This window comes from Azolla caroliniana, unplaced genomic scaffold (assembly GCF_043228905.1).
Source record: "Azolla caroliniana isolate FFs.n. ecotype wild unplaced genomic scaffold, voAzoCaro1.0.p SCAF_15, whole genome shotgun sequence".
NCBI lineage: Eukaryota > Viridiplantae > Streptophyta > Polypodiopsida > Salviniales > Salviniaceae > Azolla > Azolla caroliniana.
This window is the reverse complement of record NW_028230450.1, coordinates 12,616,495-12,760,673: the sequence shown is the minus strand read 5'-3', so window position 1 is coordinate 12,760,673 and position 144,179 is coordinate 12,616,495. Positions and strand designations below refer to the sequence as shown.

The 144,179-nt window shown below is 41.1% G+C and overlaps 3 protein-coding genes across 4 annotated transcripts; 2 read left to right on the top strand and 1 right to left on the bottom strand.

Moving 5' to 3' along the window:
* The first annotated feature begins 5,359 nt into the window (after window positions 1-5,359).
* Window positions 5,360-9,620, top strand: TAF15 (TBP-associated factor 15). Its single transcript, XM_087331374.1, has 6 exons — window positions 5,360-5,507; window positions 6,862-7,235; window positions 7,720-7,902; window positions 8,150-8,233; window positions 8,597-8,678; window positions 8,767-9,620. The coding sequence occupies exons 1-6, from the start codon at window positions 5,403-5,405 to the stop codon at window positions 9,205-9,207; spliced, it is 1,269 nt and encodes a 422-aa protein (XP_087187500.1). The 5' UTR covers window positions 5,360-5,402; the 3' UTR covers window positions 9,208-9,620.
* A 50,326-nt stretch (window positions 9,621-59,946) lies between these two features.
* ATCES1 (Alkaline phytoceramidase (aPHC)) lies at window positions 59,947-74,276 on the bottom strand. Of its 2 annotated transcripts, none has more exons than XM_087331318.1 (2): window positions 73,924-74,276; window positions 59,947-60,001 (listed from the first exon to the last, which is right to left on the bottom strand). In XM_087331318.1, exons 1-2 carry the CDS (start codon window positions 74,178-74,180, stop codon window positions 59,962-59,964), a joined length of 297 nt encoding a protein of 98 aa, XP_087187444.1. In that variant the 5' UTR covers window positions 74,181-74,276; the 3' UTR covers window positions 59,947-59,961. The 2 variants fall into 2 exon arrangements, with proteins under 2 accessions (XP_087187444.1, XP_087187443.1); XM_087331317.1 differs by lacking the exon at window positions 59,947-60,001 and adding an exon at window positions 60,607-61,234 and having other exon boundaries at window positions 73,924-74,272.
* Window positions 74,277-107,205: 32,929 nt separating this feature from the next.
* LOC147854648 (uncharacterized) lies at window positions 107,206-119,600 on the top strand. Its single transcript, XM_087331247.1, has 3 exons — window positions 107,206-107,643; window positions 118,333-118,437; window positions 119,049-119,600. The coding sequence occupies exons 1-3, from the start codon at window positions 107,281-107,283 to the stop codon at window positions 119,370-119,372; spliced, it is 792 nt and encodes a 263-aa protein (XP_087187373.1). The 5' UTR covers window positions 107,206-107,280; the 3' UTR covers window positions 119,373-119,600.
* The last annotated feature ends 24,579 nt before the right edge of the window (window positions 119,601-144,179 follow it).

Below are 144,179 nucleotides of genomic sequence, written 5' to 3'. Positions count from 1 at the left end.
TCATCCTAGGACCATCACGACTACAAGCAACGTGGGTTTGTGATACTCCATTGGATTCTCGTATTATCGAGACCATATGTGAAGACTTGAAGACAGACGCTTTCACTCAAGACATTTCGGCGCAAATTGATTCCTCGTGGGCAACCTGTTCACAGTCACAACAACTAGGTACGGATTATCGACAATTCAAATGTCATGATCGATTACTATTCTTTAAGAAAATCTTGTATGTTCCCAATGGTTCTTGTCGCCTTCGAGTAGTCCAAAATTGTCATGACACATATACAACGGGACATTTTGGTAGTACTAAAACGTTGAATTAAGTACAACGATCATTTTGGTGGCCTCATATGCGACAATTTGTCAAAGACTATGTTTGGACATGTGATACATGTTGTAGAGCAAAGATGCCAAGACATCATCCATATGGTTTATTGGAACCATTACCACTTCCAAGCAAGCCGTGGCAGTCCATTGCTCTAGATTTTATCACAGATCTTCTAGTTTCAAAGGGATTTGATGCGATCTTAACAATAGTAGATTGATATACTAAGATGGCACATTTCCTGTCTTGTACTAAGGCAATCACTAGTGAAGAAACCGTCGAAGTTGTCATGCATGAGGTAATTCGGCATCATGGCCTCCTGGATAATATCATCAGCGACCGTGGACCTCAATTTGTCTCGACATTCTGGAAGCATCTCTTCAAAGTGCTTAATGTCACTTGTAACCTCTCCTCCGGCTATCATCCTCAAACAAACGAACAAGCAGAACGAACAAATCAAATGCTGGAACAGTATCTTCAGTGTTATCTAAGCTATCAACAAGATGATTGGGCGGATATTCTCAACTTTGCCAAATTTTCTTACAATAACTCTATCCACTCATTGACTAGGGTTACACCATTTTATGCTTATACATGCTATCATCCTCAATGGTGTGTACTCGAAACTCTAGAGTTATCCACAAATCCTCGTGCAGTGGATCATTTGGAGCGGCTACGCAAGATACAAGTAGATCTATCTACCCATTTACATCAAGCTCAACAAACACAAAAGGCTTATGTGGATCATCATCGGCTTCCATCTTGTTTTGACATTGGAAATCGGGTATGGCTATTACGACGGCATATCAAGACTACTCAACCATGCGATAAATTGGATTATCGATGATTAGGTCCTTTCCGTATTATCAAAAAAATTAATGATGTCACTTATCGTCTTGATCTACCTCCACAACTACGGATACATTTGGTTTTTCATAATTCTCTTCTCGAACCCTATCGCGTCAACACTATCCCGAATCGTATTACACCACCTCCACCCCTGATCGAGCTTGAAGCTAGACCGGAGTACGAAGTTGCTACCATCCTCAATTCCAAGATTGTTCGCAACAAGCTCTATTATTTGATCAATTGGTTGGGCTATAGTCCAAGTGAGCGTACTTGGGAACCAGTCGAGAATGTGGTAAATGCTTGAGCTCTTATTGAGGACTTCCATCGGTAATATACTGACAAGCCAGGTCCTACTCATTGTCTTAAGTGGGGGGAGTAGTGTCATGATATACCATGGTATGGCTTCAAAAAGATTTTGAACCCATGACCTTGTGTCACATAAGTTGAAGCCTTACCATTAAGCTATAGATTGTAATACAAAAATAATTATTTCCATTTATTATTTCACTCCATGCATATTCTAGATTTCTTTGGAACATTCTAGAAATATCAAGAGTACTCCTAAACATACTATAAAAAGAGGCACATGGCATTATTGAGAACCAATTCGGTTCAACACCAGTCTTAAGCCTCCTAGTTGTTCATGTATCTTTCTTCTTATAATATAATATACTTCTTGTTGTCATCATTATCTCTCTCTCTCTCCTCTCACATGGTTCTCACAACTCTTTCCCTTCTTAGTACTAATCCTTATTCTTCTCCTCTACTTTTAGTACTAATTCTCCTTTCCTCTAGTACTATCCCTGACACATGGCCGATTTCACCTCGTTCAAATCGAGAATGAACATTCAACCGTCTCTTCGTCCATTAACTATGAGTCGACCATCTTTCTCGATGAAGCATCCTTTGTTGTTGAAACGAACTTACATGCCTTGCTCCAAGATTTGATTGACCAAGACATTCTTGATGCAATTGTTTTGGCTATTGTTGCCGAATGGAACGTTGCGGATGTGTCGAATGGGATGTGTGGTGTCATCTCCCATCTCTATGTAGCCGGGTCGGTCCGGCGGTCTTAAGTCACGGAACCACTCTTGGTGTGACGTCATATGATGCGAGGCGCCGGAGTCGACGAACCACACGTCTTCCGAGTTGAAGGTGCTTGTGGAGTCGGAGGTCGTCATAGAATTCGCTCTATGTCTCATTACGAATAGCCCACCATAGTCCTCGTATTCGAAGTTGGTGGCGTAATTTGTGAGTTGTCGGCTTGTTGAAGCCAATTCACTTCTCTTCGCGGTGGCCGATTTTGCCGCAATTGTTGCAAGAAGCGGGCCTCGCTTGCCGACCTTGTTCGGCATGGAAGCTCCTCCTTCTTCTGAAGGTTCCTTGATGACTTTTGTCTTGTTGTCGAAGGTTTGAATTCCCTTCGTGTGATGGGTCGAATCGACCTCTTCTACCGCCTTGACCTCGTCGTCGGCCACCATCTGAATTCGAGAAGAACATTTGTCCTCCCGACGTCTTGGTCTTGGTTCGGATGTGGTTCTCTTCGACCAATAGCATTGATTGAAGTTCGAAGAATGCAGAAGGGTTTTCCCTCACTAAGATTGTCGTCCTGAACGGGTCGAATCGTTGTGCGAGGCCACCCAAGCATACTTGAACCATCTCGTCTTCGTCGACGTTTATGTTGATGGAGCCAAGCGAGTTGCAAAAGCTCTTGATCTTGGTGGTATAGTCCGACATGGACATATCTTTTTGTTGTATGTTGTTCAACTCTTGCCGGAGTTGAAGCTTGTGTGTCGTCGTATTAGCTGCGAAAATCTTCTTGAGATTCGCCCATGCCTATTTAGGTGGCTTGAACGTGGCTAAGCATGTGATCATGGACACATGTTGCCAAGAAATACATGACTCGACTCGCTGCTTGCGCCCATGTTGAGTAGTTAGCATTCTTTGGGTTGGGTCGATTTTCTTGTGCATCGTTGATGTAGCTCCAATACCCTTGGCCGACTAGGTATTGGTTCATCTTGTACTCCCAAGATGAATAATTGCTCCGGTCTAGCTTTTCACTAGGGAGTGAGCTACCCATTTGTATGTTCATGTTGTTGTAGTGTCTTTTTATTTTTTGCTTTTTCTTCCTTCGATCACATACACGTGGTACGTAGCGGCACTACGGTAGCGGATAGCCGGATTTGTCGTCGGCGTCTCGAACACACAATCATGAAGTCGGGTGGGCTTAGTGGATGTACTAAACCACACACTCTGATACCATGTTAATAATTAGGTAATTAACTAGGGTTAATTAGAGTCTAATTATGTAAGTATTGATAAAGCAGCGGAAGATTATGTGATTTGTGTGTGTATGTGTGTATGTGTGTGAGAGGAAGAGAGAGAGGAAGTTACACTTATGAGTTAATTCCAACTCAAACGTATATGCACACTAGTGGGGAGAGTTATATTGTAGTGTGTGTGTGTGTGTGTTATAATGGACACATACATATTCTATGGACTATTTATGCAAATACTCAAAAGGTTTTAGTGAACCCTAAAATGTATCTTTGATACAAATTGTAAAACTAACTTAATTATGTCTATATTACAACTTATTGGAAATAATGATGTGTATTACAATAATTTATTAAACAAAGCGAAACTCAAAGGTGTTTTCCATTCATGCAATCTTTAGCATTTAGAGCAAGGACACGCAAAGCCCTCAACCTATGCGATACATACACACATACTTACGCACACACATAGACACATACATACATACATACATACATACATACATACAATACAATACATACATACATACATACATACATACATACATACATACATACATACATACATACATACATACATACATACATACATACATACATACATACATACATACATACATACATACAATACAATACAATACATACATACATACATACATACATACAATACAATACAATACATACATACATACATACATACATACATACATACAATACAATACAATACATACATACATACATACATACATACATACATACATACATACATACATACAATACAATACAATACAATACATACATACATACATACATACATACATACATACATACATACATACATACATACATACATACATACATACATACATACATACATACATACATACAATACATACATACATACATACATACATACATACATACATACAATACATACATACATACATACATACATACATACAATACATACATACATACATATATACATACATACATACATACAATACATACATACATACATACAATACAATACAATACATACATACATACATACATACAATACATACATACATACATACAATACAATACAATACAATACAATACAATACATACATACATACATACATACATACATACATACATACATACATACAATACAATACAATACAATACATACATACATACATACATACATACATACATACATACATACATACATACATACATACATACATACATACATACATACATACATACATACAATACATACATACATACATACATACATACATACATACATACAATACATACATACATACATACATACATACATACAATACATACATACATACATATATACATACATACATACATACAATACATACATACATACATACAATACAATACAATACATACATACATACATACATACAATACATACATACATACATACAATACAATACAATACAATACAATACAATACATACATACATACATACATACATACATACATACATACATACATACATACATACATACATACATACAATACAATACAATACAATACAATACATACATACATACATACATACATACATACATACATACATACATACATACATACATATGGTTCTAACTTCTAATGAATGTTTTCTGGCATGCACGTGATAGGATTCATAGCAAAGAAAATGTAGTGTTATACATTATGCATCAGAGATGTGGTTTAGACGGACTCGGAAATGGAAGGAATGATGGTGGTGGTGGTGGTGTGTGTTTGGCCACAAGGGTTGGGGCTACTTCTGTAATTTACAAGAAAAGGGAGGCCCTCTTTAATAACATAATAATAACACCACCATCATCATCATCAACAACAAACATCTTGGGTCTTCTTCTTCTTCTTCTTCTTCTTCTGAGTGAGTGAGTGGGGAGAGGAAAGCTTCTTCCCAGACGCCATGGTAGGTGCCCCTGCGACCAACGCCATTTACGTCTGCAACCTCCCCCCTGGCACAGACGAGACCCTCCTTGCTGACCACTTCGGCACCATCGGCCTCCTTAAGGTATTTGAACCCAACCTTCTCCTTTCCCTCTTTTGGTCGGTCCTCCCCCCCCCCCCCGAGACCCCTAATTCATGTAAATGAGAAGACGAGAAAGAATAAAAATGCAGCTTCTTCATCGCTATTTCTCTGTGTGTTCTCTCATCCGCATCTGCTAATCGAGTTCTGGATCTGTCTCAAATAGAGTTCTCTAATTAAAGGAAGCGTTATGTCATGGAAAATAAGGAAAATTTTGTACTCCTGGTTGGCTCTTGCTTTGTAGTTTCTATTCCTGTTTGAATATTTTTCTTTCCGATTATCTTCTTCAAATAGTGTTTTGAAGATTTTCATTGTAGTCACCATTATGATTACATTTTTTTTGAAATTTGCAAGAATACAACATTGAATGTTGCAGGGCGAGATAATTCCCTTTCTCCTCACATCTTGTGAAAGACCTAAGTCATGGAAGTAGCAAGAACTGTAGGTTATAATTCATTCTTTATGTGTGCCATCATTTCCTTCAAATGTTTCTTTCTGACATGTCTTTTAAAAATTAATGGAATATATAGCATCTATGTTCATTTTCCCCCTTTTTGCTGCCTCCAGTAGTTTTGGATCCTTTTGTAATAGTGACATATGCCAGATTTTATTTTCATTAACTTTGCAAATTCATAAGCATCACAAATGTCACATTTTATTTCGTTATCATTGAATTTTGCAACAAGCAATGATGAATGGTGCAGAATGAAAGTATGTTATTATGCGAATACTTTACAGATTGAAGAAATATTGGTGATGAGTCTGGGTACGAAGAGGATTATGTATAGTCATGCCACTGTGTTTTTTAATGATTATAGATATAATTAACTCTGAACCTTTTCCACCACTTATACTAAAGTCTAGGTTTTACCTAGGATGAACCAACCAATGCCTAAAATCCTGCAGTTTACATGCTATTTTCCACTCGAACAACATTTTTGGTGATGATTTTTACCTCATGACTCTTATTAGGAAGAACTTAGCTAGTTGTCTTAGCTAAAACACATACCACAGGAGGAGAAAACTGTATAAAACGATGCCTAAAATATGATCTCTGGCATGATGGAACTTTTAAGTATGAGTCTTGCAGAATGGTTATGAGACAGGGGAGGTGGTAGTTAATGTCCAACCCATCATGATATTAGTTAATATCCAACTCATCTTTTTCGTTACTGACAACTGTATAGGATCTGAGTCAAATAGGTAGTTTTAAATACATTTTGTGTCTACATCCACTTGAAAAATGCATAAAACTCCATTTGAACTTTCAAGTATAGATATAATATTTTGGGCATAGTTTTTTGCATTCTGTTAATGATGAGTGTCTTTTGACATGCAGAAAGACAAAAGGTCTGGGCGACCGAAGATATGGATTTATCGAGATAAAGCAACCAATACACCAAAGGGTGATGCTACAGTAACTTATGAAGATCCTTTTGCAGCAGCAGCGGCTGTGGAATGGTTCAATAACAAGGAGTTCCATGGAAATGTGATTAGTGTTTTCATTGCGGAGACAAAAAGTAAGGACTTAGATGGTTCAACAGGATATAGTGGTGTGGATCCTGTCATGCCAGATAGCACTGGTCTAGAGTCTGTTGAGGAGGGTGGCCATGGAGAAGATAATAGCTGGAGTGGCGGTCGAGGCAGGGGTCGTGGAGATCCAGGTGGGAAGGCCTGGCAACAGGATGGAGACTGGCCATGCCCCAATCCAAGGTCTGTGATGACTTTGGTGAGCAGCTCTTTCGGAACCCCTATGAATGTATATTCTATCTTTATTATACACTTCATATGTGGAAACATCCAGAAAATTCTCGAGTTTCCTTTTATTCTCATAAATGCCCCTAAATTTTGTGAATTCCCCAAATGCTGCTTGCCCCGGAAAAGAGGAAAGGGAGCAAATTGACCAAATAATTGCTCAAAATCAGGACATATAGTTGCGCGAGAGGGCTGCAACCAAGGGCATGTGGGGGGATAACAAAAATTTCAGGCTATTTTGGGGATAAAAAAAACTTATGGGTATTTTTGGAGTTTGTCCCTAAATCCATAGTCTATTCATCTATCAATGCATTACATGTATTTGTACATGTTTGTAGATTTATATTTGCTTGCATTCTTGTTCTCAAATTCACAAAGCTTTTAAGTTGGACAGAAGAATTTTGATTATCTGGGCATTATTATATTATAATCATCTTGGCAGCTGTACGAATGTCAATTTTGCTTTTCGAGGTGTCTGTAATCGGTGTGGCACTGCACGCCCAGCTGGTGCAAGTGGTGGAGGCCGTGGTAGAGGCCGAAGAGGTGGGGGTGATGGAGGAGACCGTGGAAGGGGTCCTGGTGGACCTCCTGGACTATTTGGACCTAATGATTGGACATGTCCCATGTAAGTATGAGCATGAAGTTTCTACAAGACTCTCTGGACCTAATTTATGCAACATTTTTCCTAACCATGTTTGAAAGCGCGCTGTCTCTTGCACATCTGAGTCTACTCCATATTTTTTTATGCTTCTGTTTCTTTCTTTCATTAATGCGAATTGTTTGTTTGATTTACGTGGACATATGTGTGACCCAACGGAGGACTTTGTATTTATGGATGCTGACCATAAATTTGTAATTCTTTGTCTAATCAGGTGCGAGAATATCAATTGGGCAAAAAGGAACAAATGTAACATATGCAATACATCAAAACCAGGATTGAATGAGGGTGGAGTGAGGTAAACTTGTTATAATATAATATTCATCTAGTTATATTTATAACACTAATCTTATGATTCCTGTGTGATTTTGTCCAGACTTTCTCATTGGCATTTTGTTATATCAACTCTATTGCTAGTATTCTGTAGATGATAGTTCACATGGCCGCCTCTTACATAGTTTAGGTTAGCCCCTCTTTGTTGCTGTGTCTCAACTCTGGCTGGCAACTTTGAGATTGAGCCTTCTTAGGTTCTAGTACACTCTAGTCTCTACTTCTGCATTGTTGACTGAATTTAGGGTTGTACATTTGCAAGATTATTGGTGATATTAAGAATCCTGTAGGAAAGGTGTTTGTGTGCTCTTATTGGTTATTGTCTTTATAGGGAAGGACGGGCAGGTGGGTACAAAGAACTGGATGAAGCAGAGCTTGAAGAAACTAAGAGAAGACGTCGAGAAGCTGAGGAGGTGTCTGATCTCACTCTTGCCTTCAATTTCAGGGTTTCCTTCATGTTATTTGTCCAAATTTCCCGACTGAGTATCTTTTCTAAATCAGGATGATGGTGAAATGTATGATGAATTTGGAAACCTCAAAAAGAAGTTCCGTATCAAAGCCAAGCAAGGTGAAGTTGGAGCAAGTCAGGAAATTGCTGCAGGTGGTGGTGGTGGTAAAGCTGGTTGGGTTGAGGACCTTGGTTTAGTCGAACGTGACAAGGCAAAAGAGAAAGGAAGGGATAGAAGAGGTGGTGATTGGGATGGCCACGATGGATACCGATCTTCACTAAACGATGATGAGTATGGGCATAAAGATGATAGAGGAAAGGAGAGAGATGACAAATACTCGGATCGTGATCGCTACAGAGAAAGAGAGAGAAGTAAAGAGAGGGATCGTGATAGAGATAGAGGAAGAGGTAGGGATAGAGATTATGGAAGAGAGAGAGATAGAGATAGAGGAAGAGAGAGAGAGAGAGGTAGAGAAAGAGACAGGGACTATTAGATTAGACTTCCTGAAAGCTATAACTCAAAAGCATTCTGATCGCTTTACTTTTTACCTTGTTCAGTTAGTAAGGTTCCAATTACAAGTGTGTATGTATGCATACTTGCAGTGCAAGGGGGGAATGCATATTGATATATGTTCGTTTACCTAAGAACCCAGGATGTGAATGGATGTTTATCTGAGAAATCAGGATGTGAATTTGTTGAACTCATCCCAAAATTTGAATTTATGGTAGATACAATTAAGCAGTGGAGTGCTGGATGATTCTACTGCTTCTACGAACTAATAGTAATGCCTGATGATCTACATATTCGTTATGGGCGACAACAATACAGTTACTTACGTTGTGTATCTCTGCTACATTTTTAAACATTGTGCTGCTTAATGAGAAATCAGTTACTCTTCTTTATTAATATGTGCCATCCTTCACCTTATCACAAACAGCCGAAATATATGTCAAGGCGCATGTGGATACACGCATTAATATGAAGGTAAAGGATGTAAGATTGTTTTTTCATTTGACTGGGAAATTCTGTATATGTTAGAGTTTCCAAGGAAGATAATATTCTCTGTCCTCTGTTGGTAGCAGAAAATTACAAATTTCCAATCTTAATACAGGCATGTCAAAGTAAGTGATATTGACAGGATTTTTAATTAAATATCTGAACTTTTGATTGGATTGACTGTGAAAGTGACATGTGTAGGCATGGGGGGTTAGAACATCATCTCAATATATACTAGATGTGGCCAAATTTGGTGGTGTTATTATGTTCGTTATGGAAAAGTTAAGTAGGGGTGAATTACATCATTGACACCATTGAAGCCTATACTGCATCTATATGCACAATAAAAATTGGCCATACACACCTTGTATGTACCATATTAGACTTGATTGTATGCTGTGTAGCAGTTTGCAAACAAATACATGTAGTTGCTTCATGGTGATGGTTCGCAAGAGAACTAGACGAAATGTAATGAGAAGTGTAACGATTCCTTCTCTTCCATAATCAAAGTAGGTCAACAATCAAAGTGATTGATGTACTAGGGTGTGCAGGGCTAAAGGTAACCATGAATTAAGGATCTTCTATTGTAGGTCCCAAGTTTATCTCCAACAATTCATTGTGAGTCCAAAATGATATAAACATTGTGTAGTTGGTTCCATCTAGATTTCCGTCGGACAATGCTGCTTGTTTCTTGAATTGAAGAAACATTATAAGAAGTTAAACAATGGAGGTGGGCAAATGCGTAATGGATCAACCGCAACATTCATGGAAAAGGCCATTCATACTCTCTCTATTTCTTTGTGTTGCGAGACAACTACCCATATAGACCTAATCTAGGTCAACCTCTCAGCTTTGATACCATGTTAGAAATATTGAGAATCGACTAGATAGGCATAACATCGAGTCCTATCTCAAGAAGTTAAATGGTTTATAGTGTTTGTTTCTTGAATTGAAGAAACATTATAAGAAAATGCTTTTGAATAATTTCAAATTCTTTCCGGGTGGACTTCGGGATGCTACTACCCCCATACTTCCACCTCACAGAGAAGCACCAATATTATTATACATAATATACAATTTATCCCTATTTTGGCTCTTCATTAACATAATCTTCGTTATGGAGATATTGACAATCAACTTAGTGTGCATGCAAAACTCTTCCAATGCTCGAAGAAGCTTTTCTACATCTTCTAAAAGAATTTGCAAAAGCACCACAACATCTACGTATAATAGAAATATGATGACTACATTCTCAATGATAAGTTCTTTCATGCCATTGTCCTTTAAAAACTTGGAGACCATTTGTTCTAATTCATCATGGCATTAAACAAGTAAAGTGTTGGATAACAGGTCCCTCCGGATGGGAAGTGGAGCTCAAATCAAGGAGAAGGGGAGAACCAATTCCCATGGAGTTGATGAGTATTTCAGTCGAGGCCGAAATTGGAAATCGAAAACTGAAAATTGAAGAATCGATTTTATGATTGATTCGGGAGACTATATTTGTAAATAGTCTAAATGTGCCCCTTGTGGGCTATGTATGTCAATAACCAGAAAGTTGTATAGTATAAATACAACTAGGGCAAACATTATGTGGGGGGCAAACTTTGTGTGGTGTTAGAATCATTTTAGTTGATTATCATTATTGTATAGTTAGAGAATGTAATGGCCTCTACAACTAAGTGAGTGAGAGTGAGTGTGTGTAACTCTACAACCGTCGGTCTGACGAAGGAGAACTTATAGGTCGTTGCCTTGAGATTCTCAGTGTTGTATTCTCTTCTCGATTATAGTGATTCTGTTTCTCGGGGTTTGTGAACCCCCGTGATTTTTCCCTTTCGGGTTTTCCACGTAAAATATCTTGTGTCTCTGTATCTTTTCATTTTTCTATCTGTGCACTACCTTGCTCGTTTCTCTACACACCCGAATACGTGAACGAGAACCGGTTGTGGCCGGTAACGATCCCAACATAAAGTTGATGAGAGTGGGCACTATCCTTATTTAACATCAACAATGCTAATGGGAGATTTTGAGATTTCATCGCCCATATGTACTCAATGTACAACCTTCTCATAGTTTTAGGAAATTACAAGATATATTCACTTTGTGTTCTAATTTCTTCCATTTGCATGAAGATTCTCACTAAAACCATAAAAAAAGCTTTCTTGAAGTCTACCAAGAAACAATTTAAACCCTTGCCTCTCCAACAACTTTCTTCCATAAATAGTAGAAGGGTAACAAGGTGTGTTGTGGTCTTTTCAAAATCCGCCTTGTCCATAAGCTCTCTTACCATTTTTTTCAGCTTATACACTTAGCTTTTATTTCATTATATATCCAAATTAGTTTTTCCATAAGTGAGACGACCATCGTTGTCCGGGTTGTCCAAAAACTGTTTATAAGTTACATTTCAAGCTTCATGTAAAGGTTTGATCCAATTTATACTCCAAGTGTAAGACATGCCATGTGTCATGATATGGCAAGACTCGAACCCATGACCTTATGTTATATGGGTCGAGCTCTTGACCATTATACCATCTATTGTAATACGTGGATATTATTTTCATTTAAGTTTTATTATAGGAAATTAATGTATATTCTAGATTTCTCTGGAACATTCTAGAAGCTTCAGGATTACTCCTGAGAACACTATAAAATAAGGCACTAGGCATTATGTTGAACCAAATTGGTTCAACGCTAGTCTTAAGCCTCTTAGGCATTTTGTACTTATCCTTCACATAATATATTGGTTGTTATCATCATCTCTCTCTCTCTCTCTCATCCTCGCTATCTCTCTTTTCTATTCTCTCTCTCTCTCTCTCTCTTGGGAGTCTTACGCAATCCCGCCCTCTTAGTACTAATAGTACTTCCCTTCTTTAGTACTAATTCCATCTCTGCTTTAGTACTATTCCTAACAGTTTGAACCAAATTTCCCTCAAGCCTACTTGTCGTTCTCCCTCATCCTCCTACCCTTTTCCCTATACTATGGCTACTGTTAGCGCCCAAGAATATCAATCCGTTTTCTCCAAGCTACAGTGCCTAAAAGAAAAATTTGTTGCCTTGGTACAAGAAAACCAACGGCTAATAGGGGATCTACAACAAATCGTTCTAGAAAAACAACAAACGCAGCAACAACATGGGGAGTTAGCGTTACGGGTGCAACAACTCGAAGCAACTTTGCAACAACAAGGATCAAGTCCCCAAGGATTTCATAAAGAGCCGAAGATTGGACTTCCTGTGAAATTTGATGGAACGCGATCACAATTCAAGGGATTCCTTAATCAGGTACGATTAGTCATCCAAATGCATCCTTCCTGATACCCCACTGATGCATCCCAAGTCGGCCTAATAGGCACGTTGCTTAGCGGCTCAGCCTTAGCATGGTTTGTTCCGCTTCTAGAAAAACAATCGCCCTTGCTTAATAACTTTGAAGACTTTATTAGTGAGTTTAAAGCTTGCTTTGGAGACACCGACAACATCAGGACGACGATCAACAAGATTCAACGATTGCGTCAAGGCGATCGTCCAGCCTCTGTCTACGCGACGGATTTCCGCCTACTCGCTTCAAATATCCCTTGGGATGATCAGGCACTAATGGAGCAGTTTCGCTATGGCCTGCGAAACGATGTCAAAGATCTACTTCTAACTTTCCCCGAAGAACCAAAGTCTCTTACGGAGGCAATTAGTCGAGCGGTCCGATGTGACAACCGCCTTTTCAAACGACGTTGGGAACGTCAATTACAGATACCACGCTCTAGGCCGGAGCCCACTTACGCCTCAGTCGCGGCTAAACCGTTTGCACGAGACATACCTCAATCAAATACTTCGACACCGATAGAGATCGATACCATGCGTCGACGCGGCCCGTTATCAGAAGAAGAAAAGCAACGAAGACGTGCAAATCAATTATGTCTTTATTGTGGTGGACCAGGGCATATCGCAATCAATTGTCCCCATAGGCCAAGAAGACAGGTAAATCAAATTGTAGCCTATACTAAACACGAGTCAATTCTTCCCTTAGGAGTGTCTGATAGTATTAATAGTACTAATAGAGTGTTTGATAGTATTAATAGTACTAATAGCCCAAGTATCTCAAACAAATTTGAAATCCTTAGTCAATTAGATGAAGAGTTAAACGATTGAGTCCAGCCAAAAAAGGAGCCGTTTGGTTGGACAGCCCTAGATCTGTACAACCCATTAGTGGTTCCATTCCCTCCAAGCAAGTTAGCAATGTGTTCCTAGCCCAAGTCATAGTTAGTACTAAAAGTACTCCCCCAGTACATGTCCTAGCACTTCTAGATTCCGGAGCTAATTCCTGTTTCATGGATCGAAATTTTGCCCAAGCTTCTCAGATATCCTTAAGAAAACTTCCTTGCCCCGCATCTGTAGTAGTCATTGATGGTCGTCCCATTGCTTCCGGGAATATTGTAGAAGAGTCAAAACCCATTCAAGTTGTCCTAGGTAGTTTTGTGTGTGTAGTAGCATTTAATATAATTAGTAGTCAAGAGCATCCCATTGTCCTGGCATTACCTTGGTTTGAATTACATAATCCAGACATAGATTGGAGAACAAGAGAAGTCTGACATCGACAACCCCAAGAACCTACTCATCGAGTTTCAACCATTTCACTACGTCAATTACGTGAAGAAGGACACAAGGAGGCAATGTTCCTATTTGCAATATCAGTACATCCTACCAGCACTATTAAGGAGGAATCCTTAGTATAACTTCCGGCGAAATATCATCCTTATGCCAATGTATTTGACAAGGTAAAAGCCGGTACTCTTCCTCATCGTTGTCCCTATGATTGTCCCATCGATCTACAACCGGGAGTAGAGCCACCATGGGAACCAATTTACAACTTGTCCCCCACCGAGTTAGAAGTCCTTCGAGCCTACATAGAGGAGAACTTGGCAAGCGGGTTCATCCGTCATTCGAAATCTTCGGCCGGTGCACCCATCTTATTTGTCGAGAAGAAAGATGGCTCACTTCGTCTCGTCGTTGATTACCGCGGCTTAAATAAAGTCACCATCCGTAATAGGTATGCACTTCCTCTTATATCAAGTCTTTTAGAGCGAGTTAATGGTGCCAAGTTTTTTACAAAGATCGATCTACGAGGAGCGTATAACCTCGTGTGGATCCAACCGGGAGATGAATGGAAGATCGCCTTTCGCACGCGGTATGGGCATTTCGAATATACTGTTATGTCGTTCGGTCTAACCAATGCACCCGCAGTCTTCCAACACATGGCAAATGATATATTCAGAGACCTCCTGGATATCTGTTTGATCATCTATCTGGATGATCTATTGATTTATTCGAAGACCCAGGAAGAGCACGATTCTCATGTACTATTAGTACTAAAACGACTCCGCGAGCATGGTCTTTATGCCAAGCTAGAAAAATGTAGCTTTGACTGCAAGCAAGTGGAATTTCTAGGCTACGTCATCTCCTCAAAGGGCATCTCCATGGATCCAGCTAAAGTCCAAACTGTGCTAGAGTGGCAAATTCCATAGTCGGTACGAGATGTGCAATGTTTTCTAGGTTTTGCTAACTTCTATCGCAAGTTTATATAGGATTACTCAAAGATTATTTTACCTCTCACACAACTTACGAAGAAGGGACAAGCATTTCTTTGGTCCAATGAAGCGGACATGGCTTTTCGGCATCTTAAGAAAGCCTTTACATCAACTCCTATTCTAGCTCATGTGGATACAAAGAAACCATTCATCATGGAGGCCGACGCATCGGATTTCGCCCTCAGTAGCATCCTTTCTCAACAAGGAGATAAAGAAGAGTTACATCCTGTGGCTTTCCATTCGCGCAAATTCGATGCCGCGGAAATCAACTATGAAATACATGACAAGGAGTTATTAGCCATCGTGGATTCCTTTGTGCAATGGCGGCATTTCTTAGAGGGCTCTCCACATCAGGTCATCGTCTTTAGTGATCACAAAAACCTTGCTTATTTCTAGAACGCTCGGGTGCTAAATCAACGGCAAGCTAGGTGGGCTCAATTCCTCACACGTTTCGACTTCAAAATCACATATCGATCGGGGAAGCAGCAAGGAAAAGTAGATGCGCTATCACGGCGTTCATATCTTGCACCTCGTCCTGGTGATCCGGCGTTCGATAATCAAAAGCAAGTAATCTTGGGACCAACACGATTGCACACAACGCGGATTTTTCACACTCCAATGGATTCCCAGATTACCGACACCATACGTGTGAACTTGAAGACGGACACTTTTGCTCAAGACATTCTTGCGCACATTGATACCTCTCGGGTATCCTGTTCCCAGTCTCAACAACCAGGTATGGACTACCGACAATTCGAATATCATGATGGTTTGTTATTCTTTAAAAAGCTTGTATATGTCCCCAATTGCTCCTGTCGCCTTCAAATCGTCCAAAGTTTTCACGACACCCATATGGCGGGACATTTTGGTAGCACTAAGCCGTTGGATCTAGTTCAACGATCCTTTTGGTGGCCCCATATGCGACGTTTTGTCGACGACTACGTTCAGACCTATGATGCTTGCTGCCGAGCAAAGATGCCATGACACTATCCATATGGCTTGTTGGAACCCTTACCGATTCCAAGTAAGCCGTGGTAGTCTATTTGTTTTGACTTTATCACAGATCTGCTGGTCTCGAAGGGGTTCGATGCTATCTTAACCGTCGTCGATTGATATACGAAGATGGCACATTTTGTGCCGTGTACTAAGGCCATCACTAGCGAGGAAACCGCCGCCCTTGTCATGCGTGAGGTATTTTGGCATCATGGTCTCCCAGACAGTATCATCAGTGACCGAGGACTGCAATTCTTCTCCAAATTTTGGCAACATCTCTTCAAGATGCTCAAAGTCTCTTGCAACCTCTCCTCCGGCTACCATCCTCAGACCGATGGGCAGGCGGAACGAACAAACCAAACGCTGGAGCAATATCTCCGGTGTTTCCTGAGTTATCAGCAGGACGATTGGGCCGAGATTCTCCACTTTGCGGAGTTTGCGTATAATAATGTTGTTCACTCCTCGACTCGAGTCTCCCCATTCTACACTTATACCAGTTCTCATCCTCGCTGGTCGGTGATCGACACCCCAGAGCTACCTACCAATCCTCGTGCTGAGGATCATTTGGAGAGACTACGCAAGATCCAAATGGATCTCTCTACTCATCTTCGTCATGCTCAAGAGACACAGAAGACTTACGCGGATCGTCATCGGCTTCCCTCCTCTTTTGCCATCGGAGATCGAGTATGGCTTTTACGTCGTCACATCAAGACTACTCGACCGTGCGACAAGTTGGATTATCGACGACTCGGTCCTTTCCATATTACCTGTAAGGTTAATGATGTCACGTTCCACCTTGATCTTCCTCCACATCTTCGGATACATCCGGTCTTCCATAGTTCTCTTCTTGAACCTTATAAAGCAAACACTATTCCCGATCGTGTTACACCACCGCCGCCCCCGCTTGAGTTAGACGTCGGCCCGGAGTATGAAGTTGTTGCCATCCTCGACTCCAAATTTGTTCACAACAAACTTTATTATTTGGTCGATTGGCTCGGCTATAGTCCGAGTGAACGTACTTGGGAACCCGCGGAGCATGTCGCCAATGCTCAAGATCTTCTTGCTGAGTTCCATCGAAAGTATCCGGACAAACCCAGTTCGCAATCAGCGCCGACTCGTTCCACTCGTCGCCTTAAGGGGGAAATAGTATCATGATATGGCAAGACTCGAACCCATGACCTTATGTTATATGGGTCGAGCTCTTAACCATTATACTATCTATTGTAATACGTAGGATATTATTTTCATTTAAGTTTTATTATAGGAAATTAATGTATATTCTAGATTTCTCTGGAACATTCTAGAAGCTTCAGGATTACTCTTGAGAACACTATAAAAGAAGGCACTAGGCATTATGTTGAACCAAATTGGTTCAACGCCAGTTTTAAGCCTCTTAGCCATTTTGTACTTATCCTTCACATAATATATTGGTTGTTATCATCATCTCTCTCTCTCTCTCATCCTCGCTATCTCTCTTTTCTCTTCTCTCTCTCTCTCTCTCTCTCTCTCTCTCTCTCTCTCTCTCTCTCTCTCTCTCTCTCTCTCTCTCTCTCTCTCTCTCTCTCTTTCAAAGCTCTCTGTAAGTTCACTCCGGCCAGGTCATCGTTTTCTACGTTCTATAGCTCGTTGGAAAGCTCTTTGAGAGAGCTTTCTAAAGAATGTTCATTTACTGAATTCCGTTACCGTGGCGAGAAGTTATGAGCATTTTCATCCGCAGCCATCTTTGCCCCACGGTTCCTCAAACGGAAGGTAGATTTTGAAGCCCTAAATTGAGTGAAAGGTACATTCTCTCTGCTTCCCTCTTTGTCTCTCTTTTCCCGTACGGTTTGTCCCTACAATGGCAAATACTCGTAAAACCGCCGTAAAGTTTGGGGGTATGATTGATAATGAGCCGAGATCACCAACAAATCTCGATTCTAATGCAATGGACAAAATGCTTATGAGTCACTTGATTTCTCTTCAAGAAACCATAAACAAGCAAGGTGAAGAGATTAGGATGTTAATGAAAGAGAATACTAAGCTCCAAAGTGTTGTCATTGAGAATGAAAGTCTTAAACAAATGGTTGCAAAACTTCAAGAAGAGATTCAAGAATGTAAAAGAGCTTCATTTGAAACAAATGAGCGCCTTAACAAGATTGAGTTAAAGGAAGCATTAAAAGAAGAAAAATTGGACACGATGAGGCGGGATGTAAGTGAGATGAAAAATGTATGTACAACGAAGTCATGGGCCGATGTATGTGGTGGGGATGTGTTATCAAACTCATCTAATATGCATGTGATGCATCAAGAGAAGAATATAGAAAGCATAGATGTCCGAGAATTGAAAGAACGCGAACGACGATCAAAGAACATTGTCGTCCGTGGGATTAAAGAAGAGAGTATGGAAACACCCACATCCCTTGGAAAGGCCATTGGTGAATTTTTTAGCATGCATTATGGGATGTCAGATGTGAATGTATATGGGGCACACCGAGTTGGGAAACATGGTGTTACTCGCTCCGGAGAAAGGCCTATTGTATGCACAATGACAGATGATACAAAGCGGTGAATCATACTCGAAAATAGTTGGGTATACCTCAAAGGTACACAATGCTTTGTGAGTGAAGATCGTACTATCTCACAACAAAATGCTCGTCGTAAAGCATATGAAGAAAGATTGAAAAACAAGGTTAAGGATGTGCCTAAAGATGGAAATGTAGGCAAATAGGGACACGTGATCTATGAGACTAACCCACGCCTTTTACGACTATGCTTTTGGAATTGCAATGGATACCCATGGAATGCAGGATTTGGCATAGAGGAGTTCACCAATGACTCGGATATCACACTTCTGGTTGAAACATGGGAGCATGATACTCAAAGGATTCAAGGTTTAGGAAACTATAATGTACACTCTTTGATATGGAAGAAAAATCCAAGACAAAGAAGAGGACAAGGAGGGGTGGCATGTTTGATTAAGAAGGAAATAGAGAAATATGTGTCAATCATAAAAAATGATGAAAATAAATGCTACATATGGCTCAAAATAGAAACACCTAATGATTTGCCCACTTTTGTTGTTGGATGTTACATTCCTCATCAAGATTCTAACTTTTATGCTTGTTTGGATAAAGATCAACCGTTTGCCAATCTAGAAGATGATATTGCTTATTTCAAATCCAAAGGGGAAGTTATTGTCTTTGGTGACATGAATGCTCGTACAAGAAGTTTCCAACTTGATTCACAAGAATCTTTCATGCCACATATCTCAAGGATGCAAGAGGATATGCAAATGTATAACCGCTCTTCTAGCGATGAAAAAGATCCGGACCAATTTGGGAAGTTACTCCTACAAATGTGCAATAGTACCAGATTGCTTATTGCAAATGGTATTTCCTCATGGCCCAACACTAATGGTTTTACATGTAGAAAATACAACGGAAATAGTGTGATTGATTATGTGCTACTTTCCGAAGGTATTTTGGATCGTATACATAAATTCTCACTTGGTGAATGGACACCGGAATCAGATCATAGGCCTTTATGTATTGATCTCAAATGTATGCATAGGTTTGATTGTGAGAAGGCTATTGAAGTTAATAAACAACCGCACTTGAGCATGAACCTTAAGCGAGCACCCATGTATTCCAAGATGGTTGAGGATATGTTACAAATGACAAAGATACAACATGGTGCCACACTAGAATGCAAATGGGAAGCTTTCAAGAAAGTCATTCTCTCATGTACAAACAAATGTTTTTCGACCAACCGCACATCTTGGAAATGCACCAAGAAACTTAGGAGAAAATGGTTTGATAAAGAATGTCGTGAAGCTCGAAAGTGCCTTATGGTTTTGGATGTAGTTAAGGATAAAGAGAATTACCAAAAGCATTTGCATGAGTATAAAAGGCTTATTCAAAGAAAGAGAAGAATATGGGAAGTTACTCAACAATTTATCCAAACGCAAGAGAAAGCACATGCATGTGCTAAATTTTGGGGAAATCTAAAGGGAAAACGTGTTGAGAGTTATGGTGACTTAACTCTTCACGACTTGTCTCTGCATTGTAAGAATTTATATGAGTTATCTCTTGCCGGAAAGATGATGTGTTATGGTTCTCTTTCACATATGCCTTCCTTCTTTACAATTGAAGATATATGCATAGGACTTAAGAAATTGGCCTCTCGAAAGGCAAGCGATCTTCAATGTATAAAGGCTGAAATGCTCAAATGGACGGGAAAGGAAGCACATATATGGATAAGCGATATGTTTAATGATGCATTGCAACATGGTATGCCGTACGATTGGACTACAAATTGGATCAAACCTTTACATAAAGGTGGAGATATAAATAATGTAAACAACTATCGAACCATCATGGTTGGCTCATTAATGGCAAAACTATTTGGATGTATAATGGAATCAAAGATAAGTGTATGGGCTGAAAAAAGTGGTAAGAGAGCTTATGGACAAGCTGGCTTTCGGAAACACCATAGCACCATTGATCACCTTATCACCCTTCGAGTATTAATGGAGGAAAGTCGCCTTAGAGGTAAAGGTTTATATTGTTGCTTTGTAGACTTCAAGAAAGCTTTTGATATGGTACCTCGTGAGCATCTTTGGAGGAGAATGGAAGAACTTGAGGTGCCAAGTGAATATATGCTTGCAATTTCCCGAATTTATGAGAAGGTTATATGTTGTGTGCGCATGAGAGATAAACTTTCAGATTTTTTCAAAAGCACTATTGGTGTAAAGCAAGGATGCCCACTCTCACCAACACTATTTGGTCTATGCATTGATGAATTGGAAGAAATGGTTACCAAGTTTGCAAAGGAAGAATGTGTTGAAGAAGTTGCCATTGGGAATGTTGTGATTATGCTTTTGCTATATGCAGATGACGTAGTGCTTTTTGCAAATACTTTAGGAGATGCACAAAAGCTTATGAAGGCATTGGAAAATTTTTGCATGCATACTAAATTAAGTGTCAATAGCTCTAAAACAAAGATTATGCTTGTGAAGAGCCAAAAAAGAGATAAACCATGCATTATGTACAACAATGAGCCACTTGAATGTGTGGAAAGCTTCAAATATCTTGGCCTTGAAGTTCCTTCAAATCATAGATGGAATGAATGTGCTACACGCCGCTTAAAGGCGGGCAAACGAGCATACTATGCATTTGAGAACACATGCAATCTTGGAGATATTAAGTGTTGGGTCCTCAAGAAATATCTTTTTGACACTTTGGTGACACCAGTTCTTCTCTATGGGGTGGAAGTATGGGGCGGTAGCATCCCTAAGTCTATGTGGAAAGAGTTTGAAAATGTCCAAAAGCATTTTCTTACCAAGTTTCTACAAGTTAAGAAACAAACGCCCTACACCCTCCTCCTCCTTGAGACGGGATCGCTTCCCATTGAGATCATGGCCATGGAAAGGGTTGTTGAATACATGCTTAAGGTTCAAAAAAGTCCCTCACATCGACTTCCTAGAATTGCGTGGGAAGCAAGCAAAAAGATCCAAAAGACGCTGTCGTGCCTTTCGGCTCCGGATCGTTGCGTGAGTCGGGTGGGAACCGCCGAGGTTTTGGACTAGGAGAAAGAAGAATATGAGATGAGGCTAGTAATGAATAGATTATTAGAAAGAGATATAGAAACTTGTGAATCCCACAAGTATAATTGTTTTAGTTTATCTAAATCGTAGTAATAAATTGAAATAATTTAGAATAGATTAGAGTAGATTGAGAAAAGAGATCAAACCTTGTGAATCCCACAAGTATTACATTAATCAATATTTATGTAAGAATATGAATTTAGATTGAAAGAGATAGATTATCTTAAACTTCGTGAATCCCACGAGTATATTTTATTGATTGTTGGTGTTTTAGGAAATATATCCAATTTCCCAAATATTTTTCACACACCTATTACATTGTGCTCCCCATCCTTATGTAGTGATGGGAGAGACTAAGCATAGCTACATGCTTTTTTTCTAATATGTTCATGCACACTAAATGTGCATGTGATGCTTTTCTAATCCTTGCTTTTATTTGCTAAATATAGTGCTCATGCACGCTAGATGTGCATGAGTCACTTTTTAGTCGCTTGCGTTTTTCTATAAAATATTCACGCACTCTAAAAATACATGATTTACCTTTTAATAAAGGTAGGCGCAAATAAAGCAGTTATAGTTATTAAATCTATTTATAGAACACTAAAGATAAGGTAGCATAATGGTAAAGTTGAGGTTTGGCTACGTGGAGGTACAAGGTTCAAATCTTGCCCTATGCACGTGATAAATATCTTGATATTTTTATTTTATTTATTGGTGATAAATATCTTGATATTCTTATTTTATTTATTTATATGTAATTAAATCGGTTATATTATTTTTACTTTTTCACGTAGTGTACGAAATACACTACGACACTCGCCCCCTCCGAACCCGCACATCCTCCGGTATGTGCCGAAGTTGCCGATGCTCGTTGTCTCCCCTTCATCCTCCGTTTGTCCCGCTATGTCAACTTTGTCTCTCCATTTTGAGTAGACCCATTCTTTCCACCCGAACCATTGTCGCCATCCGATCCACCATATTCTTTGTTCATTCTTTGCATTGCCATGAGTGGTTGTCATGGTCCCTTGTGGTACTCTTGAGCATCTCGGTGTGTTGTCTCTCTCCACTCCGCGCTTGTCTTCCGTAGGTTCTACCCACGCGTCGATGTCGACCTCCGAATACGCGCTCGCTGTTAGGTCCTTGTGCGGCTTTAATGCATGCTTTATTTCTCGATGTTGCGCATGCGTCGTATTAGGCCGTAGCGCATGCTTCGTATTCCATCGTAGTGCATGCGCCGTATTACCCCGTAGTGCATGCTTATTTTTGCACCGTAGCGCGTGCTTCTTTTTGCGCCGTAGCGTGTGCTTCTCTTTACGCCGTAGCACGTGCTTCTTTTGGTGCCGTAGTGCGTGCTCCGTATTACATGCTTCTCCCATCGTAGACCCGACCTTCGCGTTGTCATGCTTTTGTTTACATCGGAATTTCAGACGGATCATCTTCCATCCGAACCGGCTTCCGACTTTACCTTCCTTGTTGCCACCTCCCGTCTCTCCGGTCTCACGTTGGTTCTCGGACACAACCGCCGAAGTCTCTAGAATTAGTGGGTAGGAATCCTCGGTATTATCATCTTCCGTTGTTTCACCCATAGCCATGTTCTCCTTGGCTATCTCTCCTTCGTATGCATCGGCTTCGACCTTCGTTTCGTTGCCGCCACTTTCCTTATCTTCGGTGTTATGTCGACACCCGGGCTCCAGTACCGAAGTCTCCGAAACAATGGTGAAGGAATCCCTTCGTTCGTGCTCATTTACTTTGTCTTCCTCGTTGCCCTTCCGGTCCTCCACTTTTCCACCGACACATTCCGTCTCTCCGGTCTCACGTTGGTGCACGGGCACAGCCGCCGAAGTCTCTGGAACCGGTGTGGGGATACCCTTTCGTCCTCGATCTTCCTCCTCCTCGTCCTTTGTTGGCCTCGACTTTGGTTCGGTTTTAAGCTCCCCTTCAATGTCGACTTGCGACTTTTCATGCATCTCCGAACCCTTCCGCATCAAGCTCTCCTTCGGTGGTAGTCGGTGGCCGCTTTTCACCCACTGTTGACCGCCGTTCGTGGACCATGTCCTCGTCCGCTTCGGTCTTAGATAGTCATATGTGTCTCGTATAGCTTCTTCAAAGGACTCCCACATCGGGCTTTGTTGTCGTATCTCGTGGATTCTCTCTTGAAGCTCATCCGTAGCCACCCGGTTGAAAGATAACACTTGCAATCTTTCTGAGATACCATATCGCAACATCTCCATTTTGTAGTCACGTAGATAGCGTGACACGTCCTTTCCATCGAATTGCCCGTTCTGTTGCACGAGCCGTTGTACTACTGTCGTGATCTCCGACATCTCGCGTTGTTCTTGTAGCATTCTCTCGAACATCATCATCATCATGTTCATCGCCTCTTGTTGATTCTCCATCTCCTTGCCACCCGCCTTCACGTCGGGTTCACCAACTGTGTCGTGCCTTTCGGCTCCGGATCGTTGCGTGAGTCGGGTGGGAACCGCCGAGGTTTTGGACTAGGAGAAAGAAGAATATGAGATGAGGCTAGTAATGAATAGATTATTAGAAAGAGATATAGAAACTTGTGAATCCCACAAGTATAATTGTTTTAGTTTATCTAAATCGTAGTAATAAATTGAAATAATTTAGAATAGATTAGAGTAGATTGAGAAAAGAGATCAAACCTTGTGAATCCCACAAGTATTACATTAATCAATATTTATGTAAGAATATGAATTTAGATTGAAAGAGATAGATTATCTTAAACTTCGTGAATCCCACGAGTATATTTTATTGATTGTTGGTGTTTTAGGAAATATATCCAATTTCCCAAATATTTTTCACACACCTATTACATTGTGCTCCCCATCCTTATGTAGTGATGGGAGAGACTAAGCATAGCTACATGCTTTTTTTCTAATATGTTCATGCACACTAAATGTGCATGTGATGCTTTTCTAATCCTTGCTTTTATTTGCTAAATATAGTGCTCATGCACGCTAGATGTGCATGAGTCACTTTTTAGTCGCTTGCGTTTTTCTATAAAATATTCACGCACTCTAAAAATACATGATTTACCTTTTAATAAAGGTAGGCGCAAATAAAGCAGTTATAGTTATTAAATCTATTTATAGAACACTAAAGATAAGGTAGCATAATGGTAAAGTTGAGGTTTGGCTACGTGGAGGTACAAGGTTCAAATCTTGCCCTATGCACGTGATAAATATCTTGATATTTTTATTTTATTTATTGGTGATAAATATCTTGATATTCTTATTTTATTTATTTATATGTAATTAAATCGGTTATATTATTTTTACTTTTTCACGTAGTGTACGAAATACACTACGACAACGCATAAAAGCAAAATTTTGTGTTCCGGTTGGATGCAAGATGTAGAAAAATGGTTTGGTAGATGGGATGCGAGACACTTGCTTCATGATGCATCATTAGATTCCTCTGTAAATGAGGCATTTTTGCAACGCCAATGTACCATGACATGGGACAAATGTGGAGGCTCACGCTTCACACATTATACTACACATGTTGCACCTAACTACAAAACCATATTCTTTGCGGAACGGGGAAATCGTACACATCCATACATGTTAGAGCCCATACCGTTATCTGCCATTCGAACCATTGCTTCCATGCGACTTAGCTCACATGCATTGCGATGTGAAATAAGGCGTTGGGGTACAAGTGATGAGAGTGGTCGGCTATGTACACTTTGCCCTAAACAAGTTCGCGAGTCTGAGTATCACACTTTGATACAATGCTCTGCCTTTGATCATATTCGACCATGCTTTCCATATCTCTTCGATCGAGCCCAATCTTTGCATGAATTCCTCTCACAACCACAATGTGCACTCTCGATTGCAACATTCATTGGTAAAGTTCTTGAACATCGAGAGTCACTACTCACTTTCACACGTATCACGTGAAATGTAATATTTTTGGTCTCATAGGTCATATTTGATCTCCGAAGACGATAATATAATCTATCTATCTATCTATCTCTATCTCTCTCTCTCTCTCTCTCTCTCTCTCTCTCTCTCTCTCTCTCTCTCTCTCTCTCTCTCTCGGGAGTCTTACGTAGTCCCGTTGTCGTGCCTTTCGGCTCCGGATCGTTGCGTGAGTCGGGTGGGAACCGCCGAGGTTTTGGACTAGGAGGAAGAGGAATACAACTTAAGGCTAGTTATGAATAGTAGAAAGAGAAGTAAGATAGCAATCTCGTGAATCCCACGAGTTTAGTGTATTTAAAACAATATTTAGATTATAAGAGTAATTTAGATGGCAAAATTCGTGAATCCCACGAATATATTGGATTGATCAATCCTTGTATATTAATCAACAACCTTATACATATTTCTCTCCTCCTTATATAAAGATGGAAGAGGCTAAGCATGACTTCATGCTTTTTCACCAAAAGTGTCCATGCACACTAAATGTGCATGTGATGCTTTGTCATTTCCTAAGTATAGGGCTCATGCACGCTAGATGTGCATGAGTCACTTTTAATGTCACGTGTAAATAAAATATTCACACCCTAAAGAATACATGATTTTTACCTTTTAATAAAGGTATGTGTAAATAAAGGTCTTATACGTATTAAATCTATATGTATAACACTAAAGATAAGTTATTACAATGATAAAGTTGAGGTTTATCTACTTGGAGGTCCAGGGTTCGAATCCTGCCCTATGCACGTGATAAATATTTTGATATATTATTTATTTATTTATATGTATCTAAAATCAGAGATATTATTTTATGGTTTTCACGTAGTGTGTGGAATACACTACGACACCGTCCTCTTAGTACTAATAGTACTTCCCTTCTTTAGTACTACCTCCATCTCTGCTTTAGTACTATTCCTGACACCATGTTGCAATCCATAACTAAACATATCACTTATTCTTGTATGTACTTCCTTTCCTATCCATTTGAACCTTTCAACTTTTGGACTTTGATCATCCCTTTCATTTTAAAAGGCCAAATTCTTAAGCCCTATGCATACATCTTCAATTGTAAAGAATGGACGTGTATGTGAAAGAGAACCATAACACATCATCTTTCCAACATTTGAGTGCCCATATACTTTCTTATAATGCATAGACAAGTCCATAAGAGTTAAGTCACCATAAATGCTCAACACATTTCCCATTTAGATTTCTCAATATTTAGCACATGCATTTGCTTTCTCATGTTTGATGCGGTTTTTGAGTAACTTCCCATATTCTTCTTTTTCTTTGAAAGTCTTTTATATTCATGCAATCGTTTTTTATAATTTTCCTTATCCTTGATTATAACAAACTCATAAGGAATTTTCGAGCTTCATATCAATCATTATGAAACTTTTTTCCCTTTGCACTACATTTTTTTATTCCTTTGCAAGGTATATACTTGGTTGTTAGGCATTTGTTTGTGCTTGATAATCATCAACAATTCTAAGGACTACAATTGAATAGAGGATATGTATGGAGTAATAGAGAATTTAGAATATTGGGTCTCAAAACCAAGACCTAGAGTTACTAGTAGAGCTAGGATAAGGTAATTACGATAAAAAAACAACAAGAAAGAAAGATATGTTGTGTTATCATGTCTTCTTTGTTATTATGTTGGCAATCAAAGGAGAAATTGTAGTCTCAATTTAATCCTTTGTTTCATTTGGCGGTTAAAGAGGTGGGAAATGCTTGACTATTATGTTCGCAATCAAAGGAGAAATTGCAGTCTCAATTTAATCGTTTGTTACATTTGGGGTTTGAAGAGGTGGGAAATGTAATTGAAGCTCAAACTCAAAGATTTTTGGATTTTGTTGAACTATGATGCTTATTATGCATTCCACTCAATTCTTAGTTTATTATTCGGTAGTAGAGCTAGGATAAGGTAATTACGATAAAAAAAACAACAAGAAAGAAAGAGACTTTTTGTAATTGTGTCTTCTTCATTATTATGTTGGCAATCAAAGGAGAAATTGTAGTCTCAATTTAATCGTTTGTTACATTTGGGGTTTGAAGAGGTAGGAAATGTAATTGAAGCCCAAACTCAAAGATTTTTGGATTTCGTTGAACTATGATGCTTATTATGCAATCCACTCAATTCTTAGTTTATTATTCGGTAGTAGAGCTAGGATAAGGTAATTACGATAAAAAAAACAACAAGAAAGAAAAAGACTTTTTGTAATCGTGTCTTCTTCATTATTATGTTGGCAATCAAGGGAGAAATTGTAGTCTCAATTTAATCATTTGTTTCATCTGGTGGTTTAAGAGGTGGGAAATGCTCGACTATAATGTTCACAATCAAAGGAGAAATTGCACTCTCAATTTAATCATTTGTTTCATTTGGGGTTTGAAGAGGTGGGAAATGTAATTGAAGCTCAAACTCAAAGATTTTTGGATTTTGTTGAACTATGATGCTTATTATGCATTCCACTCAAATCTACGTTTATTATTCAGTAGTAGAGCTAGGGTAAGGTAATTACGATAAAAAAACAACAAGAAAGAAAGAGACTTTTTGTAATCGTGTCTTCTTCATTATTATGTTGGCAATCAAAGGAGAAATTGTAGTTTCAATTTAATTCTTTGTTTCATCTGGGGGTTAAAGAGGTGGGAAATGCTTGACTATAATGTTCACAATCAAAGGAGAAATTGCACTCTCAATTTAATCATTTGTTTCATTTGGGGTTTGAAGAGGTGGGAAATGTTATTGAAGCTCAAACTCAGAGATTTTTGGATTTTGTTGAACCCTAAACCCTAAACCCCATCGGTTGAGAGTTTAATGATGATCTGGTTTAATCTTATTTCTATGCTACGAGAAGCATTTGAAAGTCTTCAGGGGCCCATGGACGCGAGTGGGGAAGCTAGAGCTCGATTCCTTCTAAAATGGAGAGGTTCTTCGATGCTGCAGATGGTGGATGACAAAGCTAAGTGGAATGATCAACCACCATAGTGGTTGTTCCCCCCGAGTGTACCTAACATATAGATGGGTGTTGCCACAAGAAAATATTGGAGGATGTCTATGAGGAATTCGGGTTGTATGAGGCTCACGTGGAGGGTATGCGGTCGAGTAATGCTATGCTCATCGGAGGATGTGGAGTTTTGGAGTTTCTTTTCCTGTTTCGTCATGCAAGTTGGCTTGTAAGATATGAGTTGTTTATTATCCTATGTACATTGCCTTAACTAATGGAAGTGGTTTTGTTTTTGGAAAAAAAAGGTAAATACGATAAAACAACAAGAAAGAAAGAGACGTTTTGTAATCATATGTTCTTCGTTATTATGTTGGCAATTGTCATAATATAGCAAGACTCAAACCCATGACCTTATGCTACATGGGTCGAGCTCTTGACCATTAGACCATACATTGTAATATATAAAATATCATTTTCATTTATGTTTTATTATAGAAAATTGATGTATATTCCAGATTTCTCTGGAACATTCTAAAAGCTTCAGGAGTACTCCTGAGAACACTATAAAAGGAGGCACAAGGCATTATTTTGAACCAAACCGGTTCAACGCCAGTCTTAAGCCTCCTAGCTACTATTGTATACTCTCTTCACATAATATATATCTTTTATCATCATTCTCTCTCTCTCTCTCTCTCTCTCTCTCTCTCTCTCTCTCTCTCTCTCTCTCTCTCACTCTTTCCTTCTATCGAGAGTTATACACCTCTCTTAGTACTAATCCTCATTTTTTAGTACTAATTCCTTCTCTGTCTTAGTACTGATCCTGACAGTTTGAACCGATTTTCACGTCCTCCTTCCGTCTCCTCCTTTCCTCCTCTTCCTTTTATCTTCTTACATATCCCCTTTTTCCGGTCTTCTTTTCGGTTTCCCACATCTTCTTACCCCTTTCTTCCTTTCATACTAATCCTCTTATCCTCCCTAGTAAAATGGAAACTGTTAGTGTTCAGGAATACCAATCTGTTTTCTCGGAACTCCAGTGCTTAAAGAAGAAATTTGTAGCACTAGAACAAGAAAATCATCGTTTGTTGGGGGATCTTCAACAAATAGCACAGGAAAAACAACAACAACACGGGGAGCTGACGTTACGTGTGCAACAAATCGAAGCAACCATCGTAGCGATGCAACAACAAGGACCCGGAACACAAGGGATTCATAAAGAACCCAAGATCGGCCTTCCCATGAAATTCGATGGAACGCGATTGCAGTTTAGGGGGTTCCTTAATTAGGTACGACTAGTTATTCAGATGCATCCTTCCCGATATCCCACCGATGCATCACGAGTGGGTTTAGTAGGCACGTTGTTAAGTGGCTCAGCGTTGGCATGGTTCGCTCCGTTGTTAGAAAAAGAATCTCCAGTACTAAACAAATTTGAAGAATTTATAAGTGAGTTTAAAGCCTGTTTTGGAGATACTGACAGCATAAGGACAACAATCAACAAAATCCGACGACTACGTCAAGGCGATCGTCTAGCCTCCACATACGCTGCAGATTTTTGTCTACTCGCCTCCGATATCCCCTAGGATGATCAAGCATTAATTGAGCAATTTCGTTATGGTCTACGTAACGATGTCAAAGATTTACTCTTGACCTTTCCCGAAGAACCAAAGTCATTAATAGAAGCAATCAGTCGCGCAGTGAGATGCGACAATCGCCTCTTCGAACGGCGTTCAGAATGTCAATTCTAGATGCCAAGGGCAAGATCTGAGCCTACCTACGCCTCAATGGTAGCGAAACCTTTTCCGAGGTAGTCATATAATGTGCCTCTAGTAAGTACTCCAACTCCGATGGAAATTGACACCACACGTTGTCGTGGACCGCTATTGGAAGAAGAAAAGCAACGATGCCGAGCAAACCGACTATGTCTTTATTGCGGTGGACCAAGGCATATCGCGGTAAACTGTACCCATAGGCCAAGAAGGCAGGTAAACCAAATAGTTGCAAGTTCTGATTGTACTAAACCCGAGTCTATTTCAATAGGGATATCTGATAGTCCTAATAGTACTAATAGCCCAAATCTAGCGAACAAATTTGATGTCCTTAGTCAGTTAGAAGAAGAGTTAAACGACTAAGTCCAGCCAAAATAGGAGCCGTTTGGTTGGATAGCCCTAGATTTGTGCAGCCCATTAGTGGTTCCATTCCCTCTAAGCAAGTTAGCAATGTGTTCGTAGCCCAAGTAACATTTGTACTAAAAGTACCCCTCTAGTACATGTCTTAACACTTCTAGATTCCGGAGCTAATTCTTGCTTCATGGATAGGATCTTTGCCCAAGCTCATCAGATATCACTCAGAAAACTCTCGTGTCCAGCCTCTGTAGTAGTCATTGATGGTCGTCCCATTGCTTCCGGAAATATCATAGAAGAGTCAGAGCCCGTTAATATTGTGCTAGATAATCTAGCATGTGTAGTATCATTTAATATAATTAGCATCCCAGAACACCCCATTTTTTTAGGATTACCATGGTTTGAATTACATAACCCAAACATGGATTGGAGAACAAGAGAAATCTGGTATCGAAAAGCCCGAGGGTCTACTCATGAGATTACAACCATTTCGCTACATCAATTGCGGGAAGAAGGACGCAATGAAGAAATGTTTCTCTTCGCAATATCAGTAAGGCCCTCAGACACCATTAAAGAGGATTCCACCCTTCAACTTCCAAAGAAGTATCATCATTATGCCGATGTGTTCGATAAAGTACAAGCCAATACGCTTCCTCACCATTGACCGTATGATTGCCCCATCGATTTACAACCGGGGAAAGAGTCACCATGGGGACCGATCTACAATTTGTCACCAACCGAGCTAGTAGTCCTGCGAGCCTATATAAAGGAGAATTTGGAAAATAGTTTTATTGGGCATTCGAAATCTCTAGCCGGCGCACCCATTTTCTTCGTCAAGAAAAAGGATGGATCACTTCGTCTCGTTGTAGATTAGAGTGGCTTGAATAAGGTTACAATTAGAAATAGGTATGCACTTCCCCTTATCTCAAGTCTTTTAGAACGGATCAATGGTGCCAAGTTCTTCACGAAGATCGACTTACGAATGGAAGACTGCGTTTCGCACTAGATATGGGCACTTTGAGTATACGGTCATGCCGTTCGGCCTCACTAATGCGCCAATAGTCTTCCAACACATGGAAAATGATATTTTCCGAGATCTCTTGGATATTTGTTTGATCATCTCTTTAGATGATCTACTGGTTTATTTGAAGACCCAAGAAGAGCATGATTCTCATGTACTGTTAGTGGGTAAAAGCATGCGAGTAGAAACACTATTATAACTAATTAGCTACTAAAATGGCCATAGCTAATTAGCTATTTGTTTAACTAGTCTTTTTTGTGGGAAAATCAAATATTTGAAAAACTAATTTATGAAAAAACTCAAATATTTGAACTTCTGTTTCAGACGTAGTGGAACTTGGGGAATAGCACCATCATCTAAGGTCGACTTCAATGTCATCAATTTCCTGTTTAGCCTAAGTCTGATTTTGAACGCAGATGGAGTACTCAGAGCACGAATGCAGACGTAGCTCCCGCAACAGCAGAAAATCGACATTGCAGATTGAGAGCTACAACACAGAACCCGCTCGATCATCGTCCAGGTATGTTTCAGTTACAGAAACCCCAAACATTTGTTTTTTCTTTTTGACTACTGTCTGAACTTTGGTGCCGATTCATATTTCTCCAAAATCAAATAGGGCGAAGTCCTTGGAGTCCCATACAAGGATGTCTCGCAAATCGGGGAGTAGCAACAGGTGTGTTTATATTACTTTTTTTGTGTTTAATCCTGTCTTTAGTGATGATTGGGGTTTCTGATTGAAATTTCTGATTAGGGTTTTTGTTTATAAATTTCTGATTAGAATTTCTGATTAGGGTTTGTGATTGAAATTTCTGATTGAAATTTCTGATTAGGGTTTTTGATTATAAATTTCTGATTAGAATTTCTGAATAGGGTTTCTGGTTACAAATTTTGATTACAGATTAGAATTTCTGATTAGAATTTCTGAATAGGGTTTTTGTTTATAAATTTTTGTTTAGGATTTCTGATTAGGGTTTGTGATTGAATTTTCTGATTAGGGTTTCTAATTGAAATTTCTGATTAGGGTTTTTGATTATAAATTTCTTATTAGAATTTCTGAATAGGGTTTCTGGTTACAAACTTCTGATTACAGATTTTGATTAGCGTTTCTGATTTCAAACTTCTGATTACAAATTTTGATTAGGGTTTCTGATTTCAAATTTCTGAATACAAATTATGATTAGGGTTTCTGATTTGCTAAGTTAAAGATTTTGCACCATTTTTGTTGTTTTTGATTGGGGTTTCTGATTCTCACATATTCTGATTTTGCACTATTTCTAATTTTTGAAATGATATTTCAGATGGCTCGTTCCTCCGTATACAAGAGTGCTAAACTTCGCAAAATTTTGCGAGACAAAGGAGGACTTCCACAACACCTATGGTCTGTCACTCGAGGGTGTTGACCCTATTGTCCTAAGTGATAAATTGATCAGTGATGTAGACTGGATGACAGTATATACAATGCCTAGAGTCAAAGGCAAGGTCAAGCTGAAGCATGTACGAGCCGACTTGTATGATGACTGCATGAGACTGCACCAGAAAGTTCATCAGGAGATCCCAGTCAACAATGAGTTGTCAGTTTCATTTGCTAGAGCATTTGCATATGAGTACTGCAAAACAGCGAAGGAATCTAGAGACCCTCAAATGTATAGGGTAGCTTGGGCAGTCTATGGTGAGGCATCGGTAAAAAGATGCCGAAAGATGGGGACCTTGGCACAAAAAATAGACAGATTTTGGAGCATGGCAGTTGTTGATGCAACTGCCGACTCCCAGCAAGACCGGGGGCATACATCACACCGACACCCAAGGAAAGCCAATGTCGATGATATAGGTGACACATTGGTTAGCTATATGCTAAAAAATGTCCATGAAGCATGTGAGACATTGACATGTTTTAAGACTGATTTAGAGAAAGCCACAATGGCTTCTGCAATGGAGAGCAAAGTTACTTCCGCTGTTACAACGATTAGAAATAAGATTCAGGTAACTATTGTTTTGTTGGTATGTGATTGTGTTATAAATAACTTTAAGGGTAAAATGTGCTAATCAAGCATTATCTAGAATAGGTTGCGCAACAGGAGCTTGAATTAGAGGGGCCACTGGATCCCCAGCGTAAAATACAACTGCAAATAGAGATCCAGGTTCTTTCAATGAACCTGGACCTTCTAGGTGTAAATACTGTTGCAGATTACAATTTGGATAAGCTTCAAGTAAGTTAACGATTCCTGAGCAAAGTTGGTGTATCTTTCAACAACAGGAATAATTAATCGGTAAATTTCTCTGTTGCGTTGAAGGAACAATACATTCATCAAGAACAGGTAGTTAGCTGCCTTAAGAAGCAGCTACATTTTGTGGAGGGAATGGTAAGGACCAGACAGGATTTGGACCTGAACATTCTTGCTCCCTTACCAAATGAAGCAAAACCAGAAAATGATTTATTGACAGTTCAAGCACGTTGCATCGCTTGCGGGTTAGGTGTGGAGGACAAAATTGCGTCTTTGTTGGTTCACCTACAACCATGCAACCACACATACCATCTGCTTTGTTTTCAACATGCCTGTCGAATTGCTGCATTCTGTTTGGGAGATTGCAGTACAGCCAGCTCTACCAAATGAGTGGAGAAAACTAATAGGTATACCATACTGTAGCTAATAAGCTTAGTCTTTTCTAATTAGCTAAGTCGTAAAAAGTATGGAAACTATTTTGCTGCTATCGTTGTAGCTAATTAGCTACTACCATAGTTGATTAAAGCAGCTAATAGCTATCCTATTAGTTAATTAGCTACTGCCATAGTTTACTACAATAGTTAATTAGCTAAGTGGCAGCTAGTTAGCTACTAGCTAATTAGCTATCCTACTAGCAGCTAATTAGCTAATGCCAGCTAGTTAGCTACTAGCTAATTAGCTAATGCCAGCTAGTTAGCTACTAGCTAATTAGCTAATGCCAGCTAGTTAGCTACTAGCTAATTAGCTACTCATAGCTAATTAGCTAGCACCATAGTTGTGTAAAGTAGCTAATTAGCTATCCTACTAGCTAATTAGCTATTGGCAGATAATGAGCTACTAGCTAATTAGCTAGTACCATAGTTGTGTAAAAAAGCTAATTAGCTATCCTAGTAGCTAATTAGCTACTGGCAACTAATTAGCTATCCTAGTAGCTAATTAGCTATCCTACTAGCTAATTAGCTACTGCCATAGTTGTATAAAGCAGCTAATAAGCTATCCTAGTAGCTAATTAGCTACTAGCAGCTAATTAGCTATCCTAGTAGCTAATTAGCTATGGTACTAGCTAATTAGCTAGTACCATAGTTGTGTAAAAAAGCTAATTAGCTATCCTACTAGCTAATTAGCTACTGGCAACTAATTAGCTATCCTATTAGCTAATTAGCCCTCATAGTAGCTAATTAGCTACTGCCATAGTTGTGTAAAGTAGCTAATAAGCTATCCTAGTAGATAATAAGCTATCCTAGCTACTACATAGTTGAGAAAGTAGCTAATTAGCTATCATTGTAGCTAATTAGCTATCCTACTAGCTAATTAGCTATCCTAGCTAATACCATAGTTAGTAAAGTAGCTAATTAGCTATCCTAGCTACTACCATAGTGAGTAAAGTAGCTAATTAGCTATCCTAGCTACTACCATAGTTGAGTAAAGTAGCTAATTAGCTACCATAGCTACCATAGTAGCTAATTAGCTATCCTAGCTACTACCATAGTTGAGTAAAGTAGCTAATTAGCTACCATAGCTACCATAGTAGCTAATTAGCTATCCTAGCTACTACCATAGTTGAGTAAAGTAGCTAATTAGCTACCATAGCTACCATAGTAGCTAATTAGCTATCCTAGCTACTACCATAGTTGAGTAAAGTAGCTAATTAATTAGCTATCCTAGCTACTATCATAGTTGAGTAAAGTAGCTAATTAGCTACCATAGTAGCTAATTAGCTATCCTAGCTACTACCATAGTTGAGTAAAGTAGCTAATTAGCTATCGTACTAGCTAATTAGCTATCCTAATTAGCTATCATACTAGCTAATTAGCTATCGTACTAGCTAATTAGCTATCCTAGCTTCTACCATAGTTTAGTAAAGTAGCTAATTAGCTATCCTAATTAGCTATCATACTAGCTAATTAGCTATCGTACTAGCTAATTAGCTATCCTAGCTTCTACCATAGTTTAGTAAAGTAGCTAATTAGCTATCCTAAATAGTTGCCATGTTATTGTAGAATCTTGTGGATTAAGGACGGCACATGATGTGTCTGGTGCTGATGACGCTGCAACAGATGAAAATACTACTGCCAACGTGGCTGAAAGTAAGAGTCCTGCTATCACATCTCCTTCAGAACAGCTCCACCCTATTCTTTTGGAACAGTGTACTGAATTAGGCAACGATGTGAAATGCCATGAAATAGTGGAAACAACATGTAAAACTGAGGTTCACAACAACAGTGTTTATGAACACTTGATGCAACATTTCTTCGAATCTCAAGACCTTGATTCCACCCCACCGAGCCCAACTACTGAAAATGTCCAAACAAATCCCTCTGTACTTGAAAAGCTAGTTCAAGAAACGGCTGATGTGCAATTAGCTGCTGAGGCGATGGGAAGGTTGTCAGAGGAGGACACACTTGCACATTCGGTGAAAGAAGCAAGGCTAAATGGGGAACCGACCAGAAAAAGGCTGAAGAAGGGGCCACGATCGGGAACAAGACCAGTTACTCGGTCAAGGGGCCCAGACGTAGTGGAGCGAAATACTGTTTAGTTGGATATGATTGTTAGCTTAGGGATTTTGCTAGGGTTTTATGAAGTTTTACTATCCTGTTGGACAAGTAAAACCTCAGATTGGTTGTTGCTTGATCCACATTATGTAATGGAACTCTATGATGTTTTTCCAAGATAATTTGAAGAGTGTTGTTCTATGACTGAAACTCTTTGATGTTCAAGATGTTGTTTTGTGAGACTGTTAGTTACTTTGTGAGTGTGAATATGTTGGTGTTTTCTGATGTTGCAGAGTCTAAAGGGTTTGATTCTATTGCTCGTAAGGCCAATGGCAGTGTGGATACTGTTGATGTTGCGGCATGTTTAAAGGGCCCCATCTTGAAAGTAGATGTAGCAACTAACACAAGTGATCGGGTCACACAAGTGATCTGGTCACACAAGTTGATCAAGCATGTTGCACGGATGACTTGGTGTTGCAGGTAGATGCAGCATGTAGCACGGATGACTTGGTGTTGCAGGTAGATGCAGCATGTAGCACAGATGACTTGGTGTTGCAGGTAGATGCAGCATGTAGCACTGATGACTTGGTGTTGCAGGTAGATGCAGCATGTGATACCAGTGGACTGATATCGAGCAGATCAGTAGCTACATGCACCGAGGTAATCCAAGGATTGATAACTAAGTCGACAAAACAAGAGCACCAGAATGTGAAGCCAGGCCCAACACAGTCGACTAGGGGTTTGAAGAGGAAAAGGACGCCAGTTGTGTCGGCCGAACCTGAGCTGATTGAGATTGATCGTATCTTACCAGAAAATGGTGTAACAACGGCTCAGTTTTAGGAATGGAAACCTAAACCACTAGAAGTCGAAAGAAGAGCCTTGATCTTGGAGCTTGATAAAGTCTTGATGAGTGTGAGATATATGCAACCAAGGAGGGACGCGATACTTTGATTTGTTTCTAGAGTGGGTTGTGCAATACTTTGATTTGTTTATTTGGAGTGAAAAACCAAAATTAGATGTGTGGAAGTGTTTGGCAAGATTCTTCCCAAAATGGCGAAGTCGTTTTAAAGGTCAATGGGCACGAGAAAATTGTGAGCAAATGGAAGCTGCAAGATTCAAGAGACTTTCTGATTTTTGGGCTACTTGTAGCTACAAATTCCATGGCATACTATTGTAAATACATTCATACACATTAGCACCAACAGTGTATAAACCTGAGCAGCTATTGTATTCTGACATTGGGACGTTGATGCACCTGACCAAATGAGAGTACATGTACGCCGTTGGTTTGTCTTCTAACAGCCTGTACACATATTCGTAGTCATCTAGTTTTGCATAAAAAATGCCTTCGATGTAGAATGTCCCGGCAGATACAAAATTTCCCCATGCATCTACAATATTCTGCCTTGCACACTGTTTACTAACCGTGCACTTTAATATATAGAAATTAGCACCCTCTGAATTGCCTTCTTCAGCATTTACAGCGAAGTTATCCCCAACGTTCAGGACATCACTCAAAGTATCTCCAAGTCCCTCATATGTGAAGTCAGCATTCTGCCCTGTTTCTCCATCAACTGCTTCCTTATCATTCAGAGTGTGATACTCCCAATTCTGAATGTATGCTTTGTTTAGACAATATCTCCAACTTCCCTACACACAATGGAAGCAAAAACAAGTCAATTCTCTAACCGCAATACAATGACCATCCAACCTGGAATAACCGCGAACAGCATGCAGAGATCGCAATTCGGGAATTCCTTGGCACTCCCAGGTCTTCTCCCTATTTACTTCATCTATCTTCACTTCCCAAAATTCACGTTTGATATCTCGGACTTGCGAGGAATAAACACATGTTGCACTCGTTGACATATTTGTTCTTAAAAATTCAACTACATGTGATGCACAATTCATGTGCACACCATCTGTCTTTAGTTGTTCATGGGTAAGTGCCCGCTTTATAACAGCCCCTGCACCATCATGTTCACCTTTACCATGGCCAGACCCAAAAAAATTCCATCTCATCTCCAAACCTGTTATAGCAGGACACCTCCCCACAAAATAAAATGGACGTCGAGCCTTGAATTGTGAAGCAGCTCCGTCAGACCAGACCCAATGTTGAGTAAGCTCCAAACGTTGAGCTAATAACCACTGCCAATGTAACTTAAAACAGTGTTGGACGAACAAGGTATCATGCTTCTTATCATCGGAAATAAAGAAATGAATTACTTTTTTAACATCACCTGAAACTCGAAAATATGTTATGTGCACAAAAATGGTTACCTGAACTGAACACCAATGCATAGATTGAATTTCATTCTGCTGCTTGAAAGTATAATTCTCTGCGAAATCTACTACTGAGACTACTACATCATTTGGGAAATCAGATATGCAAGTCTTAAACTGATGGGCCTGCCATGAATAAATGAAGTTGTGTTTAATGAACTTTCCTAGAGATACTACAAACAGAGACACCAAATCCCTTGGTTTAAGCATCTTCCGAACTAGATCCTTTCTTTTACACACCTTTCCTTCGAAATTGGTGTTCACTGACTCAAAGAACTTCACAGAGATCAATATTTCACTACTCAATTCATTTGGACACCACCTAAATCTAGTAGGGCCACAATCTTGACATAAACCCATGACACATTTATGAATATGGAAGATAGCATCAGTTTCTCTCAGACACAATATTGAATCTAATAAATAACTCATGGAAGAGATAACGTGCTCAGATGATTTACACTCCTCTTGCGGGCTTGATCGACAGATTGGGCACCCACATGTGCAAACTGTATTAGTTAGGGATGCGCTATGGTGACGTAGTAGATTAATAGAGTCCTTCAGAAAACCCATCTGTACATGGTAAATGCAACAACATGTGTATCGATCCTTTAAGCGTCTCACAAAGTGTGGCTTAAGAGACTCGAATGTTCGTAGTTGAACTTCGATAGTTGGATGCATTCGTTTGAACCATAAATAAATCGACCTGCGTAATAAAGGGGAATTAGTTATTCTCGTAACTAGCTAACTATCCTAGTAGCTATTCTAGTAGCGAATTAGCTATTCTAGTAGCTAATTAGCTATTCTAGTAGCTTATTAGCTATTCTAGTAGCTAATTAGCTGTCCTAGTAGCTAATTAGCTATCATGGTAGCTAATTAGCTGGTCTAGTAGCTAATTAGCTATCATGGTGGCTAATTAGCTTTCCTAGTAGCTAATTAGCTATCATGGTGGCTATTTAGCTTTCCTAGTAACTAATTAGCTATCATGGTAGCTAATTAGCTGGTCTAGTAGCTAATTAGCTATCATGGTAGCTAATTAGCTGGTCTAGTAGCTAATTAGCTATCATGGTGGCTAATTAGCTGGTCTAGTAGCTAATTAGCTATCATGGTGGCTAATTAGCTTTCCTAGTAACTAATTAGCTATCATGGTAGCTAATTAGCTGGTCTAGTAGCTAATTAGCTATCATGGTAGCTAATTAGCTGGTCTAGTAGCTAATTAGCTATCATGGTGGCTAATTAGCTGGTCTAGTAGCTAATTAGCTATCATGGTAGCTAATTAGCTGGTCTAGTAGCTAATTAGCTATCATGGTGGCTAATTAGCTGTCCTAACTAATTAGCTATCATGGTAGCAAATTAGCTGGTCTAGTAGCTAATTAGTTATCACGGTGGCTAATTAGTTGTCCTAGTAAGCTAATTAGCTATCATGGTAGCTAATTAGCTGGTAATAACGAAATAGCTAACTAGCTACCAGTACAGCTAATTATCTGGTAGTACCTAAATTAGCTATTGAGAATAGCTAATTAGCTATCATGGTAGTAGCTATTGAGAGTAGCCAGTTACCTATGTAGTAGTTATCCTAGTAGCTAACTGAGGTAAATGTAACTGATAAGCTAATTAGCTTTTCTGCTAACTGAGCTAATTAACTTTCCGTGTAGAGTCAAAACAAATGTTGAGATAAATGTAAATACCTGAGGTACATCAAGAAGATGAATGGGATGCTCCTCGTATTGATTTCTTCCAACACGTTTCCTGCATAAATCCTTTTTATTGGGTGAAACCCTACTCTCATTAGTCCAAAACATTGTGATTACATCCTTGATTTCAAATGTTATGGGTGTCATTGGCTTACATCTTGTAGTTAGCTTTAGTAGACTAGTTCCTTCACCCGAGGAAATTATACGGTTCATTGTATTGTACATTGTTTTTCTACTAACACCAATTACCTTAGATAGCTCACTGATGTTTATATCGTCAACATCACTATTAAGTAACATCATTAGAGTAGACCTTTTTAAGACAAGATCATCTTCTGACCTGCTCATGGATACGAAACTATTACGAAGATTATTTACTAAAATAGATGATATGTTTGCATTAAGACCATCACAATCAACTAAGTCCTTTATCGATGGATCATTACATATTCCATAAAGTACTACCTTCTTTTCTTCATTGCTGATGTGCTTGGTTTGAACATTGAAATAGTCTACAACCTTTCTCTCTATGATGGTAGTCGCATTACTTACATTCTCAGCTAAACTATCCTTACCTTTACTGAGTGTGGCTTTCATATCCTTCAACAATTGACGATGTTTCCTTTTTTTTCTGCCCAATAGTTTCGTATGGCTTGTTGTGTCCTGATAGCATCATCCCTATCCTTATGATCATTGAGGGGTAATTCTAAACACCCTTCTTCCCCTTCCATTTGGCTGGACATGTTAAAACCCTAAATTTCCAGAAAAAAAACAAGTATTTAAGATGGCTATGGGCAACAACAATACACAAAAATATTCCACAATACACAAGATTAGACACAACAATACACAAGATAATCAATAGACAGAAAAGTTATTGCAATCCAAGACCGAACAGTAGAGGAGTTCACTCCGTTGGATCGAACAGTTGAGGAGGCGATCCAAGACCGACCAATGGCGACAACTAAGTGTAGAATGTTGCCGTTGGATGAGTGAACTCCGTCAAATCGAAATGTGGAAGCAATCCGGGATTGGACAGTAGCGGCAATTGAGTATAGAATGATGGAAATGGAGGAGAGAACCCCGTTAGATTGAGCAACTCTTTGATGATGCTTGGAACGCACAGTAGCGGCCCCTCAGTGTAGAGTGGCGGCAGGTGGACTCGATAGGGTTTAGCAACAGTGATAGCAACTAACCCACAATACTCAACTAGAGATGGCCTACGTGATGTGGCAAAGGATCATGCATAATGGACCTAGGAATTCGATATATAATTTATGGTACACATTTATGGTGCACACATCAATTTATGTTGCACATTTATGGCACTCATTTACATATGTAATTAAAACACTCTAGTATTTTCAATGGTAGTTTTTTGCATACTTAATTTATTAATGATGGCTTTTTACTAAAATGACTATTTATCAATGGTAGCTTTTTGCATAGCTAATTAGCTATGTCAAGGACATAGCTAATTGTTTCCACTCGCATGCTTTCACCCTAGTACTAAAATGACTTTGAGAACATGGTCTTTATACAAAGCTGGAAAACTGTAGTTTTGGGTGCAACCAGGTGGAATTTCTGGGCTATGTCATTTCCTCGGAAGGCATCTCCATGGACCCAGCTAAGGTCAAAACTGTGGTAGAGTGGCAGACTCCGCGTTCGGTGCGAGATGTGCAATGCTTTTTAGGCTTTGCCAATTTTTATCGGAAGTTCATACAGGATTACTCAAAGCTCGTTCTGCCTCTCACACAGCTTACCAGGAAGGGACAATTGTTCGTTTGGTCTAAAGAAGCGGACATGGCTTTCGAGAGTCTTAAAAAGGAATTTACATCGACTCCAACTCTAGCTCATGTTGATCCGGAAAAACCATTCATTATCGAAGCAGACGCATCGAATTTCGCATTAGGGAGCATTCTGTCACAACGGGGTAATGATGAGAAGCTACATCTTGTGGCTTTTCACTCACGCAAGTTTGACGCTGCCGAAATCAACTATGAAATTCATGATAAGGAGCTATTGGCAATAGTGGACTCTTTTACACAATGGAGGCATTTTCTAGAGGGATCCTCTCATCAAGTCACCGTATTCAGTGACCACAAATACCTTGCCTACTTTCAGGACGCTCGTGTGTTAAATCGACGTCAAGCTCGGCGGGTAAGCACCAAGGGAAGGCAGATGCATTATCACCCGTTTCGACTTGAAAATTACATATCGTCCGGGGAAGCACCAAGGGAAGGCAGATGCATTATCACGGCGTTCGTACCTAGCACCGCGTCCCGGCGAGCCAGCTTTTGATAACCAAAAGCAAGTAATCTTGGGACCGACACGAGTGCAAGCAACATAGGTCCTTGGCATGCCCATGGATTCCCACGTTATCGCTACTATACGTGAGGACTTGAAGACCGATGCTTTCGCCCAAGCCATTCTAGCACAAATTGATCCCTCTCGAGCATCTTGTTCACAGTCGCAACCACCAGGTACGGACTATCGACAATTCAAATACCATGATGGATTACTATTCTTTAATAAACTGTTGTATGTTCCTAATGGTTCTTGCCGCCTTCAAGTAGTCCAAAACTGTCATGACACATATACAACTGGGCATTTTATTAGTACTAAAACATTAGATTTAGTACAACGATAATTTTGGTGGCCCCGTATGCAACAATTTGTCAAAGATTTTGTTCGGACTTGTGATACATGCTGCAGAGCAAAAATGCCAAGGCATCATCCATATGGTTTATTAGAACCATTAACAATTCCAAGCAAGCCATGGCAATCCATTGCTCTAGACTTCATCACAGATCTTCCAATCTCTAAGGGTTTCAATGCGATTCTAACAGTCGTAGATCGATATATGAAGATGGCTCATTTCTTGCCATGTACTAAAGAAATATCCAGTGAAGAAACTGATGAAATTGTCATGCGTGAAGTATGTCGACATCTTGGCCTTCCCGATAGTATCATCAACGACCGTGGACCCTAGTTCGTATCAAAATTCTAGAAGCACCTTTTGAAAATGCTCAAGGTCACTTGTAACCTCTCCTCCGGCTACCACCCACAAACCGATGGCCAAACAGAACAAACAAATCAAACGTTGGAGCAGTATCTTCGGTGCTTTCTAAGCTATCATCAGGATGACTGGGCAGATATTCTCCACTTCGCCGAATTTGCCTACAATAACTCTGTCCACGCATCGACTAAAGTTACGCCATTTTATGCTTATACGGGTTTTCACCCCCGGTGGTGTGTATTTGAAACCCCAGACTTGTCCACAAATCCTTGCGCAGAGGATAGTTTAGAGCGGTTACGCAAGATACAAGCCGATTTATCTACTCATCTCCAACAAGCTCCACAAACACACAAGGTTTATGCGGATCGTCATCAACTTCCATCCTATTTTAACATTGGAGATCGGGTATGGCTATTACGACGACACATCAAGACTACTCGCCCATGCGAGAAGTTGGATTATCGGCGATTAGGTCCTTTCCATATTATAGGAAAGATTAATGATGTCGCTTTTCGTCTCGATCTACCTCCGCAACTTCGGATACATTCGGTGTTTCATAGTTCTCTCCTCGAACCCTATAAAGAGAGCACCATCCCAGGACGTATTACATAGCCTCCACCCCCGATCGAGCTTGAAGATGAACCTGAGTACGAGGTTGCTGCCATCCTTGATTCCAAGATTTTTCGCAACAAGCTCTACTATCTAGTCGATTGGCTAGGATATAGTCCTAGTGAGCGTACTTGGGAACCGATAGAGAATGTGGCCAATGCTCATGCTCTTCTTGAAGACTTCCATCGTCAATATCCAAACAAACCGGGTCCTCAATCCAAAACGACTCGTGACACTCGTCGTTTTAAAGGGGGGATAGTGTCATGATATGGCAAGACTCAAACCCATGACCTTATGCTACATGGGTCGAGCTCTTGACCATTAGACCATACATTGTAATATGTAAAATATTATTTTCATTGATGTTTTATTATAGAAAATTGATGTATATTCCAGATTTCTCTAGAACATTCTAGAAACTTCAGGAGTACTCCTGAGAACACTATAAGAGGAGGCACAAGGACTTATTTCGAACCAAATCGGTTCAACGCTAGTCTTAAGCCTCCTAGCTACTATTGAATACTCTCTTCACATAATATATATCTTTTATCATCATTCTCTCATCCTCTCTCTCTCTCTCTCTCTATCTCTCTCTCGCTCACTCTTTCCTTCTCTCAAGAGTTCTACACCTCTCTTAGTACTAATCCTCATCTTTTAGTACTAATTCCTTCTCTGTCTTAGTACTAATCCTAACAGCAATCGAAGGAGAAATTGTAGTCTCAGTTTACTCCTTTGTTTCATCTCGGGGTTAAAGAGGTGGGAAATGCTTGACTATTATGTTCACAATCAAAGGAGAAATTGCAATCTCAATTTAATCGTTTGTTTCATCTGGGGTTTGAAGAGGTGAGAAATATAATTGAAGCTAAAACTCAAAGATTTTTGGATTTTGTTGAACACGATCACGTTCACAAGTGGAAGGATTGCGCATTAATGGAAGGATAAGGAATATTTTGATTGATTTTAGTACTTTTTCAATGATTTTACCAAACACATTGATACCAGTATCATACATGTTCAAATATACTATGAAAAAGGTTAAAAATCCACTATTTTTGTGATTTAGAAATAAATAAATAAAGAGGAATTTCAAAAAGTTACATTCTCAATTTATATCACAAACTTTACAACCAATGTTATTTTATAAGAAACGATTTTTTAGAAATCATAAGAATTCAAAACACATGCTTTTATATTACTCGATTTGTTACAAGCGAAATGTAGTTACACTTAATAGCCATAAATACATTCATGATCACTCCTTTATGGAGAATCACTACTATAACTAATATACAATGGCAATTCCTCCTCGTCATCCTCAGATGTACCAATCAATGCATTATCTTCGTCATAAACCAAATGGTTTGACTCTAGATTATACGTAGCAGACCTCGTTTGCCTTCGACTTGAGCCACCTTGTAGACCTGGTAATTTTTCTTTTATTATATCTATTGTTGACTTCCTTAATCGTCCCGCTTTTGTAAGCGTGAAGTAGTACTCAATGATATCCACATCAGAGATATCAAGGGTCAAGGTGTTACGAATGTTTCACTTCCTCTTCCTACCTCCCCTTGTCGTTGGGCATTCAATCATCTCCAATGTATACTTACCCGTAAAAGCATTTGCACTTCTAGTGTTGTACCAATGAACGTTTATAGTCTTGATCGTGTTTTATATTTCATGCATTAGCACTTCTAGAATTTTACCAACCCAAAATTGGTGGCCATTTGAGTTCTCATCAGTAGGTGTTGCAATCAACATCCCCACCGCGAGCTCTTGCAAATTGCCTTGCCATCTAGCTTCAACTGCTTTGGTCATCCTTGGTCCCACATAAATGTCTCTTTATTGTGGATAGACCAAACTGTCATTAATCGCATTTGTTGGTTGCTCCGGAGTTTTATTTACACGATCATGTTGTAGCGACCATGTGAATGGCATTTCCAAATTCCAATTATCACCAAATACACAATTGTCTATAATTCCTTTTTTATCACTAAAAACTACATCCCACCATGACGTGTCTTGTTGTGCGGCATATTTCTTTGCGGCCTCAATATGCTTTCTTTTTTCTTCTAAGGCTTGCAGCCATAATTGTTTTTTTTCCGATACCAAGTCACTATGCAACTGTCCTTTCTGCTCAATTGGTATTTGTTTAGCTCCATGGACATTTGTACTCAGCATACAAAGTAATAATTGGCAACCACCTTCAGGTTCCCATGTTGTAGAAGATGAATATTGTTTAGCATACAAAAGCGTAGAACCACTTATTTCATTTTCCTTTATCATAAAAATGTGATTGAAGCTTATATTGTTTAACTAGGCGCGCACTTTAACATTCCCAACACCCCCATCTGATATATATCTCTTAAAGCCATATACCTCCTTCAAGTGTAACACTTTTGGGTGTGGTGTATATGCATCACAAATGACATCAAATAGTTTTGGTAATGTGAAAGCATCATGCCGAGACAACTGTTTGGAGAATGTGCTAAACATCTGATCTATATGATCATGTGTGTGGCCAACCAAAAGAAAATTGACTTTCACTTTTCTAAACAATTCTTGGTTGACCAACATACTTAGATTGCCAAACATAGTTGAATTTTTGTTCTCACTAGCAATATTGTCCAATTGAATGTATAGAACAGGGGGGAACGGTTGGCTCCAAGACATCAAAACTCGGTGAATCACTGTAACTATTAGGTTAGGGTCATTGTGAACATTGGGGTATGTAATGAAAACGTGAGGTCCAACAAACCTATTATAAGCTAAGCATCCCACCAAGTGCATTTGAACAAGGCACTCATCATTGATGTCTTTGTTGGTTAATGTCAACAGTTATGCGGAAGTGTGTGTTCGGATCTTATGGCTATGAACAACAAACAACAAACAACAAACACACAGAAGATAGAGAAGGCAGATATAGACTTACACAGATACGAGCTTTAATGGAAAGCTTCTTATTTCTGCACAATGCGTTTTTCTCTCTCAAAGATTACAATCGTCTTCTTCCTCGTCACTCATTACAATGTTAGGTATTCGCTTATATACTAAGCCCTAACTTATTAATGAGTTCACACTCGGACGGATACAACTTGGAAGGAGTCGGCCTTTTATGCCAACAAACTCCCCCGTAAAAGGGCTACTCTTCCTTGCATGTACAAGTGCTTGGGGTTATCTCCCCCGTAAACCTAGATTACAAATTTAACTAGATCTTATGTTACAAGTCTGTCGGCAAGTAGTTGAGTCAGCAGAGGTATAGTATGAGTGTCAGTCAGCTCTTACCTTCTGCTCCTCGTTCGGCTTTCTTCTACTCGGTCGCTTGTCGTAACCCCATCTTCGTCCTTAGCGTTCCAAAGTGTTGATTTGGGAGTGGCTTCGTCAGGCAATCAGCGATGTTCGCCTCGGTGTCAATCTTCCAGACTTCGAGTTTTCTCAGTCACAAGCTCCCAAATATAATGATACCGCACCTCAATGTGCTTCTTCTTCGCATGGTATACGGGATCGTTGATGAGGTGTATTGCGCTCTATGAGTCACAATAGATGGTCGGCGTTGGTCGGTCTATTCGGTTTGCAGTTCCGAAATTGGCAAACAGTCAGTGCAGCCAGATCGCTTCCTTCGCTGCTTCCGATGCTACTATGTACTCGGCTTCTGTGGTAGACAGAGTCGTGCACTCCTGAAGTTTCGACCTCCATGATATTGCACCGCCACCATAGGTGAATATGTAGCCTGATGTCAATTTCCGATTATCTGTGTTTCCAGCATAGTCAAAATCGGTGTAGCCTTCAACTTCTGTTGATGTTGTCGTACCAAATGTCAGATGTGCATCCGTGGTTCCTTTCAGATACCTAAGGATGTCCTTGACGGCCTCCCAATGCTTCTTTCCTGGGTTTGACATGTACCGACTGACCACCCCCACGGCATAAGCTAGGTCGGGTCGGGTCGCCACCATTGCGTACATGATACTTCCTATTGCCGATGCGTAGGGTATCTTTCCATTAAGCTCTCTCTCCTTGTCCGTTATAGGAGAGTCTCTATCCGATAGTCTAATCGACGTCGGAAGCGGTGTCGGTGTTGGCTTCGCGTTCTCCATGTTGAAGCGCTTTAGCACCTTGCGGATGTAGTCGGACTGGGAGAGTCGGAGAGTCATGGTCGTCCGATTTTGCTCTATCCTCATGCCCAATATGTGTTGGGCTTGTCCTAGTTCCTTCATCGCAAACTTTGCGTGAAGGCTCCGCTTGAGCTTTCCGATCTCTGCTTGATTGCTCCCTGCAATCAGCATGTCGTCGACATAAAGGATCAGATAGATCCTGGACTCGTCGGCCAGTTGCCGAACATACATGCATGGATCGGAGTCTAATCTGTTGTATCCAAGCTGCCTTATGTGGGACTCGAACTTATGGTACCACATTCTCGGTGCTTGTTTGAGGCCGTATAGACTTTTCTTTCGTCGACATACGAGGTGACTGTCCTCCCCCGTCGTCGTGAAGCCTGCCGGTTGAGACATGTATATGCCTTCTTCCAGATCTCCGTGTAGGAATGTCGTCTTTACGTGGGACTCGAACTTATGGTACCACATTCTCAGTGCTTGTTTGAGGCCATATAGACTTTTCTTTAGTTGTCATACGAGGTGACTGTCCTCCCCCGTCGTCGTGAAGCCTGCCGATTGAGACATGTATATGTCTTCTTCCAAATCTCCGTGTAGGAATGTCGTCTTTACGTCCATCTGCACGAGCTCTAGGTCTTCTGTCACTACGACTCCTAGTAGGAGTCAAAGGGTGGTCATCTTGACTACTGATGAGAATATCTCGTCGTAGTCGACCCCGTATTCCTGTTTGAATCCTTTCGTGACAAGCCGAGCTTTGTACTTGGGTTTCTCTGAATCAGATACATACTTGTATCGGAACACCCATTTGCAAGGTAGCAGCTTTCTTCCTACTGCTAGTTCGACTAGCTCCCATGTCTGATTCTGATGAATTGAGTCCATTTCGGATTTCATGGCTTGTAGCCATGTTTTGGCGTCCAGTGCGGCCATAGCTTCATCATACGTGCTTGGTTCGCTTGCATCCGTGTAGTTGACGTAGTCGAGGCCCGGTTGATAAAACTCTGTTTTCCTTCGAGCTCGATCTCCTGGGTGCCGTAATATCTGGTTCGGATTCTTCAATCGGTTCTTTTTTACGATCAGCATTTGTTGAACCAGTTGAGTCAGGAGTCTTGTTCGGTATTCCGCCCCCGGTTTGGGATTTCGGCGGTGTCTGGTTGTTCTCCCTTGTGGTTGTCGTTGACTCAGTTCTAACTTGCCTCTTAGTGACTCTGCCTTTGTCGACTCTTGTCGATTCGGCTTTGTCTTTGAGTTTGACATTGGAACTTATTGCCGATTCGGTCTCGACTGGTTGGAGTTCAATTGTTTGTTGACTCTCTGATTCGGCCCGGTGGGTCGATCTTTCTACGATGACGTTGTCATCTTCGAAGGATACCTTCTTGCCCACTATTTTCTGCTGGTTCCGTTGAGAGAAGATGGAGTCTTCATTGAAGACTACGTTGCTGCTCCGGACCAATTTCTAGTTTCAGGGTCCCATAGTTGGTAGCCGAAGTCCCCATCGGTTCCATAACCGAGAAATATGCACTTTGTTGCATTGGGTGCCAACTTCGTCCCCTTTTGTCCCTAGGGATGAACACGTACACTTAGCATCCGAATATACGGAGCCTATTGTAGGTCGGTTGTTAGCCTGACCATAGTGCCTATGGCACATCGAGCCTGATTGCTCTTGAAGGCGCTAGATTTATCAGGTACACTGTCGTCTGCAATGCCTCTGCCCAGAATTCCAGCTTCAGTCCGGCTTGCTAGAGCATTGTTGTCACCCTCTCCTGGATCATTCGGTTGATCCATTCAGCCACCCCATTCTGCATGGGTGTGTAAGGAACGGTCTTTTGATTCCGGATCCCCTTTTCGGACAGGTACTGTTTGAAGGCTCTGGAGGTGTACTCACCTCCGTTGTCGTATCGGAGTGTCTTCACTCTGTGTCCCGACCGGTTCGCCACTTCAAATATCCATCAAGTGAAGACCTCAAGCGCTTCATCTTTGGAATTGATAGAGTATGCCCAAACTTTCCGTGTACAGTCATCTACGAATGTGATGAAGTACTGGGAGCCTCCTAGTTATCGCTCTAGCATGGGCCCAAATATGTCTGTGTGCACGAGCTCTAGGGGTTGTTGTACTATCTCGTAGTTGAGAGAGTGCAGACTTTGGGTTTGTTTCCCATATCGACAATGCTCGCAGAAGTCCTTCTTTGCCTGGAGTTTCAAGATGTAGCCGACCGACATCAGTCGATCAAGTCCGGCTTGTGACATATGGCCGAGTCGGCCATGCCATAAGTTCGGGTCTGTTTTCTCGGCTACGTTCACGGCCCCTTCAAGGTTGATTGCCATCAATGGGTATAGATTATTATACTTATTCCCACTACCGATTTTGAGGTTTCCTCGGCTAATCACCCATGTCGACTCGTGTAGAGTCATTCGATACCCGTCTTCGGCTAACATGCCGATGGAGACCAGACTCCTCTTTAGATCGGGTACGTGTCGAACTCGGTGCAAGGTTATTGTGTTGCCATTTGGCAATCTTATGGGAACCTCCCCGGTTCCGGCTATCTTGCACTCCTGCCCATTTCCCAGTCGGACTGTGTCACTAGCGTCGGCTGAATAGTTCGAGAACCATTCAACATTGGGGGTCACGTGAAATGTGGCACCAGGGTCTAGTAGCCACGTGTGTGCAACTTATGCACTGTAGAGGACTTCTCCGATCATCGAATCCTCTAGGGAGAGAATTTCTCTGGATCGGGTGTCGGCAACATTGATCTGGTTGCCGACTGGAGAGTGGTCTGAGTCGGAACGTCCCTGATTCCACTCGGATCGCCGACCACTCTCTTTTCTTTTTATTGACCAGCAGTCGGAAACATTGTGGCCAGCTTTCCTGCAGTGTGTGCAGTACTCGCTTGTTCGGCCCATTTTCGACTTTGACCGTTATCAGTCTCCCCTCGTTCTCGATTGACTATATCGTCGACCGGTTCTGTTGGCTTGTTCTTTCGGTCGACTCTGTCGATCGAACAACTCAGTCGAGTGGTGGGCTTCTGCCGACTCGTCGATGGATAGTCCCATCGATTTTCGCCTGATGTCCTCTGTGAGGACTTGGTCGGTTGTTTCGTCCATATTCAGGATCGGTCGACTATTGGCGTATGTCATACAGAATACCTCCCAACTCGTCGGCAAGCTCGATAGGAGGGCCAGGGCGTTCACTTCTTCTTTGAAGTTGATCCCTTGGGACGAGAGCTCTGACAACACCCGGCTGAAGGTGTTGATGTGGGAGGTTGCCGGATCGGTCTCTTTCATCTTCATGTTGAACAATTGTTTGATGAATATCAGTTTTGAAGATGAAGACTTCTTCTCATACACGGCCTGTAATTTCTCCTACAATGAGAACGATGTCGTCTCTCTTGCCATGCTAAAATAGACGTTTTCAGCCAGATGCATTTGGATGGTGAAGCTTGCTATTTCGTCCATTGATCTCCACTCTTCTGTTGTCATCAAAGCAGGCTTTTCGTTATGCCGAATGGCTTCGACCTGTCTTCGGATAATCAGCACATCCTGCATCATCTCTTTCCACAGGGCAAAGTTTTTGCCATCGAACTTTCTAATTTCAACTCCTGTTCCAGATGTTGAAGCCATATTCTTTCTGTGGATTTGATGTTTCTGACCTGGTCTTTTCTTTCAGCTTCTTCTTCTGTTATCTGTTGCCGCCGCACAGCAAAACACAGCTCTGATACCACTTGTTGGTTAATGTCGACAATTATGCAGAAGTGTGTGTTCGGATCTTATGGCTATGAACAACCAACAACATACACACAGAAGATAGAGAAGGCAGATATAGACTTACACATATACGAGCTTTAATGGAAAGCTTCTTATTTTTGCACAACGCGTTTTTCTCTCTCGGAGATTACAATCATCTTCTTCCTCGTCACTCATTACAATGTTAGGTATTTGCTTATATACTAAGCCCTAACTTATTAACGATTTCACACTCGGATGGATACAACTTGGAAGGAGTCAGCCTTTTATGCCAACAGTCTTTGGGGAGCCTCCGTATATGCAACAAGCACGACTTCTTCTGGTCCATGCCATCTATCATTAAGCACATGTATTGTTCGGGCCTCTTCAAACACTTCTCTCTATGATGCATCGCCTTCTTTCGTTCTAACGATTGTGCCTCACGATGCTCCTGTAGTAACTTCTTACTCATATCCTTTTCCATTGATGTCTTTGCACCTTTAGCCAAACTTTTAAGATTTGCACAAATGGAACAATACCCCATGCGTACTTTACGCGGAATGATAACATTTGAAAACCGAGCTCTCCATAATCTTGTGAATTGGTTATATGTGACAGATTTATTACTTGAGCCCACCATATCTGATCGATAGACATCATAAACTTCCTAACGTGTGTAATTATCAGAGAGGTGCATCCTACCTATAGTGGGCATTACTTCACAATTTAACTGAAAGTAACTTTTCATCCAACCAATAACATGTCTTCCAATTGCACCTTTCATACTTGGAACCTCTTTACAATTGAGCATCTGATCCCCACTAAGTAGACGTTGTTGTACTCTATGTAGCCGCATGTTACTAACACATAACGCAATTTTGAAGGCAACTCTACATATCTGTTGCGCATGGAAGATATAATACTCTAATGATACTTTGATCCCCGTACATTTGTCAGACACTAGTTGCATATGTGACCCGAGGTAAGTGTCTTGCTCATCTCCAGTCATCAAAAAATAGTATCGCCTTAATTCTCACAACTTTGATTTTCTAATCATAGACATACAACTACGGGCACAACATATTTTGTTGACATCAAATCCAATCTGCTTATATGATGTCACCAAGTTAAATCTGGCCAAACGAATTCTACGTGGGATTCTTCTAATATGCATAGGGCTTCCAGATTTCTCTTCCTGCATATAAGTTGGGGTAACCTTGTTACAATCCAATTCTTTGTTGTCACCATCGCCCATGATATACGATGTTTCATTGGCACTACCTTCATTCTCCGTATCTTTATTAATATCGTATTCTTCAATCGAGAACTCTTCACATGTGTCATTATTAACATGTGTTGTAGGTGAAGATGAGCTCAGACAACTCTCTTCGATAGAAATGGGTGAGTCTGTCGATAGACAATATTCTTCGATAGAAAATGGTGAGTCTGTCGACAAACAATACTCTTCGGTAGAAAACGAAGAGTATGATGACAAACAATATTCTTCAATCGAGAATGGTGAGTCTTCACTCATGGCTTAAGGTCCACACAGAGCTCTTCAAGTTATGTGCTTGGGCTAATATAAAAAATGATAAGCTCCTCTCTAAACATCATCTCCCTCAATAAAATGTCTATATTATTTAATATTATATTAATACAATAAATAAAGATTTTATTTTTAATATAATAAATTTATTTAACATGTTAATAATTACTTAAACTAGTCAGTATAAAGTCGAATCAATTATATTTTATACCTTATTAATCCTATAATACATAATTTAAATTAAGCATAATACATTTAGGAATGGGCTATTTGCCACCCCCCCCCCCCCCAAAAAAAAAAAAAAAACCTTTTTGGCCCCCTTAAAAAAAAACTTTTTGGCCCCCTAAAAAAATAACTTTCTGGTCCCTCTATTTTGGCTATTTTGGCTAAACCACCCCCCCTTCCCCCCACAAAGAAAAAAAATCTTTCATAGTTCTTCCCCCATTTTGGCCCCCCCAAACCCATTTTCGTTCCCCTCCCCCAACAGAAAAACATTCTCTGATATAGCTTGACTCCTCCCCCTCCCTCACCCAAAAAAAAACATTTTGATAGCTCTCTCTCCCTCACCAAAAAAAATAAACATTTTGATATCTCTCTCTCCCTCACCAAAAAAAAAACATTTTGATAGCTCTCTGATAGCTCTCACTTCGTAGCTCAACACATAGTTGTCCCCTCCATTTTGCCCCCCAAATTTCTAGTAGTTCTCAACATTTTGGCTATTTTGCCCCTCAATTTTCTGGTCGTTCTCAACAATTTGGCTATTTTGCCCCCCAAATTTCTGGTAGTCCTCAACATTTTGGTTATTTTGCCCCCCAAATTTATCTGTCTTTGTCTCAGCTTCAACCTTCACTAAGAGAGGGGCTCTAATCAGTTTTATCAAGGACCATTTCCGTGCTCAAAATATAATTGTTGTGGTGGATAAGCATAGTGACAATAGAAAAGTCACTTTCAAGTGCTACTATGGGGGAAAAGTCACTTTCAAGTCCTCCTCCTCCTCCAATGGCGGCACCCAGCAGCCACCACCGACCCTCCCCATCGCTTAAGACATCATGTAAAAGAAAAAGGAATCCACAGTATTGATTGGAAACTTGAGGAAGAAGAAGAAGAAGAAAGAGAAGAAAGAGAAAGAAGGAAGAGTAACTACGCCTTTTTTTTTGGGGCGGGGGGGGCAAATAGCCCATTCCTATATTTACCATCAACTATAATATATTTACAATCATTACCAAGCCATATATATGTTGGGTTAAAGTTAAAATCATTGGTTAGTTAATGGCACCCATATTTAATATAGAACTTCTCAATCATTGGTTCATTCATGCCCACCATTTTAAATATAAGCCTTTTCAATCATTAGTTCATTCATGGCCACATCTTTAATACAAAACATTAGAGAGTCATAAAAATGTTGCTTTGAGTATTTAATCATTGGTTCATTCATGAACCTCTATCATTGTTTTATTTATGACCTTCAAAGGCAATCAAAAATATAAAATAATCATTAATATGTTAGTTTGAGTATTTAATCATTTATTCATTCATAAACATCATTTAATTAAAATCCATTAGAGAGTCATTGGTACATTCAAGATTATGTACTAAATAAAGTGTACTAAGGTCTAAGAAAAAAGTGTCCTAAGGTCAAAGAAACTCTCTCTTAGGTCTAACTAACTAACCTTAAGCTTACCAACCATGGTTAAAGTAACTATGGTTACTTTAACCACAGTGGTCAATCCCTATAAATAGGAAGACCCCCTCATTTCGCAATCACTCACGTGCAGAATAGAGCACACAGAGCAGACAAAGCACACACAGCCACAGCACACAACACCATATCGTCATCTCCCCGTTAGCATCAATGACAAGAATCATGTCTTCTAAGAAGAGCGAGTGCCAAGATTCCAAGTAAGCGCCTGGCTGTACGGACCTTTTTGTAAATATGTTTTTAGCACTCAAGAACTCAATACAGGGTATCGAATTCATGTATAAAACACAAACTTTAAATAGGAACTCGATACGTCGTTTAAAGTTTGTGTTCTATACAAGAACTCAATACGGCGTATTGAGTTCTTGAGTGCTAAAATATAAATGACAAGAATCATGTCTTCTAAGAAGAGCGAGTTAGCATCAATGACAAGAATCATGTCTTCTAAGAAGAGCGAGTGCCAAGATTCCAAGTAAGCGCTTGGCTGTACGGACCTTTTTGTAAATATGTTTTTAGCACTCAAGAACTCAATACAGGGTATCGAATTCATGTATAAAACACAAACTTTAAATAGGAACTCGATACGTCGTTTAAAGTTTGTGTTCTATACAAGAACTCAATACGGCGTATTGAGTTCTTGAGTGCTAAAATATAAAACACAAACTTTAAACAGGAACTCAATATAGCGTATTGAGTTCCTGTTTAAAGTTTGTGTTTTATACATGAACTCGATACGGCGTATCTAGTTCCTGTATAAAACACAAACTTTATACAGGAATATTGTGTCTTTGGGGGAACATATTGATATATGTGTGAAAAGATACCAATTTTATGTCCAATTCAGACTTTTTTAGTGACATTTGCTACATTTTGTAAAATTTTGCGCCCTTATTGAAACAGGTTTTATGACCTATAATAGCTTAAAATAATAGAAAATAACGCATGAATTACCTTTATGATACCAAATTCAAATCTATTGTATTAAAATTCTCAACAATATTGGATATGGAATCAATATAAACCATACCTACCCTCCAATATGATACATATCCTTGTAAAATTATTAAGATATATAATATTCGAAGTTAAATAGCCCTTACTAGATTTAAATTCACAATAAAGGTCTATCATGTTCACAAAAAGTATGATTGATATTTAGAGTTTAGCACAAATCGCTTGCTAGCTTTTGTCTTGGTCTACTTATGTATATTTTAATAGGAAACCTTTATCGAGGGAACCAACTAACTTATATAGTCGCACATCCTTTCTTAAATAGGTCATTTGAGAACTTGTCGGACCGACCTATGAAGAAAATAAAGCTCTGAATTCAGGGCTTTCCAATTGAGACCCAGAAACAAAAATGTTCCTCAGAACATGAAGAGAGGGAAAAAAACTTCTCTTCAACGAGGAGACAAAACGTCAACCATCAAACGGAATTAGCCAAAAGGAAATGTTAGCTACTACTGGTGGTGAGGACCTTCCTAACCGTGATCTAACAGACAAGGAATGGTGTATGTAGTACGTCGACTTCAAGAAAAAAGGTCATGTTGTATACGACAAAGAAGGGTGACGGTCAACTTGAAAATGACACTGCATTTATGTATGGACGTATTTTACGATTTGACTACGAAGATTTAGATTCAGCCAACATTCTTGTAATGAAAGAGTGCTCGAAGGGGGTACGTAAAGTGTACCTTTCTGAAGATCGACTAGTAAAGGAATCTTGTGGACCGGAATCTTTTAAAAAGGATCTACAAAGCTCACAAAACCTTATTGTCACCTTGAGGCCTTATATACAAGGCCATGTAACTCTAAGGGAGCCCTTTCCCTCCCCGATGAAGGCCCCAAAAAGGGCATCTAAAGTGCAATCAAGACCAGCAAAAAAGAAGAGCACTAAAATGTCGGACTCTCACTCATCAAGCTCAACCGACGATGAGGACACTAGGGGGACGCCAAATGTTGAGCTGGCATTTTGTGTGTTGTCATCCGAGCAGAATAAGATACGGAGAGAGTTAATGCAGTGCAAACTGGTGAGAAAAGGGCAAGTGTTTAATTTTCCTATGACACACATCCATCGGCCCCCAGTTGATGTAAAAACAGGACAAAGACCACTTGAGATTAGAGAGCCACACCGAATGCATTTTCAGAATCTCAAGAAAAAAATGAAAATAAATCTGCATGCTACAGCTGTGCCTTTCATTGTGATGGTAGATGCCGAAGAATATTCCACAACTGAAGACTTCGACGTGAGAAAGCATGATCAATACAATTACTTTGTAATTGGTGGATCACATTCGGCTGAAGCATGCCGGCAACTTGTTACAGAGCACCCAACAACTTTCTTCTTCAAGTATGCCGAGTGCAAAATATACGTGGGCCTCACAACTGAAGAGGCAAAGCTTTTGGTATGGGACCACAACAACGACAACGACTATAGGCAAAAAATGTCATCTATTGAATGGACAAGGTTCTTCGACCATGAATACCTGGACATCAAACAAAAGTTTGGTGTGAAGCTACACCCCGGCCTACGACGTCAATGCCTTCATGAGGTCGGCATTGTGGTGGATGATAATGTTAAGTCGGATGGTCTTCGGAAATATGAGTCCTAGTTTCAACTTGCCTTTAGAGATGGAGAAGTATGGGACCTACAAGATCAAATCTTCTCAATGTGGGAGAATAAGGAGGTCAAGGGTCAACGACAAAAGAAATGTAAGGTAGACCCTCAGTTAGAATTAAAGTCACAAGCGGCCAAGAAAATCGATTTGACAATTGAAGAAGCGGCTGACGACATGAAGTTGTCTCTGTGGAGAGCGATGCAAGGTATTAAGGACGAGCAGCTTATTGTGTCTATTTTGTCAAGGGTGGTGGCGAAAGAATTAAGCCTTGAAGAAATGGTCACTGAGTTCAATAAGTAAGTCTTTCAAATAGTGATATTGAATTCAATATGGTGCAATTGAAAGTTCTAATCTCGTTTTCTAATTTCATAGTCATAAGATGTACATGAAGATCCAAGAAGTTATAATGAAATAACTTGGATGTATAACTTGGGAACAAGTGATCGAGGATTATCCTCTAACGTTTTCATACAAGGCATTATCCGAGTATTTTATTGAATTCAAGGATTGGGTTAGTATTGGTGTTTTTCATTAAGTTTTCCTCATATGTAGAGGGTGTGTAATAATACTTGATGTCTTATTGCTTCTATTAGAAATCGTGTTGTGGCAAGAAACAATGAGAAGTTAAGGATATACACGATTTCCCGACATCCTTCCTTGCACATCTCGAGAGAGCCAGAAAAGAAAAGGATCATTGCTTAGTCAAGGCGTACGAAATTGAGGAAGATGGCTCCTTCAAAAAATTTAGCCACAAAAAGGACATTACTAGAGATCGTTACCACAACGTGATTTGCGGCGATGTCGTTGACATGATCCAAAAAGTGCCAAATAAGGAATATACGCTAATGATTGTTGATATTCCATACGGATTTCGAATGGCAGGGTCATCATACGACGATGAACCTTTTAGGTTCAAACAATTAGAGAAGATGGTCAAGGATTTTGCTGAGCTAACGACTGCATCCTTGTGGAGGATAGTTGTCTTTCATAGTATTGAACAAGGGTACTCGGTAGCTCAAGCTTTCAAGAAGATTCTACAAGTGGAATGCGCGACCCTTCCACTTGTGAACGTGAATGTGTTGAACTATGATGCTTATTATGCATTCCACTCAATTCTACGTTTATTATTCGGTAGTAGAGCTAGGATAAGGTAATTACGATAAAAAACAACAAGAAAGAAACTGACTTTTTGTAATCGTATCTTCTTCATTATTATGTTGGCAATCAAAACTTAAATTGTAGTCTCAATTTAATCATTTGTTTCATCTAGGGGTTAAAGAGGTGGGAAATGCTTGATTATAATGTTTGCAATCAAAGGAGAAATTGCACTCTCAATTTAATCATTTGTTTCATTTGGGTTTGAAGAGGTGGGAAATGTAATTGAAGCTCAAACTCAGAGATTTTTGGATTTTGTTGAACTAGGATGCTTATTATGCATTCCACTGAATTCTTAGTTTATTATTCGGTAGTAGAGCTAGGATAAGGTAATTACAATAATAATGAAAAACAAGAAAGAAAGAGATTTTTTGTAATCGTGCCTTCTTCATTATTATGTTGGCAATCAAAGGAGAAATTGTAGTCTCAATTTAATCCTTTGTTTCATCTAGGGGTTAAAGAGTTGGGAAATGGTTGACTATTATGTTCGCAATCAAAGGAGAAATTGTAGTCTTAATTTAATCGTTTGTTTCATCTGGGGTTTGAAGAGGTGGGAAGTATTTTAAAATATATTTTAAACATAAAATACGCATTTTTTTAACTACACTTTCATGGTTTGAAGTTATTTACAATATTCTAGGACAAGAGAATGCAAACTGTGTAAAAGTACCTACCACAACTTTATGATGGTGAGAGAAAAGTTTATAATAGATAAAGACACTTGAACATCTCTTTATGCAAACTATAATGTGGACAGTCGTTGACTTCCTATTTGAGCTTCTCCAAATGTTTTCCTTGACATCTTCTTGTAGAATAAGTTAATATCATACACTAGGGCAGTCACATAGAAGGCCAGTAACCAACATCAAGCACTTTGAGATAGTTGTTTGGCATAGTAGACCCTCAAATAAAAATCTACCATTGATTGTGGAACTTGCTATTCAACTCATTATATCTGCACACAAACATGGAACAAACTTTAAAAGAATGCAACAAGGCCAACTCATAAGCTCAGCTCCTAAAATTTCTCCATTACAAAATATAGTACACAAGCCTAAATAAAGCCTTCACAAAAGTCTCATCTTAAAAAGAGTAGCATTCAAACTTATGCTGATGGAATGTTTTATAAACCCAAAATAAATATTGAAAAATTGCCTGCCATTCAAAAGAAATGGAGGACAAGTGTTAGACAATATGCCTAGGGTTATGCACATACGCACAGCAATCTCTTATGAAAAACAACTTTCAAGAGACTAGAGGAAATGTTGTTCCGGAAAGCAACAATATACTTTTAACATACAAAATTAAATACCTCACCTGGACATTTTAGCCAAGCTTAGTCAAAATTTTCCCACAATGTACAATCCAACAGAGAATCCCATAAAGATAACATGAAATACACTTGCACTCACACTTGTGCCGCAATAATTAATGAGTCGATTCCATTCATTGAGATACAATCCAACAAGCTACATATACCTCTACTATAACGCATACGAAAAATACCTTGCCGTGTATCTACAATGAACTAAAGAATATGTACAAGACCCAAACCAAGAATGATACAGGAAAAATACGTAACTTAGTAAAAAAAAAGGCAAACACTAAAAAATCCAATACGAACAATTCTGCAACAGCTCAACCAATTACAGCTATTGTACAGTGAACACTTCATCATCACTGTAATTTGGGTTTAGATATCTTAACATATGGCAACCCACAAAAATAATGTAACTCTGGATTCCAATTGAGCTGCTGAGCACGACAAAACTGCAAGTATGTGTTGGCAAAGAAAGCATCTAGCCCAATCAAGAAATGCCACCATGCATGCCCATGAGGGTTGACCGGCCATACTCGGATTTCATCACAGAAGGCCCAATCCAATAACCAACAACCGCACCCTAATACCATGGTGAACACATACATATGAGCCAACCGTTTAGCATGTACATCTGTTGTGTGAATGTAATATTTGTACATTCTGGGTAAACAAAGCAATCCCAAAAAGAAGTAATGAATTTGGTAGCTTAAAATGAACCGAATCTGGTAGTGGACGGCTGCAAAGATTGATGCATAAATGAAAAGCACAGTTGGCATAGTGCTTCGATAGTGCCAGTCAGGGGAGTAAAGGACATAGAAATACATCAGCATCAACCAGACCATCGGGGTTTCTTCGAATTGTTGAAGACTGCAATATACTGAATAATTAGTCTCCTCTCTTTCTTTCTCTCTCTCTGTCTCTCTCTTTCTCTCTCACTCAACAAAATAGTTAGTATGATGAGGAATGTCGTGATACAAGGAATGTATTTATACACACAAAAGCAAGAGCAACCTGCCAACGCCTCACGAGGAAAAAGAAGAGCTCATATTTAGCTATATTTGAAGCAACTGTGTATCACTTGTTACTAGGACGAGAATAAAAGAGCATCAAAAAGGTTTAATGAGTCAACCTATCACACAACTGACCTCACCTCAGGTGTGGCATGAATACACAAAAGCTATTATACGATATCCCCAAGCAGCCACCACCCACATGGCTATGGCTCAAGCCCCACACCCATGTGAATCAACCATTTTACTCAACAAAATGTAAGAAATGCCATTAATTAGTTACAATTTGGAAGGCCCAAGTTCATGTTAGATTGGCAGGTGAGCACTTTATCTGTGCCTGTGACAATTTATAATAGAGTTGTGTGTGAAGGTTTCCTTACTAGCTGGATAGAACATACCATTGTGCCAATCTTCAAGAGTGGAAACCCCATGGCACCAAACAATTATAGAAAATCATGTAGCAGAATCAAGTGTATGGGCAGAGTGAAATGGTTGTCCTTCACCTGCAGACGTTCAGAAGAGGTTCATGATGAGATATTAACCCTCCAAACCCTTATCGAGGGCAGATCCCATAATTAGACGAGATGCTTTGAATATTTTTGAAAATCCTTCAATACAGTGCCATGTGCTCAGATCATGCAGCAATTAGAAGCCCTTGGTTTTCCTATAGATATGCAATGGGGAATCTATGCACTGTATGAATCCTTGTCAGGAAAGATGCAGTCTCCCAATGGAATGCCGAAGGCTGTTTCTAGCAAAATTGGAGAAAAACAAGGATATCCACTAACACCCACCCTCTTTGGTCTCAATATAGATCAGGAATCACATTACATAAAGAGATTTAACAGTTCCAGAGCATGCAATAGCAAGTATAGCCATGCAAATATTACTATATACTGATGATATTGTGCTGAGCTGATCTCCAACACTCCGGAGGGACTACAAAGAAATTTAAACGCCTTAAAAGTATTTTGTATAGACAGGTTTGACGTAAACATGGATAAAACAAAAGATCAAAACCAGAATCTTCTTTGGAGAGGAAAAGATGATATACACACAATCCTCCTACACACCTACAAGTAACATTCACAAGGTATTTGATCTCCTTACAACAGGTTGCTTTTGTGCTGGACTTTCTTGAGGATATGCAGCCCACGGCGTTCTTGAGAGACAGTGCACATGTGCAGTTTGAAAAACCACGAACTAAATTTTGCCTATTTGATTCACTTGTCACACCAACTCTTCTCTATGGGGTAGAAACCTAGGGACCGAGTCATAACAAGACAAATACCTGGGAAGATTTAGAGAGACCTTTAATCTCAATGATTACCAGCATGATAAGGCGCAAAGCATAGGTGCCCCAATAATCATCACATCATTATATCGATCAGTAACAAATATTGAAGCGGCTTTGGAAACTCCCTAAATGAAGGTACTCAAGATCGAAGCTTATATATCAAAAGAGCTTGCAGAACCTGGAGATATTCATTGTCGGTATGCTGAAACGCAAGAATAGTCTGAGTCACATGGCATGGAGATAGAGGTAGGCAGATATGCACAAATATATCTAGAAGGAAGAATTTGCCAATTGTGCCATCAGGGAGTGGAATCTGAAGAACACAACATTTGTCATTGTACTAGTTTTTATGAAACAAGGGGGACATACCTAACAATCGAGAACAGTTCAGTTCGGTTTGAGTGTCAAAACCAAACCGGTTTGAAAATGAACCGTTTAAATATTAAAAAACTTGAACCAAACCAAACCAAACCACAAATGATTTAAACCAAATCATTACAAAAAATCTAAACTGTTAAACCATTAAGCTGTTAAAACCGCGATTTCGTGGTTTGGTTTTGGTTTTCAAGTTAGGTCAAAAATTCAATTTTTCAATTTTTCAATTTTTATTTTTTCAGAAATTTGAAGATTTTTCCTAAAATGTGAGAATTAGGCTTAAAAATGAAAAGGTTGTTTAAAAAAATATTAAAAAGAAAATCAACAAGCAACCCTAAACCATCAAAACGTTTAAACCATGGTTTCAACCCTTTAAACCGAATTGAACAATTTAAACCGTTAAGCCGTTATTTCGTGGTTCAGTTCAAACCAAACCATTGCCAATTGTTAGGCATACCAACGCCTCTTTAAGCAAGGCTTTGGCCCACTACATAGGGTAATGGAATATGAGGATCAACATTGCCTAGAGTATTTCTTGCTAGAACTCATTGAGACATGGAGAAAAGTTGCTGGAAGACAGCAATATAGCCACACAAGCTCATCAACAAAGAGCAATCTAGCCCCATCTCTCTTACTCATGCTGCAAGTCAAGCGAGGGCTACTAGATAAATGCGCTGCCAACAAAGACATTGCACATGGGTTACAATAGATTGGGCAATGGCAATTAGTAGTGCTTGTGGGCCCCAGCATTGGGGACAAAAATCTCACCACCCTTGTCATCAAAAGATAAAAAGGCCATTATATCTTGTCATTGCAGGTGCTTTCCTCGCTTCAGAGATATCTCCAATCTGGAATGGCCTATAGTAGAGATCTTTCAAAGACAAAATTACAATAATCTAACTTGAGAATCTTAAATGTATAGATGATGAGATTCTTTGGTCACATGTATAATGGAATCAAAGATAAGTGTATGGGCAGAAAAAAATGTTAAGAGAGCTTATGGACAAGCTGGCTTTCGAAAACACCATAGCATCATTGATCATCTTGTCACCCTTCGAGTATTAATGGAGGAAAGTAGCCTTAGAGGTAAGGTTTATATTGTTGCTTTGTAGACTTCAAGAAAGCTTTTGATATGGTACCTCGTGAGCATCTTTGGAGGCGAATGGAAGAACTTGAGGTGCCAAGTGAATATATGCTTGCAATTTCCCGAATTTATGAGAAGGTTATATGTTGTGTCTGTATAAGAGATAAACTTTCAGATTTTTTCAAAAGCACTATTGGTCATAAGCAAGGATGCCTACTCTCACCAACACTATTTGGTATATGCATTGATGAATTGGAAGAAATGGTTACCAATTTTGCAATGGAAGAATGTGTTGAAGAAGTTGTCATTGGGAATGTTGTGATTATGCTTTTGCTATATGCTGATGATGTAGTGCTTTTTGCAAATACTTTAGGAGATGCACAAAAGCTTCTGAAGGCATTGGAAAAAAATTGCATGCATACTAAATTAAGTGTCAATAGCTCTAAAACAAATATTATGTTTGTGAAGAGCCAAAAAAGAGATAAACCATGCATTATGTACAACAATGAGCCACTTGAATGTGTGGAAAGCTTCAAATATCTTGGCCTTGGAGTTCCTTCAAATCATAGATGGAATGAATGTGCTACACGCCGCTTAGAGGCAGGTAAGCGAGCATACTATGCATTTGAGAACACATGCAATCTTGGAGATATTAAGTGTTGGGTCCTCAAGAAATATCTTGTTCTTCTCTATAGGGTGGAAGTATTGGGTGGTAGCATCCCTAAATCTATGTGGAAAGAGTTTGACAATGTCCAAAAACATTTTCTTACAAAGTTTCTACAAGTTAAGAAACAAACGCCCTACACCCTCCTCCTCCTTAAGACGGGATCGCTTCCCATTGAGATCATGGCCATGGAAAGGGTTGTTGAATACATGCTTAAGGTTCGAAAAAGTCCCTCACATCGACTTCTTAGAATTGCATGGGAAGCAAGCAAAAAGATCCAAAAGATGCATAAAAGCAAAATTTTGTGTTCCGGTTGGATACAAGATATAGAAAAATGGTTTGGTAGATGGGATGCGAGACACTTGCTTCATGATGCATCATTAGATTCCTCTGTAAACGAGACCTTTTTGGAACGTCAATGTATAATGACATGGGACAAATGTGGAGGCTCACACTTCACACATTATACTACTCATGTTGCACCTAACTACAAAACCATATTCTTTGCGGAACGGGGAAATCATACACATCGATACATGTTAGAGCCCATACAGTTATCTACCATTCAAACCATTGCTTCCATGCAACTTAGCTCACATGCATTGCGATGTGAGACAGGGCGTTGGAGCACAAGTGATGAGAGTGGTCAGCTATGGACACTTTGCCCTAAACAAGTTCACGAGTCTAGGTATCACACTTTGATACAATGCTCTGCCTTTGATCATATTCGACCATGCTTTCCGCATCTCTTCGACCGAGCCTAATCCTTGCATGAATTCCTCTCCCAACCACAGTGTGCACTCTCGATTGCAACATTCATTGGTAAAGTTCTTGAACATGGAGAGTCACTACTCACTTTGACACGTATCACGTGAAAAGTAATATTTTTGGTCTCATAGGTCATATTTAACCTCCAGAGACGATAATATTCTCTTGGTAGAAACACACCAAAGCCCAAATAGAGGACTCCCACGAGTTGAAGGATTTCATTGGGAGTCCACTTTTAGACAAACCTCACGTCGATGCACTACCAGGGGATCTGGAGGTGTGGGTGAAAGAGAGCTACATAATAGGATAGAAATATTGAGGATAGGCCCAGAAGCTCGTTTTATGTGGGTGAAAGTCTCCACAAGCAAGGACAAGGCAATATTTTTCGCCATTTGTTACTTTCCCCCAAAAGGATCTCACTATAATCTAGCTGGCGAGGCGAGATTAGTTGATGAAGGAGTGCCACATGGGCCTTCCCCATATGAACCTCTATCGGATGACATAATCCGATATTCTTCCCAAGGAGAAGTATTCCTCGTAGGAGACTTCAATGCGAGAACCCAATCCCGACAATGCACAGTATTTCAAATGAATGGAAACCTAGAAATGGTAAATGTCGATCCTTTAGACATAGGCACCACACGTAGATCAAAGGATCAAGGTGCGGACGCCACGAGCTTTGGCCATCATTTTGCTCGAACTTGGCAATCAGCACCGGATGGTCATATATAATGGTTTAGCCAAGTGGCCAGGCTCGGAAGAGCTCAGATGTTTCCCACATGGAGGAGGGGAAAGCACAATTGATTATCTAATAGGACGCCCTGAAGCTACCCACATGTTTAACTCCTTACGGGTGGCCCCATGCCCTATTGACGCGGATCATAGTTTCTTATACTTCGAGCTAAAATGCAATATCTCTAACATCACAAAATATAGTCAACCACGCCATCACACCACAATACATTTCACACATGAGCTCTCTGACATATACTCTCGACATGTTCAAGCCCATCTCTCCTCCCTTGATCCCTCCCTACTTTAGAGAGCCTTAGTACGAAACTCACACACATCCTTCATTCCGCAGTAGTTAGCAATTTCCCATATACGAAACACTCCAATCAAGGTAGATTAGGATCTATGCCTTGGAGAGCGTTTGTTTGATAGGCTTAAAAGCTTGAGGATACCAAATGACATGGTTTGGGCCATCTACGCACTATATGAACAAGTGTCCAGGTGTGTTTGATGCCCATATGGCCTATCCAATTGTTTCACTAGTACTATTGGTGTAAAACAAGGTTTGCCCCCTATCTCTGACTCTTTTTGGGATCTACATTGATGAGATCACAGATTTTATTGCTCGTAAGGGAGGCAATGTAGTCCCTGGGATATGCAAGTTCGTATCTTGCTCTATGCAAACGACATAATTTTGCTCTCTGAATTCGAACATGACCTACAAAGGCACCTTAATGCCTTAGATGACCTCTACGCACAACGAGGATTGGCAGTGAATCTAAGGAAAACTAATCTTCCACACATCGGCCCAAGTTAGAACTAAGTGTCACCTAACTATCTCCCATATCCCAGTTGAGGTGGTTGGATCATATGTCTATCTCGAAGTCACTTTCAATGGCCGCTAAGGTAAATTTTCGATGACACAAGCATGCATCAGTGGTTTGGGCTCCAAACTACCGTCTTTCATGTGGACGCAATTAGAGAGACCATTGGTGATAATGTTATCACGCCAACTCCAAAGCAAATCGACAATACCACATTACATTATTAGGGCTGAGTTCACTTTACCCCCAATGTTAGTAGAGGCACTTTTTCAACTTGTAGTCTTTATCCACAAAATACATAGCCAACCACATGATAGAATATCCTATCAAACCTTTAAGGCCTCTCTATCATTGTATAGAGTCCGGCTATACTAGCTCATGGTATGGCATGATGGTGAGTTGGCTTCTTGCGAACGGTCTAGACATTAATAACCTCCCTCTCCTTAGGTACAACCACACGATTGATAACACTTTCATCTCTCATGAGGACCGCAATAAAGTAATACGCCAAGAAATATGGCAAATTTACACTCGGTATAAATGGATCACCCCACTAGAGTCACTCCCATCTAAAATGTTGTACTATACGAAACACTTTATGCACTTCTCTAAGTTAGGTTTTATTACGCGGCCAAAATATCTAGATGTATTCTTACCACATGCACTAAGGGTTGCCATTGGACAACTTAGGATATCATCTCGCTAACTTGAGATTGAGAATGGTCGTACTAATGGAGTCCCTAGGGAGGAAAGGATATGTAGGTTATGCCATATAGAGATAGAGGATGAGTACCACTTTACATGCAAGTGTCCCACCTATGCCGGGATAAGGGCAAAATATCAAGACATACTTGGTTCCTCTCCTACCCTCCCCAAACTATTAGATACTCTAGATATAAAGAAATTAGGCAGATACAACCTAGAGCTAAAACAACACAGAGAGAATAAGTTACAAAATGCTGACAATAATGTTGCTAATGTTCACCAACATGTAAGAAATGAAGTTTTTCAAGAACAGGGGGAGACAACGAATGTCGACACGCCTACACCACTCGGCCTTTTCCTTGATGAAGCAAAAAACCAACGAAGAACGAGACGCCCTCGGATGCCGGGTTTCAAAGCAACTCGACGTGGTGTAGAAGCAATAAAGAAAATAAGGGAACATGAGCTACACCGCATAGAAGCCATGGCTGGGGCACTCTATACACTGAGACCATGGGTCTCACCCACACCAAAACCCTTTGACCTCCCACTTCTTTTGAAGAGGCTTGGGTGGAAATGAAATTAGGCTTAGTGCAAAGTCACTTCCCTTTATCGAGTATACCATATTTTGTACACTAATATAACTCTTTTAGTTTAAGTTCTATTTTTACTTTATTTTATTTTAATTCTAATGATTGGATAAATACCCATTTTGTTGTAAACCAACTATCTCATGGGCCAATTTTGACCTTAAGAAGACGTTAATATATCTTTCTTTCTTTTCTCTCTCTCTCTCTCTGTTAGTGTCTTTTATTAAATCAGAGAGAGATACCATTGCCTCTTTAAACAAGGCTTTGGCCTAGGACTTTTCTTGCTAGAACTCAAGAGACATAGGGAAAAGTTGTTGAAGGACAATAATACAGCCAGACAAGGTCATCCACAAAGAACAATCACAACTTTCTTTAGCCCCATCACTCCTAATGCTACAAGTCAATCAAGGGATACACAAATGAGCTCCCAACCAGGACATAACAAAGGGGTTACAATAGATCGGGCAATAGCAATTTGTCGTGCATGTAGGCCCTAGCCCCACTACAACCTCAGCACCCTCGTGATTGACAAATAAAGGCCATTATCTCCCACCATCGCAGGTGCTTCCTTTGCTTTGGAGACCTCTCCATTCTGGATAGAGATGTGCTAGAGATCTTTCAAAGACAAAAGTTATAATATATCTAACTTGAGAATCTCAGATGTGTCGAAAACCAGATTCCCTCGTCTCTTTTTATCTTATTTACTTTTATATTTATTTTATTTTGATTCATTGTTCTCAAAGACGCAACAACACTTAAGATGTAATCTCTTGTTCAGTCTTATAGGCCATTTTGACCTCTTAAAAGACGTTAATCCCTCCCGCTCCCTCCCACCAAAGCTGAACCTTCTAAATCCTCTAAAAAAAGAAAAAACAAATTGTTTGGTAATTCTCTGAACTGATCCAAACTTATATGTATGTATGTGATCATTGAGGATAGTTCCAAATACTCATGATTCGCATAGATAGAAATATACTCGAGATTGAGATTATTTCTAGATGTACAAGTCAATCACCCCCACCAAGCTGAACCTTCTAAATCCTCTAAAAAAAGAAAAAACTAAATGTTTGGTAATTCTCTGAACTAATCCAAACTTATCTCTATATATGTGATCATTGAGGATACATTACTAGAGGCACTAAGGATGAAGCGGCCAAGATGCTAAAATATCAAATTTGGAATATTACATTGCAAATATTAACCCCCAATACAACAAAAAAATGCCAAGACGTATCCAATCGCATCGCACTCACTCACATAAGTTAGGTGTCGAGATAGCATCATGGAATCATCACACAAACATGAAGATATGCAAGGCATGCAATGAAAACCTAGTGGTTGGACGTATCTCATTTACTTATTGCATGCTCGGTGTATAAGGTAATTCAAGAGAAATATGATGACTTATTAGACGGGCATGATAATGTGATATCATTCTCAAAATTCCACCAAGGGTGAGCACATATTTGTGTGCATTATTTTCACATCGGGAGTTTTTGCTATAGAGTAGTCACCCCCCTACAAGTTGATATGTTGATTTGGTCCCATACATCAAAATTGGCTTCATCATGGACGATAAAACATCAATTCTATTGTATTCTCTCTCCTCTGCAATGTAGAACCATATCTAAACAAGAACTCTCTCTCTCTACACATAGCTTGGTGAACCAAGCAAAGGCGCAAAAACAAAATAAGATGGTGTATGTATATCTTTGTAGATTTCTGCCTCATCCCTAATATCGATCAAGGGAATGGCTCCTAAGACTCAATGCACCTAGTATCCTCTCCAACTTGATCAAAATGGCTCATATGCACCTCGTATTATCTTTACATGGATTTTTTTTGTGAATATTTCAATGGCTTGTATTATCACCAAAACAAGTTTGAAACATGTTTTAGAGCCTAGCAGACTTCACCTGTTCCAAATGTTCTGATATATTCTCTTAAAACAAATTTTATTGCTATTATGACGCACATATGTCTACAGGACTTCAGGAAGACCAGATCACCAAAAGATGCATGCATAGAAGCCCCACTACTGAATCCCTGAAGATAAGAAAGAATGGTTGAGGTAATAGAATGGCGGGTGTCTTTGACGATCAGGTTTTGCCACTTAGAGCCAATACTGAATCATGTTGATGCAGCTCAAAGAGTAGGTGAAGGGAAGACAAAATGTAGTGATACTTGCAATGAGATGGGTGTAGAAATAGTGGAAAACTAAAGTTAAGAAACCAATACCATGTATCCTGCTCAATGGGAGAGATTTGTGCCAAATGAGGCACGATCTTGGCTTATACATCTGAAACAATCTCTATATTGTACAAATATCCAATACATCCATACTGCCTAGACAAACCATTAACCATTCACACACTAAACATGGTAATTGCATTGATTCATTCTGAATAGTTCATAAGTGGATTTATAGCAGAATAAATTAAATTGTCAAGCAATGACACCGCACCGCACCTAACATCGAGCAGAATGTCTGGAGGAGGTTTAGCTTTACAAAAAATCCAGGGCAATGAGGCACACCTGTAACATGATCTGAAAGCGGGGTTTGGTAAACAAGAGAAGGGATACTACAGACTTCTGAAAACAAAGCATGCAATCCCTAAGAAAATCCAGGTCAGTGACACCTGTCACATGATCTGGTAGGGGGGTATGGAAAACAAGAGAAAGGATACTACTACAGATTTCTGATAAAAACATGCAGTCCCCAAAGAAAATCCAAGAAAAATAGAGCCGTCACAGAGGAACCATAATTCAGGAACTAGGTCATTATCCAAGGATTTTCATACTATTAATAGCTGTCCCTTTTGATAGATATAAAAGCCTCTCTTCTGTATTACGTCATTCCAGCTGATATGCCACGATCCCTAAATGGTGGAAACATCATTCAACCACATCTTGATCATGCCACCTCACTGATCATACATGAAGCATACAAAGCATTGACACAAATGACAACATGAGAGGGTGGAATATCCCAATTGATGCACATTCAACGACCTCTACACTCAACACCTCCCACTATGCAGATACTTCACACCCTTCAAGGCTGATGAAAGGAATAACTATTGTGAAAAGTCCTATGGCCAACCTATGTGAACTCTACATACAAGAGAATTTCTTCTTCGTATACTGAGCCAGATTCGCAGCATAAAATATGGAAACCACATCTCCTATAGTGCAAGAAAGGCAATCAGCTAATTCAAAAGTTTCCTCTAACCAGCTCAAGGAAAAAACCTGAGAGACAGCAGCAGACATAATTTACAAGTTATGTTAAGGAAGTCTTGTGAGCAAGTCTCAAGGAATACTTCATGTGCAGATGCACAGCCCATATGCACATTAGAAAGTAGTTTACAGTCCTTGTCAAGTACATCCTACAACAAATGGAAAATTCTGACCTACTTCCCTTTGGGAACATGGAATAAACCCTTCTATTATATTTTCAGTATGGATAACCAGACGCTATTCATACTAGTGATCATGATTTGTCTATAGATAGATTTCAGCATCTAACAGACATAATTATTTCTCTCTTTTTCTTCATTATTCGCAGTAGCCATATTGCTTCAGATTAGTAATGCATTACACTTTGTTTAGTAGTCTGATTCAGTGGAAGAAGTCAATACAGCAGTTTGTTTCTAACTCAGCCAACAAGGATCTACCACCAAAAATGTAACAATACCATGAAATTGATGTTCTAATATCCATTATTGAACTGCACAATAACCATACACTTCATTGCTGATTAAGTATTAGCGTGTCTTTGTGACTTAACTGTTTAACTGCTTCAGAATCTTTAGTACCTTGGTATCCACTTGCATGTATCACAAATCAGCCATCATCAGCTGCATTGTCTGTTATGATCGGTTTCCACAGTTCATTTTCTCTCTTTAATCCTTAGAAGCATCTGCATTGGCAAGTGGTTTGAAATAATGCCACGAATTATTGAGTCTCTAAAGGATATAGTAAGGATATCATTTTCTACGCACCTACTCTAGATGTTTACAACTAGGAGAACTGCCAAAGTTCATAGATTTCATATGCAAATCGTCTAGCATACTTTCACATTATTTAGAGAAGCCAGTTCTGTGTATTCAATAATGTCTTTCTTTCTCCCAATTAAGAAATAATATCCATATTTCAGCTCAAGCTCTCAAAATTTTGGCTTCATACACAACATTTCCTTCAATTAAAAAACGTCATCAAGCATATAATATAATGGTTTCTAAAGATAGCCATGTGCCAATGCTATTATCCGTGGAAACCACAAGACAAAGTCAGGATGTAACTGTTTTCACTGGATCCCTTTCTCTGATATCTGATGTTTTGGAGCTTTCCTATCCCCCACTAACATGTAATGACACATGCATTTGGAAGGGTTTGCATGAATATAGACAAGTAACTACTTGATACATATTGTGAAGCAGATGCCATGGAATCAGTAGTAAAATCATCTATGCCCAAGTCTCAAGAACCTATAATAGTTTCAAAAAGATATGGTATGTGTTTTTTTTAAAAAGGAAACTAAGTGAAGCTCATAAAATAAAACGAATCTTTCTATTTTGAAATTGAGTTCCCAAACCAGCACCATGTATGTTTATTCTGTATTAATGGACTCTGAGCACTACAGGTGAGAAATTAATCATTTTTATAATTCCAAGATTTCACAATTTTGTTTCAAGAGTTTGATCTATCATACAGAAAAACCTTCTGCAGAGAGGGACCAATTGCCAGGTAGAGTAAGTGAGCACTCATGCTCATGATCTGAGGACTGCAGATTCAAACCTGATAGATTATATCTAGAACCCTTCGGAAGTTATGCTTCCATTTTTCCATGAATCAGTGCTAAAGAGTCAAGACAGAATGCAACTTGGACTAATGTCCACAGAACTCATGGGTTAACTTGCTCTGAAATAAGGACTTTTGGCTTTTTGACCATCTAACTTGGAACCCTTTGGAGGTTATGCTCTCAGTTTTTCCATGAATCAGTGTGCCAAAGAACTAAGACAGAATGCAACTTGGACTAATGCTCATTGAATTCACGGGTAAACATGCTCTGCAATGAGGACTTTTCACTTTTCAACTATCAAACTTGAACATCAAATGGTGGTTCCTTTTAAGCATATATCACCATCAATTACTGGCAGCATTCCAGGTTTCCATTTATTAGAGTGTTTCTTCTTTTAGTTTTCAACAAACAGTTTAAGAAAAATGCCTATAGGGCATATTCACAAGGTTACGTAAGAAACACATTCAAGGAAAGAAATACCATCTCTGCAAGCTTTACTTCATGTATTCAATACACTAATGACTACTAACACACCCATATGAAGCCAAATGTTATGTTGAAATACCAATAATGATATAAAATGAATTTGTATTTTCTATTTCTAAACTCATATTGACTCCTAAATATTTTTCAATCTCAATAAGGAAATTATTTTAAACATCATCTAGATATTACAAAAAAGTGGGTATTTCAAGAGTTAATTACTTACGCATGGTACAATGTGCCATGGAAGAGCATACTGCCCAAACCCACCACCATAGTTGCAAGATTTAGGATGCTGAATCTCTTTTCAAAGCTCTGCCTTAGTGAGTTGATCAAGCCTAGCGTACCCAAGAGCAAAAATGGCACATTCGAGATTGTATTGTAAAACTCTGCTATATAAGAAGATACCACATAGTGCATCTCACAAGTTGTGCTCAAAGTAGTGGGTCCCCAATAGCCATTAACATCAAGTGAATCAGCCATTGCTCCACGTCTGCAATATGATGCAGAGTACAACACTCTATTCACATTCGAATATTCATATTGCTACCTAAACACACAAAATATTTAGATGAAAATCATCCAATGCATTAGAGTTTCTCTCTCCCTCCCTCCCTCCCCCTCCCAGATTCAAAATTAAATGAGTTTAAATTTATGAAACTTAAAATCGACCCATCAAGATCTTTGGAGGTTAAGTAAGAGCAAACAATTGCAAGGTGGGTAAACAATACTGTGAGGGGACCTAAACAACCAAGAGTAAATAACCATAGAGTTCATAACTCCTAGGACACTATGAGGACAAGTGAACCATTTCAATAATCACAATCTTCTCTGAGCATCGGTCACCGTGAAACAAGTTTCAGCACTTGGAATGGCTCAAATACCTCAGGCGTTCCAGTGTGCAGGGGGGCACCAAATCTTCAATAAGGATGTAAATTAATATTTGTTTATCGTGCCATAACTTCAGGAAAATAATAGCCAGCCAATATGCCATATCATTATGTCTTTTAATGTTTAACATGAAGGGAATGTGGGATGGAAGTGGAAATGCCTTTTCTTTATTCCTCACTAGTTCTTCCTCCTCTATTGTATAACGTAAGCCATCACTATCAGCTCCTATGCTTAGAATATCCCCTAAGCTTCTCCCCAGTCATAGCCCTAACTCTAACTACAGATGCAACCTTCTTTTTACTGTGCTGGTATAGAATCAACCTTACCTTCTAAATTATGTTTCCATTGATTCTACTCAAATAATATATTTACTTTATTATATAACCTAGATGTTTCAGTGGGCAGCCGAAGCATCCTTCATCTAGCAATTCAAGATTTAATCTTAATCTTTACATAGTTCAATCTGTTTCTAAGTTATAAAGAAGTTTATGTTTGGCTTGTCCATGTAGACAATTCAAGATTTAATATCAATTGTTGCACAATTCAATCACCTTCAAGTTACAAAAACAATGTAAACAATTCAAGATTTGTTTCAATGTTATACATTACTTAAATCAAATGAACTCAATTTTTATAAATATTCTTTCAATCATTTTTAAGAAACAACTCATCATAGAGTTTCCTTTAAGATGCTAGTAATATTAATATCCTTTTTGACGAAATAAATGTACAAAATCATTAACATGGAGGAGTGATATTCAGAGAGAAATTAAAGCACTAACAGTGAGTAACTCCATGGCCACTATGAGGAGAAAATCTCTTTGCATAATTTAGATGCAATGAATGCTGCAACATAATCTCAATTTAAATCTTGGAAACACATGTTTTTGATTGAGTGTCCGCTGCCTGCAGTCCTGGTTTAAGAATGCATGTGGGTTAATTGCATAAATAGCAACCTTGATTAAGATTTTGAAAGGTTTCCTTGCATCCCTGCAACCAAAGATAAAGTAGCAGGGCAGGGAACATAGATATTTCTTCATACATTTTCTACTATTTATCAAAATAATAACTACTTTTTGGAAATTCCCAGAATATCACAGTGCCATTGAAATTCCAAGAATCTTTATGACACAGCAATGTCTGAGAGCATCTTTTACGCATCATTTCTTGTTTCACTTCCTAGGAAACAATAGGACGCCGCATTTAACTTGTAATTCATGCAAGCTCAAATATTTCGATGCATAGAGTCAAGATTTCCCAATGAAGGTGAGACACTCAAAGGCTTTTTGCCTCAACTTTGTGGATGCATATAGTGAATCCATTTCATTCATAAACCTGCTTATGAATTCATACATTCTCTTGCAGTCTATATCATTTCAACATGTATTCTTTTGAATCTTGAGAGAGGTAACAGATGTCATCTTGATCACAATTGACAAGTTGGAAAGACTAGACTCCTATTAGTCCACTCCAGTTTCTTCTGATCAGAAACAGCACTACAAAATGTAAACAATGCCCTGTATGCTGTCTTGTGTATACATTGATAGATTTCTAGACTTACCTTTGCTAGTGCATATAGTGATTTCAGCTAAGAACGTCCATTATCCTCGCATTATGTTGCTATCATTTCCACTTTGATATTCAAAGTTTGTTTTGGTCACAACAACAAAGACACCTAATAGTCCATTCTAGTGTTATTGGCATCAGAACGCATGCCTAACAAATCTATAAACAAATCTCTGTCCATTAGCATGCATATGTGCTCTAGAAACTATCCTGTCAGCAACTATCGCTTAACAAAAAATGTTAAAGCTTTTGAGCAGAGAGAAGTTCTGAGAACAGCACTTATTATCAAGCATCTACCCTTACAAGAAACAATCAAGGTAAGGCATCACATAAGTTTTGGGTCTTTCTAATATACAAAATCTCGAAAACCCCCAGATACAATGCAATGTAATGCTTCATACATTGTAAATCAAGCTTATCACGTGAGATCAGAGGAGCAGATCTAACATAGTTCAGGAAACAATCGGATCTATTCCGGAAAAGCACCAAAACATCTCCATATCTCATATGTCATATCGAACTTTAATCTAAAGAGGAGTTCAAAAACCTAACCTGAAAAGAAAAAAAAAACAGCCCTTTCTGACGCGGAAACAGTGCAGCAAGAGACAGAAACAGAGAAGAACAAACAATCATTTAAATTTTTTTCTTTCTCCCACAAAGGAAATGCGAGCCGCGAGTGGTAGGGAGAAAAGGAAAAGAAGGAAAAACGTTCTAAAGACAAAGAAAAGAATGGCGCGGAAGGGGGTACCTGTTCTTTTCTTTTATTTCTTTTCTTTTCTTTTATTCCTGAAGCTTCTATTATATTTCTCTGAGTCTTCCCTGCAACAGTGGAAAAGGAAGCAGGAAGGAGGGGAAGAAGAAGAAGGCTTTCTCTGTGTTGGATGGAGGGGAGATATGTTATGTGCGCGTGCTTTCTATTCTCTGCTTTCTCCGCAACAGTCCGTCTTCTGCTTTCTCTGTCTCTCTTCCCTTCCCTGCGCTGCTGCTGCTTCTCTCTCGAAAAACAATAGAAGACGAAAGAAGAAGAAGAAGAAGAAGGAAGGAATGAAATGAAGAGGAGAAAGGCGTGTGAATTTAATTAATTTTACATTCTCTTTTTTGTCTTCTTTTTTATCCTCTTTTCTTTTTCTTTGAAATTCCTCTTAGTTCTTATAAATGATATATGCTCTCTCTCTTCTTCTTCTTTTTTTTCTCGTAATTACCTTACCCTAGTGGTAAGTCGATAACACTACAAGCATTGTGTCTTGGGTTCGAAACCCAATTTCCTCACCTCTCTATTATATACTTCATATATATCTCTATTTCACTAGATGTGACTGTGGAATGTAGGGGTTGAACCCATGACCACCTGGTCTCCATTGGGCAACCTTACCAACTGAGCTACATCCATCTGGGCATGCTCTCTCTCTCTCTCTCTCTCATCTATTGTCCTGCCGTCTGTCGTCGTCGTCATCACCTGATGTTGCCATCATAACCGTCGTCGTCTGTTGTCGTTGTTGCTGCCACCGTCGTGTGACTCCTGCTAACTGTGTTGATGCCGCTGTCGTCATCGTCATGAGTCGTCGTTGCTGTCACCTACGCTTCTGATGTCATCAATTGAGTAAGCGCGAGAGCATAAATGTGCTCGTGCACTTGTACCTAACGCGCAAGGCACCGATGCTCCGCTAAGTTTTTCTGTCCTTCTCGCGTTTCTCTTTCTTTTATCTTTTGAATTACAACATGACTTCTAAAACGAAACCATAAGGAAACACACGAAGAAACTGTAAGTGAGGAAGAATTTTTAGATGTCCTTAACCGTTTAGTTAAAATAGAAAAATGACCAAAAGAGATTGAATCTGAAAAACAAAAAGCTAACGAAGAAAGAAAAGTGTTTATTGCTGAAATTGTGAAACTTAAAGTAGACTACATTAACCTTCAGAAACAAGTTAAGGACCTCGAGACATCTAGGGAAGATGGTGAAATATATTCCCTAGAGGATATTAAGGACGAGATTAAAAAGGTTAAGGAAGATGTTAAAAGCGACATGGAATTAGCGAAAACCGGTTGGGTTGATGTAGTAAAACGTAGTATTAAAAAGGAACTAAAGGATGAAAATATTGTAAACACTACCCTTGAGGAGGAAAAAATGTGTCAAGCTCAACGCCTAAATGTACAAGTCACTGGGCTCAATGAAGGGGCATCTCCCGACGAAGATGCACAAACACTAAGGAAAATGTTAGGGTACACAGAAGCCCTACCAATCACTAAAACTTGGAGGGTAGGACGTGACACTACTAGGAAGATAGCTTTAGTCCTTTTGTTTAAGGACTTAAAATCTAGAATCACATTTTTTAAAAAGAGACCAATTCTTCGAGGATTGGGCGGGAACCCTATCTACCTCGATGAAGACCTCACCAAGATGCAAATTGAGCATCGTAAAACCTGTATGTCGCGAGTCATACAAGCTCGTAAAGAAGGCCATCGTGCTTTTTACCGAGATGGACGTGTGATAATAAATTATCACGCCGCCAATTGACAGTGTGTGGCCCATGTGACAGACAATAAAATTAGGATGACTTATATGGAGCTGTAATTATGCACTTTGGACACACCCTGGCGGTTTAGATAATATTTTGAAGGTATATGACATACTTTTCTTAGTCGAAACACATCAAAGTCCAAATTGAGGACTGCCACGAATTGACGGTTTTCGTTGGGAATTTGTCTTTAGACAAACCTCACGTCAACATACTACTAGAGGGTCTGGAGGGGTTGCAATACTATTTTGGAGATAGATACATAATAGGATAGAAATACTAAATACAGACCCAAAAGCCCGTTTTATGTGGGTGAAAGTCCTCACTAGCAAGGATCATGCAATATTTTTCGTCGTTTGTTACTTCCCCCCGAAAGGATCTCGGTATAATATGGTTGGAGAGGCGAGTATAGTTTATGACAGAGCGCCACATGGGCCTTCTCCATACGAACCTTTATCATAATCCAATATTCTTCTCAAGGGGAAGTCTTTGGAAGAGCTCACATGTTTCCCACATGGAGGAGGGGAAAGCATAGCTGATTACCTAATAGGACGCCCTGAAGCTACCCACATGGTTAACTCCTTCTGGGTGGCCCCATGCCCTATTGGTGTAGACCATAACTTCCTATATTTTGAGCTAAAATGCGACACCTCCAATGCCACCAACTCTAGTCAACCAAACCATCACACCATAATAGATTTCACGCATGAGCTCTCTGACATCTACTACCGACATGTTCAAGCCCATCTCTCGTCTTTTGATTCTTCCTTGCCTTTAGGGAACCTCACTACAGAACTCAAACACATCCTTCACTCAACAACAATTAGTAGCTTCCCATACACGAAACACTCCAATCATAGTAGAATAGGGTCTATGCCACAGAACAAGTGGTATGATGAGGAGCGTAGAGAGTTGTATAGACAACTTAAAAGTGTCGCAACTTAGTGGTACTATTTCCTCAGTACAGGCTCGCAAAGAGATGCGCAAGATGACACGTCGTAAAAGACAAGCTTGGGAAGCATCTCAATATTGGGAACTCTACCACATGCTCATGAGTAGGGACTACGCCCTTGCATGGAAGAGACTCGGGAACCGAGACTACAAACACCCATCGAGGATCCCAATATTTGGCACACATATACAAAGAGACTCTACCATGTCCCCAACCAACCACCCATTCCAATGCCTTCCACACCTCGACCTACCATAAGGACACTTTTCACGACCTCTAGGGTCACGAAGCTCATAAAGAAATTACAACATATGAAATCCATGGACCACATAAGATTGCAAGCTGAGCATATCATATATGCTCGAGAGTGCCTAGCCCCCTTTCTCACTCTAATCTTTAACCGCGCCCTCGCTAAGGGTTTTCCACCACAATGGACCATCAACACAGTGGCCCCTATACATAAAGGAGGGGACCTAATGGACCCAAATACATATAGGATCATTATGATAAGTCATACGCTCACTAAACTATATGGTGTAGTAATGGAAGCAGAGCTCAACGATTATATGGAAACATTAAGTCTTTGAGCACATGCGTAGGTTGGCTTTAGATGAGCCTTCTCCACTATTGACCATATCTTTACACGTAGGTGCTTGTTGAGAGATCAAACTCAACTTAGTTTAGTTAGTTAGTCAACACATGTAACTTAGTAGTTACCTAGATAGAATCTAGTGAGTGTGTTGACCATAAAGCCTTAAATAGGATTTTGTACTTGAGTGGGATACATTGTAGATCCACCACTCCATGCTCATTTAATATAGGACTTACACGTTTTACCTATATTCTCCTAGCACATGTGCACCCTTGCACATGAAACCTATATATACCTCATTGAAGGTATTTTTGTATTTGATGATAGTTGATGATATTTACCTTTTAATATACTTTATCATCCCCCATCTTGTTTTTGTGTTCATAAGTGTACTTCTCTCTCTCTTCCTCTCACGCACACATACACGCACATATCACTTAATTTTCCGCTACGTAATCGCTTAACTTAATCACATAATTAGGTAATAATTATTCCTTAATTAATTACCTAATTCTTAACATGGTATCAGAGCGTGTGGTTTAGCATATCCACTAAGCTCACCCGACACTCCGTGATTGTGTGTTCAAAACACCGACGACAAATTCCGGCCAACCGCTACCGTAGTGCCGCTACGTAGCAAAGGTACGTGATTGAAGAAAGAAGAGCCAAAAAGGAAGACACAAAACAACATGAACACACAAATGGGTAGCCCCATCCCTAGCGAAAAGCTAGACCGGAGCAATTATTCATCTTGGGAGTACAAGATGACCCAATATCTCGTCGGCCAAGGGTATTGGAGCTACATCAACGACGCACTCTAGAACAAGCCCGACAACACAAACGCCAACTACCCAACGTGGGAGCAAGGAGCGAGTCGGGTAATGTATTGCTTGGCAACATGTGTCCACTACCACATGCTTAGCCACATTCGAGACACCAAGACGCCTAAAGAGGCGTGGGAGAACTTAAAGAAAATGTTCGCCGCCAACACGACCACCCACAAACTTCAACTCTGGCACGAGTTGAATAACATTCGGCAAAAAGACATGTCTGTGTCGAACTACACCGCCAAAATCAAGAGCATTTGCGACTCGCTTGGCTCCATCAACATAAACGTCGACGAAGACGAGATGATTCAACTATACTTGGGCAGCCTCGCACAACGATTTGATCCACTACGGACGACAATCTTGGTGAGAGAAAACCCTCCTTCGTTCTTCGACCTCCAATCAATGTTATTGGTCGAAGAAAACCACGTTCGAACCAAAAGCAAGGCACCGGAAGGACAAATGTTCTTCTCGAATTCGGACGGTGGTCGAGGAAGAGGTCGTGGCGGTAGAAGAGGAAGCCATCGAGGTCCCTTCGGAAGAAGGGGGAGCTTCCAAGCTGAACAAGGTCGACAAACAAGGCCCGCAACTTGCAATTATTGCGGCAAAATCGGCCACTATGAGGCGGAATGTCGGAAGAAAAGAAGCGAGTCGGCGTCAACAAGCCAACAATTCACAAACTACACATCGAACTCCGACCATGACAACCGTAGCGGAATGTTCACGAATCACGCGTCGAATTCCAACTACGGCGATCATAGTGAAACTTTTACAAATTACGCCCCAAATTCCAATTACGGCAACTGTGGCAGAATGTTCGTAATGAGGCATAGAGAGAACTCTATGACGGCCTCCAACTCCGCAAGCACCTCCAACTCGGAAGACGTGTGGTTTGTCGATTCTGGCGCCTCACATCACATGACATCTCACGAAGAGTGGTTTCGTGATTTACGAACGCCGGATCGACCCAGCTTCATAGAGACGGGAGACGACACCACGCATCCCATTCGGCACATCGGCAATGTCCCATTCGGGAAAGAAGGCGAGCAAACTTGCATCAAGAATTTCTTGCACATGCCCACAATAACAAAGAATTTGGTCTTAGTCGGCCAAATTGTGGAGCAAGGCATGCAAGTCCGCTTCAACAAAGAAGGATGCTTCATCGAGAAAGATGGTCGAGTCGTAGCTAAGGGGCGGAGAGAAGGCCGAATGTTAATCCTCGATTTGAACGAGGTGAAATCGGCAATGTACGCCAAAGGTCTCAAAAACAAGACGAACATCGAGTTGTGGCACAAAAGAATCGGCCACATCAACCTCCAACGGCTCCGAGCTATGCAAACAAAGGGAGTCGTCATCGGACTTCCGACATTCAAGTCGAAACGAATCGACCAAGTATGCGAAGCATGTCAACTCGGCAAACAACATCGACTTCCATTCCTGAAGGAGAGCAACGCGAGCAAAGGCCTCCTCGACATCGTACACTCGGATGTATGGGGACCGGCTCAAACGCCGACAATCGGCGAATGCCGATACTACGTAACCTTCATCGACAACTACTCACACTATGCATGGATCCCGAACAAACAACGACAAAAGCCCGACACAAAGTCGAAGAGATGTATCCTTGTAGGATACTCGTCCGAGAAGAAGGCGTACAAGTGCTACAACCCGTCGACGCGAGAAGTTCGCGTAAGTTGAGACGTAGTGTCACGGACACACCAAGCGCGGACTAAGACGGAGCACGGATGATGAGGCTATGACGGAGCGATGACATGAGGAACTTAAGACGGGGAATGACACAAGAGCATAAATATAGAGATGAAGATCAAGGAGAGAGGATGGGCGAAATGGGAATACTAGATTGATTGATATGTCCATGACTGGCGTTGTTCACCTTGAATTCCTTCAACGTGAACTCAACTATTTATACTAAGTGGCATGCATACCTGTTGCATGCATGTGATACAATAGAGCATGTAGGTAGTAGGTACGCATGCATGTGCCAAGTGTTAATAATACAAGGGAGAAATTATGTACATGATTCTAGCTTAAACCTACAATGAGGAAGTATATACATGATTATATACTAGATATGTGGTTAACACATAACACTCGATTATAACATGGTTATGTCAAGAGTTCGAATCTTGACATTATCCCCCCTCCAACGATGCCTTCCCAAATCGTTTGTCGGCTTAAGGGGATATTGTTGATGAAAATCTTAGATCACCTCCAAAGTATTTTGTAAATCGTAGACAAGGAAGGAGTAACCCTTCCACAAGACGAGGTATTTAACACCAATGGGCATGAGCGACCATGTGTGGTACTCGCCTAGAACTGCAACACAAATATCAACGGGTGTGAGCGACCATGTGCGGTCCTCACGGGGAGCATGAACACCAAGGGGCATGAGTGACCATGTGGGGTCCTTGTCGGGAACTGGAACGGTCCTCGCTGAGAGTTGGAACACAAACACCAACGGGCGTGAGCAACCATGATGTCCTCACCGAGAAATGGAACACAAACGAGTGAGCGACCATGTGGCCCTCACCGGGAACAGGAACACGAACGAGAGTAATCGACGATGTGTGGTCCTCACTGGAGACTGGAACACGAACACCAACGGGCATGAGAGACCATGTTGGTCCTTGCCGAGAGTTGGAACACGAACACCAACGGGCGTGAGCGACCATGTGAGGTCCTCACCGAGAACTGGAACATGAGCCGCAATGGGCATGAGCGACCATGTGCGGTCCTCACCGGAGACTGGAACACGAACGGGAGTGAGCGACCATGCGGCCCTCACCGGGCACAAGAACACGAATGGGTGTGAGTGACCATGTGGCCCTCACCGGGAACTGGAACACGAACGTGCGTGAGCGACCATGCGGCCCTCACCGGGAACTGGAACACGAATGTGCGTGAGCGATCATGCGGCCCTCACCGAGAACTGGAACACGAACAGGCGTGAGCGACCATGCGGCCCTCACCGGGAACTAGAACACGAACACGAACGGGAAAGAAACTAAAAAATAGAGACAATGATGAGGAGAACTAAAAGCCAATGAAAATTATGAGAAGAAACTAGGAGATAGAAACGGCGAGGAAGGTAGAAAATGAAGCGATGTTGATGATGGTACGGTGACGATGGTAACTCTAGAAGCAAAGGCGATGACGGAGACGGGTGATGCTTCTAGTTAGAAGGTGAACAAACTGTCACGGACACATCAAGCGCGGACTAAGACGGAGCACGGATGATGAGGCTATGACGGAGCGATGACATGAGGAACTTAAGACGGGGAATGACACAAGAGCATAAATATAGAGATGAAGATCAAGGAGAGAGGATGGGCGAAATGGGAATACTAGATTGATTGATATGTCCATGACTGGCGTTGTTCACCTTGAATTCCTTCAACGTGAACTCAACTATTTATACTAAGTGGCATGCATACCTGTTGCATGCATGTGATACAATAGAGCATGTAGGTAGTAGGTACGCATGCATGTGCCAAGTGTTAATAATACAAGGGAGAAATTATGCACATGATTCTAGCTAAAACCTACAATGAGGAAGTATATACATGATTATATACTAGATATTTGGTTAAAGTACGAATATTGAAGTACGTTGTACTTCTGTCAGTCCCTTAAGGACTTGTATAAATAAGTGTTGTTGTAGCACATTGTGTACACAGAATATTGAGAGTATTATTTTGAATAGAGTTTTATGTTCTGCTCTCTCTCTCTCTCTCTGTGTCTCTCCTGCATACGCGTACTTTCTATGTGTGTTGAGTTTTCCTTTAATCTTTAGTTGCTATCCGACCGAGCTGGTTTGTCACACGCTTCCACACGTTTACTTTGACATGGTATCAGAGCGCAAGGGTTGAGAACCTCTGCAGTCGATAGACACTTTAGAAGACAAACCCTAATAATCGGTAACAACAGATAGAGAAAGGTATGAACAGAGGTATGGCGAGTTCACTTCCAACAAAGAAGCTGGACCGGAGCAACTATGTGTCCTGGTCATATAAAATGCACCAGTACTTGCTGGGGCATGGTTATTGGAGCTATGTGGAAGGAACCAACGAGGTAGCACCGGAGCCGACACACAAAGACTTCCCAACATGGGAGCAAGGAGCGAGCCGAGTATTGTATTGTCTTGCATTCAGTGTGCACGATCAGATGCTCAGCTACATCAAAGATGCAAAAACGCCAAAGGAGAGATATTACCAAGTCTAGAAGATATCTCAGATTGAAGGTGAAGAAGATTTACTGCACACAATTTGGAGACACCATTTGGTGAAGACAATGATTTGATTGGTACATTTGAAAATGAGGAGGAATATTCACAATTGTATATTATCTATAGAAGTGATTCTCATGAAAAGAATGATGATATATATGCAAATAACTCCCAAATGTATTTGTTGTGCAACTATGTGTAACAAATTTAGACAACATTTTATCAAATAAAATAAAAACGTTTATTGTTTTGAAATCCTTTGCTTTTGATTTCATTAAGATCTAAAAACTTATTAGTTGTCATTTTTCTTTAAAAATACACAAAGTTACTTTTCGTATTTGACCAAAATTTGACATTTTTCAATTTTACGAAATGTTGAAATTTTCAACTTGTTCATCAAGTTTTAGAGAACATGTGATACCAGTATCAAGGTGTTTTGTGAAATGGCAAAAAAAACCCCAAAATCAAATGGAATATTCCTTATCCTTCCACTTGTGAATGCGAACGTGTTTAGAATCCATTTATCCATTTTGGCATGATCTCCCTAGCTAATGTACCAACTTGGTACGTACCATTCTTACTGCCGACAATCCAAAAAGGACCAGTCCACCGGAATCGGAGTTTACCCGGCATTGAACCCATCTTTGTTTGGAATAGTAAGACTAGCTTACTGACTTCAAACATTTTTTCCTTCATCTGTCGGTGTCGGTTCAGGAATGCTTTTGTTCTTCTTTGCTTCTGTTCTAGCTTACACATGGCTTGGATCCAACTCTCTTTTAGCAATAATGATTGTTCCTTCTGAACCCGTTTTGACCGCTCTTCATCAAGTCGTTTGGTAATTTGCACATGCAATATCAGAACTTGAAATTCCATTGGCATGACCACTTCCAAGCCAAATGCCATTCGAAATGGGGTCGATTTGATCGTTGTCTTGTATGTAGTATGGTATGCCCATAAGGCATTGTGCAGCTTTTGATCCTAGTCGATTCTATTCACATTAAAATTATTTTTCTCAAAATCATCTGTAATGTCTTGTTAGTTGATTTAGCCAACCCATTGGCTTGAGGATAGTACATAGTACTCTTTTTATGCAGATTGCATAGTAATTTGATCATTCATGTACAATTCTATTTATAAAATGAGTACCTTGATCACTAACTAGTTCAATTGGGCAACCAAATCAACACCATATGTTTTCATAGAGAAACTTTGTTGTTGACGTTGTTGTATTATCTCAAAGCGCTTTGGCTTCGACCCACTTTGTACAGTAGTCGGTGGCAACGATTATGTACTGATTGTTGATTCTTGCAGCCACCGGCTTGAATGGTCCGACAAAGTCGAGACCCTATTTCTAAAACAACTCCAATGGTAATACCGGTTGGTGTGGCGGAACCTCCGGGGTTCTGAACCAGGAGAGTGAAAATAAGAAGAAGAAAGGGAAGAGTGGGAAGTTGAGCCGGAAGTATCTCAATAGTCATGAGTGGTTTGTAGCCCTACCCGTGAAGACAAAAATCCTTATATCGTTCCACCTACGTAACCAAATTAAGTGTGCAAACACAAATTGGGAAGCCCTCTAGAAGAGCTTCCAAACGAGCTATAGAACGTCAAAAACAGACGTCAGAATTGAGAGTTATGAAGAAAATACCGTTGTCGTGTGGTTTTTCACACACGATATGAAAACTATGTAAAAAAATAATGAAATAATTATTTTAGATTAGATTAGTGGCTTGATATGGAAAGATGGATGTACTCGAGAGCTTCAAAACGCATTTTACTACATATAAAATGGACAACTACATATCAAGTTATGTGAATATGAAGTTTGAGAAGATAAGGAAAATAGACTTACGAAATATCCCACATAGATAGGAAACTTTAGGATCCATCTATATAAGCAGAATGAGAACCATTAGTTTTCATCTATGTGTTGAGAGCACGGAAGAAATAGTTGGGCTTGGGCCACGTTTGTCTAGAAGGACAGATGTGGCTAAGTTGTTGGATGTGGCTAAGTTGCTTGAACCGGCCAGTGAAGGAACTCAAACTGGTTGGTGAAGGAACTCAAACCAGTTGGTGATAATACTGAAAACCGGATGGAGTCGACAACCAGAAACTAGATTGAGTCGGCAATTGGATAGAACCGGCAACAAAGCCGACAACCGGAAATCGAGTGGATTCGGCAACCAGAAACCAGATTGAGCCGGCAATTGGATAGAACCGGCAACAAAGCCGACAACCGGAAATCGAGTGGATTCGGCAACCAAAAACCAGATTGAGCCGGCAATTGGATAGAACCGGCAACAAAGCCGACAACCGGAAATCGAGTGGATTCGGCAACCGGAAACCGTATGGATCCGACAACCGGAAATCGGATGGAGCCGGCAATCGGATCGAACCGTAATCGGATGGCGGCAACCGGAAATCGGACGAATCCGGCAACTGGATGGAATTGGGGATCAAACCGGAACCGAACGACGACAGAACCGGAACCGGACTGGACGGATGAGGCTAGACGCAGACCGGACGAATCAAAGCATTCGCCAAACTTTACGGATTATAGGATCATGCGACTGAACTAAAGTAAAGTAAAATAAAGTAAAGGTCATGTGGAAGGAATGCAACTAAAGGTGGAGGCCATGCATAAAGTAAAGGTCATGTGGAAGGCATGCAACTAAAGGTAAAAGCCATGCAACTAAAAGTGGGGAAGCAAAGGAACATGAAAGGAGAGATCAACAAAGAAACCCATATAAATTCCATTGTTTTTCCTACACTCATCCTCTCTCCATTTTTTATTTTCTTTTCCTTCTTAGCTCCCTTATCTTATCGAAACCATAACACTCAAAAACCCTAATTTTCCCTACGGAAGCCATATCTCTCGTATAACCTAATCCTAATTTTCCCTACGGAAGCCATAACACTCAAAAGCCCTAATTTTCCCTACAAAAGCACACTCAAAAACCCTAATTTTCCCTTTGGAAGCCATATCTCTCAAAACCCCTAATTTTTCTTTTTTGTTAATCTTAGTAAACCTAAACTTCTGAATCCCAATCTTGGGACATATTGTAATTTCTTTTCCTTTGTTAATGAAAATTATTAAATTTCTTATTTTCGTTAATTGTTAAAAATATAAATGCACGAATGTGATATCCTCTGGTCGGAGACCCCGGGGTCCTACCTCAAGTTCACGTATCCTCGTCGTATTTTCGCGACACCGTACAAAGCTACTCCTCAATCACAGATGAAGAAAGAATGCTAAAATAGGAAAATCACTATTTATTTGAGAGAAAAACACTTTACAAAATAGGACTCTTTGATTGTCCCCCCCCCCACATGACAATAATCCTCCCCTCTTATACTAAATGGATGTCTTTACATGTAGGCCATGTGGCACACACCTAGAGAAGCTTGTGCATGTGGGCCATGTGGCACACATGTAGAGAAACTTTGCATGTGCGTTATATGGTGCACATGAAATACATTACATGGTTTTGACTATACAACATTTGTTCCAAAATAATGCAAACAAATACCTAAGAACAATAATACTAAAGAACTTTGAGTCTAGAATGTAAATCAATTCCAATGAGTCGAATCAGGTGGATCTCCAAGGAGTGTTGGGTCACCGAACGAAGTCGAGATACGTGGTTGTCGTCGAGGCAAGTGTGGAATCGTGGTGGCACCAGTCGATCATATCCCTTTACGACATGCACTCCCTCCTAACCTGCACATCCTCCGGTATGTGCCAAGTGGAGAAAATTCAACCAAATTCTTCTTTCCTTTTATTTGAACATTTGATGCATGCCAATCATCTTCATTCAATTCCAGAATCAATACAAGAGACATCTTCACCCCTTCTGATCGAAAAGCTAACTTCTCACTTACTTTCTCTTCTAGACTAGTATCCTATGATGAAACTGTTGTTATCGCTTCTAATTAGATACTTGTAGCTACCACTTCATGGATGTTGAATGAGCAAGCCACATTGGATCCAGATCGACTAAATAAGCCAGAGCCGGATTGGTATCCAGAACAGAGAGCTGGATCAATGTCTGAATGATATCCGGAACCAGAAGCCGGATCGGATTGAAACTAGTAGGCTGTTAGAGGCTTATGGATCTAAGACTAGTACGTAGGCATATTTTTGGGAATTAGTGTGAGTTGCTCGTATGATCATTGAAGTACCTGTCAGTTCTTTATGGACTTATATAAAAGTGCTCTCTGAGCACACTCTATGCACAACGTATTATTATTTTTAACTGAGTTTTATGTTCTGCTCTCTCTTTGTCTCTCCCGTGTATTCTCTGTGTAAGGTCTCCATTAAACCTTCTTCTCTACGTTCTATAGAAATCCGGCTGAGCCGGTTTGCCATACGTTTCCGCATATTAACTTCCACATGGTATCAGAGCGTGAGGGTTGACACTCCTCTGCAACTGACATATGCATTTGAAGACAAACCCTAACACCCGGTGAAGAATAGAATAGAACCAAAAGATGGACAGGGGAATGGCAAGTTCGCTTCCGACAGAAAAGCTCGACCGGAGCAACTATGCGTCTTGGTCGTACAAAATGCATCAATACCTACTGGGGCATGATTACTGGAGCTATGTGGGAGGAATGAATAAGTAGCGCCCAAGCTGGCACACAAGGACTTCTCAGCATGGGAACAAGGAGCGAGTAGAGTGCTTTATTACCTCGTGTCCTGTGTGCATGACCAGATGCTCGGCTACATCAAGGATGCAAAAATGCCGAAGGAGGCCTGGGAAAATTTTCGGAAGATTTTCACCGCAAGTACCACAACCCGGAAGTTGCAGTTCCAGCAAGAGTTGAACAACATCCAGCAAAAATATATGTTGGTTATAGAGTACACCACCAAAATAAAGGAGATTCTTGACCCACTCGGGTCCATCAACGTAACGGTGAACGAAGACGAAATGGTACAAATCTTCCTTGGTGGTCTGGGCCAATCCGGACGACGATCTACACCCAGGAGAAGCCACCGTCCTTCTTCGACCTGCAATCGATGTTGATGGTCGAAGAAAACCACGTGAATGGGTTGAGGACCACTCAACCGGACAACCGGAGGTTGTACACGGAGGTGGACCGGCCCCATGGACGTGGAGGATGAGGTCGGTCGGCAAGCAATGGAGGCGGCCGAAAATAGCAGAATCGAAGGCACCGAGACAGTGCCGACAGTAGTTTCGGATCCTCCACGAGCAGGGGGAGTCAAAATGGCACCGAAAACTAGTAAGGGAAGGCCGACATGGAATGTTGGTATTGTGGAAAGAAAGGCCACAAAGAAAGCGAGTGTTGGAAGAAGCGTGTTGATTCGGACAAATCCGGATTCGGCAACGCCGGATAGGGAAACCGGCAAAGCTCGCACTATGTAGAAGGATTAGAAGGATCCGGAACTGGGAAAACCGGAAAGGGGTCTGCCTTTGTGATGAAGCACAAGGCTAACTCGATGAAGAAGACTACTTCCAAATCAGAGGAAGTATGGTATGTTGATTTTGGAGCGTCAAACCACACGACGAGCCAAGAAGAGTGGTTCTCGTTTTTGGAGAAACCGGAACAACCGAGAATCATGGAAATCAGAGACGACACCCCTCACCCGATTGTGCATGTCGAAGGAGTCCCCTTAAGCTATTTTGGCCAAAAGGGAACGCTGATGAACGTATTGCACGTTCCAATAATCACAAAGAACATGGTGTCAGTTGGAAAAATCGTCGACCAGGGAATGCATGTGCGATTTACGCACCTCGGGTGCTTCATCGAGGAAGAAGTCCAGATAATTGCGCAAGGGCGCAAAGATGAGAGGATGTTCATCCTCGACACCAACGATGTCGACACCGCCTTGTTTGCCAAATGATAGAAGATTGAATGGGACATCGATCTCTGGCACAAGCGGATAGGCCACGTCAAGTACCAGAGGCTTCAAGACCTGCAATTGAAACATGTTGTTCTCAGATTGCTGAAATTCAGTTGCCAGATGGCCCAAATATGTGAAGTTTGCCAACTCAGGAAGCAACACTAGCTTCCATTCCTCACCGAACGAAACCAGAGCTGTAACAAGCTCGACTTAATCCATTCCCCACCGAGACCGGCACAGAACGTTAGTCTTGGCGGGAGTCAATATTTCGTCTCCTTCATCGATGATGTAAACACTCAACTAGGTCAATCAAGCCTTGATCTTAGACCTAATCAATGCCCAAGAATGACAAAAGGACTAGGTTGTGTAGATCCTTCTTTCCATCCAGTCTCCTTTGCAATCATTGTTGTATCAACCAGAATTCTCTTTCTTCCACCTTGTCCAGTAAATCATCCTGAACTTCCTTTTTGAAGACCGCTGTCGTGAAGGATTTGCTTCACGATATAAAAATAAATTTAAATATTGAATTCAATAATATTTCAAACACTTGAACCCACAACCTTATAAACCAAGCACAATGTATATACCACTAGGGTAGGCTGTTTGTTTTTAGAAATATTGTCAAGAATGTGCTTCACTATATAAGAATAAACTTAAATATTGTATTAAGTAAAATTGAGGGACTTGAACCCTCAACCTTGTATATCAAGCACAAACCATACACCACTAAGCTAGGTTATTTGTTTTAGGGTTATATCCATCATTATACTTATCCCAATACATGGGAGCTCAAATGAGCATGATGGCTATCATGCATCACATGCAATGCATGTGCGCCAAATGGCGATCATGCATCAGATGTAACTCATGCATGACATTACCATATGCATGGAAATACTTATAAAAAGAGGGGAAAGGAAAACAAAAGGGAATCAAGGGATCAAGAGAGAGTGAGAAAATAATACAATCAATTGAAGAAGACTAGCTCATTGGGTGGAGAACCTCTCGTTTCGAAGTTGAGGTCGAGGGTTCAAATTAAGGGTCGGTATTGAAAAGATTCATCTTGCGATCAAGGATTGTAAAGTTGGTAAAATATTATATTTTTAATATACATCATGTTTATATCATATACTCTTGTTCTTTGAATCATACTTTGTCTCAATCTTCTTTCTAGAATCATACTTTGTCTCAATCTTCTTTCTTGAATCATACATTGTCTCTATCTTTTATCTATGCTCGTCTCTCTCTCTCTCTCTCTCTCACACACACACACACACACATTACTTGTAACTCTTCGTCTTACTATCTTTAACCATTCTATCATCACCATACAAGCCTTATTAAACTTAAGTTTCTTCAACTCCCCTTAACCTTAGTCCCCGCGACTTCGCCGCACGAACCACAACTACCCCGACACCGCCAACAAGTCTCCTAATGGAACCGAGATATGTTGCTTTAGAACATAATTTTCAATGAAAGAGAAAGCATCTACCTCTTGTTCCAATTCAGTCCGCATCCGGACCATTGGAGATGACTTCTTGGATACCTGCATAGGTTTTGGTTCAACCCTTTGTATGTCCAAATTTTGCTTTTCGGATGGAGAACGAAAATCAACCCTCTTTAGAACTCGTTCATGATCCAACTCTTCCTCTCTTCTCCTCTTCTCCTCTACCATCACATCATAATCTCTGGGAAAAGTTGGATCACTACAACCAATCCTTTGACAACCATCTTCAATACGAACAGTTTGAATAGTTGGATATTGCTTTGGCATTTCAATTAGTCGAATAGCAGCCGAAGTAGAATGGAAAATAGTTTGTGCATGTCGAAGCTCTTCTTTCTCCAAGAGCTTTTTCATTCCCCCTCACCCAAAATTTGTCTTCAGTGGTTGACGAGTCACAGATGAGTGGATCAACCGATCCTTGTAGAATATGAGGTTCTTCTGCATAGCCTCTTGATGCTCCACACACTCCAATCTTTGATGCTCCAAACTGTCACACCATAAGCATCCAAAATCCCTAGTTGCACTTGTGGCTGATGTTGCACCTTCGACATGGAAGAAATCTTCCACTCCATGAATTGCTTCACTAGCTCATCTACGTCACTTGGTTGTGGTTTCTCCATAGATGCCTCGATCCCTTTCCTTTCTTCAAAGAGGAGATTGGAGTAACATTTCCAGGTCCCTTCGAGCCCAACCATGTTTGTCTTTTCTCATATCGAAGGTAGATGGACCGAATTCGGGTCCAGTCCTCCTCTAAACCTGTTTCAGTTTCACCTGATTCCATAAGTTTCCCTAGCTCTACCCTATCCGCATAGGGAACCAAGCGAAGGAAGAGAACCACCTTCTCTAGTTCAAGCAAGGTTTGTTGCCGAACTGAGAGTTTTCGAAACTTTGCTTCAAAAATAGTAAGGGTCTCTAGAACTGACCCATGCTTCTTGTCCAACTCCACCCAAACTTCAAATGCCCGCCGGGTCATCTTGGTGGAATCAACATAATTGAAAACACCGAGCAGATCACGACGGAATGCCTCTCATTCAACATATTGTGTCTGAAACTCTTCTATGATAGGAAGAACATCGACAACTACCACATGATGGAAGTTGGATTTCTTCAAATTAGTGGGAATATTGCGATATAACATCTCCACATCGAACACCTACAAAAATTGGGTCACATCCTTTCCAGTGAATGGACCTAACTTCTCTAATACCCCATCCACAGCTCGATCAAGGTTCGGACTGCTCTCCCTCCCTATGAGAACAGCTTCTAGAATTGATTGAAGTTGTGCGACATCCATGTTTGAAAGAGGAAAAATCCCAAAGAACTCGCTCTCCCTGCCACCCGTTTTCACGTCGGGTTTGTCGAATACATGTGTATAATGGACGTATTCACACTATCCCGTTTTGGCCATTTATGTAATTAGCATAAAGGGTAGTTGCCCTAAGTCAGTCACTATATATAGTGACCTTGTAACCTTTTTGTAAGGTTGGATTGTTGTATTCTTGTCTATTGGAATATAGAGTTTTTTGTCTCTCTCTCCATCTCTGTGCAACGACCTACATTCTATCATACACAGGGAAGAAACAGGGATCGAATGCTTCTCGATCTTCCGCATTGACGACCTTCCTCGCCTACAACATCTGGTATCAGAGCGAGGTTCGGCCGTCATCACCGCCTGCACAGCATTCGGTTCTTCACCTCAACACGGCCTGCACAGTATTCGCGTCATTCGAAGAAAGAGAGAAGAAGAACAAAAACGAGGTTTGCACCTCATCGCGTTAGATCCCCTTGCTTGGAGTAAGCCAGCAGGTTGTACTCTGTCCCCTGTGATCGTAACCGCTCGAGGTGAAATCCCCTTGTGCAACTCTGACAACAACCCAAATTCGTGCTTCATCTGGCTGATCGACATTCGGGAGGATCAGTCGGATCCGTCTCTCTCATCGCTGCAGTCAACCGAAGCCGAATCGGTCCAGATAATCGGTTTCAATAATCGGTACTCGGCATATATATCCGAAGCGAACCGGGCTCACTCCGACTCGGCGACATTCGGGAAGACCAGTCGGTTCTGTCCCTCAAGTTACCGGAGTCAATTCGAGCAAGTTCCGAAGCCGAACCGACTCGGGTTCAAATCCGACTAGAACGATATCGGGTGAGCCAACCGGCTGCACTCCAACAAGGCTCGTAGTCAACTCCGAACCGAGCTTCGTCAACCGAAACCCAATTTGATGGCATCAACATCCGGCTCGTCAGAAATGAGTCTACGAAAGTTCGATGGATCGAACTTTAACTTCTGGAAGGAGCAAATGCAGGACTATCTCATAGTCAAGGGGCAAATCGATCCCATCGAAAATGAAGAACCTCCAGAAGGATACAAACCAATTGAGTGGCAGAAGCTGGACAGAATCGTCCGCGCCACAATTCGGATGCACCTATCGGAATCGGTATACTTTACGGTGCAATCGTGTACGACAGCATTTGAACTGTGGAAAACACTGTCGGACACTTACGAAAAGAAGGTCGCCGCAACAAAGATGTTTCTGATCCGGCGACTCTACAACTTGCGGATGAAAGAATCCGATTCGGTTCAAGCACACCTCAATGAGTACGAAAGCATAAGCTCCCAAATCTCGTCACAGGGGACGGCAATCGAGGATGAACTCAGAGCAATGATACTCATGAGTAGCCTTCCCTCATCATGGGAAACTTTCGTCACAACCGTGTGCAACGCGTCAACCACGGCTGTTAAATACTCCGAAGTCACGAGCGCAATCCTGACCGAAGCAGCTCGGAGAAAGTCTTTCGCCAAAGACTCAACAGACGACGCTTACGTAGTACAAGGTTCGACAGACCGATCGAACATACGAGGAAGAGATTCCTCACGGCCGCCGAACAATCAGCGAAGACGGAGCCAGTCACGGGATAACCGAATCTGCAACTATTGCAAGAAACCCGGACACATCAAAGCCGACTGCCGCGCACTCAAGAACAAGAACAACAAGAAGAGTGGCCGGCATGAGGAGATCAATTACGTCAGCTTCTCAGCTGATGTACTACCGGACGACCCGAATATACTATCAATCGAAAATCCAGTCGGATCAGAAGTTCTGCTCACGACTGAAGAATCGAGCACGTGGCTCTTGGATTCGGGCGCGTCATTTCACGTGACTCCTCATCGATCCCAATTTCGGCAATATACGATCCGTCACTCCGACTCAGTTCGAGTCGGCAACTCACAACACTGTGACATCATCGGAATCGGCACAGTAGAGCTCAACCTTGCAGGTGGCTCTACACTTGTACTCCACAATGTCCGACATGTACCCGAGCTCTCAAGGCCATTGATCTCAGTCGGACAACTAGATGAAGACGGCATTCGTGCCGGCTTTTCTTCGGGAGGGTGGACACTCCACAGGGGGAACCTCCTGCTTGCTAGAGGACCCAAGATACACTCACTGTATCCGTTACATGTTACGCTCAGAGAGGGTAACCTGTTTTTGGTGGATATTCCTGTGTCATCACTATGGCACAGAAGATTAGGACACCTCAGCAAGGCCGGCATCACGCATCTATCTAGAGCCGGATACATCCCAAAACTCTCCTTCTCCGACCATCAATTCTGCGAGCATTGCCAGTATGGCAAACAAGCAGCCGCATCACACCCGACATCAGCACCAAGAGAAACGAGACCTCTTGATTTAGTCCATTCGGACGTCTGTGGCCCAATGCCGCATCAGTCTCTAGGCGGTGCCTCTTACTTCGTCAGTTTTATTGACGATTCGACTCGAAAGGTGTGGGCTTATCCAATTCGCACCAAAGATCGTGTCTTCTCGATCTTCACCGATTGGCTCGCTATGGTGGAAAATCAAACCGACCGAAAGCTGAAATGCTTTCGAACCGACAACGGGGGAGAGTTTAAATCCGAAGAATTCGTCAAATTCTGCCGACAACGCGGCATCCGACGTGAACTTACGGCACCACACAGTCCGGAGCAAAACGGGATTGCAGAACGAATGAATCGGACAATCCAAGAACGGACAGTTTCCATGCTCCAACACTCCGGACTGTCGGATGGCTTCTGGGCAGAGGCTCTACTCACGGCAGTACACATAATCAATATGTCGCCAAGTAGACCTCTAGGACTTCAAATTCCTCAGGAACTATGGATCGGCAGTAAGCCGAATTACGACAAGCTGAGGATCTTCGGATGCGAGGCGTACGCCCTCATTCCGAAAGATGATCGCCGAAAACTTGCACCTCGGTCCAGGAAATGCATTTTCCTTGGATATGGATCCGACGGCGAAATGGGATACCGACTCTGGGACCCCGAACGCAGGCAAATCGTTCGAAGTTCGGACGTTGTGTTCAACGAGTCGGCTATGAACCCATCCGTCGAAAAACCAATCGAAGTCCGAAGGGTAACATTTTCCGATGTGCCGACCCTTCAAGAAGGCCCCGCTCTCAACACACGGTCAGCTTCACGGGTAGCTGAACCTTACTCTACCGACTCGGACAACTCCGACTCGGCACAGCAGAACAACTCGCTTTCGGACCATCCGACCACGATACCCGATGCGACCAGTCCAATCATACCTCGACGATCCGAGAGACTGTCGCAACCTCCGGAGAGGTACTCTCCTGGAATTTTCTTCACCGACGCCGGCGAACCGACGTCTTACGAAGAAGCATCGACATCTGTCGATTCCGCCACCTGGCATCTGGCGATGGAGTCGGAAATGCACTCCATTCGGGCAAACAAGACTTGGGATCTGGTCGAATTACCTAGGAACCGACGTGCTCTTCCTTGCAAGTGGGTTTATCGACTAAAAGAGACGTCTGATTCGACCACCCCAAAGTACAAGGCCAGATTAGTTGCGAAGGGCTTCCGACAAGAATATGGCGTCGACTTCGACGAGATTTTTTCACCAGTGGTGAAAATGACAACCCTTCGTTTTCTGCTCGGCGTAGTGGCAGCCGACAACTTGGAGCTGATTCAGCTAGATGTCAAAACAGCCTTCCTCCATGGTGATCTCGAGGAGGAAATTTATATGGAGCAGCCAAAAGGCTTCGTGGCACCTGGCCAAGAACATCTAGTCTGCCGACTCAGGAAGAGTCTATACGGCCTCAAACAGGCACCGCGACAATGGTACAAGAAGTTCGACGACTTCATCCAATCGATCGGCTTCTCAAAAAGCGATGAGGACCATTGTCTCTTTACCAACACAGCTCAAGATGGATCACCCATCTTCCTCATCATTTACGTGGACGACATGCTAATTTTTGGACGCCACTCGGGCGAACTTGCCGATCTCGTTCGGCAACTGCGGTTGAAGTTTGCCATGAAGGACCTCGGTCCGGCACGACACATACTCGGCATGAAGATTAGTTGGCATCGCGATAAACGACATCTTTTTTTGTCTCAGACCGACTACATCGGACGTGTCTTGGAACGCTTCAACATGCAATCAGCCAAATCTGCTTCAACCCCGCTCCCCATGAATCTTCGGCTCTCTCAGCGAGACTGCCCGACATCCGGTCCGGAGGGGGAAGATATGAAGTCGGTACCGTATGCACCGGCAGTCGGCTCCCTTATGTACCTGATGGTCGCGACACGGCCTGATATCTCTCATGCCGTAGGAGTCGTTAGCAGATTTATGCACAATCCTGGCCGATCGCATTGGAACGCAGTCAAGCATGTGTTCAGATATCTGGTTGGCACAAAAGACCATGGCATTCTTTTCGGTCCGAACCGAACCTCAGGCGTAGTCGGTTACACCGACTCGGATTTCGCCGGCTGTATAGACAGTCGAAAATCAACAACCGGATACTGCTTCAAATTCGGCAATGGAGCAATCTCGTGGAAGTCGAAACTTCAGGAGTGCACAGCGACCTCAACAACCGAAGCAGAATATGTAGCTGCGTCCGACGCAGCAAAAGAAGCTTTGTGGCTCGGTCGGCTGGCGCACACGTTTCGACAAGTCGACCATGACTCAGCTCCAGTTGTCTACAGCGACAGTCAAGGTGCTGTTGCCCTGTCGAAAAATCCGGTTCACCACAACGCCTCCAAACATATCGACGTTCGATATCACTTCGTTCGGGACTGCGTCATTTCAGGGAAAATTGGTCTAGAGAAAATATCCACAACCGACAATGTCGCAGATGGAATGACCAAGTGTCTTTCGGCAGACCGTTTTCGGTCTCTTCGGCATCAGATGGGCGTAACGACAAACCAGTCCGGTTAGAGCCGGACACAGAGCAGGATGGTTCCCGACAACCGACATCAGTTCCTTAATGATCGGCTTCAACTGTTCCGACCCGACCAGTTCGGTCTTCTGCTTTCGGACCCTGCCGACTCGAACAAAGCTGATATGTCCGAGAACCCAAGTCTATACCTGTAATCTTAGATAACCCATGTATACGCCCATTACGGGGGAGTGTCGAATACATGTGTATAATGGACGTATTCACACTATCCCGTTTTGGCCATTTATGTAATTAGCATAAAGGGTAGTTGCCCTAAGTCAGTCACTATATATAGTGACCTTGTAACCTTTTTGTAAGGTTGGATTGTTGTATTCTTGTCTATTGGAATATAGAGTTTTTTGTCTCTCTCTCCATCTCTGTGCAACGACCTACATTCTATCATACACAGGGAAGAAACAGGGATCGAATGCTTCTCGATCTTCCGCATTGACGACCTTCCTCGCCTACAACAGGGTTCACCACATGTCGTGTCGAAGCACGTCGCGTCAAAGAGCTTGGCATGTCCAGGTGGAACCGCTGGGGTTCTAAACCAGGAGAGTGAAATTAATAAGAAGAAACGGAAGACTGGGAAGTCGAGCCGGAAGTATCTCAATAGTCATGAGTGGTTTGCAGCCCTAGCTGTGAAGACAAAAATCCTTATATTGTTCCACCTACGAAACCAAATTAAGTGTGCAACACAAATTGGGAAGCCCTTTGGAAGAGCTTCCCAACGAGCTATAGAACGTCAGAATTGAGAGTGTTGAGCGGCAAGCTCAACCGGATCCAGATCGGCTAAATAAGCATGAGCCGGATCGGTGACCCGATGAGCAAGTGAGTCGTTGAGCTGGGGAGCCGGTTAGCCGGATCCATCAGTAACCGGAAGCCTAGTAGCAGCTAGACTACTAGGGAGTTAATACTCTCGTAGTCAGTGCCAGACACTCGAGTGAGCATTGAAGTACGCGGTACTTCTGACAGTCCTCTCAGGACTTGTATAAATAGTGTTGTTGAGCACGGTTCATGTGCAGAGAACTATTATTGTTTTGGAAGAGATTTGAATGTTCTGCTCTCTCTCTGTCTCTCCCGAGTACTCTTTGTATTCTGTGTATTATTCTCTCTCTCTCTCTGCTGCTACGTAGCCAGGTTGTTGTCTTACGCTTCCGCACACACGTTTTAATAGAGAGTTATGAAGAAAATGCCATACAGAGCTACTCCTCAATCGCATACGAAGAAAGAATGCCAAAATAGGGAAATCACTATTTATTCGAGAGAAAAACCCTTTACAAAATAGGACTCTTTGACTGTCCCCCCCCCCCCCCCCCCCCAACATGTCAATAATCCTCCCCTCTTATACTAAATGGATGTCTTTACATGTAGGCCATGTGGCACACACCTAGAGAAGCTTGTGCATGTGCGCGATATAAAGCATGTGGGCCATGTGGCACACATGTAGAGAAACTTTGCATGTGTGTTATATGGTGGACATGAAATACATTACATGGTTTTGACTATACAACATTTGTTCCAAAATAATGCAAATAGATCCCTAAGAACAATAATACTAAAGAACTTTGAGTCTAGAATGTAAATAAACTCTAATGAGTCGAATCAGGTGGATCTCCAAGGAGTGTTGGGTCACCAAACCAAGTCGAGATGCGTGGTTGTAGTTGAGGCAAGTGTGGAATCGTGGTGGCACCAGTTAGTCGTATCCCTTTACGACACCAGTCCATTGGCATAAATCACATTGTCAATAGTAATAGACTGCATCCTTTGTGGTAGTCGGCCACCATAGACCACTATTCCAACATTTTCTGGCAATCGTTTCTCCGGCATAATGTCCTCCGGCAATACCGCAATGGGCCTCGCGCAAAATGGCTTCCTTTTCAAATTGTCGAACCGTGTGCCGCCATATGTCGTTTGCTCCCTTAATAATGGTATAATGTATCGTTTAACAGACAGAAATTCTGACTCCAAACCGCTAGCCTTTTTCGTTCATCCAAGGCAATCATACGCATCTTGTTCGGCAGTGGTCCATTGAAAAGGTATTTTATGTACTGTTGTATGTAAGGGTGTTGCTATGTCGGCTAGATACGGAATCATCCAACTATGCCATCTAATTTGTCCCAAAAACCTACTGAGAGCTTTGGTTGGAAGCGGAGCATCCCTTATTTCTTTCACCTTGTCAGGATTGACAACAATAGCTTCCTGACTGACAATATGGCCGAGGAGCGTACCGCTCGTCACTCCGAATGCACATTTAGCAGGATTGAGGCTAAGTCGACCTTGCTAACATCGTCCCAAACATAGTCGAAGATGTTCCAGATGATCGGCTTTTAGACACCGTTCCAAACATAGTCGGAGACTACAAAATCATCCAAGAATACCTACATAAACGCCGGTATATAATCTGTAAAAATTTCTTGGTTTACTCGCTGAAATGTCGTCGGAGTTGTTTTTAAGCCGAACATCATGACTACTGCTAAGAATACTCCCCATTCGATGACATGTAATTCCACATGTGCATGGGGCAAAGTTCCCTTTACAATATACTTCGTGATGGCACCATCAATTTTCTTCTCTAAAAACTGAGATACTTTCATAGACTCTATAGAAGATTGAATAAGCTTCGAAATACCTGAATTTTGATTTGGATCATCTGATAGATGATGCTTTTCTGTTAAATGGTTAGCTATAGTACTTGTGGATGTTGTTGAAGACCAAAAAACATGACCATGATGGCATCATTGTCGAGGTGTGCCATTATCCATATAAGATATGATGTGAGCATCTATCCATAATGTACGTTGCATTTTTCTTGATGTGCTTGTTGGTCCATGGCTAACATTAATTGACGATGAGTCCATTGCTGCATGAGTTTGAGAAGATTATTCCATTTAATGTTGTTCCTATAAAACATAAAAAAGAAAGCATGATTATGTATCTAATACACATAATTTGTCCATAATATATATGCATCTTCTTATTAATTAAAATGGTTATATTGCATACACACATCTACCACATATTCTTTATCATACCCTATAAGCCATGTGCATGCATGATCTTATCAAATTTGCATAACATAATTACATGGGATACGCCAAAAAGATCGAATTAGCCTCATGAAAATGATGAAATTATGCCAAAAAGACTTGACATATGTACACAAATGACAACTTAAGCAGCACAAGAGATGAACATGTATAGAGATGAGATGAGAGAAAGAGGGTGTTATTTCATTATGGGGAGGGTCCAAAATTGGCGGACAGATCCACATACCACACCTAGTAGCAATCAAAGACTTAATGAGAAAGCATTCAAAAACAATTTGCACCATTGAAGATGTCATCTTGACTATTCCTAAGAGTAGGTACACGATCGTGTATAGAAGTTCTCTCTTTCTCTAACTCTCGAGACATCAAAATAATAACTTTATTCCAAGAACTAAATTCATCATATATACATACATATATTTGGTCTTGGAGAGTTCAACCTAGGTTGCCTGAATTGGCTTGCAAATCTCAACCAACAAAGAAAAACTAGTACAATAAGAGGATGATCATATAATGAATAATAGCACAAGCTTTGTTTTAAAGTGAACCATAAGAAGTTAACTTTGGACCAAGTGGGAATTAGCACCACTTGAAATTTGAAATAGTGGATAACATTAATAGTCTCACATAGTTTACAAAAGCTCATGGTTGCATCAACAAGAAGTGTTTGGTCATGAAAAGGGAGTCACGATGAAGACATGGACATCCAAGAAAGGTTCTTTGAAACTATTTGAGAGTAGCAACACTAAATAATTATCTTATTTATTTTCAATTCATTTGGTTGAAAATGAAGCGGGACATACATCTAATAATGATTATGTTTGCAAATATCCATAAGAGATGTTAACTATTAATGATGGCTCAAACATTGGTCATGGATAGGAAGACATGGACATCCAAGAAAGGTTCTGTAAAACTATTTGAGAGTAGCAGCACTAAATAATTATTTTATTTATTTTCAATTCATTTGGTTGAAAATGAAGTGGGACATACATCTAATAATGATTATGTTTGCAAATATCCACAAAGATGTTAACTATTAATGATGGCTCAAACATTGGTCATGGATAGGAAACCAATATAAAAAAGCTACAAGCTTATTCAAGATCTACTCCTCTAAAAGAAATTACTTGAATTAGTTGATTTGTGGCAAATTGAAACCATGGTTTTTGATGATGCATACAATTGTCGTGATGAATATGAACACAACCATGATGACATAAAATATCCCAAGATATTGGAAGTTCATACTATTGTCATGGTCAGTAATCCCTCAATGTGACGAGCATATGGGAGATAACCACACCTTTGGAAACACAATTCTCATGAAACACAAATAAAGTGCACAATACAATAATCAAATTAAATGGGAGGATAATCAATCACGACATCTAGGATTTCATAATACACAAACCCTTGATTGAGAGACAAGGTGAGAATCTCCTCCTTTGAGGGTATTGCCATAACTATTGATTTGTCTGGCTCGTTCCAGCGTCTTTGTCGTCATCATCGTCGCTCGCCCGTCTTTGTCCAGTCCTGACCACCGTCCCTGTCTCCGTTTCGTTGCCGTCTTAGTCGGTTCATCGTCGTCTGACATCGTTCGTCCTCTGCCAATCCATTCCGGTCGGTTGTCCAATCCGTCTTGACGTTTGTCCAATCTGGTCTGGCTATGTCCTTCTGGTTCTTTGTCTTCGTCCAATTGTTGGTTCGTTTTTCCGACCATTTGTCGTTCTTTTCACCGCTTTGTCTCTATCGTCACTATCTCCATCTCCCGTGTTGTTTGTCGCCTTCCAGTCCATTCCGACTTCCTGTCTAGCCACATCTTTCCGGCGTCTCCATCTATGTGCTTGGTCATTGTCTGGTCGTCGGTTGTCTGGCCACCGCAACTGTTGAGGGTTTCTGGCCGCCTCTGTGCATTCTGGTCGTCTGTCTATCCACCCGTGTCTTTGTTTGCGTTTCCTTCTCTATCTACTTTGGCCATGCTAGCTTTCTTTTGCCGGTTCTAGTTCCGGTTGTCTCCGCGTTGCATCTTCTAGAACCATCTCCTGTGCGTTCTCGACACTTTTTGTTGGCCTCTACTCCACACACTAATTCTTCCTCCGTAGTCTCTTGGTGGGCTTCTCTTTTTGGTCTTGCTGGCACCGATTCCCTCTGTGTTACTTGTATCTGGAGTTTCTTTGCCAGTTCCTTCTCCGTCGTTGCTCATCCGGCCGTGCGTCTTGTACCACGCTTTCGGAAACACGCACATTGTCGCTAACCACACCCTTGCACGAATGCATTGTCATTTTCGCACTCTTGCATTGCGTCATCATTTCCTACACTTGCGCACATACGTCGTCATTTCCATTTCTCGTTCGCTCGCACATACTGTCACCGCATATCATTCCGTCATTAGACGCACATTGTTGATCAGATTTTTCGCTCTCTCGAGTACTTTCACTGCATCTACCCATCAACTTCTTCCAAACATCGTCACGGTCATTTGCACATTTCTGCCATTTCTCACACATCATGCCGCCACATATTCTTCTTGGACTTCTTCGTCAAACGGGGTTCGTCGTTGTGGTCACTAAAATAGTGTTGTACGTTTAGTGTTATAGGTTTAGGGTTAATGATGTAATGATCATGACGAAGATAGAAATGGTGATGGCATTGAGAATCATTGCGGGGTGGGGGGTGGTGCCTAGAATGGCTCCACCTCCCTCCCAAGGGGGTTCAACGTGAGAGGGGGAGAGAGAAGAAAAGATGTCAAAGAGATAGAGAGAGAGAGAGAGAGAGAGAGAGAGAGAGAGAGATTAAGAGAGAACTTGTTCATTCTTCATTCATTCCCCATAAGGGAGTTAAATAGTTACAAAAGGGTAGAAACATAGGGGTGCAAGCCCCCTTGCCCATTCACACTAATCACTCACTCACACCTCTTCTTATCTGTCCACATGCGCACATGGGTGCATGTGTTCACATACGTGTACAATCACACTCATAATCGTATGCATTACACATACATACAACAACATTAAGTCTTTTCACCCTCACTCAACTTTCCGTACATCTCATACGATAACACATTATGGCATGCCCATGGGACAATGCCTTGCACGTCGATCCCACATGCCTACATCTCGTAAGGTAACAAAGACTAGGTAAATCCATTGCAATACCTCCTTACTTCGGTGTGACCTCAAGAGGTGTGTTGACTAGGGGATTAATGCTCCGATTTATATTTGGGAGTACTCCTAGTGTCAACAATCCTCCGTAATACTTGGTAGAGTTGTGGGTTTTGGCTTCAACATAGGTGTTAGCTTGAGCCCTCTCAGTAGGGGGTGGAGCATAGAGCTTGAAGAAATACGACCAATTTTGGCTAGGTCAAAGATTCAAAAGGTTCTTTAAGGTGAATATTTTTTAATGAGGCACAAACAAAGGAAAGAAATACACCACAAGAGGTTTACTACCATATAAGAGTAGAGAGGTTAGGGTTTGTCTCAACTATCTCTTAACCCTAATTGCTCTTAGATCTAATAGAAGATAAAGGGGATATATTGAAAGCTCTTAATATAATAATAAAAATGAGAAAACCGAATATGGAAAAAGTTTTACAAGGTTGGTGGGATCTTTTCACACTCGGGTGTCCATTGGCTACAATGCTTCCAATTTGGGTTTCCTATAGTATTGTTGAGCTTGGCGTCTCTTGTTGGTGCCTTTGTTTCCACAACCGGTGTCTCGAGTGTCAGATACTTAACAAGTTCATCAAAATATATTCACTAAGAAAGCAAGATTCCTCACCCCATTACTTAAATACTTCAAATGGATTGTCGAATGCACAAAGTGTTGAGCAAGCAAGCTCAACCAAATCCGGATCGGTATCCGGAACAGAGGGCCGGATTGGTGTCCGGATGATATCCGAAACCAAGAGCAGAATCGATATCTAGATCGGAGAACCGGATCAGTGTTTGAATGATATTCGGAACCAAGAGCCGGATCGGAGACCCGGAACGGATTGAAACTGGTAGGCTGTTAGAGGCCTACGAATCCAGCCTAGTACGTAGGCATATATTTTGGGAGTCAGTGATAGTCGCTCATGTGAGCATTGAAGTACCTATCAATCCTTTATGGACTTGTATAAAAGTGCTCTTTGTGCACATTCTATGTATAGAATATTGAGAGTATTATTTTGAATAGAGTTTTATGTTCTGTTCTCTCTCTCTCTCTCTCTCTCTCTCTCTCTCTCTCTGTGTCTCTCCTGCGTACGCGTACTCTGTGTGTGTGTTGAGTTTTCCTTTCATCTTCTGTTGCTATTCGGCAGAGCCGGTTTGTCAAATGCTTCCACATGTTTACTTTGACACAAAGTCATTCGAACTCGTCAAGGAATGCTTAGCTCACACATCCATTTCTGAGGTCACATGATTGGGACAAGGAATTCCATGTATGTAAGGTTGCTTCTAGTTTTGCAGTTGAAGCAATCCTCTCTCATCTCAGAGATTGTAAACTCAAACTAAAGTTCAATGTGGCAGAAAGAGAATTAGTCCATAATGGAGCATGGAGCATGGCGCATTAGCGATAATAGTCTCCAAGCTTCCGTATTAATGAGTAACAATCAACAACGGTTCGGTTTGAACCGAACTGAACCGCTAAACCGCGGGTTAACGGCTTAATGGTTCGATTCGGTTTCAACAGTAAAAAACCGTGGTTTAAACGGTTTAACAATTTTTTATTTTTTATTTGTATATTTGAAAAATAAAAAAAAAATTTAAAAAAAAAAAAAAATTGTAAAATTAAAAAAATTGTAAAAATAAAAAAAAAAGTTTTTAAACAATCTTTTCATTTTTAGACCTTATTCTCACATTTTAGGACCATCTTAAAAAATTTTAAAAATTTTAAAAATAAAATATTATAAATTTTAAAAAATAAAAAATTTGACCTATGTTGAAAATCGAAACCGAGCCACGAAATCACGGTTTTTACGGTTTAATGGTTTAACGGTTTGAAAAAAGTTTAACGGTTTTGTGTTTTGGTTTGGTTCAGGTTATAAAAAATTTAAACGGAACCGGTTTGGAACCTCTCAAACCGAACCGAACCGTTGCCGATTGTTATTGTTGAGAAATCCTTTCCTTTTCCTTTTCCTTTCCCTACGAGAATGAAGAGAACGTGAAGGAGGGGTATTTTGGGGAATATCGAATACGATAGGAGGGGTATTTCGGGAATTCCGGGAAATATGGACAAGAGAGAGGGAGCCATTTCCGTAAATTTCCAAAACAGAGAGAGAGAGAGAGAGAGAGAGAGGCACACAGAGACAGACAGACAGACACAGAGAGAAAGAGAGAGGAGGCGCGAAGGTCTCCGCCATGGCCATACTCTCCTCTCCTTCATCCCCATCCCCATCCTTCTTCCTCCTCGCCGCCATTTCTTCATCCCTGATGCTTCTCAGGCTCGTCTCTGGACTAGATCTGATCACCTTCACCGAGAGCGACACAAACGCTGCCGTCAGCCCTTGCGCTGACACCACTGTCCAGCTCGGCGATGGCTTCACCTTCGGCCTCGCCTTTAGCCCTTCCAACTCTTCCTTCTTCATTAATGGAACGCAACATTCTCCTTGCGACAAACTTATCAGTAATAATCTCACATCGTTAGGGGGCCATCTCTCTCTCTTTCGACCTAAGGTCGACCAGATCAGCCTGCTTACCATCAACGAGAGCTACTTGGACCTGGTAATTGTTGAACGAGTTTCTTGTTTGTTTGTTTCTTCTTTCTTTCTTCCTCTTCCTTTGATCAGCAATGTGGATGCGTTGGTGATTACACTCGCTTCCCTTTCCTGGGAAGGAAGTAAGTAACGAAGGAATCCCTAATTGTAAGATACTTCTGGTAAGCTCAATATGCTTTTATTATGATGGAAAAAACCGTTGATGCATCAAATGACGTTTACTTGCCTTCACTGAGAGTTTTCGAGAAAGGAGAACATATAGATAAGCATAATGTTGGTGCTTCCATTTTAATCACTTTATCTTTTTAAGAAGAAAAACACTCTGGTAAGCTTAAGCAAGTTTGGGCACCCACACGAAAATGGTTGTCTAAAGATGCATAAGTGGAGTGGCGATGGATGTTTACTATATTCACAGTTGGAGGGTCCCATTCTTTGACAATGTATACTTAATTGAAGGGGCAGCACAAGGATTAGGGTTTAGGTCAACCAGAGAGGGAGAGAGTCTGACTGAGAGACAAAGGGAGAGAGAGAAAGAGAGATGCATGTTGTTTTGGGTAGAAAGAGTGTACCACTATTTTGGTTTTTAGATATTATGTATATACAAGTAAAAAATGTGCTACAAGTGCGTTCACACTCGTGCACTAATAAAAGGCATGATGGCCCTTTATTCTCAACAACCTCCCACGTAAAGGCAATGTGCCGTGAGAAAAAAAAGAAAGAAAAGAAAGTCAGCTAAGTCCAAGTATGTATAAAGCTGAACTACATACATCTATCCAACTCCCATCATCTGTCGACAATGAGCAAATCACTCAGCTGGAAGACCCTTCGTGAGAAGATCTGCAGGATTATTATTTGTATGTACTTTGACAAGGTCAATGTTCTTGCTGTCAAGTACATCTTTGATGAAGCGATACTTCACTTGTATGTGCTTTGTCTTTGCATGAAAGACGGGATTCCGAGCTAGCATGATAGCACTCTGGCTGTCACAATGAAGAATAGGTAACTCTCGAATGCCAAGATCTCTCACTAGATATTAAAGCCATAAAGCCTCTTTGCATGCCTCAGTGGCAACAACATACTCTGCCTCTGTAGTAGACAATGCAACACACTTCTATAGTTTGGAGATGGAAGAGACTGTTGCTCCTGTGAAAGTAAACACATACCCAGAAGTAGACTTCCTGCAGTTTGCGTGCCCAGTATAGTCCGCATCCGTAAAAATGAACGACAAATGCCTTTTGCTTTCCAAAGCAAATGCACAAGTCCTTTGTGCTTTTGAGGTATCTCATAATACCTTTCACCACTTCCCAATGCTTTTTGCCGGGAGATGGAAGAGACTGTTGCTCCTGTGAAAGTAAACACATACCCAGAAGTAGACTTCCTGCAGTCTGCGTGCCCAGAATAGTCCGCATCCGTAAAAATGAACGACAAATGCCTTTTGCTTTCCAAAGCAAATGCACAAGTCCTTTGTGCTTTTGAGGTATCTCATAATACCTTTCACCACTTCCCAATGCTTTTTGCCGGGATTTTCCATGTACCTACTAACCGCTCCCACTGCAAAAGCAATATCAGGGCATGTAGCAACCATCACATATATCAAACTGCCAACAACTGAAGCATATGGAACCTTAGCCATTTCAGCCTTCTCATCATCAGATGTAGGGCTGTCTTCTGCACTGAGTTTCAAATATGGAGGCAATGGAACCCCAATTGTTTTCACCTCCTCCATATTAAAATGCTGCAAAACCTTAGAGATATACTCTTGCTGAGATGAAAGAGTACCCCTTTCGACCGGTTTTGGAGTATTTGCATGCCAAGGATGTGATTTGCATCACCAAGATCCTTCATATCAAAGCTGCCATGAAGGCTTTGCTTCAATGAATCCAAGGCATGAACATCCTTGCCAGCAATCAACATATCATGAACATACAAAACCAAGATAATCAGGCTGCCATCTCCTGCCTTCTTGGTGTACAAGCAATGGTCCACTTGACTTCTACGAAAACCTTGAGACTGCATAAATGTATCAAATTTATGATACCATTCTCTTGGTGCTTGTTTCAACCCATACAAACTCCTTTTGAGCTTACAAACCATCTTCTCTTTGCCTCTAGCCACAAAACCTTCAGGCTGCTGCATATATATGTCTTCATGCAGATCGCCATGTAAAAAGGTAGTCTTCACATCCATCTGTATGAGCTCCATATCTTCAACTGCAACTAGGCCCAAAATGGTTCTTAACGTAGTCATCTTAACTACAAGAGAGAAGATCTCATCAAAATCAACTCCATATTCCTGCTTGTATCCTTTTGCAACCAATCTTGCTTTGTACTTTGGCGAGAAATCAGAAATGACCATTTTATAAACCCATTTGCGTGGAAGTGTTTTCTGCCCTTCAGGTACCTGCATCAAATCCCAAGTGTCATTTTTCTCAAGAGATTCCATCTCTGACAACATGGCTTTATACCGTTTCTTATTGTCCTGTCTGTCGATTGCTTCCTTGAAGCAAGACGGTTCGCCACAACCAGTCACCATGACATAATCAGCCACCCAGTTGGCATCAGGAACAAATCTGTCAGGCTGTCTAGTAACTCTAGACGATCTCCTAACCCAATGCTCATTGTTTGGTAGCTGTTGAGCCTGCAAATCATCATTTTCAACTTGCTGTCCAGGCATTTCAGCCTGCAAATCAGTATTAACAGCTTGCTGTTCTAGCTGTTCCTGCACATTTGGTGGCTCATCATTATTGGCAAAGGCTGGCTGATCATTTCCAGCCTCATTTTCTGCATTTGCAGGTAAGTTTACAACAGGTGTTTGCTGCTGTACAACGGGCACATTTTTCTGTCTAAAAGATATTTCTTCTCAGAATACAACCCTACGTACTTCCTTGGTCTTTTCGGGTTGTTTATGCATGTGATTTTCCCGGAAGATAACATCATTGCTGCGTACTATTTTTCTTTTCTCGGGATCCCACAATCTATACCCCATTTCACCCTCATCACCGTATCCTAGGAAAATACATTTGTAGGACTTCGGCTCAAGTTTGTTGCGTTCTTCTTTATGAATGTGCATAAAAGCCTCACAGCCAAACACTCTCAAGTGAGCATATGAAGGTGGCTTGCCTGACCATGCTTCTTGGGGTATTCCCCCTCCCAAAGATCTGTTAGGTGACCAATTAATCAAGTGAACAACTGTCATAACAGCCTCTGCCCAAAAACCATGGGGTAACGCACCATTGGACAACATAGTACGTACCTTATCTTGAATAGTCCGATTCATACGCTTTGCAACTCCATTTTGGGGTGGATTATAAGGGGCAGTGAGTTCCCTCTTTATCCCTTTGCTGTCACAAAATGCTTGAAAAGCCTTGGACACATATTCCCCACCATTGTCAGAGCGAAGACACTTAAGTGTCTTATCAATTTGATTCTCAACTAATGCCAAGAATGTTCGAAACTTGTCGAGCACTTCATCCTTGCTACGAATAGGGTAAACTCATACCTTCCGTGTAGCATCATTGACAAAAGTGAAGTATTTCTTTCCCCCTAATGATAGCCCTGGCATCTGACATACATCTGAATGTACTAACTCAAGCAGGGAAGACTTCAGCGAAAGAGACTTCTTATGAGATGTTTGTACATGTTTACCATAAATGCAATGATCACAATGTTCAAAATCAGCATAACGAAGACATGGCAAGTAATCCAAACGAGAAAGTACTTTCATACCAGTTTCACTCATGTGTCCCAACAGGCCATGCCATAAAGAAACACCTTGCTGCTCGGTTATGGAAACAACATGGTCACTCACACTAGATACATGGAGAGGATACAAAGTATCACTTTACTACCCTTGGCAATAACTCTAGATCCCTTACAAATCTTCCATTTTCCATCACCAAAGGACTAGAGGACTTATTGGATGCATTGTTTTGCCGACTCATCTCTTCCATGAGTAGAGAACTCTCTACATCGGCATAAAGAAGCATTGCATTTGAATTGCTTGTAGCAGTCCTGAAAGTATCCCAACTTTCTGGCAAGGTGCAAAGTAAAAACGTGGCCTTAAACTCATCATCAAGACCTACCCTTCGTATGCAACGCACTAGAGGACTTATTGGATGCATTGTTTTGCCGACTCATCTCTTCCATGAGTAGAGAACTCTCTACATCGGCATAAAGAAGCATTGCATTTGAATTGCTTGTAGCAGTCCTGAAAGTATCCCAACTTTTTGGCAAGGTGCAAAGTAAAAACGTGGCCTTAAACTCATCATCAATGATGAATTTCAAGGCAACCAGTTGGCTGAATATGGAATTGAACTCACTCAGGTGAGTTGACATGGGTGTGCCCTTTGTCATGCACAAATCCATAAGTTTCTTAAGCCGATAAACTTTGCTAGCTGCCGTCTTTTGGCATACAATTCCTCTAGTCTAGTCCATATAGAATAGGCCGAGTCCAAACCTTCAATATTAAACAGCAAGGCATCAGAATTTAACAACTCAATAGTCGAGCGTGCAAGCTCGTTCAACTCTTGCCAATCATCTTGGTCTATAATTGTAGGCTTTGCCCCTTTGACTTTAATAGGCTTTGCACTCTTCTTCTGCAGCAGGATGTTGTGGCATTGTTTTTTCCATACCGCAAAGTTATGTGCACCCTCAAGCTTCTTGATGTGCATAAGGTGGCTACTGTCACTGCAAACCCGCTCTGCAGAAAACGTGACCTGCTTAGCAGAAAAAAGACCTATTCTGTAGAAAAACGTGATGTTCTCTACAAAGGGAAAAAAGAGACCTGCTCTGCAAAAAAAAACGTGACCTGCTTGGCAGAAAAAAAAGACCTGCTCTAACCTGCTCTGCTCTGATACTAGTTTGAAGGGGCAGCATGAGGATTAGGGTTTAGGTTAACCAGAGAGGGAGAGAGTCTGAGTGAGAGACAAAGGGAGAGAGACAAAGGGAGAGAGACAAAGGGAGAGAGACAAAGGGAGAGAGACAAAGGGAGAGAGAGAGAGGTGCGCCTTGTCTTGGGTACAAAGAGTGTACCACTTTTTTGGTTTTTAGATATTATGTATATACAAGTCAAAAATGTGCTATGAGTCTGTTCACACTCGTGCACTAATAAAAGCACGATGGCCCTTTATTCCCAACATTAATGTCTACATGTCTTTTAATGTCACGAGGAACTCAAAATTGTTAACTTTTTTATCCTCTTTTATGATATTAATTTTTTTGTTCTTTAATTGCTTCCCTCCTAAGACCATCAAAATCAGGTAAGATGGCATTGCATTGTCAATGTGAAATGGTCCAAGCCCAAGGGTCGCTAGACCATGATTGTCTCGTGGTAGGCTGACTTAGTTTTGGGCTCTAATATGTGTGGAAGAGTATTGTTTTTTCTTTAATTGCTTCCCTCCCAAGACCTTCGAAATCAGGTAAGATGGCATGGCATTGTCCAAGCCCAAGGGTTGCTAGACGATGATTGTCTCGTGGTAGACTGAGTTAGTTTTGGGCTCTGGTATGTGTGGAAGAGTACTGTTGGATTGTCAAGTTGTGCATTATAGTCATAGTTTAGTGAGATTTGGCATAGATTTGACCCATTCAACAAACCTCTTTTGATGTTGAATCTCATATTCAGCTTTAGAGCAACGAGGAGCCAATGTTAGACTGCTGAAATTTGCAGGACTTGTGGATGATTTGCTGTCCTTTACTCTGCGCAGTGGAGAGTACCTATGAAGCTCTATATGAGTTAGCTGCTGACTTAGACTGAAACTATGGCTGTGATTTAGTGTTAGGTTCTACCTTAGTTTTTCTAATTATAAGTAAAACAATTCCAAAAGAGGCACTAAATTTTTGGGACCAACGGATTGATCAGCAAGCTTCTTGGACGTGAAATTAATTCTTCGTGAGTCTGAAGTCTCAAGTAAATGTTTCCTTGTTACATAAGATTTTGGTGGTGGTGAAAATTTAGCTGAATTGGTGGTTCGATTAGTGTTTTACTGCTCTCTTGGAAGATACCTTCAGCACATGGTAAGCACTGTGACTAATCAAGCCAAATGTATGGTTTTTGAGGGTGTGTGTGGGAAAGGTAATTTGGGTTAACTTTTGGCTAAAAGTATGTGAAGCTAGCATGGGCACATGATAATCTCTTGTGGCGTTTCTTTGTTACATAAGATTGAATTGGTGGTTCGATTGGTGTTTTACTGCTCTCTTGGAAGATGCCTTCAGCACATGGTAAGCATTGTAACTAAATCAAGCCAAATGTATGGTTTTTGAGGGTGTGTGGGAAAGGTAATTTGGGTTAACTTTTGGCTAAAAGTATGTGAAGCTAGCATGGGCACATGATAATCTATTGTGGCGTTTCTTTGTTACATAAGATTGAATTGGTGGTTCGATTGGTGTTTTACTGCTCTCTTGGAAGATGCCTTCAGCACATGGTAAGCATTGTGACTAAATCAAGCCAAATGTATGGTTTTTGAGGGTGTGTGTGGGAAAGGTAATTTGGGTTAACTTTTGGCTAAAAGTATGTGAAGCTAGCATGGGCACATGATAATCTATTGTGGCGTTTCTTTGTTACATAAGATTGAATTGGTGGTTCGATTGGTGTTTTACTGCTCTCTTGGAAGATGCCTTCAGCACATGGTAAGCATTGTGACTAAATCAAGCCAAATGTATGGTTTTTGAGGGTGTGTGTGGGAAAGGTAATTTGGGTTAACTTTTGGCTAAAAGTATGTGAAGCTAGCATAGGCACATGATAATCTATTGTGCGGGCTCAAAAACTTGGTTGTTTAGCCCTGGCATGTATGTGTGTCCAACAAATTTATGGGACACCTTGGTAAACTTGAAGTCAGGATGTCCACAAGGAGATAGGAAGGATTAACAGGAGATCATTAATTGGACATCTCTCTGCTTTGATGAAAAATGGAGTTGAAGCTTAACACCATTGGCGATCAGTTGGTGGCTAAATTGGGTTTTTGAAAGGATCTGATCAAGTGGATTAATGAGCCAAGTTTGGAGGGACTGGTAAAGGAGATGAAAGATCTTGAATCACAGGAAGGGGGAATCAAGGGATATTCAGGCTGGATAATCTAGCCTATCACAAGGATTTTCTTGGCGATGCCTTTGGTGTAGTGGAACCAATCATGAGTTTTGGACTATTTAGACCTCTGTCAGGTGTACCAAAGGGATTTTATTTTTCTCTAAGGCAATAAGATACACTCATCTAAGACTCACCTACTGATTGATGTAAACTCTGGTAAAGGCAGGATGAGGTGGAGGCAAAAAATATCTTACCAAGAATCCCATTTTTGTTCTGCAATCCTTAAAGAATCAGGAAAGGGGAAGATTTATTCTAAAGGGGTGAAATAGGTCAAATCAAGAATCTAGATTCTGATAGGATGGGATGATCTGGTCAAGGGCAAGACAAGCATAGGTGAAGTTTCTTGCGAAAACCATAAAGTATTTGTAGAGAACAGAAGGAAGAGATTGGAGGGACATGAGACCTGTGAAGTGTACTGAAATGAAGATGCATTTGGCTTAATGCTGAAAGTAGTAAATGTTAAAGGGAAAGGAAGGGTTAGACCATTGTAAAAGGTGCAAGCTGACGTAGAACAAAATATGGATCTCATGCATGTGTTGAGTGAGGGAGAAGATTGGAGATATTTTGATGAATCACACTGATCCATTTTCATAGGATGGGTGAACGATTGGTTAGAATGCGGAGAATTTGATGGCTCTAATATTCCCATCTGACCCTTCTGTTTCAGTGCCATTGCCTCATCTCTTGTTGTAGTGGTGGCATATCTGCTTCACCTCATCCCAATTTTCCACTAGGCCATAAATGTCGTTTTGGTCCTCCAAAAGAATTCCTATATCTCCATAGTCTGTTCAATCTGTGCTTAGAAACAGTAGGACGTCATCTGGTTTGAGTGATGCTTGGTTTGGGGCCAGAATCTTCATTCGGTCTCACTAACTACCGCCAAAATATATCTATTTTCCCCATCTAATTCCATCTATTCTGTAAAATCATGCTAAGCCATCTTTGTTGTAGGCGAAATTTGCCATATACCCAACCCTAACCATGGGAAGGTTTCAGAACTGAGCAAACCAAGGTTCCCATCCCAAGGTGGTAGAGGTAAAACACCTGGTTGCTTGCTGGGGATGTTAGAACCAACCAGTGCCGATGAACCGGTTCATAATGAAGGCCGGCCCCGCCGCGCCGTTTTTACGCATGAGGAGAAAGGTAGCCTTCTACCGCCCGCCGCCGAGAAAGCACCTCACGCGAAACCCGCAAAGGTCCGCAACAACAAAGTCGAGCTAATTCGCCGAAGGCCTCTCGGAACTCAGAGAATCTGCAGAACAAAGGAACGGTCTGAGAAGTCACCTTAGCACTGCTGACGAGAGAGAATGATACCGAGGAAAGGAAAGGAAACATTTCTCCCTTTCCAGGAGAATTGGGGGGGCGGGCAGGTTCCAAGCTAACGACCGAGATGAAGGAAAATAAAAATGGGAAAGGGTAGTAAGTGGGAAACAGGAGGATGGATGATGATGGAATGGTGATGTATCAGATAAGGTGGACCAGCACTGATAGACAACGGAGAGTAGAACCTGAACCCGACTCTATCGTTGGGTATTCGACCCCTGAACCTTTGGCTGGGTACTCATGTAATGCATTCCGAAAAATACAGTAGGAATTGGACCTACCGAGCACCGAATAGAATCATAAAAGGAAGACAATTAGGTGATTCTTCGATCCCCAACCGGCCGGATCCCCTGCCCTTGATGTTATAAGCCCACCTTCAAAGCAAAGCTGGCCCGCGGAACCCCACAACGTCAGGCTTTTCAACCAATCAAGTTCCCATTGACCTGCATTCTGCTTGGGGAAGGGCAAGGCTCATATCTTGTTGTCATAAGCCCCCCCACCAATAGATTGGGACAGATGGAAATGACCGAACCACGTCCACAGAATGCCGGTACCGAGCAGCTACTTCGAAGCCGAAGTGATGAGAAGGACTAAAATGACCTATATATTAACAAATACTGCGTATCGTCGAGATAATGGTCCCTGTAGTAACGTAGGACCCATAAGAACCAATGGCTAAGAGGAAAGTAAAACCATAAATACCGTCGGAAATGATGAAGAGTGGTTCGTAATATTCCATTCCCTAAAACCTGGTTGGAGCTGGAGCCAGCTGAACGATAGCTACTAAAGCGTGAACCGCTTATTATTTTAAACCTGTGAGTATGGCATGATGAGCCCAAGTCACGGCAGCTCCAGAAGAAAGGAGAATAAGGGTATTTAGAAAAGGAATTCCCCAGGGATTTAAAACCTCAACTCCTTTGGGGGGCCAAATAGCTCCGATCTCTACCGCGAGTGCCAAAGATAAATAAAAGAAAGCCCAAAAAAAATGCTAGAAGAGACATAACCTCCGAAATGATAAACAAGAGAAAACCGTAGCGAAGCCCTAATTATACCACTTTGGTATGACGTCCTTCATGAGTAAATTCACATGTAACATCGTGCCGCCATACAAACATGGTATATAAGATCAAGCTTAGGCCTAAAGTGAGGAGTGTTCTGTCTCCCGCGAATGAATGCATATACATAACAGCACCGATGGTGCTTGCTAAGGCTCCGAGTAATCCCAGGAGAGACCATGGACTTGAATCCACCAGATGATAGGGATGCTCTTAGGAGACACTCGTGTTATTTATTTAATGAATTCACACGAAACGTTTTGTACATGAAAGAGTCTTGGCTACTATAAGCAATGTAAGGGAGACGAATCCTACTGCAAATACAATCCGAATGAAGAAATCCTAAAATCCAATAATCAGTTCCACAACCGAAGAGACTTTTAGATCTTTCAGGATTTCTAGGCCACCCGAAAGATTGGGTAGTGTATTCTACGACAGATTGAGGAGCACCTGCAGGAACAACTCTTCGTTTTTATTTTAAAGAGTTGCGATGTCCTTGTGCAATTCGGTCTAACTCATTGAGCATTGCCTGCTTGAATTCCGTAGAAGTGCTGCTGGTGGATTGCAACTCTCCAATTGCATATTTGCTGCTCCTACTCGATTAAACAGCATAACTTGCTTCTCAGATTCCGTTTTCCTGCATCTCCTTGTTGCAGATATGGTATTTCTCCCTTCAAAGGTGTTGGCTGTGCAGCATTAACTATATAGGAATGAAAGTGATTGATTTGATAGAAATTTAGGGGAGAGAAGTCCGAATTATAGTGTAGATTTCTTGATTACAATTATAGAGGCTATAATTACAGAGGTTGCTGAAAGCCTGGGAAAGCTTGATTACACTCAAACCGTAAGAAAAATGGCCAAAAAACACTTTGAAATGTCCCTGAATTATTTTATGTCTACGCACATGCCATTGAGTTTTTCTTATTTCCCTGCACACCCTTCATCAACCTCTGAAAGAAAGAAAATTTGGATGGATGGTTTAACCATATAATTGCTTGAATATCATGTACAATTGCTTTTATGGGGGTTGACCAAGGGCATTTGGGAAAGTAATGAAAACTATTTGCGGGTATAAGAAAAATTCAGGGATGTTAAGTATTTTTCTCGTAATATTTTTATATTGTGTAATGGTTGTATTAATGTCTTTGTACTCTTTAAATATGGAATAGACAGAGAATTCTTCAAATTTCACTCTTATATGTGGTGCAATAATATGCGTTTCTCCTTTATGAATGTAGAACAATGACAAATTTCTGGTGGCTTTTGCTGGGAGTAAATATGCTGCAGTTTCCTTTCCACATACAGTGCTAACTGAGAAACATATCATCACGAGTTTTACACTGGTATTCTCATGTTCTACTTTTGGATTCAGGAGCCTTGACGATTTTTTCTTTCTTTATCCTCAATGTGCAACCTAGGCCCAAAATGGATTTAATTTCCCAAAATACACTAGATTATTGAAGATGTCATGACCTATGGTATTAAAATCTATTGATTTATTTGCACTGACAGATAGTGACCGTACAGTTGTTTCACATGATTGGCAATTTTAATTGGCATTTGTAAGGATCTAATATACCCTAATGCTTTCCATGCACAGTAGAATTTGATCAGTTCTTTTAGGAATCTAATATGCATCAGTGACTGCTTTCTTCCATGTCTAGAGGAGTTTGTATTAGGTTGTTATTCTGTTAGATTGTCTTTAACGTATTTCTATTAATACTAAAAAAATAGCGTGCACTTTGTTTTGGGTAGAACTCATCCTTGACATGTGGTTAGATATTTGCATGTAGAGTCCTCATTCTGTGTTGCATCATTGTATTCTTATGCCAGTAAATTCATAGTGCTGGAGAATTAAAATTTCTCTTCTCTTTGGAAAACGCTCATAAATTGTTGAAATATTGAACACTATTTGTCAAATATTGTCATCAAATTAATTTTGTTAATTGATCAGGTCTTGGACTTCAGTAAGGGAAGGTTACAAACCCTATTATGGAAAAGTTATGGTTGCAGCAATTGTAAGGGGAACTCTGGGAACTCTTCATCTGATGTTTGCGTTAATGGGCAAGATTGTGCTATTCCACTAGCAAGCTGCAAGAAAAATGGGGGAAAAGTTGATTGCAGTATCAGTTTCCAGTTATCTTTCTCAGGGTCTGATAAATATCACAAAGTATTCAATTCATGGTATGAGATTGCTAATCTTCGTCAGTATTCCTTATATGGGCTGTATAGCAATCTAAAGGACTCACTGACGAGTGAATATAACAAGTATTTCTAAAAAGAAGACAAAAAAGCTCTGCACTAACCAATTCATTTGATCTATTTTCCTTGTACTTCGAAGTTCCCTTGGATGAGTGTGCCCTGGGATTTTATCATTTTTAGTTTTAACATCTTCCACTGTTTTGAGTCGGTACAGTTATTTTTGAATTTGAAAGACATCTCTTGTATATGCCAACCTTATTTCCTATATATTGTATAACCCAAAAATATTTCATAGTTGTGCTTCTTTCTGAGTTTGGTTTTATGTCTCTTTTAATCTGCAAAAAAGTAAACATGGAATTTAATTTTCTGACAGAATTATATAATGAATTCACAAAATGCACCAAGAATAGCAAATGTATTGAAGCAGTTGTGTTTCTTTCTGAGTTTGGTTTTATGTTTCTTTTAATCTGCAAAAGTAAACATGGAATTTAATTCTGACAGAATTACGTAATGAATTCACAAAATGCACCAAGAATGGCAAATGTATTGAAGCAATAATGAGTTTTATTATGATTTGTTCTGGTAGATAATTATGAGGGCTTCATATGCCAATTTATAGTGCGTCATGTACGCAAAGGAATGTTAAAATTCAGTTTTCTGAATGTGCTGAATGATTGCTCATCTTTATACTCATGTATGCCTATTGTCTATCTTATTAATATAAATGTCAGTTTTAGTAATCTAGCATTGCTCACAACCTCATTTCAACTCCCGTATTGTAGATTTATCAACTTTAAATTCCCTTGCTTTCTCCTTGAATTCCTCTTTCACAAACATAACAGAGATTGACATATTTTCTCTTTCAAGAATCATTTGCTTCATCATCATTGTCATCAATACAAACTCTTTGTTTTACATTGATATCTCCTCTTGCCACCCTCACCTTGCCGATTATGATTTTGTTCATATGTTGACATCATTTCTCACTTTCCACATGATTTGTGTGAAAGCAAAAACAATTTTGGAACTCGGTTTTCCATTGGAGTTGTCATCCGATTGGCTTCGTGGTGTAGTGTCGATAAATTAGAAGCAAGGGTTTGAATCTTGTCTTTTGTCAAATAATCAAATTGTAAGATCTAGATTTCTCAGTAGACAGAAAATGAGTTTTTGCCAATTTCTATGAGCATATTGAAAGAGTGTATAGAGAAAAGATAGAGAAAAGAAGAGCAAGAGAAAGGAATGTTATTTTATAATATTAGAGAACAATAGAAGCTTCTTGGACTCTTACTAATAACTCCATGTTGAGAATCAAGCTCAACCTAGTCTAGTGTGTGAACACATCTTTTGAGAATCTATGAGCACTCAGGTCAAAAGTCACCACTACTAGTTTTTAGCCCCTGCCGAAAATTTCCTGCTTCTCATGAACCTAACTGGAATTTTAAAATTTCAACCGGCCACATTCCTACTAGCGACAATGTCAACCGGAACATGTTGAAATTTTATTTTTGGCCGCATACCAAATCAAAAATAAAAAATCTAGCACAAATACCAAATCAAATCAATCACAATTTTGGATCCCAAAAACTAAAGATATATATTTACCGAAAAAAAATCTAACTTTATAAACATAATTCACTTTTCAAACCTTTGTAAACTAGCATTAACAAAATATTCAATCAAATTAGATATAATATATAGAAAGTTCCAAAACAAAATCGATCAAATTTACAAAGTTTCAATCTATATCTTCTATGAAGTCCTCAATGTCATCATCATGCTCATGAGTCATGTGAAGTTCCTGTAAAAATATGACGATATGCCTTGCTTTCTCGCCACAACAAAATGCTGGTACTAAAGTCATGTTCTTCTAGTTTAGGTCCTTCAATAGAGATTCGAATCAATGCATCAACCACAATGTTTTTTAGCCTATTTCTATACTTATTTTTATTAGATTTAGGCGACTAAAGCCTCTCTCACATGCTGTTGTAGAAGAACATTCAATTAACCCTATCAATGAAAGCTTTAGAAGTTCGGCTAGATTTTCTTTCCACACATCATTACAATTTATCAAACCCCAAACATCTAAGAAATCTCTTCCAAGCCATTCCGTGGTAGCTTGCCTTTTGAAAATTGCATAATCATCATACAATTCATCATTATCAGTTATGGGAGAAAACACTTTCCCATCTATCATTTTTTGAATGCCATAAAAATTTCTAAGTGTTTTCAACTCATTAAGACCCATAGTTTTTCGTGCTAAAATGCTTGTAGATCCGGTAGAAATGTTCATTGGTGATAACATTTTTTATGCGGAAAGAGTTACCAGATCTTGAAGCCTCTTTATACTGTCTCTATTAATGCCTTAGAAAATAAAGTTTGGAATCGTATGGTTTCAATTAAGTCCACACCATCAGTACATCTATCCATGAGGATGCTTTTATACATATTACCTTTAATAGCATCTCTTAAAACTGAAAGCATTCCTTTTTCTCTACCATATTCTGGAATAATTGGATAATTATAGCTATCCTTCTCAAAACCATTGAGATCCATCATAACATGATGTAGAAATTGTTCTTCTATCTCCCCAATGGCTATCATAGCCAAACCTCCAATGCATGTCACATCCACATATTCCTTTTGGAATTCCATACTTAACGTAGACATGCTCTTAAGTACATCTGCAAGGAAGTGAAGCATATACACAATTAAGTCCTCACCATCAATACATCTATCCATGAGGATGCTTTTATACATATTACCTTTAATAGCATCTCTTAAAACTGAAAGCATTCCTTTTTCTCTACCATATTCTGGAATAATTGGATAATTATAGCTATCCTTCTCAAAACCATTGAGATCCATCATAACATGATGTAGAAATTGTTCTTCTATCTCCCCAATGGCTATCATAGCCAAACCTCCAATGCATGTCACATCCACATATTCCTTTTGGAATTCCATACTTAACGTAGACATGCTCTTAAGTACATCTGCAAGGAAGTGAAGCATATACACAATTAAGTCCTCACCATCAATACATCTATCCATGAGGATGCTTTTATACATATTACCTTTAATAGCATCTCTTAAAACTGAAAGCATTCCTTTTTCTCTACCATATTCTGGAATAATTGGATAATTATAGCTATCCTTCTCAAAACCATTGAGATCCATCATAACATGATGTAGAAATTGTTCTTCTATCTCCCCAATGGCTATCATAGCCAAACCTCCAATGCATGTCACATCCACATATTCCTTTTGGAATTCCATACTTAACGTAGACATGCTCTTAAGTACATCTGCAAGGAAGTGAAGCATATACACTACTTTGAAGTTTCTTAAACTTAAGAATACATTGTATGTATCACTTTGCGATTGCAAAGTCTTCATCAAGGGTTCATTCACATCACATACCCTCATGATAGCACCATGTTGACTAAGCCATCGTGTCTTCACAATCCCAAGAATATGCAAATGTATGTATTCTAATGCATCTTGCATCTTAGTTAATTCACCTTGGCGCATTGAGCTCCTCGAGAAATGTGCAGCCATCCGATTCACAAGGGCATCTAACTGTTTGCATGTTTCTTTGACTTCAATGTTCTTTGAAGCCTCTTGCACACACAAGTTTGTTCGATGTGCTCAACAATGTAATGAATTCATAAATGGGTTATATGACTTCAATCTTGTGGCAACACCTGTAGACATACCTACCATAACAGATGCTCCATCACTTCCAAATCCCATCAATTTTTTAACATCGAAGTTCCACTTTTTTAACAATGCTTAAGTGCTTTTTGTTATTGTGTTTGATGTACCATCCTCTACTTCAAGTAACCCCAAATAAGAGGTTCGTACTTGCCTTCCTTCCACAAATGTAGCATAAAGGATCAAGTTTTTGGTTACGCTTACATCGGTAGCTTCATCTACCATAAGCCCAAACCAAGGACTTTTCCTCAACCTATCATATATCTCAGCTTCAAAAGCCTTGCTATTATCGTTATACATTCGTAGAAGGCCTTCCACACCACATTCTCTTAACAATTGTAAGAGACTTTCCAATTTTCTAAATGCCAAATCCTCTTTAGCCATAAAATATGCACATCTAAACAATTTTTCAATTGCTACATCCACACTAGATTTTTTCTTTGATGCACATTTTTCAAGACCATTCTTGTCTTGTTCTTGTAACAAGATGGCATCTCGATGGGCCACACTTCTTGCATGTTCTTCTAATGCAGAAGTCTTAAAGTTTTTGGCACATGTCTTACCAAATGAAGACTTACAATGAGGATCACTCCTACAATAACTATACCATAGAAGACCAGTTTCCAAATCCTCTTGAAGCCAGTTAAATTTAGTAAGCCAATCTTCTTTAAATTTTAGTTTGGCCTCACTAATTCTATTCATCTCATGAAGTAACTCTTCAGAGTGTTGATGGTCCTTTATAGGCTCTTTTAGAGACAATCTTCATTGGAAGATGACAAATTTTTCCTAAAACCAGGCATTGTAAAGAGGCTGATTTGCTTTCCTTTGCCTTTCGTATTTTTGTTGTGGGACATACTGTAACAATAATGTAGAGAGCGTTGGACTAACATAATCTATGGATTCCATTTACAAGAAGGGGAAACATACATACACAATCCATGTTTTCCAAAGAGAAAAAACAAATTAAGATATCTGGGATATTTGAACATTATGAGGCAATAAAGGATCAAGTTTCCACTATAGATTTTCCAATCTATCAAAAAATAAAGAAGAAAGAGGATGGCTCACATTAGCTTAAACACACATGAGAATCCATGTATGTAAATGTGAAAGACATTGAAGGAACAAATATATTGCAAACAATATTGAAGGAAAAGATCAAGAGAAAAAAGGTAGTGTATATATTAAAACAAGAGGACAATACAAATGCAAGGTAATAATGCTCGTTGAGTTTTCATGAACCCCTAAATAATTGAGTTTGAACTCATACGATGTAATAAAATATAAAATTGATTGAATATAATATGTTTACCAAGAAACAAATGATAAAAAATAACACTTTTTGGAGTTAAGAGATGTGTGCAGGTCGGGAAAGGAATCTTGGAGATAAATTTACAAATATGAAACGTTTCACCATTTAAATGATCTATAAAAGATAAATAAGGGTGTTAAACAACTAGATGTAATTACCCACATGCTAAGAGTCTTATTGTGTGCCTTTATAAGGTTCAATCTCAACAATAATGATGTGCCTTAGACGAGTGTCTTGCAAAACTGTTTCATGTATAGTAAGTCGATTGTCAGTAGCTCTACAACATAGGGTCACTTCCCAATGAGATATAGCATTGGAGAGGGTTGTGGAGTACAACTTTAGAGAATTTCATGGGAAGTAAAAATGTTAAAAAGATAGAACAACAAATATGTGAGTTCACATGGATGCAAGAAATACAAAAATGGTTTGGAAAATGGTATGCACCACATGTGAGAGCTTGAGAGAGAGGTGGAGTTTCATCCTTCACACATTCATTGGTGAAACTCTTGAATGCCAAGAGCCACTAAGGAACTCTGCACATGCTAGGTGCAAATGTGGCACCTTGGTTCCATAAACCATACTTCATATTATTAAAAGAAACTTTTCATATCAGTCTTAGAGAAGATTTTGTCAAGTGTCATCAACATATATATTTGTTCCATTGAATTTCCATTACATTTAGAGTAGGTTAAATGTATGACCCTATAAAACGTTTTGGCAAGCCTTTTCGTGAATAACCCAATTTGGGAGTACATAGAAATTTCCTATGGTATTCAACATTAGTGAAGCTTCAAGACTTGCTAGGAGTACAAGGAACCTGGTCATTGACCTTTTAGGCGCAATGAAATGAACATTTTGTCATGAACAATTGATCAATCAAACACTCTTGATATTATCATTAAAAATAAATGTCCTCGCTACAAATTTTTGTGCCATGCAAATTTGTGCATGTATGATAACATGTATAATTCAAGTGTTTTTTCAACCACAATGGATTACTACAAACTAGGAACTAAAGAAAAATGCACAAAACAGTGTACCTTTAGCAATACTATGGAATTTCAATGTGTTTCTTTCGTCTTAAAAAAACCACATTCTCATTTTTTTGCCATATAGAAAAACAAAGAATAGAGAACATATTCAAAGAAAGAGAAAAACAGAGAAAACATATAAAAATAAGAGAGAATTCATAAACAAAGAAAGAAAAACAAAATTACTTCAAAGTGGTAGAGTGGTGAACAACAAATGTCGTGCAATCAATCATAAGCAATAGGGAGCAACGAATAGCGAGCGAGCAGGGAGGAGCAATTGGCAATGAGCGAGTAGGGATGAGCAATCGGCAACGAGTGAGCGGGGAGGAGCAATCGACAACGAGCAAGTAGGGAGGAGCAATCAACAACAAGGGAACAAGGAGGAGCAATGGGCAACGAGTGAGGAGGGAGGAGCAATCGACAACGAATGAGCAAAGAGGAGCAATCAACAACAAGTGAGCAAGGAGGAGCAATGGGCAACGAGCGAGCAGGGAGGAGCAATCGGCAACGAGCAAGCAAGGAGGAGCAATCAACAACTAGTGAGCAAGGAACAAGGAAGGAGTATAAAAAATGGAACAACACGATGTGAAGAAGAAAGAATGGAGCAACGCTATGTGAAGAATGCAATAGACAGGGAGCAACGAGTAGCATGAAGAGGGAAAAATAGGGAAAGCAGTGATTCGTAAACAATACGAAAGAAGGAAGAACAACAAAAAAGAGGGGGAAAAGAAAAATTTACATACATACACAATTTTTTTTTCTAATTTATATAAATAGCCAGTATGAGCCGGCTAGATTCCGGCCAGCAAGAAAACCTGGTTGGAATCAAGTCTAGCTCTCTCTGATGGTGACCGGCAAAAGTCCCAATTCAACCGGAACCTTGACACTGTTCCTAGGACTTTGCCCAACACTGGTCTCCACATTCCCCAAGGTTCTAGAGAGAGAGTGGGCACTTTTAGTGAGAGAGTGTAGAGAGAGGGTGACCTTATATAAAGCACCCTCCTACTTTGTAAAGAATCGGTTAATCTCCTTTGTAATATTCATATTATTGTAGTTGTTCTCCACTTCCATTTCCTTCTTTCTATTTTCCTATCTATTTTGTGTCTCTCCTCTCTCCTCTTTCACATACACATAATAGACATCTGTAATCTATTCCGATGCATAGAGTCACACGCGATTCTTTACATGGTATCAGAGCGATTTGGTAGCTCAACCTTGATGGGATTGGATCACAGATATGTGAGAAAGTCCGACTGCGAAATACACAATAACACGGAAACAAAAAACAACAAATGCACAAAATATACAATGTTTAACGTGGAAACCCTAAATGAGGAAAACCACGGGAACAGAGGTCCACTATATTAGAAATATACATGACAGAGTAAGTTACAACACTCTTCCTCAGTGCAGAGTGTATTAGCCACACAAGGCTCTTGACGTCTAGTCTCCGCTATGGCGCCACTCACGTTCTCTCCCTCTTACTCCTCGTCACTTTGTTCTGCATCACACTATGAAAACTCTTTCTGTTCTACTCCACATCTAAAGTTTTGCCCTAAGTGTATTTATACTTATACACCATATGGGCTATTTACAAATGTAGTCCCTACTACTATCACTTCTATTATTATAGTAATAACAATAGTAGTTAATAAGCCGATTGGTCGACTAGTTGATTCGACTAGCCGACTCCTATGTCGACCGTCCAGTTGGCCTTATCGTCGACCATCCGGTTGGCCGACTAGTCGGTCATGTCTTCGACTTGGATCACCTACTATACTGTAGACTCTCCATGTCGACTCCTCCTTGTCATCGACTATCGGCTCTCAGCCCGACCAGTCGACTACTCCTTGTCTTCGACTGTCTGTTCTCAGTCCGACTAGTCGGATCCATTGTCGTCAGTATGGATCTTCACGAGGGTAAACTCTCCTTCTTCCATTTTCTCCCGCAACCAATGATACCTCCTATGTATATGTTTGGTCCGGGAGTGGTACGCAACATTCTTGGCTAGGTGTATGGTGCTCTGGCTGTCACAATGAAGCAAGAACGTCCTTTGCTTCATTCCCAACTCACTGAGAAAGTTTCTCATCCAAATTAGCTCTTTGCCGGACCACTACCATATACTCTGCCTTTCTGGTCGACAAAGCCATAGATTTTTGAAGTCGTGACTACCACGACATTGCTCCCTTTGCATAGGTCATCACGTACCCTGAAGTGGATCGACTTGAGTCTACATCTATCGACATGTTTGAGTTGGTAAACCCTTCGAGCATAGGTTTTCCGACACCATACCTTAGGCACACCCTCGAGGTGCCTTTCAAGTACCTGAGTATCCACTATACTGTTGCCCAATGTTCTCGTCCTGGATTACTCATGTATCGGCTTACTGCTCCCACAACAAATGCTATGTCTAGTCTCGTACAGACCATACCGTACATCAAACTGCTAATGACCAAGGCATACAATACTTTCCTCATCTCAACCTTTTCTCTCTCCCCTCTCGGGCATTGCTTAGCATTCATCTTGCAATTTGTTGGCAACACAAAGCCGACCATCTTCACTTTTGACATGTTGAATCTCTCCAAGATCTTTGTCACATACTTCTCTTGTGTCAACCATAGCACTTTCTTAGTTCCGTCTCGAACTATGTGCATCCCCAAAATATGTTTGGCCGGTTCAATATCTTTCATGGGAAATGATTTGCCTAGTGCTTTCTTCAAGCTCACGATCCTCTTCGTGTCTTGTCCGACTATCAACATGTCATCCACATATAATAAGAGAATCAAGAAGTCACCGTCATCATACCTTTTGACGAACACACAATGATCTGCCTGTGTTTTGTGGAACCCGTTGTCGGCTCGTCTCTTGGCTCGGGTTCATACATGTCGATCGGTTGCTCAGGGTTACCTGTCTCTATCTCGTATTCTTCGATCGACTTCAATAGGTCTGCCGACTCCAACCCATATGTATTGGTTGGTTGTTCTGAGTCTATCGACTTGGATTCAGCTCTACTGACTGGCTGTTTCCAAACAACCGACTATGTTAGTTTGACTAGTCTTAAGTCGGTGGTAGTGGGAGTCGATTCCGACTTCAATTGTTTCCAGTCCTCGATCGTCTTTTCTTCCAAAAAGACTACATCCTGATTCCTCACTACCTTCTTTTTTACCAAGTCCCATAGCCTGTAACCGAACTCGTCCACCGAGTACCCGAGAAATATGCATGGTTTCGACTTACTATCGAGCTTCGACCTCTGATCCTTAGCCACATGCATATACACTAAACATCCAAACACCCTCAGGTGTCGGTAGGAGACTTTCTTTCTTGTCCATAGCCTCTGTGGGACATCACCTTTCAATGGCACTGAGGGATATCTGTTGATCAGATAAACAACTATATACATCGCCTCAGTCCAATGTGATTTTGGCAGCTTAGCATGCGACAACATGCTACTTACTCTCTCGATAATCGTTCAATTCACCCTCTCTATAAGCCCGTTCAACTCAGGGGTCTTTGGCAGTGTGTATTCGATTCGAATACCTTGGGCCTTGCAGTATTCTTCGAATTGCCCTCTATATTCGATACCGTTGTCGGTTCGGACAACCTTCAACTTCCGACGTGACTCTCTTTCAGCTTTTGCATGGAACTCCTTAAAGAACGACAATATTGTTAGGAATATGTTCCTCCTATGGGAGGAACTGACTGGTCGGACACAAAGAGCTGACAATCGAAGACAAGGAGTAGCCGACTGGTCGGGCCGAGAACCGACAATCGATGTGATAGAGAGTCCACATGTAGAGTCCACAATAGATGATCCAAGTTGAAGACAAGATCGACTAGTCTGGCCGATTGGAGGGTTAACGACAAGGTAGATTGGACAGTCGACAAAAGAGTCGGCTAGTCGAATCGATTAGTCGACCAGTCGGATGATTAACTGCAATTATTATTAGTATAAAATAGGAATAAAAGTAGTAGAGGCTACATTTGTAGATAGCCCACACTATGTATAAGTATAAATACACTTAGGGCAAACATAAAGTATGTGATGAACAAAAGTGTTGTAGAGTGTGTAAGAGATAGAGAGAGTAAGAGGAAGCGACGCCATAACTGAGTGAGCTTAGACACCAAGAGCCTGCACGGCTAATACACTATGTATAGAGAGTGTTGTACTGTTGTCTCCCTTGTATTCCCTGTTGAATAGTGGAAGAACTGTTCTCACGGGGTTTTCCCCTATTTAGGGTTTCCACTTAAAACTCTATGTATCTTGTTCATTTGTAGTTTTATGTTCTGAGTTGTGTATTTCTGAATATCTTTCTCAAATATATTCTGATTGAATCTCAACAAACTGGTATCAGTGCCCTGAGGTGAAAGATGGAATGAGGTGTTAGCGGCTTCCCAAGCATGATAGTTCTAAACTCTTAGAACTATGCAGACTGGAAGATAAAGATGGAAGACCTTCTCCTAGTCAAAGACCTGTACGAGCCCATCGACAGAGCAAAAATACACACATGGGGGTATAAGAGTCTGAATGGAAGCTTCTAAACAGAAAGGCGGTGCCCACCATCAAACAACGTGTCTATGTAAGAGTCCTTCAACATGTGGGGAATGACACAAATGCCTACGAGATGTTGGAAAAGCTGCCAAGTCTATATGAGAGGAAGAACCGTTGGGAAATCGGTCCCTCCGAATGGGATCCGGTGATGAATGAAGAGGACCCGGTGAGAACCGGACGAGATCCGGAAACCAGAGGAGACCCGGTGAGAACTGGAAGAGAGCCGGTGAGAACCGGAAGAGAAGACATATTTGTAAATATGTTTTGAGGAAGCCTATTGAGGCTATATTTGTAAACAACCCTAAGTTCATATAAGTATAAATATGACTTAGGGCAATCATTTTGGGAGTTAGCGTGGTTGTTCATATTGTTGTAACTGTTGTATAGAGAGCGTGAGAGAGAGAGAGAGGAGATACAGAGCGATACTCTGTTGTAACCGCCGCTTGGCGAAGAAACAGAGCTCGAGGTCGTTGCCTCCGAGTCTCTGATTGTACCTTTCTCAGATAGTGATAGTTTGGAGTCTATGGGCTCCTGTGGTTTTTCCCTATTAGGGTTTTCCATGTAAACATCCTGTGTACTTTCTTTTGGTGTACAAGTATTCATCTCTATTCCCATCTCTGTGTTTGATCCTTAAACGAAGTAACCTAAGACTCGGTTTTGGCCGAGCAGTATTCTGTGCTATTCCTCACAAGAACACCCTTAATAAAACATCTTTGATGAGAAAGATTGTGAGGTTGAAATACAAGGACGTAGAAATAATTGTGGAGCACGTAAGCACATTCATGGGGTATGTGAACCAACTTGCTACAACCAAGTTTCCCCTTGAGGATGCAATGCAAGCATCCTACTACTATGTACCCTGCTAGACAACTGGGAGAATCTGGTGGCGACTCTCCGTAGCTCATGTCAAGAAGAGAACTTGTCTCTACAAGAGGTAAAGACAAACATCTTGAATGAGGAGACAAGAAGGAAGGACAAGGTTGTCCTAATCAAATCGGAGTGAAATCTGACTCAACATACCGGTAGAGGAAGAAATTGACAAACGAGTCCACCAAGGAGAGAAAAGTCTCAAGCCAGATCTAAGTCCAGAGGCAAACTGACATGTTTCTATTGTGGAAAGCCTGGACACTTCCAGAAGGACTATCGACACCTCAAGAAGGACAAGAGTGTCGGTAATAATGTCAAACCCAGGAAGATTCCTTATGAAAAGGGCACATCAGACGTAACTATGAGTGCACAGGAGATCCTGTTCATTTGTGGCAGGCAAGCACAAATCTTGCAAGTGAAGAGTGTACCTAGGTAATCGACTCGGGTGCATCCTTCCATATAACTCCGTTGAGATAGTCTTTCTGGACTTACACAACTGATGATCATGGCTATGTAAAGATGGAAGATAATGGGGAGTGCAAGATAGTTGACATAGGAAGTGTAAGCCTGATGATGTCGACAGGTTGTCGACTGACTCTAAGGGAAGTTTGACATGTCCCCAATATTCAGATTGAATCTGATATTGACTTGAAGTAGCAGTGGGCCCGGTTTCGGTTCAAACCGAATCGAATCGATAAACCATGGCTTAAAAGTTTACAGGTTCGAAGAAAAATAAACAGTTTGGTTTGGATTCAAATGTTACTAATCGGTTTCGGTTTGGTTCAGTTTGGTTTTGAATTTAGCAATTTAGCAGTTTAGTGGTTTATCAGCTTATCGGTTTTTTGTAGGTTAAAAAATACTCATAAATTTTCCCTATTGGCTCTAAGTTTCAACTATTAATTTTAAACTCTAGTTTTAACTTATTAAATTTTATATGGATTATATATAGAGTGTCCTTTTCATTTATGATTATCAAATATGATAAGTATGATGATCAAATTTATGATCAGTATGATGAGAAAATTTATGATAAGTATGATAACAAAACTTATGGTGATTTTCTCACACAAATTTATAATAAGTATGATGATTAATATCAATAAAAAATGGTTTGGTTTGGTTTCAAGGCCAAGCAACCGAATCGAACTGGGCCAATTGCTAACTGGAAGGTTGGATGGCGAAGGCTAGAATGGTAGGTTTGAAATGGCAGGTGGAAGTTCTACTAAGGAAACCACATAGTATATGATGCATGTCTGACTGTGCAAGTTGGGAGCAAATGTGGCAGCCGACTCGAGTGGAGAGTTGTGGCATAAGAGTCTAGGACACATGAGTGAAAAAGGAATGCACATCCAGACTGACCAGGAACTTCTCCAAGAAGTGAAAGGAGTACACTTGGAGAAGTGTGTCAACTACTTAGTCGGAAAGTAGAATAGAGCAACATTCTACACAAGACCACCAAGAAGAAGAGAAGCTGCACTGGAACTCGTGCACACTGATGTGTGCTATGTAGATGCTCCATCACATCGAGGTGGACAATACTTTGTAACGTTAATTGGCGACTATAGTCGGAAGACATGGGCCTTCATACTGAAGTCGAAGGATCAAGTACTACCAATGTTCAAGGAGTTCCAGGCAAGAACCGAATGAGAGTCAGGTCGGAAGTTGAAGGTTGTCCAAACCTACAACGGTGGCGAATATAAAGGGCAGTTCAAAGAATGTACAGTGCCGAAGACCCCTGAGTTGAACGGGCTTGAAGAGAGGATGAATCGAACGATCATGGAGAGAGTAAGGAGCATGCTCTCTCATGCTAAGCTGCTGAAAACATATTGGCATGGGGCAATGTATACAATTGTCTATTTGATCAACAGGTCTCCCTCAGTGCCATTGAAAGGTGATGTCCCACAGAGGGTGTGGATAGGCAAGGATGTCTCCTACCAACACCTGAGGATGTTTGGATGCTTAGTGTATATGCATGTGGCTAAGGATCAGAGGTCGAAGCTCGACAGTAAGTCGAAACCATGCATATTTATGGGATACTCGGAGGATGAGTTCGGCTATAGGTTGTGGGACTTAGTCGATAAGAAAGTAGTGAGGAGTCGAGATGTAGTCTTCGTGGAAGACAAGACAATTGAGGACCAGAAGCAACAGAAGTCGGAATCGACTTCCCAGTCAACTCCTACTACTAATGACTTAAGACCAAGTGAATCTACACAGTCGGTTGTTCGGAGATAGCCAGTTGGTATGACCGAATCCAAGTCGGTTGACTCAGAGCAACCGACAAATGTAGATGAGTCGGAGTTGGTAGACCTTTTGATGTCGATCGAGGAAATACGAGTCGGAGTAAGCTAAATGCCAACGATGGATCGTCACATATGAACTCAAGCCGAGAGATGAGTCAGTAGAGACGTCTGAACCGGAGCCGACAACGGATGGAAGAAGATACCCACTCAGAGAAAGAAGAGCATCAACTACATATGCCATTCAATACATCCTCTTGACTGATGAAGGTGAACCTGAGTGCTATGATGAAGCCATTGCTGACGATCATAATGAGAAATGGTAGAGCGCAATGCAAGATGAGATGGACTCCTTGCATGAAAACTACACCTATGACTTGGTAGAGTTACTGAAAGGAAAAAGAGCACTGAAACAAATGTGTCTACAAGGTGACGACTGGAGAAGTCGACAACACACCCATGTACAAAGCCTGCATTGTGGTGAATGGGTTCCAACAAAAAAAATGTGTCGACTTCGACGAAATATTTGCACCAGTCATGAAGATGACATCAATCAGAATTGTTCTGAGCATAGCTGCTTGTATGGACTTGGAGATCGAATAGTTGGATGTGAAAACAACATTCTTGCACAGGGATCTAGAAGAGGAGATTTACATGCAACAGCTCGAAGGCTTTGAGGATTTACATACAACATCAACTTGGTGTGTCGACTGAAGAAAATATTGTATGGTCTGAAGCAAGCTCCACGCCAATGGTACAAGAAGTTCACGTCCTTCATGCAGAAACATAGGTTCCAGAAAACACATGTTGTTCATTGTATGTTCATCAAAAGGTACGATAAAGGTGACTTCATGATTCTCTTATTATATGTGGATGACATGTTGATAGTCGGACAAGACACAAAGAAGATCGTGAGCTTGAAGAAAGCTCTTGGCAAATCGTTTTCCATGAAAGATCTTGGACTGGCTAAGCAGATCTTGGGGATGCATATAGTTCGAGATAGAACTAAGAAAGTGGTGTGGCTGTCACAAGAGAAGTATGTGACGAAGATCTTGGAGAGGTTCAACATGTCGGAAGCAAAGCCAACTGGATCTGTGTTGTCGACCAATTGCAAGGTAAATGCTAAGGAATGCCCGAGAGGGGAGAAAGAAAAGGCTGAGATGAAGAAAATACCGTATGCCTCGACCATCGGCAGTCTAATGTATGCTATGGTCTGTATGAGACCAAACATGTTGTGGGGGCAGTAAGCTGATATATGAGTAATCCAGGACGAGAACACTAGGCAGTTGTTAAATCAATACTCAGGTACTTGAAAGGCACCTCAGTGGTATGCCTAAGGTATGGTGTCAGAAAACCTATGCTCGAAGGGTTTACCAACTCAAAAATGTTGGGGGATATAGAGTCAAGTCGATCCACTTAAGTATATGTGATGACATATGTAGGGGGGGCTATGTCATGGCAGTGATGACTGCAGAAGTCTATGGCCTTGTCAACCGCAAAGGCAGAGTATATGGCAGTGGTAGAGGCTGGCAACAACTGAATTGGATGAGAAATTTTCTCATTGACTTGGGAATGAAGAAAAGGGAGTTCTTGTTTCATTGTGATTGTAAGAGTGGCATACATCTAGCCAAGAATGCCGCGTACCACTCTCGAACCAAACATATATAAAGGAGATATCAAAGGTTGCGGGAGAAAGTCGAACCCTTGTAAAGATCCATACTGACGACAATGGATCTGACATGCTGACAAAGAACCTACTAATGGATAGACTCAAAATTTGTTGACAGAGGACAGAACTAACTGACTCCACCCATAGGAGTGAAGGGGGAGTTTGTTAGGAATATGTCCCTCCTATGGGAGGAGCCGACTAGTTGGACACAGAGAGTCGATAGTCGAAGGCAAGGTGTAGCCGACTGGTCAGGCTAAGAACCGGCAATTGATTTCATAGAGAGTCGACAACAGATGATCCATGTCGAAGACAAGACCGACTAGTCGAGCCGATCGGAGGGTCGACGACAAGGCCGATTGGAGAGTCGACACAGAAGTTGGCTAGTCGAACCGACTAGTTGACCAGTCGGCTGATTAACTAATGTTATTATTAGTATAACAATAGGAATAAAAGTAGTAGAAGCTAATTTTGTAAATAGCCCGCACTCTGTATAAGTATAAATACACTTAGGGCAAACATAGAGTATGTGATGAATAGAAGTGTTGTAGAGTGTGTAAGAGATAGAGAGAGTAAGAGGAAGCGGCACCATAACTGAGTGAGCTTAGACGCCAAGAGCCCTACACGGTTGATATACTCTGTACGAAGAGTGTTGTATTGTTGTCTCCCTTGTATTCATTGTTGAATAGCGGAAGAACTATTCTCCCGTGGTTTTCCTCTGTTTAGGGTTTCCACGTAAAACTCTGTGTATCTTGTTCATTTGTTGTTTTTCGTTCTGAGTTGTGTATTTCTGAATATCTTTCTCACATATATTCCAACTAAATCTCAAAAAGTACATGGTGGCGTAATTGGTGAGTTGTCGACTAGTGGAAGCCGACTCGCGCATCTTCTTTCGACACTCTTCTTCGTGGTGGCTGAGTTTGCCGCAATATCCGCATTTGATCGAGTTTTGTCGACTCGAACCAGAATGGAAGCTCCCCCTTCTTCCGAAGGTTCCTCGATGGCTTCTGTCTTGTTGCCGAAATTAGGTGTTGTTTGTTGGGAAACAGGTCCCTCTAGATGGGAAGAGAATAACTGATTTTGTGAGTAACTCGGCCAAGGCCGAAACCAAAATCGAGGACACAAGGGTAACTGAAACCGATATCGAAATCAAAAACTGAAATCTTTTCGGAAGACTATAATTGTAAATAGTCTAAAATGCCTCTTGGGGGGCTATACTTGTAAATAGCTAGAAAGTTGCTTTTGTTTATAAGCAACTAGGGCAAACTTTATAGGTGTGCGTGATCATTATTGTAAAGTTAGAACAAGGTAGTTGCCTCTGTAATCGTGAGTGAGAGAGTGAGCGTGTAACTCTATAGCCATTTGTCAGACAAAGGAGAACTCATGGTTGTTTCCTCCGAGTTCCGTAAATATACTTCCTCTCTACTATAGTGATCTATTTTCTCGGGGTTTGTGGAACCCCGTGGTTTTTTCCCATTTCGGGTTTTCCATGTAAAATATCGTTGGCTCTGTTCTGTGTCTTCATGTTTTTACTGTCAGCATACTAGTTCTTGATTTCTGCACATGAATACGAATGTTTAACTGGTCGTGGCTGGTCGATTCCTAACAAAGTGGTATCAGAGCGATGGAAGACTTGTTCGGCGGCATGTTTAAGATAACCGGATCCAACTACTTAGTGTGGAAGTCGAAGATGAGAGACATGCTCGTCTGCAAAGACCTCTGGCTGCCGATGCAGTTCGGAGATAAAAAACTAGACAAGATCGATGCAGCGACTTGGGAAGTGTTGCATCTGAAGGTGGGAGCATACATAAGGTGTTTTATAGACATGAATCTATACAACAACTTCGGCGAAGAAACAGAAGCAGACGTCCTATAGAAGAAGATCGGCATCAAGTTCGAAAACAAGATCGCCGTGAACCGAGTCTCAGTATTTCAAAAAATCATGAGGCTCCGGTATCAAGATGGCTCCAGTATGGCGGAGCACATCAACGTCTTCCAAGGATTGATGAACCAAACCACCTCCCTAAAAGTACCTCGGGCTGACGAGGTATTAGCACTGTTGTTGCTGGGATCCCTTCTGGAGTGTTGGGAAACGCTGGTTGTCATGTTGGGCAACGCGGAACCAGAAGGGAAACATCTATCCCTAGAGCAGGTGAAGTCAAGCTTGCAAAACGAAGAAGCTCTCTGGAAGGACCGAGAGTCCAATACCGACCAGAAGGCCTTAGTCATGGAAGGTAACACGATTCGGGGAAGAAGCCTAAATCGAAGTTCCTAGAACCAAGGTAAGTCGGGAACTAGGTCGAAGTCGCGGGGAAGACCCACATGCTTCAATTGTGGGAAGCGGGCGCACTTCCATAAAAATAGCCGACACTTTTGAAAGGAGAAAGGGGGAGCTAATGGTGTAAAGCCGAAGAAAATCCCAGAAGGACGAACACCTCAACAATTGTCGCGAGTGAGGAGTTGTTGCTCATCAGTGAGCAAAACGAAGTGAATCTTGTAGGCGAAGAATCGACATGGGTGGTCAATTCGGGTGTGTTGTTTCACCTAACCCCTGACCAAAAGTGCTTCTCATCCTATAGAGCCGGAGACCTCAAATCTGTAAAGATGGGAAATGAAGGAGCACGCTGAATCGTCGACATTGGAGATGTGTGTTTGGAAACCTCAACCGGGTGCAGACTCGTGTTGAGAGATGTACGACACATTTCGGAGGTTCGATTGAACCTAATATCAGTTGGTCGGCTAGATGATGAAGGCTACACAGGTAGCATCTGGAACGGTGTCATGAAGTTTTGCCAAGGAAGCTTGATTGTGGCTCGAGCTTGATCAAGCTTGATTGTGGCTTGATTGTACATAATGAATGCTCGAATATGCCGAGGGGAAACAAACGTGGTATCCAACACGATCGGTGAACTGTGGCACATGAGGTTGTGCCATATGAGCCAGATGGGGATGCGAAAGTTTGTTGAACCTCATTCCTATGGTGAAGAACATGCAACTTGAGAAGTACACAGATTGCTTGGCCGGAAAGCGAAATCGAACATCCTTCCGAGCAAGGCCCCCGATGAGGAAGAAAATGCCGCTTGAACTCGTGCACACAGACGTATGCTATGTGGACACGAAGTTGCATGGTGGTTCACATTATTTTGTGACCTTCATTGATGACTGTAGTTGGAAGTTGTGGGCTTCCATGCTGAAGACGAAGGATCAAGTGTTATCTGTCTTCAAAGAGTTCCAAGTGAGGGACCAAGAGGGAAACCGGCCAAAAACTGAAGGCAGTCCGAACGGACAATGGTGGAGAGTATCGTGGACCGTTCGAAGAATACTACCGAAATCAAGGAATCCGGCTTGAGTATACCGTGCCGAAACCACCAGAGCTAAATGGGTTGGCCGAGAAAATGAACCGGACCGTAATGGAAAGGGTCCGAAGTATGCTTGCACATGCTAAGTTACCGAAGAAGTTCTGGGTGAGGCGCTGATTACGGCAACGTACGTGATAAATTGATCACCCTCAGTACCCTTGGACGGTGATATTCCAAAAAGGGTGTGGAGTGGCAAAGACGTATCGTACCGACATTTGAGTGTGTTCGTTTGTTTTGCTTATGTGCATGTGGCAAAGGACCAGAGGGGGAAGTTGGATCCGAAATCTCGGCCACGCATATTTCTCGGCTACAACAATGATGAATTTGGCTATCGGCTATGGGACTTAGCCAAGAAGAAAGTGATTAGGAGCCGCAACATTGTCTTCATGGAGGAAAAGACAATAGTCGACTGGGAGATTGAGAATAAGGCTCCAACTACCGAATCGAACCGAATCGATGCTTGGCCGAATCGATCTAAATCGAATCCGAGCCAGACGGCCAATTTAATACTTGGCAAAATCGAGAACTGACTGAAGAATGAGGGGAAACCGATGCAACCAGGAGTAGTCGCAACCGGAGACGACACTCCGTATCCGATCGCAAATGTCGGTGAAGTTCCGCTAAGCCATGTCGGGCAGAAAGGGAAAGTCATGAACGTGTTACACGTTCCAACAATCACGAAGAACCTGGTGTCGGTCGGACAGATCGTCAACCAAGGGATGTAGGTTTGGTTTACGCATCTCGGGTGCTTCATTGAGGAAGAAGGCCGAGTTATTGCGCAAGGGCGCAGAGACGGGAGGATGTTTATCCTCGACTCTAATGACGGTGGCACCGCAATGTTCGCGAAAGGACAAAAAGTCGAGTCAGATATTAACTTATGGTATAAGCAGATAGGCCACGTCAACTATCAACGACTTCAGGTGGTGTTCGGATTGCCCAAATTTTGTGGCCGGAAGGCACAATTTGTGAAGCCTGCCAGCTAGGGAAGCAACACCGACTTCCTTTCCCTAACGAGCCTAACCGGAGCCAAACCAAGCTCGACTTGATACATTCCGATGTATGGGGGCCATCACAGAACGTTAGTCTTGGCGGGAGTCGATATTTCGTCTCCTTCATCGATGACTATACGCGACACATGTGGATCTACCTCATTGAGAAGAAGAGTGATGTCTTCGACTGTTTTCGGGACCTCAAGAGGTTCGTCGAAAGGGAAACAGGAAGAAAGATCATGTGCCGAAGGAGAAACGGAGGAAGTTGGATGCAAAAGCTGAGAAGTGTATCTTAGTTAGCTATTCAGATGAACAGAAGGGTTATAAGTGTTATAACCCCCGAACCAAATAGCTCGCGTGAGCCGTGATATTGTGTTTGACGAGTCCGTGTCCTAGTACTTGCCTCCGACTCCGGACCTCAACTCCAACTCTGGATCTCCGGATCCGAGTTCTAATGATGAGGTCAACAAGGCTGAAGTGCCTCCGGATGAGGGTGAAATCAGGACCCTCAAAGAGAGTCCGATCTCGCTTCGGCTAAGTGGACCGAATGGGCGACTGGGTCGGTTTGACCAGTCTGAAGAAGAGCCGGCAAGTAGTGGAGACTCGGTCGTGCATTCCCCGCGCAGGAAGCCGAGGAGACGGCTTACGCGCAAAGAAAAAGGGAAGAAGAAGGTGTCGGATTACGGCATGGATAGGAACGAGTCAGATCGACGTGAGTTCGACTCTGAGGGAAGTGATGACAGGTCTTCGAGAGCGAAGTCCGCATCCGCCAAGAAAGCCTCAACATCGGCTAATGAGCAATTACGCCGATCTACCCGCCAGAAGAACCCTGTTGTGCGGTTTGGATACAACGAGTACATGGCGCATCACTAAGGAGATGTGTTGTTGACGACATCAACCGGATGCAAGTTGCTGTTGAAGGATGTCCGACACGTTCCGGAGGTTCGACTAAACCTGATATCAGCCGGTCGGCTAGATCATGAAGGCTACATAGGTAGCATCTGGAACGGTGTCATGAAGTTCTGCAAAGGGAGCTTAATAGTTGCTCGAGCCCGGAAGGTCAACACACTGTACTTGATGAATGCCCGTATATGCCGGGAAGAAGTGAACGTGGCATCCGACACTGCTGGTGAGCTGTGGCACAAGAGACTGTGTCACATGAGCGAGAAGGGGATGAGGAGGCTTGCCGATGACAACCTCATTCCAGTGAAGGATGTGCATCTTCTTGAGAGTTGCACCGACTGCCTGGCCAGTAAGCAAAACCGGACCTCCTTCCGTTCAAGGCCATCGATGAGACGTAATGCACCACTAGAGCTGGTGCATACTGACGTGTGTCAAGTGGACACGAAGTCACATGCCGGATCGCAGTACTTCGTGACATTCATAGACGACCACAGCCGGAAGCTGTGGGCCACACTGTTGAAGACGAAGGATCAGGTGTTATCCGTCTTCAAGGAGCTCCACGCAAGAGTGGAAAGAGAAACCGACCGGAAGCTGAAGGTGGTTTGAGCAGATAACAGAGGAGAATACCGGGGGCAGTTCGAGGAGTATTGTCGCTCGAAGGGAATCCAACTCGAATTTACCGTGCCGAAGACGCCGGAACTCAATGGGCTGGCCAAGAGGATGAACCAGACCATAATGGAGAGGGTCCGGAGTATGCTAGCACATGCCAAGTTACCCAAGACATTTTGGGCTAAGGCACTGATGACAACGACATACGTGATAAATAGATCACCCTCAGTACCCTTGGACGGAGACACGCCGCAAAGAGTGTGGACCGGTAAGGAAGTGTCTTATCCGCATCTGAAGGTGTTCGGGTGTCTCGCTTACGTGCATGTTTCAAAGGACCGGAGAGCAAAGTTGGATCCAAAGTCCCAACCTTGCATATTCCTTGGATACGGCGATGATGAGTTCGGTTACTGAGTGTGGGACCCCCGTCGACAAGAAGGTGTTCCGGAGTCGAGATATTATCTTCATGGAGGACAAGACCCTTGCCGACTGGGAGTCGGAGAAGAAGATAACGAACTCTGAGTTGACCAGTAAGGATCGGTTTAATGAGATTCGGACCTACCCGAACAAGAGCTGGTTGACACTCGAAGAACCGGTCGGCTACGGTGAGGATACCGAACCGGCAGAAGAAGAAGAGGAAGTTGGAACCAGAACCGGCCAAGATCCCAAATCGGATTCAGATGAAGAACAAACGTAGGAGCCGGTTACCGAAAACTGAAGTCAGAGATATCCTCTCAGAGAGAAAGGGTCTACCGGAGATTTCCGAATGTAGAGCGCATGTTGCTAACTGATGAGGGGGAGCCGGAAAGCTTCGAAGAAGCAAGGGAGGACACCCATAGCCGCAAGTGGTTAAGTGCCATGCAGGACGAGATGGATTCCCTACATGAGAACAACACGTATGAATTGGTCGAGTTGCCAAAAGGAAAGCGGGCACTCCGGAATAAGTGGGTGTACAAGTTGAAACCGGGAGATGCCGGAAACCCCCCAAGGTACAAACCCAGGAATGTGGTGAAGGGGTTCCAACAGAAGAAGGGAGTGGACTTGGACGAGATATTTGCCCCGGTAGTGAAGATGACTTCCATCCGGATGGTGTTGAGTATAGCGGCAAGCATGGACCTCGAGGTAGAGCAACTAGACGTGAAGACGATGTTCCTTCACGGCGACCTCGAAGAAGAGATCTATATGCAGAAATCGGAAGGATTTGTGAAGAAAGGGAAGGATCACCTGGTGTGCCGACCGAAGAAGAGATTATACGGACTAAAGCAAGCTCCCCGGCAATGGTACCGTAAGTTCAACTCCTTCATGAACGATCAAGGGTACCACAAGACGTAGGCCGATCACTGCGTATTTGTGAAGAAATTCGACGGAGGAGACTTCCTGATATTGCTCCTATATGTGGACGACATGTTGATTGTTGGACAGGACCAAGCGAAGATTCGGATGCTGAAGAAGGGCCTTAACTGGACCTTCTCAATGAAAGACTTGGATTTGGCAAGACAAATATTGGGGATGCATATCATCCGGGACCAGTCAAAGAAGCAATTGTGGCTATCACAGGAGAAGTACGTGACAAAGGTGCTTCAGCGGTTCAACATGTTAGATGCGAAACTGGTCGGATCGACACTCCTGGAAAACTATAGGTTATCCGGTAAGCAAAGCCCGAAGATGAAGGCAAAGAAGGCAGATATGATGAAGATACCATATGCCTCTGCAGCCGAGAGCTTAATGTACGCAATGGTGTGTACTCGACCGGATATCGGATACGCAGTCGGAGTGGTGAGTTGGTTTATGAGCAATCCCGGCAAGGAGCACTAGAATGCGGTAAAATGGATACTTTAGTACTTGAAAGGCACCTCAAGTATGTGTCTCCGATTCGGCTCCGGTAAACCCCAACTTGACAATTTCACAGATTCAGATATGTCGGCTGATGTGGATACCAGCCAGTCAACATTCGAGGCCGTTTTTGGCAGTCGAGGCTGCATAAGACGATTACGTTGTCAACCATGGAAGCGAAGTACATGGAAGCTGTTGAAGTCGGCAAGGAAATATTATGGATGAAGGACTTCATCGGAGAGCTAGGGATCCAGCAAGAAGAATACTAGCTCTACTGTGACAGTTAGAGTGTCATCCACCTTGCAAAGAACGCAACCTACCATTCCTGGACGAAGCACATCCAATGCAGGTACCACTAGATCTGGGAGCAAGTAGAAGATCGAGAGTTCGGATATGCTGACCAAGGTGCTAACACCCGACAAGCTAGACGCATGCCGAAAGCGGATCAGACTGACGAGGCATCCCATACCGGAGTGAAGGGGGAGCATGTTAGGATTTCGGTCCCTCCGGATGGGATATGAGTACTTGCCGGGTACTCATCTCCGGTTCTCACCGGTTTAGGGAGAAGGAAATATTATGGATGAAGGAAATAGTACAGTGTGTGTGCATATACGTGTATTTACCCTCCATTCCCATTCTCGGTGTTTCGATTCTAAACGACACAATCTGAGACTCGGTTGTGGCCGAGTAATATTCCACATATTTCGTGTCAATTTGACATGAAGGATCTGGGGGGACCTTCATTACTTCCTCCGGATCGAAGTGATCTGCACCCCCGAAGGCATACTAATCAGCCAACGACATTACGCTGTCGTGAAGATTTCCGGCTATAATGTGAAACCAGGGTGGAATGGGCAAGTTGGTGGTGTGCAACATGTGCACATGTCCCTCCCTCCTTGGGCTATAAAAGGAAGGGAGGGGTCTCTTGTTGTGGGGTTGCTCATTTTGAGTCGTAAGGGTATATACCATTTTGTCGAGGGTCGTTTTGTTTTCCAGGGTTAGTAACTTCCTGTTCTTCTTCTTCTTCTTCTTCTCCTCCTAAGAAGTGGGCACCGCAGCCATGGCGGCAAAGCTCCGTTAGGGTTAACTTCTGTCGAGCGTAGCCCGGCTCGAAGCCGGGGTTGTATCTTTTCACTTGTAATGTACATACTCATATCAGTTTGTGCATATTGGTGTATTTGGTGGTGTCAGGAGCATAGCCCCTTGTTTCCTGTGTATAAGAGTCGGTGTCGTGCGCATGCTTGCTCTCTCTCTCTCTCTCTCTCTCTCTCTCTCTCTCTCTCTCGTGTTCGGTTGCCTCTGGGACGTGCCAGAGTCTGTTTTCTCGAAATCCCTTTCTCCCTAGTCTGAGACCCCCATGGTCCCGCCCCTTCTACATGCACGCGCGTAGTAACACGACAATGTGCTGAGTATGCTCTTCAAATTCGGGATGGCCGACTGCAAGTCCGTCTCGACTCCTTTGGATAGAACCGTCAAGCTTCGCCCCGATTCCGGAAAGGTATGCGGCCCGATGAGGTTCCGACAGATAGTCGGAAGCCTTATATACTTGACCATCACCCAATCAGATCTCAGCTACCCGGTCGGGGTGATTAGTCAGTTCATGGAGCGACCTACTGAGGAGCATCTTCAATGTGCGCAACGTGTACTGCGGTACGTAAGAGGCACTAAGGACCGGGGGCTACTATATCGGACCAGTACAACCCTGGAATTTGTCGGCTACACCGATGCCGCCTGGGCTGGCAACGTCGCCGATCGCCGGTTTACGTTCGGTTTCACGTTCTCTCTTGGGAGTGCCGTGATCACGTGGAGTAGCAAGA

What these genes read in the sequence shown, in the direction of transcription:
- LOC147854648 (XM_087331247.1), top strand. Translation starts at nt 107,281, where the DNA reads ATGGCCATACTCTCCTCTCCTTCATCCCCATCCCCATCCTTCTTCCTC. An exon ending in ACGAGAGCTACTTGGACCTG is followed by an intron (nt 107,644 to 118,332) that starts GTAATTGTTGAA and finishes TTATGAATGTAG; the next exon opens with AACAATGACAAATTTCTGGT. An exon ending in TCATCACGAGTTTTACACTG is followed by an intron (nt 118,438 to 119,048) that starts GTATTCTCATGT and finishes TTAATTGATCAG; the next exon opens with GTCTTGGACTTCAGTAAGGG.
- TAF15 (XM_087331374.1), top strand. Translation starts at nt 5,403, where the DNA reads ATGGTAGGTGCCCCTGCGACCAACGCCATTTACGTCTGCAACCTCCCC. An exon ending in TGGCCATGCCCCAATCCAAG is followed by an intron (nt 7,236 to 7,719) that starts GTCTGTGATGAC and finishes TCATCTTGGCAG; the next exon opens with CTGTACGAATGTCAATTTTG. An exon ending in AATGATTGGACATGTCCCAT is followed by an intron (nt 7,903 to 8,149) that starts GTAAGTATGAGC and finishes TTGTCTAATCAG; the next exon opens with GTGCGAGAATATCAATTGGG.
- ATCES1 (XM_087331317.1), bottom strand. Translation starts at nt 74,180, where the DNA reads ATGGCTGATTCACTTGATGTTAATGGCTATTGGGGACCCACTACTTTG. An exon ending in CATGGCACATTGTACCATGC is followed by an intron (nt 61,235 to 73,923) that starts GTAAGTAATTAA and finishes AGTATATTGCAG; the next exon opens with TCTTCAACAATTCGAAGAAA.